The sequence below is a fragment of the Bubalus kerabau genome, chromosome 9 (assembly GCF_029407905.1).
Source record: "Bubalus kerabau isolate K-KA32 ecotype Philippines breed swamp buffalo chromosome 9, PCC_UOA_SB_1v2, whole genome shotgun sequence".
Classification (NCBI taxonomy): Eukaryota; Metazoa; Chordata; class Mammalia; order Artiodactyla; family Bovidae; genus Bubalus; species Bubalus kerabau.
Window position 1 is genome coordinate 77804249 of NC_073632.1, and position 144179 is coordinate 77948427.

At 39.5% G+C, this 144179-nt stretch overlaps 1 protein-coding gene across 1 annotated transcript; it reads left to right on the forward strand.

Moving 5' to 3' along the window:
* The first annotated feature begins 29271 nt into the window (after window positions 1-29271).
* ENPP1 (ectonucleotide pyrophosphatase/phosphodiesterase 1) lies at window positions 29272-110171 on the forward strand. Its single transcript, XM_055535652.1, has 25 exons — window positions 29272-29501; window positions 62865-62937; window positions 65840-65956; window positions 67035-67160; window positions 68042-68102; window positions 69121-69218; window positions 71101-71180; window positions 72041-72160; window positions 74654-74763; window positions 77533-77598; window positions 77902-77974; window positions 80119-80227; window positions 90307-90438; window positions 91905-91936; window positions 92710-92837; window positions 93808-93877; window positions 94810-94897; window positions 97063-97232; window positions 98061-98112; window positions 99383-99534; window positions 101350-101479; window positions 102524-102604; window positions 103712-103844; window positions 105968-106130; window positions 108325-110171. The coding sequence occupies exons 1-25, from the start codon at window positions 29283-29285 to the stop codon at window positions 108493-108495; spliced, it is 2754 nt and encodes a 917-aa protein (XP_055391627.1). The 5' UTR covers window positions 29272-29282; the 3' UTR covers window positions 108496-110171.
* The last annotated feature ends 34008 nt before the right edge of the window (window positions 110172-144179 follow it).

Here is a 144179-nt window from a genome sequence, read left to right on the forward strand (position 1 = left end):
GGTGAGGGATGAGGGAGCCATGCAAATCTCCAAGGAGAGGATTTCCAGGCAGGGGGAGCAGTGAGAGAAGAGGGATGAGTCTGGCCATCTGAGGACTGGCGAGGAGGTCAGGATGTTCAAGCGTAGGGAGTGAGGAGCAGAGGCGCAGGAGGTTAGGTCAGAGGGGAGACAAGGATCCATGTAGGGCTGTGAATTTAATGGGTGAGTAGGAGGCACTGGAATGTTTTAAGCAGAAGCAGGGTACATTCTGCCTTAACTTTGATCAGGGTCATTACATCATCCATATTGAGAATAGACTGTTTATGGGAAAAATATAGAAGGCAGGCCATTTAGGAGGTATTGCTGGATTTACTATCACTTGTATTCTGACAGTCCAGATGTCAGTGGGATCAGTTGAGGGAATAAGTGGTCAGATTTTGCATGTATTAATATTCTGAAAATAGAGGCACAGATCTGCTAAAGGGTTAGATACAAGGATTGAAGTAGAAAGAAAAGTCAAGACGACACCAAAGTATTTGTCCCAAGCAACTGAAAGGATAAAGTTGACATTAACTAAAACAGAAAAGGTTAGGGAGTAAACAAAGAGCCTAGTTTTGACCTTGAGTTTCAGATGTTGATTAGACAGCTAAATGCAGTAGTCGAGTAACTCTTTGGGTACTTCTCAGTCACTTTATACACATCATAACACAGTTCATTGATAAAATTTACTTACCATATAAATGATTGAATTGTTGGTGAACTCTGGATATCTTTCCCTCATAATCTTTATGTGCTTTTACTTATGCCATTGGTGTGATTAATTGATTAGCACCTTCATTAGACTCTAAACTCCAGGAGGACAGGGATCACCTTTGTTGGTGCTCATTTAGTCATGCTATTTCCATAGCTTAGCCTAGTGCCTGGCAGGTGATAGGTTTCAAGGCAAATTTCAACCACCCAGTAAGTATTTGTTGAATGAATTGATATTTGTTAAAAGAATGAATTTAGGAGAGGGATTTTGATCTGCAAATATTTGGAAATAAGAGAAAAAAACATTTAAAAAATTTTTTCAAATCTTACTACTGTGCTATTTTACTAGCTGTATCTACAACTTTCATTCAAGATTAAAAAAATAATCTTATCAGAAACTGTATTTGTCTTAAATGTGAGATTTTAAACAGTTTGAGGCATCAGGCTATGTGTCTATTATAGTTTATACAATAATACATGTATATTAAATGCTTACATATCTAAGTATATAATTTAAAAAATACATGTATATGATCAAGTTGTTCTCTTCAAGTGAGATGACATGTCTGAAATGACAGTGTATTCCAAGGAAAAACATTAATAAGATTCACAGAAATTGCAAATAAGTAAATCAGAAGTATTCTAGAATGTACAAGCTTGTAAAGATTTACTTTATGTAAATGTGATGGATTCAAGTAGTTGGCCATGAAATAAGAGAATAGGGAAACAATGGGGGAGAAACAGGTGGAGAATCTTTATGCAAAAACCATGGGAGTTTGGATACTTGGCACTCTATGTGCTCCTGAGGGACCCAGCCATGAGGAAAGTAAACAATATGCCCTTGGATTCACCAGTGTCCTCGGGGGAGCTTTTTCTGGAGTCTCAGAGCCACTCTTCTCTCTGTTGAGGTTGCAGAAAGGAATTTCTCCTAGTTGCCCCATCTCTTGGAGACCTTTCTGGATTTCTCATCCTGAGATGAGGAAGATGAAGTTAAATCCCAGAGGAGCAGGGCTGCGTGAGCTCTGGCAGGACAACGGGGTAACTGGGAGTATCCCAGTTCATTTAGCTTATTTCCATGATTTTTCCTGGAGCACACCATTCTGACATTCTTGGTTGAAACTGGACTCAGATATGGAAAAAGTGAGATAGCCTGTCTGTATCTATTTTTAAAGGATTTCAGGCCAATCAGTGGGGCTGTAAAATCTGAACAGCCCAAGATTTCCTAAGTTTTCCTGACCTACACCCAGCTCTTAAAGGAGTATATCCCTCATCCAGCAGAGATATCTATCAGGGAATAAACTAGATTAAATATCACAGATAGGTCTAATGACACTAGTCTACATATTGCTTCCTAAGATCTGAGTATATTTTACTAGTTCTCCATGCTTTCCTCTGCAGAGTGAGTGAAAGTGTGTGCCTTTGGCAGGGACACATAACAACCCAGTGAAACTTTCTAAGCATCATTGTTTTCATCTATAAATGGCATAATACTAAATTATATCAGACATTTTTATGGAGTAATACATATAAGGAATATATACTTGTCACAGCATCTCATAAAGAATAAGTGTTCTAAATAGTTGCTTTTAATACAGAGAAGTTGTATGCAATATTACTGTGATGGGATTTAGACACTGGGGACACCTAGCAGTGGATGAGAGCCAGTTGTGTCCTTTCAGAATTCATCATTGCCTTTCCCATATTCTATGGGTCATTATCTCACCTCAGTATTCTTAGTGACATGGCTGAAAAATGCCTCTGGCTCTGATTGTGAGCCCTCCAGTATACTTCCTTTGATCTTGAATTAATTGACTAAAAACTCCACAGCAAACAAATCCCCACCAACTTCTGTAGCCATGTGGCTTCCTGCAACAATCATCCCCAAGTATTCTTCCTCTCCTCCTTCAAGTCTTTACTGAATTGTCACCTTCTCTGCGTGGACTTTCCTGGCCACTATGGTTAAAACTGCAGCCACATCTCTCTCCTTGCTTATTTTTATCTATAGTTTTGACCACTTACTAGTATACTAGATATTGTATTTATTTTCTGTGCTGCCTGCCTCCCCCCATGAAACTGTAAGTGACAGGAAGGCAGGGATTTGTCTCACTTTCAGTCACTGCTACATTCCCAGTGCTGGCCATGTAGCAGGCCCCCAATATCTCTTATACATGGATGGGTGTCCATAGAAAAGGGTGTAAGGATCTTGATGGTGGTGGTGATGGTAAAAGTAGAGATTCAGAGAGATTCAAATAGGTAGCAAAGTGGGAAGATTGACCATGAGGTGGGAAGAATAAGGGACTGATTGGTCTGATGGGCCTGGTGAGATTAAACACATTTCTGACCTCCTAACTCTACATTAGAAGTAGATTAGATGTCTACTGACAACTCCTGGGCCAACTTGTCACTGATATTAAGTAAGAGAACAGTTTTTTGAAAACAGAACCCTGAAAACAATCCAGGAACCCAAGGGTCATGGGGTTGGAGGATATGACAGGCTGTCAGAGTGTGGACATGATAACCTAGGATGGTAGGAGAGCAGAAGTGAAGTGAAGTCACTCAGTTGTGTCTGACTCTTTGCGACCCCGTGGACAGTAGTCTACCAGGCTCTGCCGTCCATGGGATTTTCCAGGCAAGAATACTGGAGTGGGCTGCCATTACCTTCTCCAGGGGATCTTCCAAACCCAGGGATAGAACCTGGGTCTCCTGCATTGCAGACAGACACTGAGCCACAAGGGAAGCCCTCAGGAGAGAGAACAGAAACCAGGGCAACCTGCATACTTTGGTACTATAATCATCATTTTAAGCCAAGGCTGTGTGTATTCTTAGAGCTTTTCCACCTGTGCACTCTGTAACACCTTTTCCAGGTGTGCCTGGCTACTTTCACTGGAGTTTTTTGTTCATGTTGACCAAGGAATGTTTGAAATTGTTCCACTTGCCTCATCAGATGCAGGAATTTGGTTTATCTAACTCACTAGTTTCTGTCTTTTCTTTATCCAGATAATATCTGGATATCTAGGGTAATGCTATCCTGAAGGGAGAATGCTGGCAGGGATAGGTTCAATAGAATGAGGCTTGCAAATAAATACACAAACTGATTTCAGAGTCCATAGTGCCCTCTGTGTGCACCCTCATTTGCCACAGTCATTTTAGATGCTCAGTGCCATCATCTTGGAGAAGGCAATGGCACCCCACTCCAGTACTCTTGCCTGGAAAATCCCATGGACGGAGGAGCCTGGTAGGCTGCAGTCCATGGGGTTGCACAGAGTCAGACATGACTGAAGCGACTTAGAGGCAGCAGCCCTCATCTTCTTTTGCTTCCTTTTCTATCAGAACCAGCTCCCGAAGTGTCATAGATCTTTCTTCATTAAGATATAAAAGCTAAATAAAACATATTCTGTTATCCTTCTCAATTATATTTTCATTTTGATAAATAAAGTACAGATATAGGTAAATAAGGACTTCCCAGTTCATGGGGTCACAGAGTCGGACATGACTGAGTGACTGAACTGAACTGAACTGGAATACAGGAGACACAGGAGGTGCAGGTTCGATCCCTGGGTTGGTAAGATCCCCTGGAGGAGGGCATGGCAACACATTCCAGTATTCTTGCTTGGAAAATTCCATGGACAGACGAGCTTGACAGGCTACAGTTCATAGGGTCTCAACGAATTGGATATGACTGAAGCGACTATGCATGCGTGCATGCACACACATAGGTAAATAAAAACCAATCAAAGGCATTCCTAACACGATATGTAATTTCAGCATTTCTGGTTGGCAGTGGATGCTGGCACCTGGAGGCTTTGGTTTCTGAAATCAGAGTCTTTGTCAGTGAACACAAAGATAAGATGCAATCAGCCTTGCTTACACCTCTGGATCTTTGCTTCCTAAGGCTGAGGACCCTCAGGGTCCTGGAAAGATTGATCCATGTAGAGTAGGTATTTCACTTTTAATGAGAGAATATAGAGACCATACAATCTGAGCTTTCACTCTTCTGGAACTACCACTGATCAAGAAGAAATGTAAATATTTAGTAAATCTTAGGTATAGAAAGCTAGCCAATTCATCATTTTGGGGGCCAGTTCCCATTGGTTACTCTGGTAAACTGACTTTCATCTTTATTTCTCCATAAGAAAATGTCAGCATCACAACATTTCTTGATTGTTCCAGCACATGTGATTTCAAATTTGCTCATGGCTTTTCTGAGAACTATTAGTGTGCTCTCACCAACAGAGCTGTATTCCAAGAGTTGGAGACTAACAAGCATTAATCATGAAAAATACTTTCCAGTTGTAGTAATGAAGTCTGGTTTCTTTGGTTACTTAGCAAAAAGCAATAAGCAAGCCTATATTGATAAATGTGGGGCAGGCTTCCCCTTCTCCTCTTCCACCCTACTTCTCTCCCAGGAGACTGGTGTGGAGAAAATTGCTCTACCTGGGATAGCAACCTTCCTTGTGTTCAAACTCCCACACAGAGCTCCATCAGCTCACTCTCCAGGCACACAACTCCAGCTTCATCTGTGATCCTTGGGTATTGGGTTTACAGTTTCTACAGGAAGGCTGACTGAGGAAGGAGAGGCTGGGGACAGACACAGGCATTTGTGCCTTGGGCTAGGGCAGTGGTGGAGGCTGGATTTCTCTTTCTTGCCCTCTGGGAAGCTAGTGGTCTCCTTGACACCTACTGTCAGTACAAATCTTAGCTCTGGCATGAGAGTCATGCAAATTTTCACAAAGAGCAAAAAAGAGGAAAACGTCTGGACAGTGTTCCAACATTTTAAAATTTGTGTCCCCCTTGAAAAACAAATGAACAGAGTTGTTGTTGTTTAGTCGCTAAGTGGTCTGACTCTTTTGTGACTCCATGGACTGTAGCTTGCCAGACTTCTCCATCCATGGGATTTCCCAGTCAAGTATACTGGAGTGCATTGCCATTTCCTACTCCAGGGATCGAACCTGCGTCTCTTGCATTTATTGGCAGGCAGATACTTTACCACTGAGACACCAGGGAAACCCTTAAGTAAACAATTGTTGTTGTTGTTGTTCAGTGATTCAGTTGTGTCTGACTCTTTGAGATCCCATGGACTGCAGCACACCAGGCTTCCCTGTCCATCACCATCTCCTGGAATTTGCTCAAATTCATGTCCATTGTGTCGGTGATGCCATCCAACCAACTCTTCCTCTGTCATTCCCTTCTTCTGCCTTCAAACTTTCCTAGTACCAGGGTCTTTTCCTATGAGTCTGTTCACATCAGGTGGCCAAAGTACTGGAGCTTCAACTTCAGCATCAGTCCTTCCAATGAATAAAATGAACAAAACATAACTTAAAATTTCAGAATAATCATTTTTATTTGATTTTCCAAGTGTAAAATTATATCTAAGTAGTCTTATGTAATCCATGGAAGATTTCTGGTCTGAAGTATGGGTGATCTTGCCAAGGGTTATCTTGAGGCTTGGAGGTGGGGATTGGCGGGTAGAGACTTACTGGAATTGTCCACTTTCCTTCTCTATGGAGGGTTCAACTTTATAAAACCTCCTGACATTTTGGTTCTATTAGGAGTGTGTGTGATCCATCCAAGGGAATGAATTTGGCAGTTATCCCAATGACTTGATTAAGGGGAACAGTCAATTGGAATAATTCCATTTGATAAGCATATTTTCTTTCTTTCATTCTAGTTTGCCTGCTATTTATGGAATCAAGTGGATGGTTTCCAAGTTTGAAGTTTGTGCATAGATGGGTTCTAATACTGGTGGAAAATTTAGAAACACAGAATGCTTTGCAAGCCAGGTGATTATTTTTTAATGAGCTTATTTCCCATTGTAAGCTGATTATACACGTAGGAGAATCATTTCAAAATGCTGTTTCTTTAACAGGATGATAACTTTCAGAGACTTCTTTCTACTACTTCTTTCAACCAAAGAATAGCTGAAAGTCAGCAAAATCTTTAGGTATTCATCATAATAATATCTTTGTATTATTATGTCTAATTATATATATATATATCATAAAATAATAAAACATCCTTGGAAAGAAGGCAACAGGGGATATCAAGTTAGGGGAAAGAGGATCAGGGAATATCCACAATCTTCCTTATGAAAGGATATTTGCGTGTTGCTTATTACCTGAAAACTGCTGTCATCTTGGAATTACAGACTCAAGAGAGTAAGAATAGTCCATGATGGGTCAAAAAGAAGTAATATTAAACAGCAAACAAGTCTTATGTGATTTCTTTAGAAGTGAAGTTCTTTATAGTTGGGGGAGGGCAGAGGAAAGGCATGTCTATTTATCTCACCACAGACATTATTTTTTTTTTTTAATCACAGTGACTTTTACATTTAAACTCAAATTCTACTTTGAAATAAAAGGACTTTTTTTTTTTTTTGCATAGAGTTCTATATATTTAGAAATTTGCTTTGGATCCTCAAACATGTCTACAAATTTATACTTCATCAGCTCGGGATAGAATGTCCTTTGAAACAATTAAGAAAAACCAGTTTGCCTTCTCTGGGGTTATAATCCATAGATATTTTTTCAGAGTAAAAAAAGCCTGTTTTCAAACAGTCATGGTATGAAATTAGAAATGAACATTAATTTAAAACATACAATATTTACAAGTTATGTTTGCCAATACTTATTTAGTTTGAAACTAAAAAAGTAAAATCTTAGGAATTTTAGAGGATACAAACTGCCAACCCTAAAGAGACAAATTCACCCTTTAGGAATAAATAGTTCACCTTTGGTTTGTAACTACTCCATAGCAATTACAACAGGAACAGTATCACCAGCCCTAGAGGTCCCTTAAAATTTACAAAGTGTTTCAGGTTCAGAATCTTAATTAATATTTCAAACAGCATTTTTTGAGATTATCAGATAGTATTATTACCCTCATTCTTAAAATGTGGAAGCCAGAACAGATAGAAGTTAAATAACTTCGCTAGGGTCATCCAGTCATTAGAGAAACGAGGACTTCAACAAAGATATTCTGATTTCCAAAGCCTTTTCTCACCACAAAATGATGTTAACCGCCTTTAAAAACAGCTGCAGACCCTTCAAAACAATCATATTTGAGTGCAATCTGCTTGGGATCCATGGATATTGGGCACAACCTAATCATACATGTCCCCTTCCCTTTCTCTAGACAAAAATCTTCTAATAAAATATCTGCAACTAACAGAGGAAGTTGTATGAGTAAATATATTTAGGAAGCAGATTTTCCAAACAGGTAAAATCCTGAGAAACAACTATTTTTAATAGCTTTTGTGTCTACTCTGGGCTCCACATAAACAGATGGACAACTAAGTACTTAGCATGTCTTTAGCACATTGTAGAAATGGTATCATGAAAAAGTATGTGAAATACTGAGGCAGTAATACAGGCATGGGCTTCCCTGGTGACTCAGTGGTAAAGAATCTGCTTGCCAATGCAGGAGACCAGTGTTCAATCTCTGGGTCAGGAAGATCCCCTGGAGAAGGAAATGGCAACCCACTCCAGTATTCTTGCCTGGAAAATTCCATGGACAGAGGAGCCTGGTGGGCTGTCCATGGGGTTGCAAAAGAGTCAGACAACAGCTAAGGAGACTTAGCAATTAGACAACAGTACAAGCATCCTGACTCAGCAATGACTTTTCCTTCTGTTTCTTCAAAATGTGATAAGTGTAGTTTCATGCTCTTCGCAGAGATGATCAGAATGATTAAATAACAATTTTTTGACATATGTCTACATTCTGCTTTGGGTCCATGCCTGCCACTCGAAAATAATTTGTCTTTCTACCTTTCAAAACTACCTGTTCTCTGATGGAAAACAGGACTACAGAATGATCTCACTCTTCCTTTTTTTTGCAAACCTTGGACTTTTTATTTTGTATTGGGGTATAGTCAGTTAACATTGTGATAGTTTCAGGTGAACAGGGAAGTGACTCGGCCATACATAAACATGAATCCCTTCTCCCCTAAACCTTACGTCCTTCCAGGTTGGCACATAACATTGAGTAGAGTTCCATGTGCTATCCAGTAGGTCCTTGTTAGTTATCCATTTTAATTATAGCTGTGTGCACATGACCTTCCCAAACTCCCTATCACATTCACCTTACTCTTTCTTTTTAAAGGCTAGTACTCCCACCTTGAGGATGATGCTGATCAGGGCCTTGAGAGAAAACACAAGTCCACCCCAGGAAGTCACTTCCTCTGCTATCTGCCTGCGAGACCAATAACTAGTCATGACTTGGGGACATGATATCCAGCTGGGGAGGTGCTGGACCCACTAGGGAAGGACAGGGACTGAACAGATGAAATATAGAATCTAGTCAATGTATGCAGGCAGTCTCTAGGAGAGAACTGTTGGGAGTATGCCAGATCAAGTGGAATGGAATATAATGCATGATATTTGATATAATAAAATATAAGTTTATCAATACAGGGATCCCCCTCTCTTGACACAGGATTTAACACTGGTCCAAAATCACTGCAGATGGAACTGCAGCCATGAAATTAAAAGATGCTTACTCCTTGGAAGGAAAGTTATGACCAACCTAGAGAGCATATTCAAAAGCAGAGACATTACTTAGCCAACAAAGTCCATCTAGTCAAGGCTATGGTTTTTCCTGTGGTCATGTATGGGTGTGAGAGTTGGGCTGTGAAGAAAGCTGAGCACCAAAGAATTGATGCTTTTGAACTGTGGTATTGCATAAGACTCTTGAGAGTCCCTTGGACTGCAAGGAGATCCAACCAGTCCATCCTAAAGGAGATCATTCCTGGGATTTCTTTGGAAGGAATGATGCTAAAGCTGAAACTCCAGTACTTTGGCCACCTCATGTGAAGAGCTGACTCATTGGAAAAGACTCTGATGCTGGGAGGGATTGGGGGCAGGAGGAAAAGGGGACAACAGAGGATGAGATGGCTGGATTGCATCACCGACTCAATGGACATGGGTTTAGGTGGACTCCGGGAATTGGTGATGGACAGGGAGGTCTGGCATGCTGCAATTCATGGGGTCGCAAAGGGTCAGACGTGACTGAGGGACTGAACTGAAGTGAACTGAGAGTCCACTAAGGATGATGCTAATATATTGCTGGATTGACTTCAGAAACTTTGGGGAAATAATGGCTCACTCTTATTGAAGTAGAAATTCCAAAACTCCCTGGTAAGTGGTTGAGCAGGGGGTCAAGAGGCTCACAGAAGAGGGCATGCCAGAATGGATATGCTATATAAGGCCAGAAAGCCTACCAGCTGTGGGACAGCCCAAAACAATGCAGTTGACCAAGCCCACAATAGGTGCACTGAAGAGGGGGCACCAGCGTTTTTGTGGGGCTCAGTGACGTTGTCTTCTGAAGCCAGGGCTAGAGGTTAGGGTAGCTCTACAGAACTAGACTCCCTGAAAGTCATGGAGATAACAGAAGCCAGGTGATGGAATTTAACATTCCGAAGTGAAGGAGATGTGATTATCATAATGAAGAGCATTGTAGGAGTAGCAAGTAGAAGAGCCTGAACCACCAAGAGCTATGAAGAAGGTTAATGGAGCATGATGTTCCTAGGGGAAGACAGCTGGGCAGACAACAAGGGCATTGTCCGACGTAACCTAAAAAAAAAATCAGGATAGATAATTAGGAGGGTGAGGGCCAACAACCCAATAAAATGTCACAATCCTTAGCCTAGTTTCTAGAACTGAGCCGGTTTTCAGACCTGTACCATACTGAGTCAAGGGCAGGCTGTGTCCCCATGAGGATGGACCATTGCCATACCACAGTAGGTAGAGGCATTGATGATTCTTTCCAGTTCTTTTCCAAAAGGGGTCTATAGCCATTTACTAGGTAATTATACTCTTGGAAAAAGGATACACCCAGACATTCTGAGAACTGTTGAATCTAATACCTGACTTGATATTGAAGTCAAAGACCTGAGGCCTCATGCTGATCTCTCTAGTTAAATTAGGGGCGCGTGTTGGCCTAGTGGTAAACAGAGTTCTGGCTCATGTCTGTCTCATGTGGACCCCATGGACTGCCAAGTGCTTAGTCCCTCAGACCCTGAAAGTATAATTGGGGTGGACAGATTTGGCATTTATCCAAATGCTCCTTTGGATTCCTTGGCCGGTTGGTAAGAGCTATCGCATAGTGGGAAGGCTCAGTCCAAGCCTCTAAAAGTGCCTCTGCTGGCCAAAACAGTGAACCTAAAACAATTTCACATCGCTAGAGAAATGGCAGAAATTTATGTGACCCTTAAAGACGTAAAGGATTCCTAGGTAGTGGTCTCTATCATGCCTACATTTAATTTATTGACCAATTAAAAGGATGGTCCCTACATAAGCCAGAAAGAGCCTGGCAGATGAGGTTGGGCAACTGCAAACATAAACAAGTCATAACTATATAACTGCAGCTGCAGCTGCTGTTTATATGTGGTAGTGAGCAGTGGGGGGCTGCTTTAGGAGGTCTGCAGGGAGTTGATACACCAGAGATGTCTTCAAGTACATTGACTGATGTTAAGGATCCAGCTAAAGTTGAAGGTGGTGGATGAATGATTTTTTCTCTGATGTTGTGAGCTTTAATGCTCAGAAGCCTAGATATAGGGTCTAAATCGCTGTGTTTGTTTCTTGGGCTGCTGTAACAAAGTTCCATAAACTAGATAGTTTGGGAGATTCCCAGGTGGCGCTAGTGGTAAAGAATACCACCTGCCAATGCAGGAGGCATAAGAGATGTGGGTTCAGTCCCTGGGTTGCAAGATCTGGAGAAGGGAATGGCAACCCACTCCAGTATTCTTTGCCTGGAGAATCCAATGGACAGAGGGGCCTGACACGTTATTTCAGGGGTTTCAAAGAGTTGGACATGACTACTGAAGCTACTTAGCATGTAAAACAATAAGAATGTGCTCTCTTGCGGCTCTGGGAGGCTAGAAATCTGCAATCAGTGTCAGCAGCTCTATGCTCTCTTTGAAAGCTCTAGAGGAGGATGCTCCTTGCCTCTTCCAACCTTCTGGTGGCTCCTGGCAATTGCTGGTGTTCCCTGGCTTCCAGTTGTGTAACCCCAGCCTCCATCTTTACATGATGGTCTCCCCGCTGTGTCTTCTTCTCTGTTGTACGTTCATGTAGGAAAAGCCTACATTCATCCTCCTAGGGTTTTCCTCTACACTCACACTACTGCACTCACAAGATGACACCAGTTGTGTATGGGGTTTTCTTGTATCATACTATTCTGTGACACCAGCTGGGTCTCCTACAATTTAACTCACTTTTGACATTATCTATTTGGAGACCGTGTCAGGTCCCACAGGTTAAGGACTCAGTCCCACAAGACTCAATCCACCCCACTTTTGATGTCAATTGTAAGTAATTGGTCCCCAGGTTATCCACAAACTCTGTCTGACTTAGCTATGAACTGGAGATTCCACGGCCCCCTCCTCGGGTTAGATTAATTTGCTACATCAGTTCACAGAACTCAGGAAAACATTTACTTAGGTTTTCCAGTTAATCAAAAATAGGATAAAAGATACAGATAGCCAACCAGATGAAGCAATACCTAAGGTGGGGTCTGAGAGGATCCTGGGCACTTCTGTCCCCATAGAGGTGGGGTGCCATCTGAAAAATAGATGAGTTCATTAACCTATAAGCTCCCTAAACTTTGTACTATTGGGATTTTTATGGCAGCTTCCTCACATTAGGCATGATCAATTATTAACTTCATTTCTAGCTCTTCTCCCTTCTGAAGAAGTGAAGAGGGAGGGCTAAAATTCAAGCTTCTAATCACAGCTTGGTCCTTCTGATGATAAGCCCCCATCCAGGAGCTCACTCAGAGTTAACTGTTTAGAACAAAAGACGCTCCTAGTATTCTTATCCCTTTGGAATTTACTAGGGTTTTAGGAACTCTGTCTCTGGCGCAGGGTCAAAGACCAAATATTAAAACAAGAGATACTCTTAGTGCTCTTATCACGAGGAACTGGGAGCAGATGTGTGTGTGTGTGTGAGTGTGTATGTGTGTTTGTGTGTGTGTGTATGTATAATGTGATCTTGACACCTTACTTCTGAGGTGAAGTCTGTGTTTCTGTTCCTTGAAGCTATTTTTTTTTTAATTATCCATTAGATTTCATTCATTATGCTTTTGAACACTGACAGTTTTACAAAGGTCTGTTTTTGCCACTCCCTGTTTCATTTGGGGGTTGTTTCCTCTAGGAATGCACCTTTTGTATTAGACGGAGGGGCAAGTTTGTATTAACTTCTTAGGCAGTACATGGAGTAGGCTTTGTGCCTAATGTCAAAATGACATTACATGATTTAGAAGCCAGGTCATAAAATTCAGTAACTGCCAGCTGGCTTTTCCGGGAAGTTTGTTCTCAGAACTCAGCCACAGTATCCTGAAGAAGCCCAGGTCCCCACGTGGACAGAGCACAAACATGCATTTTGGCCAGTAGCTCAGCTGATGTCCCAGCTAACCGCCAGCTAATAACTGATGTGTGAAAGTACTTTCAGATGATTCCAGGCCCCAGCTGTCTAGTCACTCCAGCCCTCACGTCTTTCCAGCTGAGGCCTCAAACATTATGGAGCAAAGATTAGCCTTTCTTGCTCTGACATTTCTGAATTCCTAACTTAAAGAATTGTGAGCACAATATAGCAGCTTTTTAGTTCCACTACTAATTTGGGGGTGGTTTATTAAGCAGCAAAGGTACCTAGAATAGATAGGGGGAAAATAGAGTATTCAATAAATGGTTCTGGAAAAAAAGTAGGTACACATTAGAAAAATAGAATCCATATCTCATACCAAAATAAATTTCAGATGGGTCAAAAAGTGAAATGCAAAAACTTAAATGAAAACATCACTAGGATACCATTGGAGAATTAAAAAAAGAAAGCTTAGAAGGAAGATTTGTAGAAGTATGATATAAAATTCTGAAATTATGAAAGATCAATAAATATGACTACATAAAATAATATGTTGCTTGGGAAAAAGTCGTAATCAAGAGTCATAAGTAAAGTCAAACGATCTTGACTATATAATGGTCAGTAAGGAAAAGATCAACAACCCAGCAGAAAAGGGGACTAATGAAAAGAATAGTCAATTTGCAGAAAAAAAAGAACTGCAAACTCTTATATAAAGAATGTCAGTCTTACTCATTATCTGAGAAATGCAAACAAACACTACAATGAGGTATTCCTTTTCACCCAACGGACAGGCATAAGTAAACCTGAATCGTGAAATGTGGGAATTAAAAGTATGGGTCCTGGAAATCAAAGCTGACTGACCGACCTTGGGCAAATTTGTTAATTTTTGCCTGCCTCAGTTTCCTTATCTATAAAATGGTGGTGATAACAATCATACTTATCACTTACGGTTTGTGAGGATTAAGTGATTTAATGTATGTAAGCCATTTATGATCTCTGTTCGTTTCCAAGGCAAACCACTCAATATCACAGTAATAATCCAAGTCTATGCCCCAACAAGTAACGCTGAAGAAGCTGAAGTTGAACGGTTCTATGAAGACCTACAAGACCTTTTAGAACTAACACCCAAAAAAGATGTCCTTTTCATTATGGGGGACTGGAATGCAAAAGTAGGAAGTCAAGAAACACCTGGAGTAACAGGCAAATTTGGCCTTGGAGTACAGAATGAAGCAGGGCAAAGGGTAATAGAGTTTTGCCAAGAGAACACACTGCTCATAGCAAACACCCTCTTCCAACAACACAAGAGAAGACTCTATACATGGACATCACCAGATGGTCAACACTGAAATCAGACTGATTATATTTTTTGCAGCCAAAGATGGAGAAGCTCTATACAGTCAGCAAAAACAAGACCAGGAGCTGACTGTGGCTCAGAACATGAGCTCCTTATTGCCAAATTCAGACTGAAATTGAAGAAAGTAGGGAAAACCACTAGATCATTCAGGTATGACCTAAGTCAAATCCCTTATGATTATACTGTGGAGGTAAGAAATAGATTTAAGGGACTAGATCTGATAGATAGAGTGCCTGATGAACTATGGATGGAGGTTCATGACATTGTACAGGAGACAGGGATCAAGACCATCCCCATGGAAAAGAAATGCAAAAAAGCAAAATGGCTGTCTGGGGAGGCCTTACAAACAGCTCTGAAAAGAAGAGAAGCGAAAAGCAAAGGAGAAAAGGAAAGATATAAGCATCTGAATGCAGAGTTCCAAAGAATAACAAGAAGAGATAAGAAAGCCTTCCTCAGTGATAAATGCAAAGATATAGAGGAAAACAACAGAATGGGAAAGACTAGAGATCTCTTCAAGAAAATTAGAGATACCAAGGGAATATTTCATGCAAAGATGGGCTTGATAAAGGACAGAAATGGTATGGACCTAACAGAAGCAGAAGATATTAAGAAGAGGTGGCAAGAATACACAGAAGAACTGTACAAAAAAGATCTTCATGACCAAGATAATCACGATGGTATGATCACTCACCTAGAGCCAGACATCCTGGAATGTGAAATCAAGTGGGCTTAGAAAGCATCACTATGAAAAAAGCTAGTGGAGGTGATGGAATTCCAGTGGAGCTCTTTCAAATCCTGAAAGATGATGCTGTGAAAGTGCTGCACTCAATATGCCAGCAAATTTGGAAAACTCAGCAGTGGCCACAGGACTGGAAAAGGTCAGTTTTCATTCCAATCCCAAAGAAAGGCAATGCCAAAGAATGCTCAAACTACTGCACAATTGCACTCATCTCACATGCTAGTAAAGTAATGCTCAAAATTCTCCAAGCCAGGCTTCAGCAATACATGAACTGTGAACTTCCTGATGTTCAAGCTGATTTTAGAAAAGGCAGAGGAACCAGAGATCAAATTGCCAACATCTGCTGGATCATCGAAAAAGCAAGAGAGTTCCAGAAAAACATCTATTTCTGCTTTACTGACTATGCCAAAGCCTTTGACTGTATGAATCACAATAAACTGTGGGAAATTCTGAAAGAGATGGGAATCCCAGACCACCTGACCTGCCTCTTGAGAAACCTGTATGCAGGTCAGGAAGCAGCAGTTAGAACTGGACATGGAACAACAGACTGGTTCCAAATAGGAAAAGGAGTTCGTCAAGGCTGTATATTGTCACCCTGCTTATTTAACTTATATGCAGAGTACATCATGAGAAACGCTGGGCTGGAAGAAGCATAAGATGGAATCAAGATTTCCAGAAGAAATATCAATAACCTCAGATATGCAAATGACACCACCCTTATGGCAGAGAGTGAAGAGGAACTAAAAAGCCTCTTGATGAAAGTGAAAGAGGAGAGTGAAAAAGTTGGCTTAAAGCTCAACATTCAGAAAACCAATATCATGGCATCTGGTCCCATCACTTCATGGGAAATAGATGGGGGAACAGTGGAAACAGTGTCAGACTTTATTTTTGGGCTCCAAAATCACTGCAGATGGTGATTGCAACCATGAAATTAAAAGACGCTTACTCCTTGGAAAGAAAGTTATGACCAACCTAGATAGCATATTCAAAAGCAGAGACATTACTTTGCCAACAAAGGTCCATTTAGTCAAGGCTATGGTTTTTCCAGTGGTCATGTATGGGTGTGAGAGTTGGACTGTGAGGAAAGCTGAGCACCAAAGAATTGATGCTTTTGAACTGTGGTGTTGGAGAAGACTCTTGAGAGTCCCTTGGACTGCAAGGAGATCCAACCAGTCCATTCTAAAGGAGATCGGCCCTGGGTGTTCTTTGGAAGGAATGATGCTTAAGCTGAAACTCCAGTACTTTGGCCACCTCATGCGAAGAGTTGACTCATTGGAAAAGACTCTGATGCTGGGAGGGATTGGGGGCAGGAGGAAAAGGGGACGACAGAGTTTGAGATGGCTGGATGGCATCACCGACTCGATGGACATGGGTTTGAGTGAACTCTGGGAGTTGGTGATGGACAGGGAGGCCTGGCGTGCTGCTATTCATGGGGTTGCAAAGAGTCGGACACGACTGAGTGACTGAACTGAACTGAAGCCATTTATGACAGTGTCCAGAATTATAGTAGGCTATTATTACTGTTAAATTGAAAGGTTAGGTTTGGGAACTGGAACAATTATGCACTGCTTAAGTCAGAGCAAATTCATTTACTCCAGGTAAAGGGCCGTTTCCCAGGATCTTTAGAAACTAAAGAGCTTCCCTGGTGTCTCAGATGGTAAAGAATCTGCCTACAGTGCAAGAGACCTCGGTTTGATCCCTGGGTTGGGAAGATCCCCTGGAGAAGGGAATGGCTGCCCACTCTGGTATTCTTGCCTGGAGAATTCCATGGACAGAGGAACCTGGTGGGCTACAGTCCATGAGATCGCAAAGAGTCGGACACAACTGAGCAAATAACACTGGACTTGTATCAATGTCTATTAGAGATATCAGTGGCTTGAAGCTTTTGCTCAAAAAAAGCATCTCTCGACTGTTTGCCAGACAGGTCTGTTACCAGCAGCTGTTTCCCAGCCAGTCCCAGTCGTGGCTTGCAGCCAGGGTGTGGGAGAGCATGCTTGAGTGAATCCTTAAAGTTCTTTTCATCTCTGCTCGCAAGTACTATCCCATGTTTCCAGGGCAGCACCTGCTAGAGCGCAGGGCCATCCATTCTGCTCACATGGCAGCCTCTGCTCCAAGCTTCCCTGTGGACAGACAGACCAATGCTAACCTTGTGACCCACAGAGTCCTCATACCCCGTCTTGAAAGACATAACATTTACGGACATAAAATTATGATACATTTTATAATTTTGTGACTTAAAAGGTTCAAATATCTCTACTCTGAAGAAAGTGTAAAAATAACCAGGATGCATATGCAGTATTTTTTCGTTTTGTCAACTTGCATTCTGACAAAATGTCTTTGCAAGTGTAACTGTATATGATTGAGGAGAAAAGACATGACATTCATAACCTATTATAGATCACTTGCTATTTACAGTGTCTCAGAAGTTAAAACAAAAAATATCCTTCCTCAGCATCATTCTGTGATTTGCTTTCTTTTTGGCTCTCCTTTCAGATGTATTCCTTCATATATACTGGGATATCCCTTATTTTCAAAAAATACATTTGAATCTATTTCCTAATTTACCATTTCCTATGTTCAAAATGTACATACCTGAATTACATTTCAAATGTATATTATTGTTATTATCCCTTTTAAGCTTTTTTTTTTTAAACCTTGTCAATTCCAGTGCTTCCCAAAAGGTTTCTGGCAATATTGGGGGATCTTGGTTTATTCTCATGCATAGAAGGGAATCCACAAAACTGGTGGATTAGGAACTGATGTCCAAATAGTTTCCAGTTTATGACTCATAGTCAATCTATCTCATTTTTTCCTATACACAGATCTTACACAACCAACAAAAGCCATGTTTCAAAGTCATCTGGATCTGTGGTCTCCTCTCTATTAATACCTCTTCCTTATCTTTCAAACCTTGGTGCAAGCATTTCTTCCTCAGGGAATCCTTTGCTGACTACAAGCTGCTACAGATTGATCCACTCCTACTGCAGACTGAGTCAGACACTCCAGTTATATATTCTGCCTACTTATACTATTTTTTTTTTTACCATAGTGTTTATTATCATTTTTTCTTCCAGTTCTCAGCACTAACTTGATTAATATATATCTCCCTTCTCTAGACTCAAATTCTTTGAGAAGGCTGATAGACTCTTTCCCATATATCCTGAGCCTAGAATAACTCTTGACTCAGAGAGATTCAACAAGTATTCTGTGGGTAAATGAATAAATAGGTAAAAAAGTGAATGAATGACTAAAGTCCCCAGAACTGTGACCAGTATGTGAAAGCATTTAATAAAGTGATAGTTAACATTATTATTGCTGGTTTCCATTCCAGAGCAGATCTATTTGCTGATTATTTCCAGTTTGTTGCAAACTTGATTGTGACTTCAGAAATTAAAAGTTACTTGCCCTTCAAATATGTTCCTTCTTATAGTTGAATTCTTGCCTATAGTTGTGCAATATACAAATATGGAGATATAAAGATACATGTGTGTATGTGGACATGTGAATGTGTATCAATAAAGAATAAATCAACAAATTTTCAGATGCAAAAATATGTGAATAATCTTTCTAGTTAGTAATCATGCATATTAAACATATTCACTTTGATTTCATTTCATTAATAAAATTTTAGTATAAATTTTACCGATTCTTATCAGGGTTTCCAAAATTAAGAATATATGACTAGAAGTAAGCAAAGTTAATTATTCATACATTTTTGGGGAAAAGTTTGATTTTGTTCTTTTTAATTTGAACACTTTAATAGAAATTACAAGTTCAAGGCTTTCATTTTTCTTTAGAATAAAGTATGATAATCTCAATAATATAGGGATCTCTGGATAATTATTTTTCTGCTAGAGTAAAGTTGATTTCCATTTTGATTCTCAATTTGGTAACAGCAAGGACTCAGAATTACTTGATATTAGATCTGCATAGAAAGTTTGGGATTTGTGACTGAATACCATTCCATTGTTACATTTAATTTCTTAAAATGAATTTGGACAATTAAGATTTTGAAAGCACCCTTTCCCCATTGAAATAATTTTCTAAACAGAATATTTACACACAACAATACTTTTATAAATTTTCTATTGGAACCATAATGTCACAGTTCATTCTGTCTTTTAATTGGCTTGTTCAACTTTCCCGTACACTTATTTAGCTTTCTTTGAGTTGCAGAAATACAATTTGAAGATATGGATGGACTTTTATTTCACCCCATCACTTTGTTTATTCAGTTCCTAGAAGCCAGCTGTGCATCCCTGGTCTCTTTCTCTTTCGCTGCCATGGGCTTCAGTACATACTCCAGAGCTTGCATTGCAAGTATGCTTTCTTGTGCTTGTGGGTTTCATGTGGACCGCTCCTTAATCCTGAAATATCATCCTTCTCATTCTTTGTCTGACTAACTCTTTCCTTGGATGTTATAGACTAATAAAAGAAGTTTCCATGATCCCTGTTCTAGCCTTTACATATGAAAGTAGAGGAACCCATTAAAATCAGATTATGGCCCAAATGAGGGGCATTCTTGAGAATAGAGCCACAGGTAAGACCCAAAGACAATATGTAAAGTAAATCTGGGTCACAGAGGTCGTGGGAGGGGGTGCTGAAAATAAGGAAGTCACTTCATGGTTTTTCCTGACTCTGCTTCTTTCCAAGTGCCCACTCCATGCTTCCCTTTCTGTCTCTACCACAGTCCCCTGCTGACTCACCTTGCAGTGTTCAATGTGGTTGCTGTCAGCTGCTCTTTCAGCATCATGACTTTTCAGCTCTGATTGCAAAATTCTCAAGTGATAACAAACCTCAGCGCTCAAGACAGAGAAAACCCTAGTTGCAGCAAAGTAAATGGACAGGCTGGATTTCTGTGAGGCATCTGGTCAAATCAGTTGTGACCACAAGAGCTGGGCCATGTTCCAGGATGTGTGGGGCTGTGCTTTCTAGTGGCTTTCAGGTGAACAGGTTTTCTAAAGTGGACTACAGGATGGATAAGCAATAATAATCATTAGGACTATAACCCTTCAGTTTGGGATTGGCCTTTCTATGGACTCCCAATACACTGTGCCACCCTTTGGTAGCTCTCAACATACTATATTACAGTTATAGTTAGTGAATATTTCTGGCTTCCACACTTGGCTAGGAGCTTCTTATAAGGAAGGACCATTTTTGTTTTTCTTCTTTATCCATTGCTTCTTGTACAGTCCTTAGTATACAGTAAGTAATCAATATATGTGTGTTCCAGGGGGTTGATGGATTAGCATTCCATATGCACAGTTGCTCCAGTACTTTGGCCACCTGATGGGAACAGCTGACTTATTGGAAAAGACCCTGATGCTGGGAAAGATTGAAGAACAGGAGGAGGAGACAACAGAGGATGAGATGGTTGGATGGCATCACTGACTCAATGGACATGAGTTTGAGCAAACTCTGGGAGATGGTGAAGGATAGGGAGGCCTGGCGTGCTGCATTCCAAGGGGTCGCGAAGAGTTGGACATGACTAAGCAACTGAACAGCAACAACACCAATGCATAGTGGCGATCTACCTTTCATACTAAATTTTTTTTTGTGATTAGTAATTAACCAAATATGTGAATATGGTAATTTCATGACTTTTTGTTCTGGAGTCCTAGAGTCCAAAGGCTGTGTTTTATTTTCTCCACAGAATAAATCTCCGGTTTTCTGCTGACAAAGTGGAAAGAGATAGTCACCACTGCCTGAACTGGGGAGAGGAGCTAGCCCTCTAACTATTCCTCAAACAGACTTTGAACCAATTTGTACGTTTTTTCAGTCCTACCTTCACATCCTCTAACAGAAGTACCTGGTATAGCCCATTTTACTTATAAACCTGGTTACGTCTTGGTTTTCTTTACTTCTGGTTTAAATTTTCTTTGGTCTGTTAAAGCATTTATCAAGTGTCTATCTGTGTTTCCATCCAATTATTGTGCAATTCTAGTCATGTCCTGCCAATTTTCTTTGTCCCTGAGGATTTATGCCTTAAAAAACAAACAAATTCTCTTTTGGCTTAGTGTAGTTTTAGGAGAAAAGTGGAAGTAAATGTATATGTTTGACCCGTCATCCTTTTCCAGATGTCCCTGTTTGCATTATTTCTTTTAAAAAAACATTTTAAATATCAACTTTATTGAGGTACACTTCATACAGTAGAACACTTTGATTTTAGCTCTGTTGTTCAAAGAGTTTTGATAGATATTTGCAGTCAGGTAAGCACAAAAATCATGATGTGGAGCGCTTCTATCACTCCAGAGAGCCCCTGTGTGCCTGTTTCTAGTCAGTTTCCTCCTCCCATCCTGATCCTGGCAGACACAGACCTGCTTTCTGTCACCACAGTTTAGCCCTTCTAGAATTTCCACAAAACTGTTTATAATATTCTCTTATCATTTTGATACTTGTAGAATTTGTAGTATTCATGTCATCTGCTTCACAATATTGGGAATTTGTCACTTTCCTCTTTTTCTTTCTGATAAGTCTAACTAGAGGCTTATCAATTTTATTAAGCTTTTCAAAGAGACATCTTCTGGTATCGAGATTCTTCATTTATATCTGTTTTTGATTTCATTAATTTCTATTCTTCACTTTGCTTCTCTTACTTATAACAGTCCTTAGCTGCCTGTTATCAATATGATAAATATCATATTAAAAGAAACACTTTTAATACGTTTTGTCTAATTTTATTATATTGGTAATATAAGATTCCTTTGATTGCCAGTTCTCCTATTATTAGTTAGGGCATTGCTTTGAATGTTTTCTTGGTCATATGCTTTTTCATTTCTGGTAAGTAGCTGGTAACTTTTTTTTTTAATAGAAAGAATTGTGTTGCCATTTTTTAACTGTCTTCAATTTTCAAAATATCATTAACTTTAAATGATTATAAAGTTTCTTACAAATGAAGAAAGATCATACTTTATCTCTCATTTATTCAATCTTCTAAAAAATGTTTGTTTGAAAGACCAGGAGCTATGAGGTAATTTTTTACAATCACCTATACTTTTTCATACGTATTTATGAGGGTTTTTGCTAGATCATCGAAAAAGCAAGAGAGTTCCAGAAAAACATCTATTTCTGCTTTATTGACTATGCCAAAGCCTTTGAATGTGTGGATCACAATAAACTGTGGAAAATTCTGAAAGAGATGGGAATACCAGACCACCTGACCTGCATCTTGAGAAACCTATATGCAGGTCAGGAAGCAACAGTTAGAACTGGACATGGAACAACAGACTGGTTTCAAATGGGAAAAGGAGTTCGTCAAGGCTGTATATTGTCACCCTGCTTATTTAACTTCTATGCAGAGTACATCATGAGAAACACTGGGCTGGAAGAAGCACAAGCTCCAATCAAGATTTCCAGAAGGAATAGCAATAACCTCAGATATGCAGATGACACCACCCTTATGGCAGAAAGTGAAGAGGAACTCAAAAGCCTCTTGATGAAGGTGAAAGACAAGAGTGAAAAAGTTGGCTTAAAGCTCAACATTCAGAAAATGAAGATCATGGCATCTGGTCCCATCACTTCATGGGAAATAGATGGGGGAACAGTGGAAACAGTGTCAGACTTTATTTTTTTGGGCTCCAAAATCACTGCAGATGGTGACTGCAGCCATGAAATTAAAAGACACTTACTCCTTGGAAAGAAAGTTATGACCAACCTAGATAGCATATTCAAAAGCAGAGACATTACTTTGCCAACAAAGGTCCGTCTAGCCAAGGCTATGGTTTTTCCAGTGGTCATGTATGGATGTGAGAGTTGGACTGTGAAGAAAGCTGAGCACTGAAGAATTGATGCTTTTGAACTGTGGTGTTGGAGAAGACTCTTGAGAGTCCCTTGGACTGCAAGGAGATCCAATCAGTCCTTCCTAAAGATCAGTCCTGGGTGTTCATTGGTAGGACTGATGTTGAAAGCTGAAACTTCAATACTTTGGCCACCTGATGCGAAGAGCTGACTTATTTGAAAAGACCCTGATGCTGGGAAAGACTGAGGGCAGGAGGAGAAGGAGATGACAGAGGATGAGATGGTTGGATGGCATCACTAACTCAATGGACATGAGTTTGGGTAGACTCTGGGAGATGGCGATGGACAGGGAGGCCTGGCATGCTGTGATTCATGGGGTCACAGAGTCGGACATGACTGAGCGACTGAACTGAACTTAACTGATACATGTGTATATTTTACATTTTTATCTTTTAGAAGTTTATATTGGAATAAAATAAAATGTCCCCTTTTTATACAGTTTTTCCAATATTTTGGTTTCGGATATCTTAAGCTATAAAGAGGAAAAGCTTTTCTCTCTCTCTCTCAATTACAAGAGTGAGAGAGAGTTAACAGATCTTTCCTACACTGGCCCAGACCTCAGCATCTGACAAACTGGTTGATGTCACCAGCACAGTGAGGAAGAGGACATTCTTATTCTTTGGGGCCCACAGCTACAACATTCCTCTTGTCTCCCAGATTTTAGCCTATCCTGCAACAGTTGTATATTTGTAGCAAATGTTCTCTCAGATGAAAGAGAAGGAAGGCCAAGTGTTTGTCTCAGACTTGGTCCTCTGTTTTCCACGATCACACTTAAATAAGCAGCTTTGTTGACCACAGCAAAAGAAAAAATGAGACGCCCTACATTAATGAATCAAAAAAATGTCAGTATTTTTCCTATATACATGTTATATGTGGTTATATGAATTGTAGGGGTTAAAATGGATAATAACTTTTAAAAGAATGATGAAGTAAATGATTTTTTTTTTCCTCTGTGAAGGATTGGATACTTGGCCACTAAAATTCTCCACCTGCCTCAGAGATGGGAGAGGAAGATAAAGCCAAGCCAGGCAGCCTTGGCTTTATTATGCCTAATATACAAATATAAACATATTTTATACACATAATATACAAAGATAAAGGATTTTTTATTAGTTTTCAACTGCAAAAATATAGTTATAACACCTACTTCAAAGATATATATCATAAAACCTATTTTAAAGACAAGTATTGTTAAGAGAGAAAACAATTTCTAAATTTCTTAAGCTCCCACAAACAAATTAAGAATGAGGCCTGAAAGAATTGAAAGTTCAGTGTACTGTAAACTAGCGGAATATAGACCTCAGGAGATGATGCATAAAAAGTCCCTACTACCCTGCAATGAGAGAAAGTTGACTTGGATTCTGTGAAGAATGGAAACAGAAGGGGGAGAGGGAAGTGCTCAGGTAGACACCTTCATGACATTTTGACCTTTTGGGAGCTGAAACCCTGGATGCGAAGATAAACATTAGGTAGGCTGAGTAGAATCCCTGAAGCAGAAATGTTTCCACCCTACTTTCTGATTGGGCCTCTGTTGGCAGAATGTTCCCCTCATCCACATGGAAAGGGCTTCTTCCAAATGAAACACAGTTACACATGGTGGCCAGTCAGAATCTGAGGTAGCACTCTGAGCCTTCACTGGCTCTCCTGTAGGAAAGGAGCGATACTGAACGTCTCACATGCCTTTGGGGATGCTGAAGTGACCTCAGTTGAGGGCCAGTATTTACCCAGTGGGCTTTATAGTCAAAGATACTTACTTGTCACTTGTGCTCAGTCGTTCAGTTGTATCTGACTCTGAGACCCCATGGACTGTAGTCTGCCAGGCTCCTCTGTTTATGAGATTTTTCAGGCAAGAATACTGGAGTGGGTTGCCATTCTCTTCTCTAGGGGATCTTCCCGACCCAGGGATTGAACCCGTGTCTCCTGTGTTGGCAGGTGGATTCATTACCACTGAGCCACCTGGGAAGCCCTAGTCAGAGATAAGATGACCCTAACTCAGAGAGCCAACTGTTTACACCATGTTTAGATGGAAGATGTGGCTGTACTCAGAAGTGGTTGCAGCCCTACCATGAGTTGAGGTGGAATTTAATCAACTCTGAAGGATTCCTGAGCCTTGTTGGAGCAAGAAGATGAGTCAGGCATTTACCAACCGCACTCTAAAGCAGCACTCTATTATAACCAGTAGAGCAGCTGTGCATGCGTGCCTGCTCAGTCGCTTCAGTCAGTCATGTCCGACTCTTTGTGACCCTATGGACTGTAGCCCACTGGGCTCCTCTGTCCATGGGATTTCCCGGGCAAGAATACTGGAGTGGGTTGCCATGCCCTCCTTCAGGGGATCTTCCTGACCCAGAGATCGAACCTGCATCTCCTGCATTGCAGGCAGATTCTTTACCCACTGAGCCACCTGGGAAGCCCCCCTAGAGCAACTACCAAGAAAATAACTTTAGAAAAGCTAAAATTCAACAGAAGAATTACCATGATATAATAAAACACATTTAAAACAGAAGTTTAAAGAAGTGAAGAAGAAAAAGAAAGACAAAAAAAGCTATGGGGCATAGAGAAAAGAAGCAGCAGAGTGCTGTTGCTGTGAAGTCGCTTCAGTCGTGTCCGAATCTGTGTCACCACCAGGCTCCACCGTCCCTGGGATTCTCCAGGCAAGAATGCTGGAGTGGCAGGCATGAGTTCAGATTATTTGGCAACCCCAGGTTTTGTTCAAAATGAGGTACAAAAGAGACAATGGAGTGGGGAACAGGGGTAGCAGAGACCGTAGACAACCAGAAAGTGAGGACTGTACTGCAGTTCCCTTTAGATGGCGTCTGCACTTGCCATTTTTCCACAGCTTCTATGACTTAATTGCATTCACTTTCTGATTTTGTTACCTGACTGACAATGAGGTGTTTTTCCTCCATCCCAGAGGAGTCAGTATCTCTTCCTGATACCCTGGGTTCTCCCTGCATAGATGCATATCCAGTAGGGGCTCTCAAATCTTCCCAGAAATTATGCTTAGATTATATTTAAATCATTTGCAGTTAAATCATATTTAAGTATTTTAATCATGCATAATTTATGTAAAATTAAAGCATTTAATTCTCTCTCTTACAGGGGTAGGGATTGGGTGATTTAAATCTGGAAAGGATCCATTTAAATTTTTATGTAAAGTTAGAGAAATGTAAAATATTTTATTGACATTTAGAGATAGTGTGGTTTTATGTATTATTTGTAACTCCAGTTTGTAAGTGAGGAAACCAAGGCACAGAGAGTTCTTGTACTCTGTACAAAGTCATGTTGTTATCCAAGCTTCTTCCAGGGGGAATATTTTCACGTTTACAAAAAAGGAAGAGAAACCAGGATGTCACACAAAGCTTTAAAAATGTCATGGAAAAAATTTTTTTCTACATCTCATAAAGATGAAAGAGACTTGTGGTTTTTTTTTTCATCTTCGACTGGCCTAGATGTCTTCCATGTTTCACTGGAGAACTGGAGGGATTTCAGCTGGAGAAGCTTTGGAGCAGCTGCTAAAATAATTACTCAATCGTATATTTCATTTTTAAAAAACTGAGAAAAGTTGTTTCTCAATTTCGAGAGGCCTTAGTTCCAAACACAGACAACAAGTTGGTTGCGCTAGGTGTTCTGGTCTTACTCACATCCCAGAGTTCCAGGCGCCCAGGGGAGTGTTCACATATTTTTGTACAATACAACCTAAGGAATCATCAAATCTTACCCTCTCATCTTTACTGCCATCCTAGACTAGAATCCTCAGTCATTCAAGGCAGAATGGTTTAGGACTAAGGACGACACATTGATTGCCCACCTTTACGCTAACTGGAGAAGTTTTGTTACAGTTTTATGTCTCTTGACCTTATTGTACTTCGGGCGTGTGGAGTGTTCACATATTTTTGTACAGTACAACCTGAGGAATCATCATATTTTATCCTCTCATCCTTACTGCCATCCTAGATTAGAGTCTTCATTCAAGGCAGAACGGTTTAGGACTAAGGATGACATATTGCTTGTTCACTTTTACACTAACTGGAGGCGTTTTGTTGCAGTTTTATGTCTCTTGACCTATTGCACTTTGGTGTGTGAGGCTATCCCTGATATCATGTTGAATATAAACGAGATAGAGGCAAGACTTGTCTATTGCTCAGTTTGTGGCTAAACAACATGAGTGGCCTGCTCAATCCAGTTTTATTCTGATTTTAGAGTTTCAATTGGATTTTTTATAGTTACCCATAAAAGTCCCAGTTGGCATTAGGCGAGGCCTGAGCATAAGGCAAAGGCCACATCCTGGTGGCCTGTGTGCCAGGCCCACCCTGCAGATGTGTTTTTACATTTTGTTTGGCCTTGAAAGTGGTTTAAAGAAATTGTTTTTCTGAATTTCATAGACAAAATTTTGCAATCTGGAGAATTCACATAAACATCTAAATTTCCTGTTTCTCCTGAAAACTGACTATCTGGCCACAGTGGGCACACTAGCCTGCTGAGTAAATGTCACCACCTTTGACAGGGCACAAAACTCACATTCGGGGGCTGCCTCGCTCTTTTATGTTCCTGCTGGTCCTGGATGTTTGAGTCCATGACCATGCAGTCCCCTCCACCAATGAGCCTAGTCTTTAAAATGATTTGTTGACTTGGGATGCAGACAATACACCTACTTCATTTGTTTTCCCAAGGTCAAAGCCACTGGGGATGTTTCTGTTGTGGTGCTTTTAGACGATCTGAGACTCATTTGACCAGTCTCCGTGGAGTAAATCTTTGACCTTGAATCTGACTTTTGGGAACAGTCAAAGGAAAATTTAGAGCCAAGTTTTTGGGGTGAAAAATATGTGTGACCATGTAATAGTGAAACCTGTTTCTCTTGGGTGGTTTGGTTTGTAAGCTGACTCAAAGGTAATTAAGGGAAAAAAAGAGCTCAATCATGCTTTGAGGCCTTTACTTCTTCCAGATGTCCATTACCCTTTCCACTGAGCTGTCATAATATCCTATGTGTGTCTCTATTATGCATCTATGATTTGGGTTTTAGTTTTTTGTTTACTGCCCTCTCCTCTTGGATCAGACTGGGAGCCACCTGGGAAAGATATACTTTTGTTCATCTTTGATCTTGTTGGAGGCCATCGGCACTGTTGAAACCCAAGAGACTGAACTGAAGGATTCATTACTGAATGAATGAATGAATCAAAGGACCTAAATGGAAAGCGTCCCAAGATAATTATTTTAAAGGGGACAACAAACACTTTATACCGTAGGCATCCATTCTTATTTAAAAATATATTTACATATATTCCTGAAATCAAAATGCATTGAAAAATTAATTGATATTGGATTGTATGACTTTCCTTGTTTACTAACGTCAGCTCCGGTATTGAAAGTCACTGTTTTCCACTTGACAAGCAAAACTCACTTGTCTGCACACTTGTTGTTTCCCTAACTGATGAGCAAGGAAGTGTAAAAGCTGTAGAATCAAAGGTGAATAAAAATCCACCAAGAATTATAGCCTACTGCTCGTGTCCTAGTTTGAAACAAAGTATCAAAGTATTTCAGATGTTAAATTTTTTGGTAGCAGCAGCAACCTCAGGATAGCGCAGCGCCGACACTTTGAAGCTTTCGATGTAGAAAGTCACTAATAAATATTTCACAAGAGCAGCAGCCCCACCCCCAATACCGAAAATCCCAGAAAATTAAATCTCTTATATGTTGTTGCATTTGTAAAATCAGGTGTTTTAAGGTTGGCTAGTCCTGAGCAGCGTTAAGTATTCAAGGAATTCTTGAGTGTTTCTACGTAGAAGTGTCGCTTCCCACCCCCAGCGCTGTACCCGATAGCCTCTCTGCTTGTCCATCCAGAAACACAGAGGTCCGTCCCGACTCCACTCTCCCGCCTTTGAGAAGCCGCACAGGCTGGCCGCATCCTCCCGGTCCACCCGCTCTATTTTGGGGCCCCATGATCTCATGCCCTCTGCAGACCACACGCTGCAATTCCAGACCAGCCCGCGCAGCGAGGCCACGCAAGGCGATTCCTGCAAGTGTTCGGACGCTGCCTGAGGCGCAAGGTAGGCAAGGCTTGCAGGGGGAGGTTAAAGACACGCCCACGTAAAGGACCCAAAATAACCGACACGCTGAGTACCCGAAATCAGACAGGAAGCCAAATAATCCGGGGCGTTGAGTTGCTTTCCCCTCACTCGCAGCGCTGGGCGGGCGCCCAGCCAAGGGTCTGGCGGCGAGGGGCGGGCGCGGCGGCGGGCGGGATGGGGCGGGGCCGGCGCGGAGCCTATTAAAGGCGCGGCGGGGCGGCGGGACCCGAGCGCCCGGGGCCACGATGGAGCGGGACAGTAGCGCTGAGGGCGGGCGCGGCCCCCGAGAGGGCCTGGCGGGGAACGGCCGAGACCCGGTTCCGGGCCGCGCAGCCGAAGCGTCCGGGGAGCCGCAGGCGGCTGCGTCGCTGCTGGCCCCCATGGACCTGGGGGAGGAGCCGCTGGAGAAGGCGGCGCGCGCCCGCCCGGCCAAGGACCCTAACACCTATAAAGTGCTCTCGCTGGTAGGTCCCCGCTGGCCCAGCGCGCGGGAGGGCGGGGAGGGCGGGGAGGGCGGCCCCCGCTCCTGCGCTGCGACCGTGCGGTCAGCACCCGGGGCCCGGAGAGAGACAGTTGTGTGCCGCTCTTCGTCCCCTTTTGTCTCTCCTCTGCGGGTTTTTATCCGTGCTCATCACCACCGAGCCTTCTCTTCCTCTCGGGGAAATAGCTCACTCTCGCTGGTAGTAATGATGCTCCGAAGGAACCTGTTTATGAAACCAGGCTGTTAAATCGTGATCTTTGGAAATCCCACCGCTTTGCCCCAGAGAGTACAAGGTCGTTCATGGGGAAAGATGACCAACCTGAAAGTTGTTGGTTTTAGGATGATCGACAAGGTTAGGGTTAGGGTTTTTTTTTTTTTTTTTTTTTTAATTTAAAAATTTAATTTAATTTTCTACTTCTTTGGGAATATCCTTTCCTTGTATTAACCGATTCCACTTGAAAGATGTAACAGAGCTCTTTAAGTTGTATCAGGAACTTTAGAAAGTACGTACTTTTTCTCTTGGCTCTGCTTAGGAATTTCTTTGCAGCTGTTCAGAAACCCCATCAATATTCATGTTACGTGAATGTGAAGAAGTGTTTATGATTCGTCGTGCATTCTTCCAACCACGTTTTTTGTTGTTGCAAAAGTACCCACTCGTCCTCTGCCACTTTGCTGGTACAGTTGCAGGATCCACAATCAATTTCAGGAAATGTGGGGGTGGTTTTCCCTTCTACATCTATGGCAGGAAGTACTGGACCCAGAATTCTGGGTTCTTGCTTTCATGGCCTTTATTAATTGCTGGGGCCTTCTATAACTTTCCCCAAACCTCAGTTTCTTCAGTGTTAAAATGAGGACATCATCTCCATGTGCATCACGTAGGGTTATTGTGAGGGTCAGGTGGAACAATATATGTGGGGAAGTAAATTTGAAAACTACAAGGAGATGTAGTCATTTTATTGTATTATGTGGAAGTGACATTTCCACGTAGTGTGCCTTAAACTATATTGTCATTTAACGTTTTATGATTGGACAATGCAGTGTGGAGGACATCTTTTCTGATATTTGAAATCTTTCCTTTCATAAATTTTCCTTTTTCACCGTGTTTTGAGTGTCATGGAGATGATACAGTGCTTTGAGGAACCAACTTTCCTAAAGAGATGGTGTCATATAATTAGTACCTAAAAATAAGCCTAAGATTCAAAGACTAAGTGTCCCAAACCACATAATGTTTGTATCTCAAGATATATTTTGCATCATATCTCACTATTTAAGAACACCTGATGCTTACAAGAACTTAGTCTTTTGAGTCACCATTTTTGTTTTTGTCAAAGGGAAACCTTAGCTTTTGCAACACTGTTACTTAATATTTTTCAGTTTGGCTCAGGCATTCAATAATTGTACATTGAATCTGTATGTAACTCCCATGTGAAATCACTTCTAAGTGCCTATCTGCAGTCTTAAAAGTTTGCTAAATTTTCCAGTTGCTAAATTCAGTTTTAGAATCTTTCCTATTCATTTACCTATAAATCCACAGTAGGTATCAGCAGAGATCTACCTTTGGAACATGAATTTCAGTGTTTGACACCTGCAATCAGCTGGTCAAACAGCATTTGGTTTTACTCTGTTGATACAACTCTGGGCTTTGACATGGAAATTTCTTTAATATTGCTACAAGTAGGACAATCATGAGAATTTTTAACACCATTAGGTGGGGTCTTTTGTTGTAACACGTGTTGAATTGAAAAGAATTCTTACTTCATGCCTTTTGATGAAATACAATGGGCCATTAATATATACCCAAACTCACTGATGTGTTTTGAAACTCTTAATTAATGGTTTCAGGTGAAAATGAAACCCTGGTGGCTCAGTGGTAAAGAATCCACCTGCCAGTGCAGGAGACGGGTGTTTAATTCCTGGGTTGGGAGGATCCCCTGGAGGAGGGCATATGGCAACCCACTCCAGTATTCTTGCCTAGGAAATCCCACAGACAGAAGAGCCTGGAGGGCTGCAGTCCATAGGGTCGCAAAGAGTCAGACACGGCTGAAGTGACTTGGCACACACGCATGCACGCATCCATTCTTTCCCTTCCCTACTTCCATATCCTTCTTCCTCTAGACTTTCCCAAATGATGCACTTCTAAAGGGAAAAGTCTCCAAAAGGAGCTTGACAGTTGTCACCAAAGAGCTCTGGGGCATGTCTTCTAGAGAGAAGCTGCAATTATATCAAGTGGAACATCTGCACACTTTTCATAAAGCTAAGAAATGGGTTGACTAATTGCATCTGAGGTTGGGATTACGAGAGCCCAACCAGTGAAGGGGTCTTCGGTTTTCATCTAGCAGGATTAACATAAGAGTTACCTTCCGGAGAGATAAGCTGGGTCCACAGGACTGTCACATTCTTTCTGAAAGTGCTTCAGATACACTTAAATGCTGGAGGGAAGAGGGAGTGAATGCAGAAGGCACAGTCCTGACCTGTCTTGGCTTCTCCCCATATGATCCCTAGGCAGACCACAGGCTCTGCTCTGGAGACGCTGGCCCTGGTCTGTGGATGTCCTCATGCCTAGGCACTGAGCCAGGCTGTGGGAAACTCCAGGAGGTCAAACAAATATATGCTTCAGTAGATATGTTAGATCTGAATGCTTTTCCAGGTTCCACATTAAGTTCTGAACTGAAATGTCCGCTTCCACTAAGGTTGTTCCTGGACATTAATTTAAAATAGCTTTCCTGTTCCCTGGCAGGGTTTTCAACCACATTGCAATACACTTCTCTATTCTTCAGTTAGCTCTTCCACAGCATCATTTTGTGTTTGTGACCTTTTGCTGTCCTTATGAATACATATACCTGTGTGTGTTCGTAGGTGGCCTTGTGTGTGGGTGGTGGTGAATGAAGACAACTTTCACCTTTTGATGAAAGAGTTCTTTGTAAGTGGCAGAAGTTTCCCTTGTTTATCAGAAATTTGAGTGTGAAAGTTATTAATTCTGTTAGCTTCTCTCTCCCTTCTTGTAACACATCATCTTATTTCCAGACTACCACCTGGAGAAGAGCTCTGCTGTTAATCCAACTTAAAATTGACATTGCTTTTTGGTTTGTAAAATTTTATGTCTGCCCAGCCATAGTTGAGCATTTTATTTCAAAAATGACCAGCACATCTTAGGGTCTAGAAATGTCTCCTGTTTTCCCTTTATGGTGTTTTGTTTCACGTCTTCTAATAAAATGTACTCAAGGTTTCTAGGAACTCAGCAAGACTGTTGTGTTTACTGCTGGGCCTACGGTACCTCACTGTCAGTGTCAGCTTCTGGTTGAATGAATGCAGTATGTTTTTACTTAGACTGAGTAACACTTTGACTTGGAAGAGGGTAAGCTAGGAAGGCTGAACACACAACTATGTACTCATATAGTCAACTGAAAGTCAGGAATCCAAATATAAATGCACTGATTGGGCTTCCTGGTGGCTCAGATGGTAAACAGTCTGCCTGCAATACAGGAGACCTGGGTTTGATCTCTGGGTTGGAAACATCCCCTGGAGAAGGAAATAACTACCCACTCCAGTATTCTTGCCTAGAGAATCTCATGGACAGAGGAGCCTGGCGAGCTGCCGTCTATGGGGTTACAAAGAGTCGGACACGACTGAGTGACTTCTGCTGCTAAGTCGCTTCAGTCGTGTCTAACTCTGTGCACACCAGGCTCCCCTGTCCCTGGGATCCTCCAGGCAAGAACACTGGGGTGGGTTGCCATTTCCTTCTCCAATGTATGAAAGTGAAAAGTGAAAGTGAAGTTGCTCAGTCGTGTCCTACTCTTAGCAACCCCGTGGACTTCAGCCTACCAGGCTCCTCCGTCAATGGGATTTTCCAAGCACGAGTACTGGAGTGGGTTGCCATTGCCTTCTCCAGACTGAGTGACTAAGCATGCAGTAAGCACGCAATAGAGATGACACTTGTATCAGTTTCAGGGATAGGATCAAAATGGGAATGTCATTATTTAGCACATCGCAAGATGGAAGAGGCAGTGAATGAACCACAAACAAAAGTTCCCAACTAAAGTCAGCATACCTAAGAGGCCAGAGGGCCTTCATGATAACTTGGATTCAGAATCAAGGTCTAGCCACTGGCCATGCCCTGAGAAAGAAACAGCCCAGGTATGGTGCTCCCGCAGGCACAAGTAAGGTCATCCTTCAGGTACAAATGAATCTCCTTTGCTTATGCCGAGGCCTCTTCTGTGACTTTGCTGTCACATCCCAAATTCCATTTTTGTGTGGTTCTTTTAGGGATCTGTTATCTTCAGCATTGCTTTATATGACTTCCTTTCCTTCTGATTTGAGTCAGATTCTAGTCTTACTCTCTCTCACCATTTATATTTCAGCTGTTTCTACTTCATGTGTCCTCTTAGGAATACACAGGTGCCCTTTCAACCTTTTTGTGTTTTTCCAATATATTCCCTCTACTTTTTTGTTACCTCTAGGCTCTCAGTTTTGCCATCTCCTGCCACATCACATCCTAATCATGACTCTGAAGAGAATCTCTGGAACTATATTGATAGACCTCATGCATTTTGTATAATAAAGAACTGGGGACCAGTAACCTTTTTAGAATATTTATAGATTTTTTTTTATCAGCTTCTTATCTTCCTCCAGGTAATTCTTTTTTTCCCCTCAGATTTAAGTATTAAAGGCAAATGAAAGTAGTTTTAAATTCAGTTTTGTTTTTGAGTCTGATAAATTTCATTGCAAACTATCTGTGTCACTGATAAGACGTAGAAAATGTATTTCATCTATATAATGGACATTTTAGAGAAGCCAAAGAACTTACTCATGATTCACAGCTTTTTGGAGTGGAGGGAAGGGGGAAAGCCACTTCAACTTTCAAACAACTTAGGAACAAAAACCTTTTGAAATGCAACTTGTAATTAGAGATCTGCCTGTGGTTAAGATAAACATGCCTCCATCAACCATGAACTATACCCCAAACAACAAAAAATAAACAAGAAACCTTTTAGCAACTGAGACCAAGCAGAACATAGATTACCCTTGTTAGTCTAAGCTCTGTGCAACAAGAACTGATATTCAGAAGGCTGACCCAATATGAAAACCCTTTGACATCAAACAAGAGGTAAGTTATGTATTTACCAAGGAAAGAAAGCATCAGTTTAGTTCAATGGCTCAGTTGGATCTGACTCTTTGCAAACCAATGGACTGCAGCACCCCAGTCCTCCCTGTCCATCACCAACTCCTGGGGTTTATTCAAACTCATGTCCATTGAGTCGGTGATGCCATCCAGCTATCGCATCCTCTGTCGTCCCCTTATCCACCCACCTTCAATCTTTCCCAGCATTAGGGTCTTTTCCAATGAGTCAGTTCTTCGCATGAGGTGGCCAAAGTACTGGAGTTTCAGCTTCAACATTAGTCCTTCCAATGAATTTCAGGACTGATTTCCTTTAGGATGGACTGGTTGGATCTCCTTGGAGTGCAAGGGACTCTCAGTTGTCTTCTGGAACACCACAGCTCAAAAGCATCCATTCTTTGTAATCAGCTTTCTTTATACTCCAACTCTCACATCCATATATGACTACTGGAAAAACCATAGCTTTCTCTAGATGGATCTTTGTTGGCAAAGTAATATCTCTGCTTTTTAATATGCTGTCTAGGTTGGTCATAACTTTTCTTCCAAGGAGTAAGCATCTTTTAATTTCATAGCTGCAGTCACCATCTGCAGTGATTTTGGAGTCCAAAAAAGTAAAGTCTGTCACTGTTTCCACTGTTTCCCCATCTATTTGCCATGAAGTGATGGGACCGGATGCCATGATCTTAGTTTTCTGAATGTTGAGTTTTAAGCCAACTTTTTTACTCTTCTCTTTTACTTTCATCAAGAAGCTATTTAATTCTTCTTCTTTTTCTACCATAAGGGTGGTGTCATCTGCATATCTGAGGTTATTGATGTTTCCCCTGGCAATCTTGATTCCAGCTTGTGCTTCTTCCAGCCCAATGTTTCTCTTTATGTACTCTGCGTTTAAGTTAAAAAAGCAGGGTGACAATATACAGCCTTGACCTACTCCTTTTCCTATTTGGAAGCTGTCTGTTGTTCCATGTCCAGTTACAACTTGCTTCCTGACCTACATATAGGTTTCTCAAGAGGCAGGTCAGGTGATCTGGTATTCCCATCTCTTTCAGAATTTTCCACTCTTTATTGTAATCCACACAGTCAAAGGCTTTGGCATAGTCGATAAAGCAGAAATAGATGTTTTTCTGGAACTCTCTTGCTTTTTAGATGATCCAACAGATGTTGGCAATTTGATCTCTGGTTCCTCTGTCTTTTCTAAATCTAGCTTGAACATTGGGATGTTCACAGTTCATGTACTACTGAAGCCTGGCTTGGAGAATTTTGAGCATTACTTTACCAGTGTGTGAGTGCAATTGTGTGGTATTTAGAGCATTCTTTGACATTGCCTTTCTTTGGGACTGGAATGAAAACTGACCTTTTCCAGTCCTGTGGCCACTGCTAAGTTTTCCAATTTGCTGGCATGTTGAGTGCAGCACTTTCACAGCATCATCTTTTAGGATTTGAAAGAGCTCAACTGGAATTCTATCACCTCCACTAGCTTTGTTCATAGTGATGCTTTCTAAGGCCCATTTGACTTCACATTCCAGGATATCTGGCTCTAGGTGAGTGTATCTTGGTTGTGAAGATCTTTTTTGTACAGTTCTTCTGTGTATTCTTGGCACCTCTTCTTAATATCTTCTGCTTCTGTTAGGTCCATACTATTTCTGTCCTTTATTGTGCCCATCTTTGCATGAAATGTTCCCTTGGTATCTCTAAGTTTCTTGAAGAGATCCCTAGTCTTTCACATTCTATTGTTTTCCTCTATTTCTTTGCATTGATCACTGAGGAAGGCTTTCTTATTTCTCCTTGCTTTTCTTTGGAACTCTACATTCAAATGGATATATCTTTCCTTTTCTCCTTTGCCTTTCGCTTCTCTTCTTCTCACAGCTATTTGCAAGCCCTCCTCAGACAGCCATTTTTCTTTTTTGCCTTTCTTTTTCTTGGGGATGGTCTTGATCCCTGTCTCCTGTACAATGTCATGAACCTCCGTCCATAGTTCTTCAGGCACTCTGCCTATCAGATCTAATCCCTTGAATCTATTTCTCACTTCCAGTGGATAATCATAAGGGATTTGATTTAGGTCATACCTAAATGGTCTAGTGGTTTTCCTTATTTTCTTCAATTTAAGTCTGAATTTGGCAATAACAAGTTCATGATCTGAGCCACAGTCAGCTCCCGGTCTTGTTTTTGCTGACTGTATAGAGCTTTTCCATCTTTTTATAATAATATATTTAAAAAAGCTTTTCAAAAGAATGACCAGAATGTTCTGATAAATTTTAACTAGAACATTCTGTTTCCTGGGTATTTTAGTTATTTCAGATTCTGTGACAAGAATTAAGATAGCACCAATAGTACTTTTCCTTTTATCCTCCCGCTTTGGGAATAATGTTTGGTAGAAGAGTAGGTGGTAGAAGTTCAGACGATTATGTTCACATAGAACCCTGCACTTTCAGAAGCATTTTCTTGTTTCTTTTTAATTGACCCTTGTCATATCAGCCACTCTGAAATAGGAAAGTATGGTTAGAGATAAGGAAACTGAGGCTCCCAGAAGTGAATGAATTCTTCATTAGGGTGCATAGGTACCAGCCGGGAGGTGTTAGGACCTTAGACTCCTGGGCTCCAATCCCAGACATTGTGATTTAGAAGATATGAAATTGTTGTGGAGTGAAGGCTTTTGTCTCATCCAAATTCATATGTTGAAGTGCCCACCCAGCCATGTGTGTTTATGGAAGTGGGGCCTTTCAGAGGGAATTAGATTTTTATGAGGTCATGAGGATTAAACTCTGATGATGGGATTAGTGGCCTTGTTAAAAGGGAGAGAGAAAGAGGAGATCTGAGCAAACATGCCCATCCATAGAGGAAAGACTGTGTGAAGACACAGTGAGAAGACAACCATCTGCAAGCCAGGAAAATAGCCCCACCAGGAAACTAATCTATCAGCTCCTTAATCTTGGACTTCTGGTGCTGAAGAATTGATGCTTTTGAACTGTGGTGTTGGAGAAGAGTCTTGAGAGTCCCTTGGACTGCAAGGAGATCCAACCAGTCCATTCTGAAGGAGATCAGCCCTGGGATTTCTTTGGAAGGAATGATGCCAAAGCTGAAACTCCAGTACTTTGGCAACCTCATGCGAAGAGTTGACTCATTGGAAAAGACTCTGATGCTGGGAGGGATTGGGGGCAGGAAGAGAAGGGGACGGCAGAGGATGAGATGGCTGGATGGCATCACTGACTCGATGGATGTGAGTCTGGGTGAACTCCGGGAGTTGGTGATGGACAGGGAGGCTTGGCGTGCTGCGATTCATGGGGTTGCAAAGAGTCCGACACGACTAAGTGACTGAACTGAACTGAACTGAGCCTCTACAGCTGTGAGAAGTGCATTTCTGTTACTTAAGGCACCCAACCTGTGGCACTTTGTTTTAGCAATTTGAGCAGATTAAGATAGGAAGGGACCCAAGAAATCTTTTAGATAAGTACCTCAAGTTATTCAGATGTAGTTGGTTCATTTACTCCACTTATAGAAACAGTGGGTTACCTTTATAGGCAAAAGTCACATCATTTGTGAGTAGAGGACTATGATAACTGAAAGGACGTTTAACCACAGATTTTTATGCTGGACTAATGACACACCCCCTCTCCCCCATTCATTTTCCTTTTATCAGTGGGAAGTCAATAATCATGTTATTGTGAGCTTCCAATGTATACCAATTTTGGGGAAAGTGACTTTCCTCTTCTTAATTTGAATTTCCTTCTTAATACATCTTTAGATGTGCTAGAACAGGGAAGTAGAGTCATGGTAGTCATTTTGGAGTGAGTGAATTTTCGCTGGCTTATCTCATTTGTGGGTCAGTCATTTTCTCATCGTTTCTTAGGACTTGACATAGATTTAGGCACCCCACTCCAGCACTCTTGCCTGGAAAATCCCATGGATGGAGGAGCCTGGTGGGCTGCAGTCCATGGGGTCACTAAGAGTCGGACAAGACTCAGCAACTTCACTTTCGCTTTTCACTTTCATGCATTGGAGAAGGAAATGGCAACCCACTCCAGTGTTCTTGCCTGGAGAATCCCAGGGACGGGGGAGCCTCATGGACTGCTGTCTATGGGGTCGCACAGAGTGAGACACGACTGAAGCGATTTAGCAGCAGTAGCAGCAGGCTCAGTATGGAGTAAGACCGCTGTGGTTTGAGTCCTAAAGATCATTCTATCTTGGTTTTCAGGAAGTAGTCCTGAGAAAGTAGCTTGTTCTCAGAGCTGGTATCTTCCTTTGATACACTTTTTGGCATTAATAAGCATCTGGAGCCTTTTGTCTCTCTGAAAACAGAGGGAGAGCTGAAAAACTCAACAGCTTTGTAAATGATGCTGTGATACAATAAAATAAATTTAACCATCATTATGAGATTTTTTTTTCCCAAATTGTTTCATATTACTCCAGATTACCTGTAAGTGATTTTTGATAAAATTTCAAGGCAAAAGGCAACACAGGTAGAACAGTTTCAGCCAAAATATTTCAAGCAGCAGTTCTCAAAGTGTGGTCTATAGATCTCTGATGGGCCCCTGAGAGTCTTTCAGAGGGACTGTGTGTCTAAACCATTTGAACAATGATGGACATTTTTTGGGCTTCCCTGGTGGCTCAAATGGTAAAGAATCTGCCTGCGATATGGGAGACCTGGGTTTGATCCCTGGGTCGGGAAGATCCCCTGGAGGAGGGCTTGGCCACCCAAGTACTCTTGCCTGGAGAATTCCCATGGACAGAGGAGCCTGGCAGGCTACAGTCTGTGGGGTTGCAGAGAGTCGGACACAACTGAGCGACTAAGTACAGACATTATTTGCCTTTGCACTGTGCTGCCGTTTACACCGCGTGAAAACTGCTTGCACCTCAGTGGGAATGGGGGCAGTGGCACCAATTGTACATGTCCTCCTGCATTTGCAACTAAAACCAGAAAAGCCAGTTTCATATAATGAAGCCGTAAAAATGTCCTCAATAGAGCAGATTTCATTATATCAACCTAAATTATCTGCCTTGTTAGTATTCTGCGTGACACAATTGGAAGTCTGCCGTTAGCATGTCTGCCACAGACTGAAGTATTGTTGTTTCTGGAGGAAAAGCAGTCGTGTTGTTATTTGAGTTGTGAACTGAACCAGCTGCCTTTTTTGACGAGAGGGAAATATCATTTTTATTTGAAAAAGCAACTGACAAACTGGTTATTCAGACTTGGGTATTTGGCCCACATTTTCTCAAAAACGAATAGTGTCAGCTTATCACTTCCAGGGAAACAAGGTACCTGCTACCTGTAATAAAATCCAACCTTTTAGGTAAAAATTGAAAGTTTGGAGAATTTGATTCTGCCATTATAAGTTTGACAGCATCGAAATCCTTAAAGACTTTTCTGATGAAACCGATGGAGATAGTAAGGGATATGACTTTTTTCATAGACTATAATGATATGTGTCAATGTTTGGAAGAATACATAACTCAGTGGACCAATATTTTCCAAGGGACCAATGGATGATTTACAAAAATATGTATGGGTATAAGTTCTAATCAAAGTACAAGATAGAATAATGGGTTTTAATGTAACAATTAATATTGTTTCAAGTTTGATGTTGCATTTTTCCTTTAAGAAATTACAGCCCATCAATAGATGAACAGATACAGAAATTGTGGTACGTATGTAAAATGGAATATTACTCAGCTATAAAAAAAGAACATATTTGAGTCAGTCCTAATGAGGTAGATCAACCTAGAGCCTATTATACAGAGTGTAGTAAGTCAGAGGGAGAAAGACAATTATTGTATATTAATACATGCATGTGGACTCTAGAATCTAGAAAGATGGTACTAATGAACCTGTTTGTAGGGCAGTAGTGGAGACGCAAACATGGAGAATAGACTGTGGACACAGTGGGGGTAGGAGTGGGTGAGATGAATTGAGAGAATAGCATGGAAATATACATTGCCATATGTAAAATAGATAGGAGGTGGGGATTTGTTGTGTGACACAGGGAGCTCAACTCAGTGCTCTGTGACAGCCTAGATGGGAAAGGGATTCAAGAGGGAGGGGACATATGTATGCCTGTGGCTGATTCATGTTGATGTGTGGCAGAAACAAACACAATATTGTAAAGCAATTATCCTCCAATAAAAACAAATATATTCAAAAACAAGAAATTACAGCCCATAAAATTTTGGTGTCATTTTAAAGAAGGATGTGCACAATTATCTGAGAAGGCTTTTTAGGGTCCTCAGTAATTTGTAAGAATATAAAGTGATTCTGAGATCAAAAGTTTTGAGAATATTTACTTTAAGGAAAGGTGTATACATGTTCAGTACTATTTTGAGAACGGAAATTAAGACATATAAAAAGAATAATCAGCTATTTACAATAATTTTATCTTTAGGTAAGGTCCTTTATTGATTTCAAAATATTGATACTTTTTCATCTACTACCTGGTTTGGTCCAAACCACAGCTCTGTCATATCTTCATGTTAGAGATGAAAAAGATCATACTTAGAGAAAGTTGGGGAGCTTTCCAAGATCACAAAACTAATAATTCTGTTAATCTCATTGCTGTAGCTTATTGACAAATGAAGTTAGACAAAATTGGATTTAAAGTATTGTTATTAGCTGTTTGAAGGTATGGAAATAACTTAAATTTCCTGAATATCAGCTTCCATAATCATTAGGTAGACATCATAAAACTCTGTTAGGTGTTAGGAGAATTAAGTTAGATACAGTTTACAAAGTGGCACATAGTGTGACTTGAATAAATAGTCATTTTTCATGTTATTATTGAAAGCTGCAGTATTACTAATTTTTTTTTTCTTACTCAGAAGATACTTACATCTTTGCAAGTATGGTCTGCAGACTAGCATATCAGAGTCATCTCCTTGGAACTTGTACAAAATGCAGAATTTTAGGGCCCACCCTAGACCTACCATACTAGAATCTGCATTTTCACAACCTCCAGGGGTCTCTCTGCACATTGAAGTTTGAGGGGCTGAACTCCATAGGTATACCAACCTGAATTTCTTTAGCTGGGGGTTCCAATCAACCCTTGTCCTGCCATTGACTTCACACATAATGTTCTGATTAAAAAACAACTAAATGTTCTTTAATGACCTCAACTGTGTTGGCATTGGGTGGAAGTGGTGCTGCTGCTGGTGACATTTGTCCCTTTCCTTTTTTGAAGTTAAGAGGCACATTGATTAAAGTTGCCCCATTCCCTGTCATGTGTACAGAACATTGCATGCAGTCTCTTACTCTCCTTCCTGTGTGTGTTTTCCCTCTCCTAAGAGTCTACCTCTGCTCCTATTGGTTTCTTTAATTGTGTTTCCTTACTGTACCCTGCGCTTGTCCTTTAATTGTTCTTTAATTCTCTAAGCTACCAGTCTTCTGGCCTTGCTGTGATCTGATAACATGCCCATGTTCTTTCCAGTTCAGCCCTTTATCTATCAGAATATCAAGTAGATTTCACTTTACATTGCTCCATCAATAGAATTCTTCAATTCAAAGTTTCCACTGCAGTGCCTTCTCAACAATCCACAATATACTTGACACAATACCAAAACAAAGGAATCTTAGATCAGGGCTTTTTCAGGTGGTGTTGAATCAGGTTCAACATTCTTGGCACAGAGTTTATTCCATAATACTTCATCTTTCAAACACATATGCTGTTTATAAAGTGCCACCCAACACCATTTAGATTAGAATCTTTTGGAGACCAGGAGAAACAGGTGAATGAAGTATATTCAGGTGGGAAGGTGGAAAGGGTGTGGATTAAGAGCATTGTAAATAGACTATGTTGATCTTATCTGTTTTTGGATTAACTAGAGAAGTAAGTACAGAACAACTCTGCTTGTACGGTATTTATTTAAATACCTTACTGATCAGCTCATAGGAAGTAAATGTGAAGAATGTTGACAGAGGAAAGTGTAATTATGCCTGTGTCATTTTGGGGAAACTTTCAAAGAAAAAGAGAACATTGATTTTTCTGGGAAGACAGTCAAAGATCTTGAGAGACAGCCGTCATGTAAAGAGTCCTAGACTCGGAGTCATGAGAATAATTTGCTGTGTGACCTTTGAGCAGTTGTTTTGCCTCTCTGACCATAGCCTGAGTGTTTTGGATTAGGTGGGTTTCTTCTAGGTTTAAAAATCTTAGTATGGACAGCTTATAATATTTTCCTTTTGTTATAAGGATCCTACATATTGCAGAAAGTTCATAAAGTACAAAAAAGTATAAAGGAGAAAATAAAAATTGTGTATGTGCTATTATCTGGTGTTAATGTTTTGTTCCCTCAGAACTTTTCTGTGTGTGTATTATTTTTTTTAAACAAAAATGGAATCATGCTGCTGCATATACTCTTCTATATGTGTTTTAAGCTTGTATTTCCCTTATGAGATTTTCCTATTGCTAGACAGCTTTTTACTGCACCTTTCATGAATGGAATTTTGAGAATTTTATCAACTTTAGTTCATGGGGTAATCTTTGAAAGCATCTCTGCTCATACCTCAGACATAATCATTCTGCAAGAATTTAAATATTTTTTAGGACACAGTTTTTTCTTTTTAATGAATTTATTTAGTTGGAGGCTAATTACTTTACAATATTGTAGTGGTTTTTTTTTGCCATACATTGACATAAATCAACCATGGGTGTACATGTGTCACCCATCCTGAATTTCCCTCCCACCTCCCTCCCCATGCCCTCCCTCTGGGTTGTCCCAGTGTGCTGGCTTTGAGTGCCCTGTTTCATGCATCGAACTTGGACTGGTGATCTATTTCACATATGGTAATATACATGTTTCAATGCTATTCTCTCAAATCATCCCACCCTTGCCTTCTCCCACAGAGTCCAAAAGTCTGTTCTTTATATCTGTGTCTCTTTTGCTGTCTCGCATATAGGGTCATTGTTACCATCTTTCTAAATTCCATATATATGCATTAATATACTGTATTGGTGTTTTTCTTTCTGACTTACTTCACTCTGTATAATAGGCTCCAGTTTCATCCACCTAATTAGAACTGATACAAATGCATTCTTTTTAATACCTGAGTAATATTCCATTGTGTATATGTACCACAACTTTCTTATCCTTTCCTCTGCCAATGGACATCTAGGTAGCTATTATAAACAGTGCTGCAGTGAACACTGGGGTACACGAGGACACGGTTTTTGTTTAATTCATCCCTCAACTCCATCTCCATTGTCTTTGTTTCTTCTTATGGTTTGATTATTAGTTTTCTGAAAATAATGCCTTCTTTGAACTGTATCTCCACTCTGAATTTCCCAGGTACTGCCACAGCACATGTGGGAAAATGTGTGCTCCTAAATGCAGTGGTCTTTTTAGCCTTATTTTTCATTACTCCAGTAACAGTGTTACCACTCGAGGGGTTAGCACTTATACCTTCATGGATTCAGAGCAGTCCTGTACAGACCTGGGACAAATGTATGTAGCCATTTATCAGTCAATATTTGTCGAGCATGCAGATCAGACTCATCACATGGTATGTGTTTGTTGAATTCCTGCATGACTTGACTGAGTTTACTCTTTGTCTGACCCTAGGTTAAGCCCTTTATCTCTTTACTTGGTGTAGTTGTGTAAGGCAGGAGGGAGCAAATGTGTTGGCTGGTGAGTGAGCCTAGTCTGGGACTCACATCTCAAGGGACTCTGTCTCATATCTTATTAGGGGATTGCACATCTTATAGGCATAACTTGGATTTAGGGATTCAAAGGGTTCAGGTTATTTTTCAGCTTCTGCTCTGGTGGTATTTTACCAATTTTAAAGAATCATAGAGGGCCTCAAGATGCCTATCTCATAAATGTCCAGCTCTGTTGCAAAACAAAAAACAAAACAAAACCCAGAAACCTACATTACAGCTCAGACTTGTACTGCTCTCCAGATGCACTTTGTAGAGATCATTTCTGTTTTTCACCCCAGCAGTGGCCTTTCACCTGCTTTTTCCTCATCCAACACCAGGCACCCCCTGGAATCCAGCTCATCTTCCCAAAGGAAACACTCCTTTACTGCTCTTTGGCCTGTGTCCCTTGTCCCTGAATGACTCAATTTCAGAGGACCATAGAGCTTAGTGGTTAAGGCCCAGACTGCTGGAGTTGAATCGTTTCTCTGTCCATAACTGCTGTGTATCCGTGGGCATAGGGCTTCCCAGATGGCGCTAGTGGTAAAGAATCTGCCTGCTAGTTCAAGAGACATAAGAAACACGGGTTCAATCTCTGGGTTGGGAAGATCCCCTGGAGGAGGAAATGGCAACCCACTCCAGTATTCTTGCCTGCAGAATCCCATGGTTAGAGGAGCCTGGCAGGCTACAGTCCATAGGGTTGCAAAGAGTCAGACATGATTGAAAGGACTTAGCATCCTTGGGCACAGTCCCTTAATTTCTCTGTACTTTAGTCACCTCACCTGTAAATTGGAAATAGTAATTGTACTTACCTTGCAGATTTGTTTTGAGGATTAAGTGAATTAACCTATGTAAACTAGTTAGAAAAGTGCCTGAAAGATAGTAGATGCTAGATTAGGGGTTATTATTATTATGATGATAGCTAATAACTTATTCAACAAATAATTAGAGTTCCTATTGTGTGAGCAATAATGGTTAAGAGGCTAGGAGCTAATTGGTAGTGAGGAGAGAGGAGGGACTTACTTCTTGTTCTCAGGGTCCATCCCTGTAGGACTGGATGTTTATGAAAGAATCCTCCGGGATTGTTTCTCACTGCACCTATGACTGGTGCTGCCTAGAATATGCAGGCCTGTGAGAAGAGATAGTCAGAGAGGTGTAAGAAGGTTTCCAGGAAGAAGTGATGGGCAAACAGCAAAGGGTTCTGAGAGGCAGCGGCAGCATGTACAAAGGGCCTGGGGTAACAAGGATGTGGTGTGACGCAGAATCAGGAGCTGACCAGGTTGCTGGTGGACAGAGAGATATGTGGTGGGTAATCAGGGGCCAGGTCCAGGCAGGGCCTTGCAAACCATCTCAGGGCTTTGGAGTTTTGCTTTTAAGAGCAATTGGGAATCACCAAAATGTTTTTTTCTGTTTGGTTTTGTTTCTATTTTTGCTCATAGTAACAAAGTCTCATTTATGTTTTGGAAAGGTCATTTTAGCTTTAGTGGCAGGAACAAATTAAAGAGAGTATGTTGCGTGTAGAAAGAGCACTATCTTCTTTTTTTACTTGGCTATTTCAGAACTATTTACTTTCTCTTTCCTACTGGATTTTTAAGTTTTACATGTGGCTATGCAAGTTAAAATTTGCACAAATTAAAGATAAATAGCGTAAAAAATAATTCAGTCCCTCATCACACTGGCCACTTTTCAAGTGCTAGCAGTGATGTGCGGGTACCACCCTGAAGGTCAGCACAGACAAAGGGAACACTTTATCATCTTAAAAAATTGTATTGCATAATGTTGACGATTATAATATCATAGGGTTTTTTTTTTTTCCCCACTTTTATGGTCTTTTCCCAGGAAGTAATAATGAAAATGTACATAGAACAAATGTTCTTTGCTGAAGAAATATTTGTTAGAACAAAATTAATTGCTTAAGAGGGGTAAGTTGTGAATGTTCTTACAAGTATAATTTTAAGATTCCTTATCCAATGAATGCATGTAATTGAGTTGACTTAAGCCAGGATATACATATTAAAAGGTGACCTTTCTGAAATTATGGTTGCCTCCTAAATTATAAACCCATGTATCCATTACCAGATTTTAAGTTCTGTCTTTAGTTTGTCACTGTAATTGCCATTGAGTGTAATTGTGATAGAGTGTTATGATTGAGTACCACTGGGTCTTTACAGAAAGTGAGGGGTCATTTTTATGCTCCCTGTTAACCCCATTCTCTGTCCTCAGGAGGAATGACCAAAAATCTTCTGGAAGTTATCTTTTTGTTATCTATTTCCACTGCTCATTTTTCAAGAATAAATCCAGGGAATGCTAGTCATTCCAAAAAATAGTTCTGAAAAAAACTAGAAATAAATCACATAAACTGAACATGATGTTCTGTCTGCTTTATTTTGTTTCTTCATCTCTGACCCACCACCTGAATTGGCAGGTACCTGCCTAGGCGATGGCACCCCACTCCAGTACTCTTGCCTGGAAAACCCCATGGATGGAGGAGCCTGGTGGGCTGCTGTCCACGGGGTCTCGAAGAGTCGGACATGACTGAGCGACTTCACTTTCACTTTCATACATTGGAGAAGGAATGGCAACCCACTCCAGTGTTCTTGCCTGGAGAATCCCAGGCACGGGGGAGCCTGGTGGGCTGCCGTTTATGGGGTCGTGCAGAGTCGGACACGACTGAAGCGATTTAGCAGCAGCAGCAGCACAGCACTTTACCTCTTAGTCCATCCTCTGTCTAAGGGTGGGAGGGGCTGTCCTGTACTATTAATAAGCTAGTTTATTCTCTTTTCTGTCTCATGAACTTAACAACACTAAAATCACTTAATACTACTTTTATTTAGTGAGTTATGTCTTTCTTGATTGTAAGTTCTAAAGAAACAAATCATTTTCAGGATTATTTTGACAATGCTTTTTTCCCCCCTGCCTCCTTGAATCCAGCTGAAGCAAGATCTAATTAAAATATGTTCTGCATCTAGGAAACTGAGAATTAAAAACAAGTGAACTCTCAAAATGGGAAGTTCTTTGCCTGTATTAAATGTAACTTCATTTATGCCTTGGGGTGTGTGTATGTGTGTATCCGATGTCTAATTATTTGCTATGCAGCTAGGGTCCAATTAGAACAATAAAATCCATACCTGGTAATTGAGTCTAGAGAATTTAGTATAAGAAACCAGTTACAGAGGTATTGGAAGAGCTGAAAGTCAAATGTTGAAAGAGCTGAAAGCTGAGTGGGATGGTGTGGCAATGAGGCAACCCACGGAAGAGTAACAGAAGGAAGCTTATACTACCTTGAAGGCAGGAAAGACAAAGGGAAAAGCTGTTGAAACATGGAGCTGGCAGCCAGGAGAGAAGCTGGAACCCTGGAGAGATGAAGCCTCTGCCGAGTGGTCCTGTCTGAGGCAAGGAGAACAGGGAAGATGTATTCTGACTGTATTTCCAACCATCCCCTCTCCCCCGCACCCCACATCTTCTGTCGGTTTCCCTGGTGTGATGCTGGAGTCAGGGAGCCCAGGTAATATAATTAGTTAAGAGGTCTTTTCTCTGAGGTAGAAGCACAGGAAAAAGGAGGGTCGGAGTTTGGGTTTCTCAGGAAACAGAGATGGAGGCTTGCACACCAGGGATTTCATCGGGTTTGCTCTTGAGATCAGCTCCTGGGAAAGGGAAGGGACTGTGGGAAGGTGAGGTGAGCTGTGATGCGGTCTCTCCATGGAGGCAGTTCTTTCTGGCCTGAACCCTTAGAGCCATTGAAGAGGGAGCAGTCTTTCCTGAGGGAGGGGTGTGGCCTTGGGTAAATGCTCTCTTTAGCTGAGACAGTTCTTGTCCGGTGGTACCCCCAGCACCCAGAGGAGTAATTCCTTCTTATTTGAAGGGAAATCCAGGCAGCTTATCACAGTCTCCGCTACTGACAGGGGGCAGATATGAAACCATGTTTGCACATTGTTTATTTTTTAAAATCATATGGTACTGAAATGTATGAAGTGGAAGTACAGCTTTCTCACTTAACAATATCATATATTGTTTAAATATTTCCATGTCCCAACCTATCACTCTATTAAAAAAATACATACTTTAACGATTTATTGATAAAATAAGAAATGCTTATCAAATAGTATTACATGTGAAAAGAAAACTATATATAAAGTGACTTTTCAATTGAAAAAATTATAGAATAATTTCTCAAGTATGTAAATATATACATTTGTGTGTGTATATATATAATATATGCATATATATAAATGCATGTGTAAAAATGCACGTATATATATATATATACGTGCATTTTTTAAAAAGTAAAGGAAAATAGACCAATGTTTTTAAGTAGTGGAAAAGTTGTAGTGGAATAATATGGATTCTTGCCTATTTATTTTTTCAATAAACTTTTTATTTTTAGTATAGTTTTGGATTTACTTAAAAGTTGCAAAGCTAGTACAGAGTTTTCACATGTCACACACCAGTTTCTCTGTCTTTAGCATCTTATACTAGTATAGTGCATTTGTCACAACTACTGAACTAATGTGGATGCGACCTTATTAACTACAGTACAGACTTTGTTCATATTTCCTTAGTTTTTTTGTGATGTCCTTGTTTGTCGTTCCGGTGTCCCATCCAGGAATACCAGGTTATATTTTGATGTTATGTCTAGTTAGGTTCCTTTTGGCTAGGTTTCTTAGACATTCTCAGACTTTCTTTGTTTTTGATGACCTGGACAGTTTCAAGGAGAACTGGTCATGTATTTTGTGGAATGTCTGATGTTTTTCTCATGATGAGATTGGGATTATGTGCTTTTGGGAGGCAGACCACAGAGGTGAAGTGTCATGCTGAACACATCATATCAAGATTCTATGCTATTAATATGACTTCATCATTAATGATGTTAACTTTAATTACCTGACTGAGGTAGTGTTTATGAGAGTTTTCCACCTCAAAAATACTCTTGTGTCTTTCCATTCTTTACTCTTTGGAAGGAAGTCACTATGTCCAGCCCACACTTAAAAAGTAGAGAGTTAGATTTTACTCTCAGGGTGGAGTATCTGCATAAATTGTTTGGAATTCTTCTGTACTGGAGATTTGTTTATTCTTCCCCACATATTTATCTGTTCAATCATTTTTTGTATCAGTATGAATTCATTAATATTTATTTTATACTTTGTATCATAACCTAATAATACAGTGTCTATATTTTTGCTCAAACTGTTCCAGCTTTGGCCTTTGAGAGTTGGCTTCCATGTCCCTTTGACACACTCACATGGTTGTGTGTGTGTGTCTTTAGTACTCCCTTACTTTCTGGTGCTAAAAGATGAGTCTAAAAGTCTGAAACTTCGTCACACATAGTTACAATTTTTTTTCTTGTGATGAGAATTTTCAAGACTGTCTTAGCAACTTTCAAATATACATTTTAGTATTCTCAATTATGGTCATGATACTGTACTTTTCCAGCACTTGTTACTTATTTTAGAAATGGAAGTTTATACCTTTTGTCATACCCAATGATTGTGTGTGTGTGTGTGTGTGTGTGTATAGCCTTCCCTTACTTTCTAGTACAAGAGTCTGAGTTTTAGGCTCCTCTTGTCCTATTTTTTCCCCCTAAATGTTTACTAATCTTTTGGTACTCTAAAACTCATGAATATAACCCCCTTCTTCACCTGAAAATTAGAAGTGGACTTGTGTAACTGTGTATACCTGAGCTCTCTGTGCATTTACCAAAGGAAGAAAAGTATACATCACACCACTCACATCTCCATATCACTCTGGGGAGTAGTTTGTAGACATTTCTCTTCCTCTGCGAAGTGACGAAGACCCAGGTCATTACTTCTGAATGAAGCTGGCCAGTTGTGTACTTTTGGCAGAGTCAGCTCTTAGATTCCTTCACTGATCATTTTATTATGGGAATTTAGGCATAAAATCTGGGGGTAGGAAAAAGCAAGCATGTTCCCTCAGATGGTCAGGAAGCCATATTGGTTAGTACTACCAACTTTGATAAATTCATCTATGGTCAGCATCTGGTCATCAGCTCTTTAGACTCAAAAGCACCTCATGGTTTTTGATGGGTCAAGGATTCAGGAAAGGTTTGGCTTGGCAGATGTGGCTCATAGTCACCCATTTGCAGTCCGTTGCAACAGTAAGGAATAGAGTACCTTGATGTTGGCCAGGCATCTGTCTCCCACTTCAGGTAATTTCAGAACCTCCCAACTGGTCTCTGTGCTGAGATAGTCTGGGCTTACAGCATGATAATCTCAGAGTATATAATGCTTGCATTGGGGCTGATGCTTTAAGAGTGAGTATTTCAGAAATAGATTTACATAATTTTAAAGTAATTAAATAGTGTTTTATATTATTTTGGTTTCAGTTCAGTTCAGTTGCTCAGTCGTGTCTGACTCTTTATGACCCCATGGACTGCAGCACACCAGGCTTCCCTGTCCATCACCAACTCCCAGAGCTTGCTCAAACTCCTGTCCATCAAGTCGATGCCATCCAACCATCTCATCCTCTGTCATCCCCTTCTCCTCCCACCTTCAATCTTACCCAACATCAGGGTCTTTTCAAATGAGTCAGTTCTTCACATCAGGTAGCCAAAGTATTGGAGTTTCAGCTAATGTATTATATTAACTCAATTGTTTATTAACAGAAATTTATGTTATTTGCATATCTTTACTATTACAAATAATGTTACAGTAAGTAAATATCTATGCAAATCCTTATCTGCTAATGTGAACCATTCTATCAGATAAATTAAGAGATTTGAAATTGCAAGAGTCAGTCAGTCAGTCAGTTCAGTCATTCAGTGGTGTCTGACTCTTTGCGACACCATGGATTGTATAGTCCATGGAATTCTCCAGGTCAGAATACTGGAGTGGGTAGCCTTTTCCTTCTCCAGGGGATCTTCCCAACCCAGGGATTGAACCCAGGACTCCTGCATTGCAGGTGGATTCTTTATCAGCTGAACCACAAGGGGAGCCCAAGAATACTGGAGTGGATAGCCCATCCCTTCTCCAGCAAATCTTCCCGACCCAGGAATCGAAGTGGGGTCTCCTGCATTGCAAGCAGATTCTTTACCAACTGAGCTATAAGGGAAGCCACTTTTCTTAAGAAGCTACAGTAATTCTGAAGATTAAAGAGAGGCCACAAAAGTGTATTCTTCAACACTGAAAGCAGAAGACAGCTAAGCCATAGACCAAAATCAGTGTTGATATTTAATAATTTTGTGATTCCATGTGGGCATTACCCACTCTTGGATGTAAATAGAAACTCTGGTTACCTGCCAGGTTTTTAAGAGGATCCTGCTTTGTGTTGAGGTGTTTCCTGTTACTAATCTTGTTGATTAGGTGCTTACATCTCAAGAACCAGTGAGGGTATAGCAGTCATTGAGTGAAGGTGGCCATCAAAGCTGAATCTCTCCTGAGACCATTACTTTATACACCAGATGGACATTTTATGCTTTGACCTTTAACTTCAGAGGGAAATAGTCTGTGAAAGCTATCCCTGAAATCTGGGAGAAGTGATTTGCTACTCAAGCAGAAGTTTAAAAAGTAGGGGGATATTATTTTCCTTTGAAAATGCTTGCTACTTTTAGAAACAAAAATAAATGATCATGTTTTTCTTTTTATTGTATCTATATGATAGGATGGATGTTAGCTGAGCCTATTGTAATCATTTCACTATGTATGCAAATCAGACCATCATACTGTATGCCTGAAACATACATAGTGATGTGATGTATGTCAGTTATTTCTTAATAAAACTGGGGAAAGAAATCAGTGAACATGATAGGAAAGGAGAATTACCAGCCTAGATAAATCAGTTCTATGGAAACCTTGCAGGGTCCCAGGAAAAATTTCCAGTATGAAGAATATGGCTCAGGTGAGTGTCTGATTCCTCTTCTGCTTCACCTGGGGAAATAAGGCTTCAAGGATACTGTTTCAGGTACTTCTCATGACAGGCCTAGGAGTTTATTCCAATGGCCTGCATTCAGGAAGAAATCTTAATATATGTATGGATTTGGAGTAGTAGTCCGTAAGAGAGGAGGGTATAGGATATGGGGTTGGCGTGATCCAAATAAAGATAAGATCAAATGTCAAGGGAAAGTAGACTCATAGATACTATATATTTATTAGGGAGCATAGAAAATATACAATCCAAACCAATAAAGGGACTGTAGATGACGTGATTTTCTCAATGTCACAAAACTCCCAAAGGCTGCAGTTTTGTTATAGTTATATGTTTAACTGAAAATGGATACAGTTTAAAAAATAATTTCCCTACAATTTATGTTATGGTAACAGTCTAACCTTGTTTCTGTTTTCTTAAGCTAGGATTCTCATTTGATATTTCATCTTAACATGTTCTTCTAAAAAAAATATTTTTCAGTTATCATTACTAGCTCTTGTAGGTTACTGATTTGAATTTTCCTTGAAACGTTTCTTCAAATGCTTATTTTACAGGCATAATTCATTGAAAATTAGGAAAATGATTAAATGACTATTTGCTTAAATATCAAAGGTATAAAATCCTTTTTTAGACTATTATAGTTTAGACAAGACTCTCACATTTTTATCTGCTCAAGAGACTAATGAAACCAAGTGTGTACTGTGTTTATTCAAAAATAATTGTTTTGAAGTGTGCTTTCTATTATCAGTAACTCCTAACAGACTGTGGGTATCATCTTCTCTTTCATGTGTATAGTGTCATATCTGAATGTTAAAACGTATCTGTCTGCTATTATCTTTCTTTCTCACTTAGGAAAACAGTTAAAAGCTCAGAGTAAACATGGAGGGGGAGCCATTAAGAGTCAGTATTTCATAATATAAATATTACATAAATATTTAAATATTAATTTAATATTTAATTAACTAATATTTAATTAAATAAATATCTAATATTTAATTAAATATCTATCACCTTCTGACTTTATTTCTCCTTTATTCTTTTTTAAAGGGGTATGAGAAAAAAGAATCCCAAAGAAGAGTGTGTAGTTTTTTGATGTGAATATTATTTCTTTTTACTCATGACTAGAATTGACTTTGGTAAAAATCTGTTGTACTTAGCGTGCTACTGATTTCTCTTATTCACTAAATATGAAAAGTAGTTGGTATTTTAAGAAATGTACCAGATTTCATAGTAATATGTCTGAATAAATTAGAAGTGAGTGCTGTTGGGAATTATGGTTTACATCCAGCAATTCTATTAATCCTTATTGTAAAAAAAATGCATTGATGGTACGTTCTTGGAAAGCCAACCAAAAATCTCTGTGATATGTCATTGAAGCTTGTTTTTGTGAACTCCTATCTTAGCATCTCTCATTTTAAAGGCAATATTTTCCCTTCTATGTTTGTGGAAATTGCTGGTATCCACAGAGCAGAGATTCTTTCTGTCCATAAAAGTAAGAATCTCTCTGAGGGAACTGCTATGGCTGGTGATCTTAGATTGCTTGTAACTCATACAGAAGTCTTAGACGTGCTTTAGCAGCTGGGTTTGAGAAGGTAATGACACATCCTATCCACATCCTGGGCTTGAGCAGGTGGTTACCCCACATGCAAGGATCTGTGCAGAGTCAAAGGAACCTACCATGGTGTTCCTTTCTGTTATACCGTCAGTAGCCTTCTGATTTGTCCTTCTGGTTATTATAAGCAGTGGTTTGGTGGCCTTAATCACCAAGATGTTTGGGGTTTTGCTGTCATTTGTGTGTGTGTGTGTAGTATAGTTTAAGAAATTACAAGTTATTGCTTGAAACTTATAATTCTCCACTATACTTTTATTTTAGCACCTCTTCTCAGTCATCATAATCTTAAGCCTATGCTAGTCATAAGCTGATAGATATTGTGATAATGACTTCCGTGACTTCTAATTGAGACTTGTCAATGAGAGAATAAATACTGTCATTGTTTCCATAATTGCCAAAGCTGGCATAATGGTGAGGGTAAAGGACATTCAGTTTAATACAGTATCATATGAGATGTTCCCTGCCATAGTACTGGCAGACACTAATATTTCTTAAATTGATTTTGATTAGGTTGAACATGGGTCAGAGAGACAGAGATATAAAAGATATGTTTTTGGAAGCTATCAGAAATTGAAATACAATTTTGAAGTCATAAACTTAATTTTAAAGAAATTCTGTCTGTTTATATATATTATATGCTGCGTATTATATTATAAATATATTATATTATGTTGTATTAAAATTAGAACATCCCCTGAAGGACCATAGCTATTATGTAATTTGTAGTGTATTTCCCATATGTAAAGATACATACAAGTTAATCTCACTGGGCTTCCCTGGTGGTTCAGCTGGTGAAGAATCCGCCTGCAATGAGGGCGACCTGGGTTCGATCCCTGGGTTGGGAAGATCCCCTTGAGAAGGGAATAGCTACCCACTCCAGTATTCTGGCCTGGAGAATTCCATGGACTGTATAGTCCATGGGGTCACAAAGAGTTGAACATGACTGAGTGACATTCACTTTCACTTCACTTAATCTCACTTTATCCACCTTAAGTTGTGAAGATGATCTCAAACTTGATGATTCTCTGATGTTTTTGGCAGAAGCAAACATAAATGCTTTCTTGAGGAAAACACCTTCATCCTAGGCTTCAGAGAATCCTGGAAATTTTTAACATAAGTGAACAGAATACACTTAGAAACAATCAAGCACACACCAGGAGCAAAAACCAGCAGAAACATCACACAGCAGAAGAAGACAAGCAACAACTTCAGATGATGGTGTTATCAGACTCAGATGATAAAATTCTTGACCATTTTTTAAAGAAAATATGGGAGAAATAATAGGGAATTGAATTAGGGTATCTTGTGATCTTTCTTTGTGATGCTGCTGCTGCTGCTAAGTCGCTTCAGTCGTGTCTGACTCTGTGCGACCCCATAGACGGCAGCCCACCAGGCTCCGCCGTCCCTGGGATTCTCCAGGCAAGAACACTGGAGTGGGTTGCCATTTTCTTCTCCAATGCAGGAAAGTGAAAAGTGAAAGTGAAGTCGCTCAGTCATGTCCGACTCTTAGCGACCCCATGGACCGCAGCCCACCAGGCTCCTCCGTCCATGGGATTTTCCAGGCAAGAGCACTGGAGTGGGTGCCATCGCCTTCTTTGTGATACATACTAGTTAATGTCTTCTGAACTACCTTTCAGCTCACAAATTCTGTCTTCCATACTCTACCTCTCTTCTAATGTGAAGCCTAATCCCTTAATTTTGTTCATTTTATTTTTCATTTTATTCCTAGAAATTTTATTTGGTTCTTTAAAAATCTTTGTAGGTTTACTGATTTCTGATAACATTATCCATTTTCCTTTCATTTGGGGTGCTATTTGAAGAAATGATAATTTTCTCAAACCAATGAAAGACCTAATCCATAAAAGAACTATATACCAAAAAACAAACAGAATAACATGGCAGAATATAAAGGTAAAAATTAAAATCATTGAAGGTATAGAAGAAACATATCAGATTTTTTTTCAGTGTGACAACAACTGAACTCTCAATTGCAATGATTAAAAACATGAAATAGTATAAAGAGATGAGATCTTCACTGTGCCAAAAGAAAATAGTTGCCAGGCTAGAATTGTGTACCCCTGCAGAAATATCTTTCAAGAATCAGAACAAAATAAAGACATGTTTATGCAAAAATTACTGACAGACTCTGCCATCAGGAAAATTTTAAAAGATTTTTTTAAGCAGAAGGTAACTGATTCCCCAGATGAAAGGTGTAAAGGAAAAAAAATGCATTAAAATGCATAAAGTTGTAAATATTTGGGTATGCCTGAATAAACTTATAAAATAACAAGGTCTTAGGGGTTTAAAAGTTAGAATAAAAGTAATATTAAAAGAGAAGGAAGTCTAAAGCCTATAAACTAGACATCCATATCAACAACTTAGTAACAGAAAACCCACTAATAAATATGGAAGAAAAAAATAAGGAGACCAGAAATCAGCAAAATAAACAAATAAACATATTAAAGAGACTGACAAAGTAAAAGACAGTTTCTTTGAAAAAGTAATATTACCCCTGCTGCTGCTGCTGCTAAGTCACTTCATTTGTGTCCGACTCTGTGCGACCCCATAGATGGCAGCCCATCAGTCTCCCCCGTCCCTGGGATTCTCCAGGCAAGAACACTGGAGTGGGTTGCCATTTCCTTCTCCAATGCATGAAAGTGAACCCCTAATGAACCTGCTTAAGCAATAAAAAGAAAGCACAAATTATATCAGGAATGAAAAAAAGGAACACAAATCCAATGCTACAGATACTGAAAAGATAACAGATTGTTATTTTAAATCATTTATATCAAAATATTCAAAAATGTAGATGAGATGAAAAATTCCAATAAGAGAAGGCACTTTATCAAAACCGAGTCAAGAAAAATTAGAAAATCTAAATAATTCTGTAACCCATGAAGAGATTGAACTGAAAATCAATAAACTGACACAGATGTTTCTAGGTTCAGACCTCCCCATTAGTTCTATCCTCCAAGGAAGAACTAACTCTGATCTTACACATCTTTACTGCTTATTTTATGAAGTTGGCATGGCCTTTTACTTTAAGATCTTTTTATTGTTAGCATCCTGGTATTTTACAGTGATGTGATTAAGTACAAGCCTTTGATTTATTTTTATGGATGCTTGATATTAGGACCTTTTGATGTCAAGATTTGTTCATATCTTCTTAAATGCCATTAACGGTACTATTTAGATGGGTTTGTTTTAAATATTTTTTTCCTCTTCTCCCTTTTTTTTCCTTTGTTGTTTATCTTAGATCTTTTCTTTTTGTTCATTTTATATTGTAAGTTTACCTCAAATGATGGGTGAATCATGGTGGTTCATTGATGTTTAGGATTGAGGGATTAGGTAGGTTGAATGGAAGCAGAATTTGTTGATTAGAGTTTGCTTAGAGTAAGTCAGCAGGGAGGAGCTTCCTATTATGCTGAAGATCCCTAAAATGCCAGAATGAGGTAAACTTTACTCTGGATCACTGATATCCATGCTAGCTTCTGGGTTCTCCAGTATACTGATCCTAAACGTATATGGGTTTGTTGTGGAAGCTTTGAGCTCTTGCCATTTTGAAACTGAACCCCTTTCTGCCAGGCAGATGTCAACTTCTTCAGAGTTACAGGTTTCACTGAGTGGTTGGGTATGAGGTTTGCCCCTAAGTGATGTGCTTGCCCAGGGCTGAGTTAAGTCTTCTTTCCACATTTTCATTTGACCAGTTATATAAGATCTCACTGCCATTTGGGGGAATCTTCATTGAGGTCAAAGGTAACTAAAATGATGCTGTGGGTAAGAGGCTATACAAAAGTTAGAACTTTGTCTTTAGAAAGCTCCTCCATCCACTCAAGCAGTTCTAACTTTTATATTGAACTTTGTAACACTTGAAAGTTCTTCAAGAACAAGACATTATCTTTGAGCCTCTCATATCTTTGCGTCTCCAGTGGGTGTTTCTTGGCACCAGATATTTTGCATTAGGATCTAATCCTCATCCTCTAGGAAAGGAAATCCCCTGAAGACTCCAACAGTGTCTTGGTCGGAGTTCTTTCAGAATGTTTTCCAGAAGTATGCAGCTTTGGTCAAAGGCCAGAAGACTGATAGGCAATGTGGTCAGATAATTAATTCATCTTCAAGTTGAGGCAGGGGGTCTGTCACATTTGAATACCAAATCCAGCCATCTTCCATCTCCTTAAAAAAATTGCTTTTTGCCTTTATTCATTATAGGCACCCTTTATGTAAAGCAGACACAAAGGCACTTAACAAACGGATTGACTTTGTCAACTCACATGAAAAAAAGGGGGGAGGTTTATAGTTTTCCTCCAAGTTGTGTTTAATTAGTTTGCTGATTTTTCAGGTCAGCAGTTATTGAACGTCTGTGTGTTAGGCCCTGTGCTAGGCCTGGAAAATACCAAGATGAGTAAATAAATCCAGGCCTTCCTGGAACTCACAGTCCAGTCAGAGGCAGACAGATAAACAGATCTCTCAGAGCATGGTCAGGTTGCAGTAACTGGGAGTGAGGAAGGGACCAGAGGAGGACAGAGGATCTCCCGAGAGAAAGCAGGCAGATGAGTGACTTATAGCACAGACTTCCACAGTGTCGCCAGAAGATCTTTCTAGAATTTATAAATCCAGTCATGTTACTTCCATGTTCAAATACCTCAACAGCGTCTAACTGACTGCCCCAAAGGCCACCTTTCAGCCTCTCCTTCGGCCTTCCCCCCCGCCCCCACCAACTGCCCACTCCCTTTACAACCTGACTGCTTAAGTTCGAATCTTGCTCCTGTCAGTTATGAACTGTGATCCTTGGCAAGTTGCTAACCTCTGCAGCTATTTCTTTAAACTCAGTAAGCACAGTCATTTGTGTCTCAGTGTTACTGTAAGGATTAAATGATTTGATATGAAACTGTTAGAGTAGTGCCTAGCACGTAGTAAGTACCACAGAAGGGATGATTGCTACTGTTTTGTGCAAGTGATGCCTCTTACTGCCATCATTGTTGTTCCTCTTTCCCAGGCCGGTATGATTTCCTTCCCTGGCATTGCACAAAGCACCATTGCATAGATCTGTTACCAAATTAGACACCAGGCCCCTCTGCTGGGGCTCTAGCTGAACCAAAGCTCTCCCCACGCCCCGATTGCTCAAGGAGTTCTTTCCCACTCAGGTGTGTGCTGCTAATAATGAAACTGAGTTGGGTGCAGGCAAAACAGGCTTTTACTCAGTGACCAGAGAATTGAGAAGGGGTGTTCATGCTCTAAAGGTACGTTCTCCCCAAAGGAAGGGGAGTAAGGGAATTTTAAGGGTCAGGAGGCAGACAGGACATCAGGGCTCTAGGAAAGGGGTGGAGACTTCTGGGGCAGCAGGCTCATACACAGTCTCCCATGCTCCTTTGCACACGGCACCAATTGTGCCTAGCAGAGTACAAATCCCCCTCTTCCCGCCAGGTAGAGATGAAGCATGGTGATGAAGCAAAGGTAACTCTTGGACATCTCCAGGTTTCATCTGCACAGGCGAGATCCTGTGGTCAAGTCAAGGCCAGTTCAGAGTAGTTGACCACTGTGTGTCTCTCAAAGCACATATCTCTCTCAGTAAAACTTCAAAGCATCTGCCCAACACCAGGTGCTTTTGAAACAGAGATGAGTCAAGGCCAGGGTCCAGCTCTCAAGGGTTGGTGTGGAAACACAGAGATAAATCAAGGCATGGAAAGTGGTGACATTTATCCTACTTTATCTGCCATCTTGGAGCTGGCTGGTTCAGTCTAGTTTTGCTGCAGGACTTTGTGGCATCATGTTGATAAACCACAACTAGCCTATACAGTTAAAAAATAGTTTCTGCACCTTTGCATGGGTGACACATTGTCATTATGTACGTTAATTCTTAGGTTGCTTTTCACTATCTCATATTTTTATCATCAACAAATTCTAGAGTTGTTGCCCCGAGTAGATTATCAACTCAGATTAGAGATTTCACCACAAATTCTTTTTTGTTTTAATTTTGTACTTCTCCACAGAATTGAAATCCAATGCATATTTCAGGCACTCAGACATAGTTTATTGATTGAAGGGGATATCCTTTTTTGTCCAGCTCTCTCTTCATGATGTCTTTTTATAACTGTTCTCTCCACTGTACTGTTAGCATGTTAACATTTTTTAAAATATAAATTTATTTATTTTTATTGGAGGCTAATTACTTTACAATATTGTATTGGTTTTGCCATACATCAACATGAATCCACCACAGGTGTACACGTGTTCCCCATCCTGAACCCCCCTCCCACCTCCCTTCCCGTACCATCCCTCTGAGTCATCCCAGTGCACCAGCCCCAAGCATCCTGTATCCTGCATTGAACCTGGACTGGCGCTTCATTTCATATATGATATTATACATGTTTCAATGCCATTCTCCCAAATCATCCCCCCTCCCTCTCCCACAGAGTCCAAAAGACTGTTCTAAACATCTGTGTCTCCTTTGCTGTCTCGCATACAGGGTTATCATTACCATCTTTCTAATTTCCATATATATGCATTAATACACTGTATTGGTGTTTTTCTTTCTGGCTTACTTAACTCTGTATAATAGGCTCCAGTTTCATCCATCTAATTAGAACTGATTCAAATGTATTCTTTTTAATGGCTGAGTAATACTCCATTGTGTATATGTACCACAGCTTTCTTTTTTTTACATATTTCTACTGTAGCTCTTGTCCAGTTCTATTGTAATCATTCATTTTAATGTCCACATGCTTTGTTTCTCTGGCAGGATAGGAATTGCTTTCATTTGCCTCTCTGGCCTTTAGCAAAAGGATTTCACACAGTAGCCACATATTTAGATGAGTACTTGATAAAGAGAATAATATGCATTATGTTAATACCACTGTATTTTAGGGAATTGGTGAGAACAAAAAAGAGATGGAGTGATTTCTTTGTACCTATTTTGGTTCAATAAATATCCAAGAAATAGTTCAGATCCTCTAAACAAGCAGGAAACTCCAAATAAATATTCTTCTAACATAGAGGCAAAACATTCCAACAACTTTTCTTATATGTCTCCAAGCTTCATGATTTTTAAGATAAAATGTAGATACGGCATTGTTCAAACTATTCTTGATAGGTTTATTACAAAGAAATAAAACTTCAATTTTCATGGTTTAAGTTGTTGTCATTGTTTAGTCGCTAAGTTATGTCTGACTCTTTTGTAACCCCATGAACTATAGCCCTTCAGGCTCTTCTGTCCATGGGATTTTATTACAGGATGCTAAATGTAGATTAGTTTGACTATTTTTTCATTTCCCTATATATTTAATGTTGACAATAAGAGAGTTTTTGTTGTTTTTGATAGATCCTTTAGAATCACCCCTCCATAAGCTTGTGTCGCTTTATAACATCAAGGCTTAAGAACACTTATTAGTATTCTCTATTGATACCTTGTTCTGTTTGCTATTCTTTACTTGTTTGTTCAAGCTCTTCTTCTGATGGCTATTTCTTTTAATGGACATATATACATTTAGGTTTTTGATTTCCCAAAAAAGAAACTGACCTAAACCCTGTTGCATTTTAGGCCTACTCTTCTTTTACTCTTCTTTCCTTTACCCTCATTTTCTTTTGAAATGAGTTAGACCTGCTTCCTGCTTCCTTAGTTTTCTTGCCGCTCCGTTTCTCTTTAGTTCTGCAGGCCCTTGACTGTAGGCATCCTGAGGACAGAGGTCATGTCTCCTTTTTCTAAGTACCCAGTACTTAGTCTACAGACCAGCATATGGTCAATACACAGTATATTTTATTTAAGGGGTTGAGTTCAGAAAACATAAAAGCCTTTACCCACCATCCACCCTGCACCATTCACCCATTCCTCCTGGCTCTGTTATCTCTTCACTTTGGTTTTTGGGAAATGCCACACCACCTTTCCATACTACATCTCTTCCCCTTTTCATATTCTTGTTCCTGCAAAAGGAGGCTACTCATTATTCATCTGCTGCCTCCCATAGACCTTCCATCCTGAAGGCCTTGCTTTATGCTGGGTTCCTCTACTCTGTCCTCTCTTCCCTTCTATCAGCTCTGCCTGGCAGTAACACACCATCATTTCCCCCTTGCAGAGCCCAGCTGAGAGGCTTCTTTGGTGAAACCTTTTCTGAACTCCTTCTCACTAAACACCTTAGCCTTTCTTCTTTAAACACTATAGAATTCTGCAACCAATTATGAGCCATTTGTGACTCTGCTTTTTCCCAAAAAGCAGAAGCTCCCTGGGGTATCTCTTACTCTTTTTTTTCAGTGCATAACATAATCTTTACACATAGTTGGTGCTCAGTGAAGAATTTGTTAGATTGTCCAGAAATGTGACATTCCAGAGAACTGCCACGGGAGCTCCATTCCACTGAGAAATATTGAAGACAATTTTGTAGATTTTTCTGCTCCTTTTTTTTTTTTTTTTTTTTCTAACTCACAAACTTCTGTCATTGTTCTTGGGAGTTATATGGTGTAACCACTTATATTAAAATGTTAAAGTCCAGAGTATTGGAGAATGAGAAGGTGGCAAAATATTAGAACTGGAAAGATTTTTAGGAATCCAGGGAGTCCAGCCCTTTAATTTTATAAGTGAATAAATTGGTGTCTGGAAGTGACCTGCCCCAAATCTATACATAGTTTATGGTAACATTTGGGTCTTGGATGTAATCTTTCAACCCTGTCTGTTGCTCATTCTTACAAGCTGTCACAGTGCACATGAGGATACTGTTTAGGTTTGTGTAACAAAACTGTTAAAAGAGGCATCTGATATTATCATATTACCTTTTATGGATTAAAAAGTAGAAAATTGAATCTCTTATTAGGTTTTCCTTTCCTCTTCTTTAATTATAAGTTTTGGACTGAATTCACTTGCATCCACTGGGAAATTTCTGACTACATTAACCTAGGAGGGCATTGATTTGTTTGCTAATCTTTAAGTGATCTTTTGTTTGAAGTAGAACATACATACAGAAAAGTACATGAAGCATAAATGTGCAGTTTCAGTTTTTACAAAGCGTACACGTCGTGTGACCAACACCCAGATCAGGAAACAGAGCAGCACCGACATGTTTGGAAGCATTTAAAGACATGAAACATTTGAAGAAATAAAAGGGCTTTGAAACGACATCATTTTCTTTTTTCTCCTGACAGGTATTGTCAGTCTGTGTGTTAACAACAATCCTTGGTTGTATATTTGGGTTGAAACCAAGCTGTGCCAAAGAAAGTAAGTAGTATACTAATTCATGTGTGCATGGGTGTGTGTATGTGCCCCGCGCGGCTGGGGGTAATAGCCTTCTTGAGAATGTGATTGAGACAACAGTTACGTCCTCATCCCTTGAGTACTCCATGCGTATGTGTGCATGCTCAGTTGTGTCCAACTCTTTGGCGATCCCATGGACTCTAGCCCACCAGGCTCCTCTGTCCATGGGATTTTCTTGGCAAGAATACTGGAGTGGGTTGCCATTTCTACCTCTAGAAATGGTGAGTGCTCCATAGATATTGCAAATTTGATGCCAGTTTGAACATTTATCTTGAAGATCTTTTATTATTTTAGCTGTATACTATCTACTTGCAAAACTGCATCCCAAAACAACAGAGAGGGGCTATGACCAAAAAAAAAAAAAAAAAAAAAAAATACAGTGAAAAACCTCAAAACAACAAAAAAGAACAAAGATACAAACAAGAAGACATGGATGACAGATTCTTGTGCTGGGCTCTGTGAGCCTCTCTCCCTGACTTCCTCCAGGGACTCCTACTTTTTGTCCCTAAGGCATTAGGTGCTGGAACAGTCCTGAGGTTACTAGGTAACAGCATGCCTGGGCAGCTGGAAACATCCTTACATGCTTGTAAGTCTTTTAGAAGTGCAGTCATTTCAAAACAATACTGATATTTTTAAGCTGTTACTTACATTTTTCATTTTATGAAGTTCAGAAATCTTGCCAGCATGGAAAGATCACTATAAATAATAAAACTTTGAATCATAATACATTGTAGCAGTCATATTTTGGATTTGAAGTCGTTTTTTATTTTTGCTCCTTTTAAATCATTGATGGTCTTCCTTTTAAATCACTGATGAATTCCTAAGGAATTCAGTTTTGAAAACTGAACAAATCTTTCTATTCAATTATTCCATAATTATACTATTAGTCATTTTTTGAAAAAATTTAGAGATTGTTAAGCTGTCATTTATTTTTAAAATGAATGAAATGTAGTAATTTTATATATTTAGTCAGCAACAATTCAGAGCAAGCATATCAGCATTTAGTAAAATTAAGAAGCTACATATTTTAGTGTTCACCTATGTAGCCTTTAAGCAGTAATTCATTCACCTTGTGTTTAGTTTGGCACGTAAAAATAAAATTGAGTGATTGAAAACAGCAATTTTAATCTAAACTCAAGGTGAAATACATTTTCTTTTTTAAGTTAATGTAAGCATACTAATGATTTGTAAGTAATAGCTATTATTATAATAGTTTTCCCTCCTGGGATCAGGAAAGTTCATGTTTTTGACCCTAGAAATTATTATTGTCATTTCATGTTTTTTAAATTGCTTCATTTCCTGGTCTCAAATGAGTTAGATTCTGTGACAGTGTCTTCTTGGGTCAGAGGACCATTACAACCAAGAGCAAGGATTATTCCTTTTTTTTTTCTTTTGGACTTCCATTATTCTACAAGTGGATTGTTTTTCTTACCATCCTGATTTATTTTTTATTAAATCTAGATTAGTCTTGATAGCTAGTAAAGAGTTACAGTGTAAGTTTTGTTTTTTAAATTTTATTTTATTTTTAAACTTTACAATATTATATTAGTTTTGCCAAATATTGAAATGAATCCACCACAGGTATACATGTGTTCCCCATCCTGAACCTTCTTCCCTCCTCCCTCCCCATACCATCCCTCTGGGTCGTCCCAGTGCACCAGCCCCAAGCATCCAGTATCGTGCATCGAACCTGGACTGGCAACTCATTTCATACATGATATTATACATGTTTCAATGCTATTCTCCCAAATCTTCCCACCCTCTCCCTTATTGGAGTATAGTTGCTTTGCAGTGTTGTGTTCGTTTCTACTGTACAGCAAAGTAAGTCAGCTATACATATGCCCCCTCTTTTTTGGATTTCCGTTCCATTTAGGTCACCACAGACTCAGTAGAGTTCCCTGAGCTATACAGTGGGTTCTCATTAGTTATCTATTTTATTCATAGTTAATAGTGTATGTCAGTCCCAATCTCCCAATTCACCTCAGCCCTCCTCCCCCTCTTGGTGTCCATACATTCATTCTTCTTGTCTTGTAAAGTTGTTTTAGTGCAAAGTGTTTTCCTTCCACGTCTGACATTTGTCCATTTAACTAAAACTTATTAGTACCAACTGTAGTCAAGGCTCTTGCTGGATACCCGGGGTACAGTGTGCTGGGCAGCATCCAGGTGTGGTCTTTGTTCCTAAGAAGTTTGTGGTCCAGGTTGAGACTGGGTTATTAACCAAATGATCTAGTTACAAATGAAATTAAGTGACTGAAAGGGAGGATAAGGTTTCATATAAACTTTAAAAAAATGGAAAAAGCATCTAGACTGGGGAGTTTGGGAAAGCTTCTCAGAGGGAGCCAGGCTGGATCTGAAGGTGCAATGGACAAATCAGGTGTGGTGGGAGATGAGTCTTGCAGAAGATGTTCTGCACAAACACATTACTTCTTTACACCAGACTGAGGGTGACCTAAGTCAGGTATTCTTTTCCATCATGAAGTTTTCAGAGATTATCAGTTTTTAGAGAACCCCACATAAAATATTCAGAACAAGCTCTTCTTATTTTTCCTTTATTTAATATTCTATATGTAATTTTAAGTTTCATTAGCCCTATAGGATTTATATTATATAAAAGAAAAAAATTATCTTTTGTTTCTATGGCAAGAGATAAAATTGCAAACTCGATACGTAAGGTTACTGCCTTCTGTTTGCATCACTTTCTATAGGTATTTGTGAAAAGATTCTTGGTTAACTTTTTGCCCATCCCATCTGTATTTTCTAAAAGAATATTTAAACCTACTCAATACCGAACTTAGGGTATATTAGTTGATATTTGCTTTGTAATTATATAATGATTAGAAACATCTAACTCATTCGATATTTTCAGTTAAAAGTTGCAAGGGTCGCTGTTTTGAGAGAACATTTGGAAACTGCCGCTGTGATGCTGCTTGTGTTGACCTTGGAAACTGCTGTCTAGATTACCAGGAAACGTGTATAGAACCAGGTAAAAATCTGCAGGTGAAAAGATGGGGTAAAAGAGCAAAGGAAAGTTCTGCATGTTTTAGGTATGTGATTTACCTAACCCATTTGAGATTTTAAAAAATTTGTCCTTTATGTTTCCTGACACAAACAAAATTTACATATCTTGCCTTTGTTAAAAATTTTATGGATGGCAGCACCATGCTGGATTTCAATGTTTGCTGACAACCTATATAGTCTAATTTGCATTTCACCTAAGTTCAAAAGGCTGATTAAAAATATACGACTCTTTCTGTTATGGGCTTATTAAAGCGAGAGTTCTTAAGATGTCCACTTAAACTTTAAAATAAAACTATCAGACTGTGAAAAGTTTGATTTGATCTTCTTTACCTATGAAAGTGAAAGTGTTTGTCACTCAGTCATATCCAACTCTTTGGACTTTAACCTGCCAGGCTTCTCGGTCCATGGAATTTTCCAGGCAAGAATACTGGAGTGGGTTGCCATTCCCTTCTCCAGGGGATCTTCCCGACCCAGGGATTGAACCCAGGTTTCCTGCATTGCAGGCAGATTCTTTACCGTCTGAACCACCAGGGAAGCCCATGCAATAATAACATTTAAATGAGAGTGAACCAGATTTAGATAAATTTGGAGAACTCTGGCAATGACTGGTGGAATAAGCCAAGACTGACATGGGAGTTGTATAATAAAAGTTATGTCTGTTTACATGTTATTTTTTATTTTCTGAATTAATTTTTATTGGAGTATAGTTGCTTTACAATGTTTTGTTAGTTTCTATCTTACAGCAAAATGATCAGCCATACGTATATTAATACATATAGTCCTTCTCTTTTGGACTTGCTTCTCATTCAGCATTTACATTTTAAAATGATGAGATTCTGGATTTCTGGTGAAATAATACTTGTTGCGTGCATATTTTCTGTTAGTTCACATTGACCACTGTGGTGGAAAGTTCTGTGAGTCACTGAGGGTTAAGAAATGGTCCATCATCTCTCATAGATCACGTTCTAGAAGACAATTCTGTGTTCATTTTGGACATGTTGAATTTGGACCATAAAATGTGTTATGTTGACATTTGTTTCTAGAACGGATATGGACTTGCACCAAATTCAGGTGTGGTGAGAAAAGGTTGTCCCGAAGCCTTTGCTCCTGTTCAGATGACTGCAAGGACAAGGGAGACTGTTGTATCAACCACGGATCCGTGTGCCGAGGTCAGGAGGTTGTGCCCTCACCAGGTTCAGCCACAGGCTGACATCTTCCTAGGTCTCAGAGGGGGTTAGCATGGGTGTGCTTTTTACAGTAGAAGTCATAGTTATTGACAAACCATGTTGGCTGAAAAAATATTTTAAAAGCATTTTATTAAAGAAAGTTTCAAACATATATACCTGAATAGAGAGACTATGTAATAAAGCTTGTATCACCCAGCCTAATAATCATGATTGTCTGCACACGGCTAGTCTTTTTTATCCATAGTCATACACTCTGCTGCTACTACACCCTCATGTTATTTTGATATTAGCTGCATATTTAATGCTGTATTTGTGGAACAATCACTTCACAGTCTTGGCTGACTATGTAGCAGATTCTTTCATCGTAAACGAGGACAGTGTCTGCCTGACGTTGAGAGAAGTTAGTGCCTAAGATTCTGTGTAAGCTGGTGTTACTATGATGTCTTGCCTAGGTGTTGCAGGGTTCCTTGAAATTCTTTGACAGAACTTGACTGTATGAGAGGAACTAAGGCAGAAGATTCTGTCGGTGGATAGAAGTAGGGTTATAAATTTTGGCTGAAAATATTATTAATGACAATTTGAAAATGGAAAATGTGCCTTCAAGTTCTCACAAATACAGCAATATGTTTTAGTCTTGCAATTATAAATTCATTCTTTAATTCCTGATATCAACTAACTCTTATTTTGAAATAGAATAACTCTCTATTTGTTCTATTCCCTGAGAATCACACCCCACATGATCTATGTTTCTGTTAACTTTTTTGTTTTTTGGGGGGAACGAGTCCTAATGTGTCTCACAAACATCACGACCATTGTTGCTGTTAAATGTGTTCAACTCACTGTACTTCTTGAAAATATTTTAGGGGAGAAAAGTTGGGTAGAAAGAGAATGTGACAGCATTGATGAACCACAGTGTCCGGCAGGGTAAGATTATATTCTGAAATGCTCATGTTTTCTTTTATAGAAGTATCATTCTTTCTCTTTCCAAATTGAAATGATAAAAATAATAATAATTATTCATTGGTTCAACAAATATTATTTTTAGTTAGGCCTTCTTTTGGCATTGGTGGTATAGAAGTGATTATGACATGACCCTCACCCCCCACTTCCCACTCCTGGTCTAGAAACTGGAAAAAAAAAAAAGAGAGAGGTTATGAATATTTAATGTTCATGAGTGTTGGGTGGAAAAATTTGTTTTCCTTCTTAGGAAAAAAGGATCTTTACTTTCATTTGAAGTTTTTCAAGTTGAACTTATAACAAATTACAACTTTTTTAAAAAAATTTTTGATTCACTTATGTATTTTCAGGATAACATGTCTATGAGAAGATGTTACATAATTTTTATAATTTGTATTTTCTATTTTTGGTCTAAAGTGTTTTATACAATACCTTATGTTTCTAAGGTCATCAGGAAAGGTTTGTGTAGAATTCGAAAAGTGGAAATTTGATGACAGTTAGACATGTTTATCTTTGTTCCACTTGAGATCTATATAATTTGAATTATTAATCTTCAGAAATATATTATATGTTTAAAATAATGATTTTTCCAAACTGTTAAACATTATAAAGCTGTCCTGGTAGAAACAAGAACACAATTTAGAATATGCTGTTTGTTAATATTTATTCTCTTGCAAATTGGAGAAATATTGCATTTTGGTTGCATTTCATCTAGCTTTTGGAATAGCAGGGACCATAAATGATGGTCTCTGTATGGTACCTAAAAATGGTGTGAGTGCTCAATCAGTACTATTTGATAATGTACATGATGAAATACAAAATCATATATATGAATATAAGCACTTCTAAAATATTCTTTATAAAGATGCTTGTTGAGCTTGTTAGTTTACCTTAGATTACATCCCTACCTCAGTGGAAAATGTTCACTGGATCTGTGTCTTCTTTCTTCTTTACACATTTTTTTTCTTTCTTTCTCATTACCCAGGTTTGAAACACCTCCTACCCTCTTATTTTCTTTGGATGGTTTCAGGGCAGAATATCTGCACACTTGGGGTGGACTTCTTCCTGTTCTTAGCAAGCTGAGTGAGTAACTTCAGAGTACACTGTTGGAGTGCCCCAGCGTCAGTAGACTGAGGAGGCAGTCTCGTTTTTGAAAAATACGGCAGAATCTGTTTTACCAAACTTCTCTGTTGTAAAAGAGTTAAACCCTAGTGATAAGGACCTAGTCTTTAATATTATAATTGTTCTAAAACTGCCGTTTAAACAACTCTAAGATAATAATGATTATCTTAGGATTTTTATTCCTTGGTTACAGATGTTAAGGATAAGGCATACTTTTTTTTCTTAGACTTTTGGATTCATTTTGTGGACAAACTATTTATATATTTATTTATCTAATATGACTACATCTTAAAGTAGAATTTCAAAAACTGAAGGTATTTCTTATATGAATCTAGTAGTGCAGACATAGACTATTTACTTGTTATTTATCCTTTAGTATCATGAGGCATCCTTCCAATTTCTTTATCTCAATTAAAGCCTTAATTAAATGATTATTATATAAGTTAGTAATGCAGTAGTAGAATAGTCTTTTCTTAGTACGAATGCAAAAGTTTTAAATCACATTAACCACCAGTAATATGGTTATCACTCGTATCGTTGTTATTGAAAAAATAAAAAATTAAATATGGGTATAAAAGCTGAAGAACATTGCTTGTTATCAGTGATCAGTATTTAAATAGCCACAGTGTAATACTGGACTGAAATGGAGATAAGTAAATTCACTATTTTAGTGTTCTTCTGGAGTTCTGGGACATTATTTACTGGACTTGAATATTTGAATGTCAAAATCACTCTCCATAATCACATAGTTACATTTATTGTACTTCTTTTGTAAGAAACTGATATTTGGAGAACTTCTAAAAATTTCAATTTTTAATTTCTACTGGGAAGAAAGTAGTTTTTATAAATAATCATTTGACATAAAAGTCTTTAGGAAAGAGCTTACATGGACAAGAAAGACTCTGTTTTATCAGCTAGGCTCACGGGCTTTGAAGCTTGCATCTGGCCCTTTGTTATCATCAGGAGGAAAGTTTGTTTCCATAGCATCAAATACAATATCCTGAGTTCAGAATTAAGGAGCCTTAGGTACCTATATGTGAAGTGGAAAGGAACTCAATGCATAGTTAACTTAAGTCCTTGCTTTGGGTAATTAGGAAGTGTAGCCTGTAATTCTGAACTGTTTGGAATGCAGTGAGATAGAGAGACATGTACCAGCCTGAGGAACACTTTCAGGTATGAGGTATTGAAATGCTAGAATTATTAGTTATATGTTCCTTCCGTGGTAGAGGCAGACAAGGGATGTGACACTACGGCTAAATCAGGAACAGTTTGACTCTGTCCTTCTTGTTTTTTGTTTTTTTTGTTTTTGTTTTTGTATTAATACTTGAAGCCAGAAGATGCCTTTAATCATTAAAGCAGTGTTGAATTTGTCTAGAGTTAACTGGTTTGGACTTTGGGGTGGGACACTGTCCTCCTAGCTACTGCTTCATTATTGTTTTCATTTTGCTGAGTTAGCTACTATGGATGTTGGTAGTTTTGTTTTGGCTATTTGTTTTTTTAAAAACTACATCTTGTATTTAGATATATTACCACCAAGTAATAGCAAAGATCTAGCAAGCATCATTATGGTCCATCTGGAACTTAATGTTATTAGTAAGTATGAGGTAAATATTCCATTGGATTAATTATTTTAATTTTTTTTTTAACTAAGAAGAAAAACTAGTTCTCATCATTGAGTTTGAATCCACAATGTGGCTTTGTAATTCACCCTGAATTTTTATATGGTTGTAAATCCCTTCTGGATTCATGTTTTAGTACTACTTAGAAGTCTGTGGAACCAACACTAAATGAAGGAAACAGATTGTCAGTTGTATTTAATAACAATCTTTTTTTCCCCTTGTAGAAACCTGTGGGACATATACTAAAAACATGAGACCAGTATATCCAACAAAAACTTTCCCCAATCACTACAGCATTGTCACAGTAAGCTCTGCATTTCAATTTTTATATGTCCACAAAAGTGAGATGTAAATATAACATTTTTCAAGAGAATAATCAGATTTCAGATCAGGAAAAAAACACCTTCTTTTTCATTGTGTAGTTAAGCAGGAAAACAGGTTCTGGTTCTTATTCTTCTATTAACCCGTTGTGACCTTGGGAAGTTACCTTACCTTCTGTGTCTCGATTTCCCATATGTGAAAAGAGGTGATTGAAGACCCCAAGAAATGATTTCTTAATTCCCTTTCAGTTTAGGATTCTTAGGTTCTGTTCTTTCTGATTAGTTTTTAGCTTACTTTATTTGAGCCCCAGATTGCTCTCACAGGTCCTCAGCCGTCTTTCCAATCATTTCAATGTATGAGTCTAAGCAAAACACTTTGCCTGACTCTAGATGTGATTACAGCTCTCTTTTTGTTTCACTTTCAGATTTAATTTGGATCCAGAAAAAAAAAATGTAGAATTCATTAGGCCTTAAGGCCACAGAATTAATACTTTGACTTATACTGGTACAAGCTATTCTTGAACCCAATCAAAAAGGATTTTGTTATGCAGAAACTTTTCACTGAGCAATCCAAAAGGACATCTCAGTACTTTTTTCAAAATTAAGAGGCTGCTACTGTTCCTAATTTATTTTCTCCTATTACATAAATTAAAACACAAGTACTACATAAAATCTTAAGTAGTTGGTTGTATTTTGATAATATGCGGTGTTTTGTTCTTCTCTTCTTAAGCTAGGTTAAGTTCCTTGTAGCTTCAGTTGTGTATTTCTCTCTGATGGTTTTGTTCTGTAACCTTAACATTAAAAACTCACAACTTGCATAAAACTTGTATTTTATATTTTTTAGGGACTTTATCCGGAATCCCATGGCATCGTTGACAATAATATTTATGATCCCCAAATGAACGCTTACTTCGCACTTAAAAGCAAAGAGAAATTTAACCCAGAGTGGTACAAAGGAGAACCAGTGAGTTGTTTATTTAATTTAGCTATTAAAATTATTTTTTATTATTCTCATATGTTTCTATCAGAGTAAAATGACAGATCCCCTGGAGTTTTTAAGAACCTATTTAATCTACTGTGTTTGTGCAATCCTTATGCAAATAAAGGTAAATGCAGATAACTCAAAATATAGTTTATATCTTTGTATATTTTATTCCAGAGTAGGGTTCAGGTTATTCTGAGCCAATTTTCTTTTCTGCTTAATGATACCTTTTTGTTCTAGTAGCAAAGAGTAGTACTCTGGGGGTAATATTTTGATCTACACAAAGCTAATTGTTGCTTCAGGAGTAAACTATGACTGTTTGCATTTGCTGACTTAGAATATTGTCCCTGATTGTGATTTAGATGTGTTCTCCTTTTTAATTTTTAAAAATTGCCACAACAATTCTAAAAGGTCTATTTGAATAGTCTTGATATCTGGAAAAGGTCAGTTTTCATTCCAATCCCAAAGAAAGGCAATGCCAAAGAATGCTCAAACTACCGCACAATTGCACTCATCTCACACGCTAGTAAAGTAATGCTCAAAATTGTCCAAGCCAGGCTTCAGCAATATGTGAACTGTGAACTTCCTGATGTTCAAGCTGGTTTTAGAAAAGGCAGAGGAACCAGAGACCAAATTGCCAACATCTGCTGGATCATGGAAAAAGCAAGAGAGTTCCAGAAAAACATCTATTTCTGCTTTATTAGCTATGCCAAAGCCTTTGACTGTGTGGATCACAATAAACTGTGGAAAATTCTGCAAGAGATGGGAATACCAGACCACCTGACCTGCCTCTTGAGAAATTTGTATGCAGGTCAGGAAGCAACAGTTAGAACTGGACATGGAACAACAGACTGGTTCCAAATAGGAAAAGGAGTACGTCAAGGCTGTATATTGTCACCCTGTTTATTTAACTTCTATGCAGAGTACATCATGAGAAATGCTGGGCTGGAAGAAGCCCAAGCTGGAATCAAGATTGCCGGGAGAAATATCAATAACCTCAGATATGCAGATGACACCACCTTTATGGCAGAAAGTGAAGAGGAACTAAAAAGCCTCTTGATGAAAGTGAAAGTGGAGAGTGAAAAAGTTGGCTTAAAGCTCAACATTCAGAAAACGAAGATCATGGCATTTGGTCCCACCACTTCATGGGAAATAGATGGGGAAACAGTGGAAACAGTGTCAGACTTTATTTTTCTGGGCTCCAAAATCAGTGCAGAAGGTGACTGCAGCCATGAAATTAAAAGACGCTTACTCCTTGGATGGAAAGTTATGACCAACCTAGATAGCATATTCAAAAGCAGAGATATTACTTTGCCAACAAAGGTTCGTCTAGTCAAGGCTATGACTTTTCCAGTGGTCATGCATGGATGTGAGAGTTGGACTGTGAAGAAGGCTGAGCACCGAAGAATTGATGCTTTTGAACTGTGGTGTTGGAGAAGACTCTTGACAGTCCCTTGGACTGCAAGGAGATCCAACCAGTCCATTCTAAAGGAGATCGGCCCTGGGTGTTCTTTGGAAGGAATGATGCTAAAGCTGAAACTCCAGTACTTTGGCCACCTCATGCGAAGAGCTGACTCATTGGAAAAGACTCTGATGCTGGGAGGGATTGGGGGCAGGAGGAGAAGGGGACGACAGAGGATGAGATGGCTGGATGGCATCACTGACTCGATGGACGTGAGTCTGAGTGAACTCCGGGAGTTGGTGATGGACAGGGAGGCCTGGCGTGCTGCGATTCATGGGGTTGCAAAGAGTCGGACACGACTGAGCGACTGATCTGATCTGATCTGATATCTCTTTTAGGAAGAAAAGAGAATGATGTTAATTTGCAAGTTATATTTAGATTTTTAAATTTATTTTTATTTTATTTTTTTATATTTTATATTTTTATTTTATTTATATTTTTATATTTAGTTATATTTAGATTTTTAGCTTTGACATTTAAAATCATGAATTTTCAGCAAGTATTCTTTCTGTGCCTCAGTTTTCTGTACTGTAAATAATTCTGTTAACTACCTCATAGAATTATTGTGATGATTATTTAAATTAATAATCTAAGTTGCTTATAGGAGTACCATTTAGAACTGTAACTGGCAATAATAAGTGCTCAATAAATATTAAGTTACATAATCAAAATATGTCAGTAAGTTAAAAATATGTATATTTGTGAATTTTTCTTTTCTTGTGATTTTTTTTTCTTTTAACAGAAGCTTATTAAGTAGAAGCAAGTCTATAAAAGTTGCAGGAGTTACCAATTGTTTATATTCTTTAAGTTAATTTAATTTCTGATTATTTAATTTCTTTTTGCTGCTGTTCAAAGTCACATTACATGGTTGTTTTGTAGTCTAACTGCTGGAGCTTATTGATATCAAAACTTTCTAGCATTTGAGAGGAAAGCATTGGCAGTTGTGTGAACCCAGTTTCCTAAGAAATCAGTGCTTACATAATTTCCTAATTTTCCTTCTCTGTCTTCTCCAGATTTGGCTGACAGCTAAATATCAAGGCCTGAAGACAGGCACATTTTTTTGGCCAGGATCAGATGTGAAAATCAATGGAATTTTCCCAGACGTCTATAAAATCTATAATGCGTATGTATAACTGTACTTTTTCTAGGACCTATAACACAGAACAGTTTATTTTCTTATCACAGCCTGAGTTCTAGCATTTGAATGATATGTTATCTGAAAAATGAGACCTATCAAAATAAGAACTCTATTTCAAAGAGTTTTAAATGGATGGTAGATAGTAAAACTAGATGAGGTTTTTTTTTTTTTTTTTCCTGGAGGTTTTCTAGAAAGCACTGGTGGTAACATGTTGCAGTTTGTGTTCAGATATTTGGATAGGAATAAGAATTGAAGTCTTGGTGAAAGTAGGGGTCCTGAATATTTTCACTCCAGGAAGAAAGAACTAGGAGAAGGAGCTGAAAGTATTAAAAGGGACATAGGTAGGAGTGACCCTTTGGTGTCCAAAAATACTATTTGAAAGAAGATATTAATGGCACCTCTAGATTTGCATTTTCAAACTTCTTTTTTAAACATTCCATCTATAGCGGAACTGATTAGAGTAATCTCCCTGTAATATTCAAAATCTGTGTGGTATTGTGGAAAAACAAAACAAAACACACAACTCTTTTCCTGGAAAACTCCCTTTGGATTATTTTAGTGAGACTAGCAAAATAATTTGGCTTATACTTGGGGAATTTATGTCATAAAACCAATACAATAGTGTATTTGAGGGACGAAAGGGAAAGTTCATAAATTCCAAACAAGAAATGCATATTTTCTTTGGTAACCTTAGGCTACTGTTGATTCTTTGTGGTTCATATAAGCACCTTGTTATTTGCCATTAATTTCATTCCATGGATGGTAATTGAGATTCTGTGCACCAGGCACTGTCTTAGACCTGGAGAATTTTGCAGAGTAGTGATACACGTTCTCTGGCCTCTCAAGTTCTGATAGAAACCTTCTCAAGGAACAACGTAGTGTACTTGGGGTTGGGCAAGCACTCTGATGGAGACCTGTAAACAAAATATTTTGCCCAGAGGAAGATGTCATTAATTCTGCCCAGAAACTGTTGCCTGGAGAACTGTCTGCCCAACAAGTGTCCGTTTCCAATTTTACTGAGAGTCATCAATGAGTGAGTTCATCTTCATGAAAGTGAAGTCTCTCAGTTGTGTCCGACTCTTTGCGACCCCATGGACTGTGGCCTACCAGGCTCCTCTGTCCATGGGATTTTCCAGGCAATAGTCCTGGAGTGGATTGCCATTTCCTTCTCCAGGGGATCTTCCCAACCCAGGGATCGAACCTGGCTCTACCGCATTGTAGACAGATGCTTTACCATCTGAGCCACCAAAGAGGTCCCCTTTAAAGAGTATTGATTTGACACGTGGGTTATTCATGACATGGCAGTTCCTATTTTGAGGTACAGAAATAAAATCCTCAGGTAGAAAATGGGAAGCAAATTTTTAGACCCAACTACAACTTTCATTTTTTTTGACAAACTTTCTGTTTGTTTAACCTATACTCTGAGCATATCATGAGAAATGCTGGGCTAGATAAGTTACAAGCTGGAATCAAGATATGCGGGAAAAACAACAACATCAGATATGCAGATGATACCACTCCAGTGGCAGAAAGTGAACAGGAACTAAAGAGCCTCTTGATGAGAGTAAAGGATAAGAGTGAAAGAGCCAGCTTAAAACTAAATATTAAAACAAACAAACAAACAAACAAACAGATCATGGCATCTAGCCCCATTACTTCATGGCAAATAGAAGGGGAGGGTGGGGAAATAGTGACATATTTCCTCTTCTTGGGCTCTAAAATCACTGCAGATGGTGACTGCAGCCATGAAATCAGATGATTGCTTCTTGGCAGGAAAGTTGTGACAAACCTAGACAGTGTTGAAAAGCAGAGACATCACTCTGTTGAAAGAAGGTTCAATATAGTCAAGGCTACAATGGCATCCCACTCCAGTTACTTTTGCCTGGAAAATCCCATGGACAGAGGAGCCTGGTAGGCTGCAGTCCATGGGGTCGCTAGAGTCGGAGGCGACTGAGCGACTTCACTTTCACTTTTCACTTTCATGCATTGGAGAAGGAAATGGCAACCCACTCCAGTGTTCTTGCCTGGAGAATCCCAGGGACGGGGAAGCCTGGTGGGCTGCTGTCTGTGGGGTCGCACAGAGTCGGACATGACTGAAGCAACTTAGCAGCAGCAGCATGGTCTTCCCAGTGGTCGTGTATGCTTGTGAGACCGTAAAGAAGGCAGAATGGCAAAGAATTGATGCCTTCAAACTGTGGTGCTGGAGAAGACTCCTGAAAGTCCCTTGAACAGCAAGGAGATCAAACCAGTAAATCTTAAGGGAAATCAATCCTGAATACTCATTGGAAGGATTGATGCTGAAGCTCCAGTATTTTGGTCATCTGATGCAAACAGCTGACTCGTTTATGTCCTTGATGCTGGGAAAGATTGAGAGCAGAAGGAGAAGAGCACATCAGAGGATGAGGTGGCTGGATGGCATCACCGATGCAGTGGACATGAACTTGGGCAAACTTTGGGAGATGGTGAGGGGCAGGGAGGCTTGGCATGCTGTAGTCTGTGGTGTTGCAAAGAGTCAGACATGACTGGGTAACTGAATAATAATGAACAACTTTCATATGTGTAAAAACTTAATGTTTGTTCCTAGGTCAGGAAAACAATTTTAAGTTTCCAGATGAAACTCTTACATTGCTTCAAACACATTTGATGTCTTGAATTGTTTTAATCTCTCTGAATGCAGTTTTCAGTAAGACACACATTGATATTTTAAACCCTAACACTTGTCACATATTTGTTTCATTTTATCTTTCATTTTAGTTCAGTACCATTTGAAGAAAGAATTTTAGCTATTCTTAAGTGGCTACAGCTTCCTAAAGATGAAAGGTATGTAGATGATTAATTTCCACCATAAGATACTCATTTGTTTTATAAAAATGTCTGAATATTTTAAATAGATGACAGAAAATTTTGCTATTGGCTATGATGTTTTATATCCAAATGAATTTTTAGTGACTATTACAGCCACGTTTCGAAGAATTCTAAACATGTAAATTATTTCTCAGCATTTTTAGAAATGTTACCCCAGTGCTGTATAACTTTTATTCACTATCATTTGTTGAATTGTTCTTTCTATTCTGTTTTACAATGTGTTCGTAAAATATTACATTTTGATACTGTTTGATTTAGACCACACTTTTACACTCTGTATTTAGAAGAACCAGATTCTTCGGGTCACTCTTACGGACCAGTCAGCAGTGAAGTAAGTACATTTTTACCAGTGGTTTTTTTCATTAAACCTGGTAGCATCTAACTGAACCTTGCTTTGAAGCAAATTTCTTGATCATTCTATAAGAATCCATGATTTCTGGAAAGAGTATTAAGGACATTTCTATTAAACCAAGAAGATGCACTTTAATCAAAAGGAACTGGGAGCATTGTTTGATTTTACACTATCTACGGTGCTGAATTGAACAAATGATGAGTTAAATTCTGTATTTTTAATTTCAAATGAGACCTGTCACCCTCCACCCTTTGTACTCTTTCCAGCAAAACCTATCTCCAGTGGCTTCAGTGTAGTTAACAACGCTGTGTGCCCTGGCTTTGATTCTGTCCATCAGCTCAGCAGAGAAGCAGAGATCTGTTTCTTAGAGGTGGGAGATGCATGGCCGACAGTGCAGTCCTGACATCACCAGACTGAGGGAAGTTTCCCATACCTCTGTGTTAGTCTAAACAATTGGCCAGATGCTAGTATAATTTTTATTCTTTCACTATCAAGATCCATCTCTAGGTCAGTTTGGCTACAAGTAAGTCTAAGGATCATTTTGTAATGGATTATAAGATCATATAAATTTTAAGACCAGTATTACTTTTCTGTTCACTAAAGATTTCCCTCTTGAGAAACCTGTATGCAGATCAGGAAGCAACAGTTAGAACTGGACATGGAACAACAGACTGGTTCCAAATAGGACAAGGAGTACGCCAAGGCTGCATGTTGTCACCCTGCTTATTTAACTTATATGCAGAGTACATCGTGAGAAACCCTGGGATGGATGAAGCACAAGCTGGAATCAAGATTGCCAGGAGAAATATCAATAACCTCAGATATGCAGATGACACCACCCTTATGGCAGAAAGTGAAGAACTAAAGAGCCTCTTGAAGAAAGTGACAGAGGAGAGTGAAAAAGTTGGCTTAAAGCTCAACATTCAGAAAACTAAGATTGTGGCATCTGGTCCCATCACTTCACGGCAAATAGATGGGAAAAGAGTGGAAACAGTGGCTGACTTTATTTTTTTGGGCTCCAAAACACTGCAGATGGTGACTGCAGCCATGAAATTAAAAGATGCTTACTCCTTGGAAGGAAAATTATGACCAACCTAGACAGCATATTAAAAAGCAGAGACATTACTTTGTCAACAAAGGTCCATCTAGTCAAGGCTATGGTTTTTCCAGTAGTCATGTATGGATGTGAGAGTTGGATAATAAAGAAAGCTGTGTGCAGAAGAATTGATGCTTTTGAACTGTGGTGTTGGAGAAGACTCTTGAGAGTCCCTTGGACTGCAAGGAGATCCAACCAGTCCATCCTAAAGGAGATCAGTCCTGGGTGTTGATTGGAAGGACTGATGTTGAAGCTGAAACTCCAGTATTGTGGTCACCTGATGTGAAGAACTGACTCATTTGAAAAGATCCTGATGCTGGGAAAGATTGAAGGCAGGAGGAGAAGGGGACAACAAAGGATGAGATGGTTGGATGGCATCACTGACTCAATGGACATGAGTTTGGATGAACTGCGGGAGTTGGTGATGGACAGGGAGGCCTGGCATGCTGCGATTCATGGGGTCGCAGAGAGTCAGAGATGACTGAGCGACTGAATTGAACTGAATTGAAAGATTTCTCAACATAACTGCTTTTCTGATTCATCTTCATTCAGGGTCCAGTCCATTGCTTTTTAAATCATATTCATCAATTTATAAACTTGGTTAAATGCTAGTATTATTGACTCATCAAAACCTACTTTATCTTAATACTTAAAAATTCCAGTCCATGTACTTGGATATCTTTCAGTCAATGTGAGATCATTTGAAAGAGCGTGTTTCGTAATAGAGTAAAATACACAGACTATAAGTAAAGATTAGACTGGTTTGCTATAGGTAAAGCTGCACAAGAATTTCCCTCGGGTGATTTTGCTGGGACAGAGGAGGAGAGAAATATCAAAGGCAGTTTGCCAAAACCATATGCCATTCTGTGTCCTTGTGACATTCGTATGCAAAATAATGCAGTTTGTTTGGAAATAATGGGCTTTATTCCTAGAAGTTCTAGTTTTAAAAAATTAAGTACACAGAACTCTAAGAAGCATTCCGTGAATACTTTTAACTGCGTGACATGAGATTGTTTCCCTTTCTTAGGTCATCAGAGCTTTGCAGAGGGTTGATAACATAGTTGGCATGCTGATGGATGGTCTGAAGGAGCTGAACTTGCATAGATGCTTGAACCTCATCCTTATTTCAGATCATGGTAACCTGGGTTTATTTCATTTATCCTTCAGGTTAAATGGAGCTTCCAAAAGTTGACTTGGCTGATCCAGGGTATTCGAAGGAGAGACGGCTAGGCGAGGGTCAGGGAATAACTGCTTAATTACACTTTAATTAAGGATACAAAGAGTAATAGAATAAGGATGGCTCAGTGAGGAAATTCAGTGGAAAAAAGCGGCTGAAATAAGGATAGCTCAGTAGGAAAATTCAGTGGAGAAAAGAAGCTGAGTGGCTTGGTTTACGCGGAAAATCAATATAACCCGTGACACCAGGTTAGCTCTGACCACGGAGGCCGCAGGCGCCCTCTCGAATAGCGGAAGGTGCCCCACCTTAGACACCTTCTCGAGTGGGTCTTAGAAGCCCAGGCAAATAAATGGTCGCAGAGGACATCCACGCTCCAGATGGACGCTCAGCCGGAATTTGGGAGAGATAGTGACATGGGGAGACCAAGTTTCAGTGAACAAGGCCCGCACTTTATTTTCCAAAGCAGTTTTTATACCTTAAGGTATGCATAGAGGATAATGGGGGAAGGGGTAGAGTCATGCAGCAAGCCAGGCTTTCTTCCTGCAAACTTATCATATGCAAAAGTTCAGGTGATTGACATCATCTTCTGGCCCGGAGGCCTGTTAACATTTTAAGAAACTTATCTTTCTCTAAAGGTGATTATTCCAAAGTCAGGCGCCAGCCTTCCAAAAAGCATTGGACAAAGCGGCATTTTACATTTCTATACACCCATTATATCAATCAATACACTGCCAAAGACACAGTAGGTAAGGAGTATGGAGACTTAGCAGCAAACATTGGCCCAACAAGTGAAAAACCCTTCACCAATACATTTTCTAATCAATCTTTTAACTACTCAAAGGAATCTGTGTTTAGGCAGTTTAGAACATCTCCTGCCTCTCACAGTTGGGAGGCTCTGAACAATCACATGTGGCCAGAAAAACCTATTCAGGCAGGCTAGAGGATTTCCAAAGGAGTTTGTAGGTTAAACACTGTCACATCCAGGAATTATTAACTGGAGCTGTAAGCTAACTCTCTTTTCAGAGAGAGGTAGTGGGGGACAGCCCCCCGTAAAGTCAGAGGTGTAGGTGAAAGCACAAAGCAGAAAGTAGGCAGACTCTGGTTTTGGGGGTAGATGCTCGAGAATTTCCAGGGGGACTCCTGAGGCTCGATCCCGCCTTTGCGTATGCCGAGCCTCCTTCCTCATGACCTTTGTCATGGGCGGAGTTCCTCGCGCTGGCTCCAGGCAGTGATAGAATTCCAGTTGAGCTATTACAGATCCTCACTCAATATGCAATATGCCGGCTCCCAGCATCTCCCCCTTTTTTATTTCTTAAAACAGCCAGATGCAGCTCAGTCGCGAGCTTCTGAATGTTCTGCCGAAGAATCTTGACAATACAAGGAAGAATGAATATGAGAAGCAAAATTAAAGCACCAGCAGCGATGTATCCAAGGATATTAGACAGAATGTTTTTTCCTGAAATGAAGTTAGAGAAAGTGTGAAAAAAGTCATTAGCTGCGGTAAAATCCAGTCAAGAGTGTTTTAGGGTCTGTATTTGATTATGAAGTTTCCCTAAGTCCAGGCCAATGTCAGAGCTGTTCCAAATACCTGAGATATGATTTTTGATTTTTTTCCATTCATAATCTGTCTCATTTACCTTTAAAGATGTCACGCATATCCACCGGTAATCAGCGTGGCAAGACAAAGCCATTTTCACTTTTAAAGCCTGTAAATCAGTCCCAATATGCATTATTGCCTCTTCTAAGGCGTCTACTCTCATCTCTAATTTCCTATCTATAGCTTCCTGTGTTGTTAGAGTTAGTGAAACATTTTTAGACATGGTATCAACATATTGGGCAGTATGCACTTGTTGACTCAATGATATTCCTGCCACAGTAACAGAAGTAATTGCGGTTATTAAAGCTGATATTCCTAAAATAAGTAAGCCCACAAACCGTCACAATCGCATTAAATCCTGAAGTTGTTGTAATACAGCAAGACTATAGTTATATCAATAAGTGGTTACATTATAAGATAAGGTGGACATTGTAACACTACAAAGGAGCAAACATTATATTGAGGGTTTAAGTAAGATGAGAGCATACATTATTCACAGGTCACTACATTGGGTCCACCAGTTTAAAGTCACATGTACATTAAGTTTTCCAGAATCATTGGTAAAGAGAAAAACATAAGGAGAGGGTAGACAAGCCAAAACAGAATAAGTAGAATTATTTTCTGGTTGGAGTTCGGGCTGCAGCAGCCCCGTCGGTCCCGCCGGGATCTCGATGTTTATCTTGCCTCCCCTTCTGGTGGGCTCCTCTTTTGCGATCGAAGCAATGGGGGAACTGGATGTCTGGGGATCTGCAACATGGTGAATCAGCCTGTCTAAATTGAAGAATCTGCATTCTGTGGAAAAATACACGCACATCCTCGACCGCTAGTTAATAATGGGTCAGGACCCTTCCATTGTCCTGAGAGGGCCTTCCATTTGACTAATGGTTTTGCATTTAATTGCTCCAGGCACCAATGGGAAGCATTGCAGTAATTCCAGCTGAATCAGTATTTAAAATATTTATTACGAAAAGAGCATGTTGCAAGATTTGATGGGAGAACTATACTTAAACTCCCCTTCTTTTAGTTTTTTGAATTATTTGGATTTTTAATGTTGGATGTGTTCTTTCAACAATGGCTTGTCTCTGTGGGTAATAAGGGATGTCTGTATTATGTTTAATTTGAAACTTTATACAAAATTTTTGAAAAGACTTAGAAGTGTAAGCAGGAGCATTGTCAGTTTTTAAAGTTTTTGGCAGGCCCAAATATGAAAAACAAGTAAAGAGATGTTGTATCACATCTTTACCTGTCTCTCCGGTATGAGCAGTTGTAATAATAACGTGATAAAAGGTATCTACAGTTATATGAGCAAAAGACAGTTTTCTAAATGAAGAGACATGAGTTACATCTGTCTGCCAGAGTACGTTAGGTTTGAGACCATGAGGATTAACTCCCATAGGTAGACTATTATAAACAGTGGGGCAGTGTAAGCAAGAACGCACAATCTCTTGAGCAGTCTCTCTGGGAATTTGGAATTGATATCTTAAAGCAGTAGTGTATTGATGATGAAGTGAGTGAGAGGCTCTGGCCTCCTCAATCACAGCAGCCACTGTATTTTTGGTTAACAAGTCAGCCAAATCATTAAAGGCATTTAAAGGGCCAGGCAATCCGGAATGAGCCCGAATATGTCTAATGAAAAATATTTTATTTTTTTTTCCAAATTTGTTGTTGTAATTTAGTTAACAAATGAAATATGGTAGTTTTATTTTCAGGCAAAACCGCAGTTTCAATGTGTGGAATCAGCCTGACCACATACTGAGAATCAGAGTAAAGATTAAATTCCTCATCTGTAAACATAGCAAAAGCCTCTATGACTGCTGTTAGTTCAGCTCTTTGAGCTGAAGTTTTTTGTGTTTTTAAAACTTTTTGGTGATTTTTAGTAACTATGAAGGCTTTACCATTTGTTGACCCATCAGTAAAAACTATTTGAACATTTGGAACAGGAGATTGTTTATATCTGACAGGAAAATTAACTGGATGTCTGGATATAAAATTTAGCAAAACATGCGAAGGTAAATGATGCAAAAATTTTGACCAAAATAGTTTCCTATAGCAATCTGCCAATTTTCAAACATTAGAAGAGCATCAAATTGTTTTTTATTATATGGAATTACAATTTCTGATGGCTCTTTACCAAATAATTCAATGTTCCGCTTTTTTCCTTTAATATCAAAGTAGCTATCAATCCTGGATAAGAAGCCGCTACTTTTTTAGTTTGAGCGGGAAGATGGACCCACTCTAGGGGGCCGTTTTGCCAGAAAACCAATTTTTTGTCTGGCTTTCCCAATTACACCTATGGGGGTTTTATGGCAAAGGAATTGTCAAGCAGTTGTCAATTTAATTTTTAAAATTTACATTTTAACAACATGAATTTAAAGATATGTTAATTTAGGTCTAATGTTTAGTTTAAGTCTCTGTATAAATTTAAATAATAAATGTATAACCTCCTTATCTCATTTTAGTATACAGATATACCTAAATGTAAAATGTATTTATATATGTATTTATATATGGCAACAAGTATCAACTTATTGACATATATATAAATCAATATACTTGAATTAATCGTTATAATTAATATATTAATTAATATATATACTACAGCAATACAACATGTACACAGCTAATACCAACCAACACAAACCAATGCACTGCAATAATACATGTCACACATATATAATAATACAGTATATAGAACATATATCACAGTACATCAATCCATACCAATTAATATCAGCCACTCACACATTATATTACTGCAATATATATTTAATTATATAGTATATATATAATATGTATATATAGCATACATATTAATTTATATACAAATTAATTAAGTATAGATCTATAATAGAATTAGGTATACCTTTATTATATTTTATTTATACCCATACCTAACTAGGCAAACTGTAATTAGGCAAATATATTTATATTATGTATTTATAACAACATATAAACTATTGTTAATTGTACCGCCTGTTGATGACTAAGAAATTGAGAAAACTCCTTCTCTGAATATCTCCTATTTGAGACAGCACGTCCCTCCCCCATAGGGTAAAGGGGAGCATAGGAACTACATAGGGTTGAAAAGTTCCACAGGTATCTTCAAACTTCTAATCTAACATTTTTGAACTTTTAACTACTGTGGGGGCTAGAGGGCAAATGAAACAAAATTTGACCCCTGAAATCTATCAGGGCAACTTGCCAATCATCACTATTTTGTAAAAGACTTGCAGTTGAAATTATTATATTTGCTACTTGTTTTCTAAAAAGTTCTACACTTCTTATTTCCTCCTTTTATAATTAATTGTGTCACCAAGCTGGGAAAAGATAAAACTATTTTTCTTGGGGTCACTGGTCACAAGCACTCTGTAGGTGTATGTTCTGTGGCAAGAATAATTTAATCTCATCTTTTGGTAATATTAATCTTAATTAACTGATCATTTAAAGTCTCATCTACTTTAACAAGAGCTGACTGTCTCATTTAGTCAACTTTCTCTTAGAACTGGAATTAGGATTGCTTTTTAAGTAATCAAAGGCTTTAAATCTGCAGTAGTCAGTTTTAAATGTGGGCGTATCTAATTACTGTCTCCTAATAATTTTTGGAAATCATTTAAAGTTAGTAAACAATCTCTCCGCTTCAAAGGGGCAGTTTTTAAAACTTTTGGCAGACCTAAATATGAGAAGCAAGTAAAGAGGTGTTGCACAACATCTTTATAAGCTTTTCCAGTTATTGTTTTGTAACTTAAATCTGGTCTATAGCTTTTTAGATGACAAGCAACCATCTAATCTTTGTTTGAATACTTTCAGAAACAGGGAACTCACTACTCTTCAAGGTTTTAAACGCTCTCTCACCTTTTTTTCTACAGCATTCCCACCCTGTATACCACTCTTTCTAATCTCACCAACTCATTTTCAGTAGTATATGTTGGCCAGGAGCTGGGCCAGTCTTTCCCAGCAATGTTAAGAGACGTCTGTTCTTGTGTCTAATAGCCCTGACATTTTATTTTCTTGAATTAAAAGATCTTTTAAAGGCCTTGGAGCTGTAACTTCTTGCACCCAAAAGGCTAGATCACTAGATCTAAATGCTCTGTGGCTCTTAGCTTGAGAAGTCAAGTTTTTTTCTGTCTGATAAGGTAAAAGCAAAAACTGTGTTATTTTTTGACCTTTATTAATTTGCACAGTTTTGGTAAGCGGCGAGATCAAAACTTTAATTTCTCCAATATAATCAGAATCTACCACACCATACACCACCAAAATTTCTTGAAAAGAAAGCGAGCTACACCCTAGCACAAGTCCTACAATGCCCTCAGGCATCCCATTGGAATTGGAGTAACCAGCTAGTCAAGGGTTAATATTGTTGCTAAATCCCCTTACCGTTTTTTTCTTAGCCTGGGTGAGACCCCCCTGAGGGGGTTTTCTCCAAGGAGCATGCTCTGCATATTGTGCATGCAGTCTTGTTTTAAAAGCTCCACTGTTTAAAAAACTTTTTTTCTTTTTCAGGCTTAGGTAACACTTTGAGAGGCTTTGGGGGCAAAGTGGGGAACTCTTGAGCCCTAGAAGGCGCAAACGGAGGCGGCGGCGATGGCCTTAAATCAGAAAGTGGTGGATAAGTTTTTTGTTTTTTAAAGGTTTGTGTAGAGCGGGAGGGAGCTCGCCAGGGCACCTGGTCACAGGGTCTCTTACTGTCTCTCTCTTCCTGCCTTTCTCACTTTTTTCTCACCCTTCCTTTTTCGCTACCCTTCTCTTTCCTTCGTTTCTTTTTTTTTACCCTCTTCTCTTCCCTAATTTTTTTTTTTTGTTTTTTTTTTTTCCTATCTTTTTTTCTGTATCTCTTTTTTTAACTTCTTTTTTCTATCTTGATGTGTTCCCTGATTCCTTCCTTTTCCGTTTCTCTCCTTTTCACTCTTTAGCTCTTTCTCTAGATCTTTTTTTATTTTCTTTCCTTTTTTTTTTTTCACTTTTTTTTTTTTTTTTTTTTATTTTTCTCTTTTTATTTTACTCTTTTTTTTTTTTTTTTTTTTGCTTGGGTGAGGCCCCCCGAGGGGTTTTTCTGCAATGAGCAGGCTCTGTATATTGTGTATTCTTTAAAAGCTCTTTTGTTTTAAAAAAAAATCTTTTTTATCTTTTTTAGCTTTAGGCAATGTTCTGGGAGACTTTGGATGTAAACTGGGGAATTTTTAGGCCCTGGGAGGTGTAAGCGGAGGTGGGGTAGTTGTCTTAAATCAGAAATTGTTGGATAAATTTTTAAAGGTTTGTGTAGAGGGGGAGGGGGCTCGCCAGGGCGCCCGGCCGCAGCGTCCTGTAAGTCCTCTCCTTCCTCGGGAGGTAGAGCACAGTCTCCCTCCTTTCTTTTGTCAAGGGCAGAAAATATGATCTGCGCAGAAGGTGGAGACCCACTACCATCCACCGCTATAGCTTCTCCCATAGGCTATCCCACAGCCTCATGAGGAGGGTCCAGAACATTTTTAATCATATTTATAGGATAAGTTTTTAGTTGTTTTTTACCTTCACCCAAGTATCTAAATTAACAGTAGCCTCTTTATCAGTTTGAAGATTACTTGTATAAAGAGTTGTCATTGTTAGTTTCAGTGTTACCCATGTCAGAAAATTAAGTATAATAGAAAATAAAGCTTTTAGCTTTTAAAAGATCAGGCTTTTCTTTGGCCTTTTAACTTTAGAAACCGTTTTCTCTAAGTCTTCAACACTTTCAACACTTCCCACTCCTCAGCCCTGTCTATCCTACAGGGGGGTCCGCGGCACCCTTGAGTGGGGTCCTAGCCGTCCCGAACATTGGAAGAACAATAGGGGCTGATGACCCAGATTGTCCCGGGGGGGAAACAGAAGGCTGATGACCCAAACTGTTTCGAGGGGGGAGCAGTAGAGCTGATGACCCAAACTGCTCCGTGGGGGAACAAGAGAGCTGATGACCCAGTTGTTCCGAGAACGGGGAGCAAAAAGGGCTGATGACCCTAATTGCAGGGAGCTTACCTTCGAAGTCCCTGTTCGGGCGCCACCTGCCGGGGACCAGCCCCGGCTGATCCAGGGTATTCGAAGGAGAGACGGCTAGGCGAGGGTCAGGGAATAACTGCTTAATTACACTTTAATTAAGGATACAAAGAGTAATAGAATAAGGATGGCTCAGTGAGGAAATTCAGTGGAAAAAAGCGGCTGAAATAAGGATAGCTCAGTAGGAAAATTCAGTGGAGAAAAGAAGCTGAGTGGCTTGGTTTACGCGGAAAATCAATATAACCCGTGACACCAGGTTAGCTCTGACCACGGAGGCCGCAGGCGCCCTCTCGAATAGCGGAAGGTGCCCCACCTTAGACACCTTCTCGAGTGGGTCTTAGAAGCCCAGGCAAATAAATGGTCGCAGAGGACATCCACGCTCCAGATGGACGCTCAGCCGGAATTTGGGAGAGATAGTGACATGGGGAGACCAAGTTTCAGTGAACAAGGCCCGCACTTTATTTTCCAAAGCAGTTTTTATACCTTAAGGTATGCATAGAGGATAATGGGGGAAGGGGTAGAGTCATGCAGCAAGCCAGGCTTTCTTCCTGCAAACTTATCATATGCAAAAGTTCAGGTGATTGACATCATCTTCTGGCCCGGAGGCCTGTTAACATTTTAAGAAACTTATCTTTCTCTAAAGGTGATTATTCCAAAGTCAGGCGCCAGCCTTCCAAAAAGCATTGGACAAAGCGGCATTTTACATTTCTATACACCCATTATATCAATCAATACACTGCCAAAGACACAGTAGGTAAGGAGTATGGAGACTTAGCAGCAAACATTGGCCCAACAAGTGAAAAACCCTTCACCAATACATTTTCTAATCAATCTTTTAACTACTCAAAGGAATCTGTGTTTAGGCAGTTTAGAACATCTCCTGCCTCTCACAGTTGGGAGGCTCTGAACAATCACATGTGGCCAGAAAAACCTATTCAGGCAGGCTAGAGGATTTCCAAAGGAGTTTGTAGGTTAAACACTGTCACATCCAGGAATTATTAACTGGAGCTGTAAGCTAACTCTCTTTTCAGAGAGAGGTAGTGGGGGACAGCCCCCCGTAAAGTCAGAGGTGTAGGTGAAAGCACAAAGCAGAAAGTAGGCAGACTCTGGTTTTGGGGGTAGATGCTCGAGAATTTCCAGGGGGACTCCTGAGGCTCGATCCCGCCTTTGCGTATGCCGAGCCTCCTTCCTCATGACCTTTGTCATGGGCGGAGTTCCTCGCGCTGGCTCCAGGCAGTGATAGAATTCCAGTTGAGCTATTACAGATCCTCACTCAATATGCAATATGCCGGCTCCCAGCAATGTTTTATTATTTCCTCTGACTTTTATAGCTAATTATTCCTTGTGGAGAACCTTTAGAAAACACTACATTAAATATAATGTACAAGTGAAACAAAGAACTCACAGACACCTAAGAGCTTATTAACCACAATGCACTTATCTCCTGATTTGGGGAAGACTTATATCAGGAACTTGGAGAGTTAAAACAATGTTTTCAATATTAAATTTTGGTAAATCTACTCTAAACATTTTAGGCATACTTTGAACAGATTATTATGTGCTTCTTCAATTTTCTCTAGAATGATAAATCTGACTTTTAAAGGGAGTATGTGTTAATTTTGGCAGTATTTTGATCTAACTCTTACTTACTGTGACCTTTAGAACATGTTTGTATGCAGACTCAGGACTGTAAAAGTGATGTGTATACAGGAAAATCAGAAAAAGCTTCTTTTTGTTTGTTCTTGTTGTTATTATTGTTTGCTTCAGAAATAATTATTGAAAACTATTTCTAGAAACAGTCCTAAGAAGATGTTTTCTAAAGAAGCCTCCAGTCTGAAAATGAGATGAGTGTTTTATACTCCTAGTTAATATACTAGTTGATTCTGAGAAAATAACTGTGCTTTCATATTCAGGCTAAAACTGTGATATTCTCCCTCATTCACATAAAAATATTGTAATACATAAATAAGAAACACTGAACTAATTTTAGATGGAGAGAAGGGAAAATTTTTTTTTTAAGTGAAGTGGTAGATATATGTGAAACTCTGTGTCTTACCTGTTAGATGTTCAGCTATCACAAGTGCTGCATGCATGTGTGCTAAGTCACTTCAGTCATGTTCTACTCTTTGTGACCCCATGGACTTGTAGCCCACCAGGCTCCTCTGTCCATGGGTTCCTCCAAGCAGGAATACTAGAGCGAGTTGCCATGCTCTCCTCCAGGGAATCTTCCTGACCCAGGGATCTAACCCACATCTTTTAAGTATTCTGCACTGGCAGGCAGGTTCTTTACCACTAGCGCCACCTAGGAAGCCCATCATGAGTGCTGACCTCATGTTTATTGATTTTAATTCTGAAAGTGAAAGCAATTCTGTCCTACAAATTAAAGGTTTTTTATTAAGGTCGTGACATGTTTGGGGATTATTTTTTTCTCCTAGGCATGGAACAAGGCAGTTGTAAGAAATATGTGTATCTGAATAAATACTTGGGAGATATTAAAGATGTTAAAGTTGTATATGGACCCGCAGCTCGACTGAGACCCTCTGATGTTCCAGATAAATACTATTCATGTAAGTATATCTCTGTGCTAATTTTGAATATGATTATATTTATAACTAGTGTGTACATGCTTAGTTGTGTCTAACTCTTTGTAACCCCATGGACTGTAGCCTGCCAGGCTCCTCTGTCCATAGGATTCTTCAGGAAGGAATACTGGAGTGGGTTGCCATTTCCTACTGTAGGGGATCTTCCTCCCAGGTATTGAACCTGCATCTCTTGCATCTCCTGCATTAGCAGGTGAATTCTTTACCCCTGCACTACCTGGGAAAGCTCTATATTTACAATACATTCCTCTGAATCAAATCTTTAAATTAAAGGTGATCAATTAATTTCTTTTTCATGATTAAATATCCAGGACTGGCTTTCTGCACCCAAAGGGATTTTATGGGACTGGATATGAGGGCACAAGTCTAACCACTTACCTGTTATTCATGACTAAGAATATTATTTGATGAGCTTGGTACAGTTTTATGTTATGTGTATTTTTCTTGAGCTTCCCTGGTGGCTCAGATGATAAAGCATCTGCCTGCAATGCAGGGGACCTAGGTTCGATTCCTGGGTTGGGAAGATCTCCTGGAGAAGGGAATGGCAACCCATTCCAGTATTCTTTCCTGGAGAATTCCATGGACAGAGGAGCCTGCCGGGCTACAGTCCATGGCATCACAAAGAGTCTCAGAGACACGACTGAGCGAGTAACACTTTCACTTTCATATTTTGCTTTTGTTGGATTCAAGATTACTTATAAGGAAAAAAGCTCAAAATTTCAGCTACATTTATTCAACTTTAATTAATATTATTTCGTTAAAATAACTTACAGGTGTTATAGGATAATATTCCATTATGAGGAGGAATGCTGGCTGAGATGATTAATTCTATAAGCAACTAATTTCTGTTCTCATAAATGACATTCTTTAACTATTCCAAAAAACAATGAGAATGTGTCTTGTGAGCAGAGAAGAAGAAATTTCACATTCTCTCTTGACCACATGTCATACCCAAACTGACAGGAAATTTTAAATATTCATTCTTTTGAAAATCAAGCCTGGTTAAGAACTGATTGTTATACCCTTCTTTTCGATTACCATCCTCGGTAATTCTAAAATACTAAGAGCAGTTTTGTTTATCATTCTGTTATAATTACCTTTGAAATGGAAAGAGAAAAGAGATTTTTCTGACAGTCATCAGTGTTGGATTAGGTTTGGGTATATGCAGTGCTATATGTTTCAGTAGTTAGGCTTGAATATTTGTGAGGAGAAGTAGATTTCCCTCCAGGAAAATTGTTATACACATATATTGACATAGTAACCCAAAGCATAGACTCTAACTTGTACAATAACAAGTTTTAATTAGTACTTAAAAAAATTATTAAAGTAGTATGTGATTGTTTTAAATGGATTTGTGTCTGATGTGCTATATTTTTGTATTATTTTTAATGGTAGCATACCATTCAACTATTCTTATCTTTACCTCTCTTCAGTTGATTATGAAGGCATTGCCAAAAATCTTTCTGTGAGTATCTTTTTTTTCCTTATTACCGTTTTGTTGCTAGTTTTATATAAAATATATTTAGAAGAAAGTTTAATATTTGATTGGGAGATTATAGGATTTTAACCTAATCTATTTTCTTTTTTGGGGGGTGATATCTGGGCCAACATTTAAATGCCCTGTAGTTTTTAAAGGTCTTTAAGGACGTATCTCAATAATGTAGGTTTTTAAAATTTTAAGAATTTATTTATTGACATTATTAAATTTATATGACAGTACAAGAAATAATTGAAAACAATAGGAAGGGAAAGCCTGTAGCCATACTACCACAAACACTTAGCATTATAATATATTTCCTACCAGTTTTTCTTATGTTGATTTCTTAAACTTTTGTCCTAGTGCTGATTTACCTATATTCCATTTTTTTACTTGATGAAAATTCTTACAATTTTAAAGAAAGTTCTTAAAATTATTATAAGAGTATTTGAAAATAGATTATCAGTAGTAACATAAATATAAACTAGTGACTCAATCTAAGGACTAAATTGAGGACTAGGACTCTTATGCAATAATTATGATTTCCTATAAAATAAGAATATACAATAGTTGAGAATATGCAAATTATACATTATATAAGTAGTGAAAACTCAGTTATTTTTGCATCTATGACTTATTGGGCATACTGATTAAACATTTGGGAGAAAAAAATTCATATGGACTTAGGAAGCAATTTCAAGAGCAGTTTACACTTAGAAAATGTGGAAATAATGGTTCTTCTTTGTCTCTTACAATTTCAGTGCCGGGAACCAAACCAGCACTTCAAACCTTACCTGAAATATTTCTTACCCAAGCGTTTGCATTTTGCCAAAAATGACAGAATTGAGCCCTTGACGTTCTATTTGGATCCTCAGTGGCAACTTGCATTGTAAGTTCTGACAGTCTCCCAGGTAAACCTAGTCATTCAAGGTCCTTGAAAGGACCATTGGGTCCTTTCCAATGATGTTGTAATATGAAGACTTCAAGTATGATTCTCTTTTGTCCCAGTTTCTCTCAACCATGGACTATTGACATTTGGGATCAGATAATTCTTTGTGGTAGGGAGCTGTCCTGTGTGTTGTGGGGTATTTGAAAACATCCCTGGCTTCTACTGACTAGATAAAAAAGTACTGTCTATAGTTGTGACAACAAAAAATATCTGCAGGCATTGCTGTAATTCCCTGGTGAGAGGGGGCCACCTCCAGCTAAGAACCACTGCTCTGTCCCCTCACATCCATCTTGATTATTTCTTATGTTCTACTTGCCATTGTGTCTTTTCTACATGTTATGGTTATGCCTAATAATAGCTTCAAAGTCTAACAAATGATTGGCAAAAGCTCTTTACATTATAATAATGAGCAATTACCATCTTCATTAGACAGAGCTGTTTTTTTCATTCTTGTTATACTAAATCCATCAATAAACCTCAGTTTATTGGTATGTTCAGCAAATTATTTGGATTGTGCATATTGTTAACGTCGCAAACTTGATCATTAACTCTTGGAAGCCAGGAAGCCAGAGATGATAAATACATACCTCTGTCCAGCAAAACCTAAACAGTGAACCAGAATTCAGTCAACAGAATTACACTGTCTCTCCCTTATTAGAGAACTGTGCTTTCAGTGTTTAGAAAAAGAATATGAAAGAAGAGAAGGTCCTTATCCTCATGAGAGAACTAATATTTAGTGAACATCTACTATGTTCTAAACATTTCTTTAGGCTAAATGGTATACTTTTTACAAATAAATTGTTAAATATCAAAAAATAGTTGCTCTTTATTAATGGAAATAATGTCATGGGTGTCGATTTTGCTTTATGAGTGGACTTTGCATTATTAATTCGTATTATGTGACAATTAGGAATCCTTCAAAAAGGGAATATTGTGGAGATGGATTCCATGGCTCTGATAATACATTTTTGAATATGCAAGTGAGTAAACCTATTCTACTTTAAAAATTATAGTTTATATCTAAAGAAAAAACTGATATATAAAGTTTTAGACTTAAAGACATAGACTGTCCTTATGAGTCTTTAAAGAGAATTAATGAGGCACATACTTTCATATAGCTGTTTTACTTTGAACATTAATAGAATTTTAAAAAGTTATGTTTCCTGAATGTGTGACTTACACTTTGTGTGTGTGTGTGCACGCACGCGCGCATACACTCAGTTGTGTCCAACTCTTTGTGACCCTATGGACTGTAGCCCACTAGGCTCCTCTTTCCATGGGATTTTCCAGGCAAGAACTCTGGAATGGGCTGCCATTTCCTCCTCTAGGAGATCTTCCCAACCCAGGGATCAAACCTGTGTCTGTTGCATTGGCAGGCAGATTCTTTCCCACTAAGCCACCAGGGAAGCCCACATTTCATACTATATTTCTAATAATTATTTTTTCATCTATTTGTACTTCATTGAGAATGTTGATTCACAGTAAACAAAAGGCAGTAATTAATAGGTGGGAAGATAACATACTTATGTTCTAAATAAAGATAATACCTTCCATTTGCCTAGCACTGTAAAAATTTCAAAATACACTCATATCATTATCTAATTTGATCCCTACAGCATGGTGTATGGTGGGCAGAGTAAGATTTAGATCCCATTTCACAGTTTAAAAAAGATTTAATCATCATTTTGTTCTGATTGTCAGGTTCAGAATTGTAATAAAGTTAAGAAAGATATCTTAGATGTCTTTAGATTAAATGTGGAACAGGGATTAAAATAGTATCCTAGAAGGGCCACTGGGCACAGTATTTTTCCACTTATCTTAATATAACCAGTTTGTATATGTACAATGGGCAAAAAAATACCTTTTTAGTGACCAACTATTTAGTGACCAGTTTCTTTTCTGGCCAACGTAGGCCCTCTTTATTGGCTATGGACCTGGATTCAAGCACAGCACTGAAGTTGACTCCTTTGAAAATATTGAAGTCTATAACTTAATGTGTGGTAAGTGTGAACAGGTAGCTCTTCTCCCTTCTGAACACAGAGCTGGAATAGATTATCAAAAGTAGGTCACATATTGGGCACCTTTCAGGAAATGATGATAAGGCAAGATCCTCATATTTCCACCTTTCTTCTTCCTGACCCAGAGTCATTGAAAAAATATGCAAAACATAGCTATCTGATGTTTCTACTAGGCTGCACAGTGGCAAAATATAACAGTCAGAGCAGATGGTCTATAAATTGTAAGTGCCTGATACTTTGCTAGGCCCTAGACTTAATGAGATGACAATTGAACCAGATCAGGGTGGAAGCCAGAGAAAAGAGTTTGGAGGTTGTGAAAGGTAGAAAAAACAGGTGGATCCTCTAGTAGCAATAATAGTTGAATGGACGACAATGTCAAGGTTGCAGAAATGGAGGAGAACACACTGGCTATATTCTTAGTTTACTCCATACCTTCTAAATTAGAGCTTTTATGGTTGAATATTGCATTTTAAATATTGCTTCCTTTTTCTGATAACAGTACTGGAATTTATAAAACCTTAAATGTGTCCTAAGTATTGACATAATTCTTTTAGTGGGAGCCTGAATACTTAAATGAGTTAATATATCCTAAAGCATCTAAACAGTGCCTGGCATATAATAAGTGCTTTACTGTGTAAGTGTTTGCTATTATTATTATTAACAGCATGAGTCTTAGACTTGGACTGAGCTGATTTTGAATCCAGGTCTACTATATTAGTAACTTGAGACCTTGAGCTAAGTAAGCATGCTGATTCCAGTCGTGCATATGTACCAAGTCGCTTCAGTGAAGTCCAACTCTTTGCGACACTGTGGACTGTAGCCCAACAGGCCCCTCTGTCCATGGGATTCTGCAGGCAAGAATACTGGAGTGGGTTGCCATTTCCTCCTCCAGGGCATCTTCCCGACCCAGGGATTGAACCCACATCTCCTAATTCTCCTGCATTGGCAGGTAGGTTCTTTACCACTAGTGCCACCTGGGAAGCCCACCTTGGAGAAATTGAAATTCAGTTCTAGACCATTGCAATAAAGTGAATACTCTAATAAAGCAAGTACATGAATTTTTTTGATTTTCAGTGCATATAAAAGCTGTTTTTACACTATACTGTAGTCTATTAAGTGTGCAGTAGCTTATGTTTAGAAAAATATACATACTTTAATTAAAAAGTAATTTATTGCTAAAACATGCTAAGCATCATCTCACAATGTGGGATTGTCATAGACCTTCAACTGTAAAAAATATCTCTGGAGTGTAATAAAATGAAGTACAATGAAATGCTTGCTCCTTGGAAGAAAAGCTATGGCAAATCTAAACAGCGTATTCAAAAGTAGAGACATCACTTTGCCAACATAGTTCCATCAAGTCAAAGCTATGGTTTTTCCAGTAGTCATGTACAGATGTGAGAGTTGGACCATAAAGAAGGTTGAGTGCTGAAGAATTGATTCTTTGGAACTGTGGTGTTGGAGAAGACTCTTGAGAGTCCCTTGGGCAGCAAGCAGATCAAACTAGTCAATCCTAAAGGAAATCAACCCTGAATACTCACTGGAAGGACTAATGCTAAAGCTCCAATATTTTGGCCACCTGATGCAAAGAGCCAACTCATTGGACAAGACCCTAATGCTGGGAAAGATTGAGGGCAAAAGGAGAAGGGATGACAGGATGAAATGGTTGGATGGCATCATCGACTCAATGGACATGAATTTGAGCAAACTCTGGGAGATAGTGAAGGATAGGGAAACCTGGCGTGCTGCAGTTCATGGGGTTGCGAAGAGTCAGACATGTCTTAATGACTGAATAATGAGGAAATGATGTCTCTCTGTATTCATCTACCAAATATTGACAACAAATATATTTAGCATGATTGGCATATAATAAAGCATTGAATAGGGGATAACTATAGTTACTGTTTACATTAAAATTTAGAGATTTTTATAGAGAAGTACAGTGTGCATATCAGTATTTCCATCAAGAATAGCCTGATCATAAATATTCTACAACCTGAGAAAGAGATTTTTAGTTTTATTTTAGGTAAAGAGTTAAGGACTCATATAGATTTGGATTTAAAAAATAAAATTCATTGTGCAAAACTACTGTTTAGTTTTGAAATTTCTTAAGTAAATCTTTATTTACCATTCTTGGAATTATGCAGATTTACTGAATTTGACACCAGCTCCTAATAATGGGACTCATGGAAGCCTTAACCATCTTCTAAGCAATCCCGTTTACACTCCAAAGCATCCCAAAGAAGTCCGCCCCCTGGTCCAGTGCCCCTTCACAAGAGCCCCCAGGGAGAGCCTTGACTGCTCGTGTCATCCCTCAGTAAGTATTCTGAAAATATTTGGCCCAGTGGCTATGATTTTATAGCACCTTCTGCATAGCATATGCTGCAGTAATACATGATGATTAAATTAAAATTTGTGAGTGGGAGCAAATGTATGTATTTTCAACTTTAGTGACATATGCCAGCCAACCTTTTTATTTTTTATTTTCCCCGTCTTAGTTTTTACACTCGCTGTATTTTTAATCCCCTTGTATTGAGACTTGATTTGGCTGCAGGCTGCAAGAATTCTAGCTGAATTCTGAAATATACTGAATCCCAGAATCCGGGCTGCCCTCCTAGCCATGAGGTCTTTTATGAACCAATCTCAGTATTCCCTCTCTAAAATACATCCCAACCTGTTTTAAATTTAGAAGGAAAACATTTTGAGGGATGAAATGAATTTATTACACTTCATTTTTATTCCTATCTTAATATGTAATTGTTGTAAGGAGATGAAAATATATGACAAATTATAAACAAAATTGATCGTGTCCATAAAAGCAGACATTTGAGTAGGTCATCTTATGCTCTATGTTTTGTTTTAGGCTTAATATGTGCTTGTAAAAGACCATAAGAGTAGAGACAAGAATTATAAACAGTAGTTATATTCTTATTTTTAATGACATGTTCTGCTGTGCTAATAATTTTGTCTTTTTGCAACTATTATCCCTATGTTTTTATCCTCTTCTTCAAAAAAATAATTTCACTTGTACAGAATGGTTGTTTTATCTTTGTTCTATGGTGGAATACTTAAGCTATAAAAGTAATTTGTTATAAAATTAAAGCACATTTTTCAATCCTCAAAAACTGTAACATTAATTTTTTAGATTTTGCCAATTGTGGATTTTCAGACACAGTTGAATCTGACCATGGCAGAAGGTAAGCAGGATTTTTCTCAACAATGTGAAGCTCAAAATTAGTCTGGGGTCATTGTTTGAGAATAACCAATAAAATAAGGTAGTAGTGGAGGACCACCTGATGAACTGGGTGAACTTTTTAGCTTGACAATCTAAACTGTTAGTCATAAGGAAGGAAGGGGTGTTTACAGTGGAAGCAGTATGTAATGTAATTAGTGGAAGCTGAATCACTCTTTATGGACTCAGTGGAGTATTTTGAGATTTTGAAGATATTTATAGGTTTATGTTATAATAGTAGATCCTCAGATTCCATTTAAAATACCTAAATTTCTGTTTCACTTAGTTCTTAATTATAAGGTAGTATAAATTGATTTATCTAAAGTTATTTCTTCGTAACTCTTGAACGAAAATTAAGCATATGCAGACAACTGATGAAGTGTGGATATTTAGCATCCCTTTGATGGTCCTTGGCACAGTCTCAGATCCTTAAGTTACTTGGCTAACAGTTTTTTCTTGCTGGAATAAAAAAGTGAATTCTGCATGCTCTTGACTTGGACTTCTCTCTATAAAATCTCTATAAATGTGCAGATTAGAGAAATTTTAGATGACCCCAAGGTGGCAAAGTGTCATGGTGAAAAATGACAACCTTTGGAACTGAGTAGATATGGGTTTGAATATGAGCTTAGAAACCGTATGTCCATGGAAAAAGTATTTGTTCCCTATAAGTTGCTCTTTTCTCATCTGTAAAATAAATATATAGGCTCAATTTATAGGGGTCCATATGAATTAAATTCAGTGATATACAGAGAATTCTATAAAGCATCTGATGCTTGAGAAAAGGGCAATAAATGGTATATGTGTTATTATTCCATTTGGGGGTAGTCTCATAATTTCAGTTTTAAATTTTTGCTTTCTGAGTATACACATCATCCAGGAAACTTTCTTCTGATATTATGTCTTGGAAAATAGGTAATAAAGATAATATTAAAGAATTTTAGTAACATAAGTCCTAATTACTGAAATCCCTAGCAATCTCATGTAGTATCTTCTGGTGATAATCTTAATATCACATTGATATTACATAGGCACACACTGTTGTGAACCCCTTTTGTTCTTTTAAAATTATTTATGGTTCTGTTCTTTGTAAGTAGTTTTATTTTGCAGTTACAAATAATTTTTCAGTAGGATTAAGTAGAGAAAAGAATCAGATGAGGGTGTATCATTATATCTTACCATACAAAGCACACTAAGTGTGTTTGAACGGTGGTTTCACTTTCCCCCTATGACCCAAGAGAAGACCATTAAGCGTGGCGCTCTACCCTATGGAAGACCCAGAGTTCTCCAGAACAGCACTGTCTGTCTGCTTTACCAGCACCAGTTTGTGAGTGGTTACAGCCATGACATCCTGATGCCCCTTTGGACATCCTACACCATTGACAGAAATGCAAGTATTTGTCACCTCTTTACCTCTGCGTGGTTATTTTATATTATTACTAAGCAAAACTTTGTCAGCATCATTTCTCACTGTCAATCTCGGCTCTGTAACCAGCTCCCAAATTAGATCACTGAACCGAGAGTCAGAAAAATTAGGTCCCTGTTCTAGCTTGGCCACTGACTACCTACGTGGCTTTGACATTCAGAGCAAATCTTTGTGAAATGAAAGTATGCAGTGAAGGTTTCTCCCATGCTTTGTTTTTTTTCCCTTGGTTTTAACATTTGATGATGCTAATTTATAATTTTATGAAATCACTTTTATAATCAATTACAGTTATTATTTCTAAATACACAGCTGTGTAAGTACAAGGATTTCCCTCAGCTGCCCAAATCTTGGGCCCTCAGGGATGGAGGAGGACAGTGAAGCTCAGTAACCTCACTGCATATACCACCTACAGGGAGACCTCCCAGACCAAACCAGGAAGAGGCCTGGGGTCCTGTCCATCACCCAGACTAGAGGAGTTCAGCCTTGAAAGGAGTAGGGGAAGATATTCCAGAATAAGACCACCATTCTCCTTCACCCTCACCCCCTGGATGCTGTGGTAGCAAGACAAATGAGGAAAGAAATAGAGCTTGAGAAAGAGAATGGAGGCAGGAGATGAGATTTAGATCTTACCTGGAAATAAAGTTTTAAACTAGTTGTTGTTCAGTCCCTAAGTTGTGTCCGACTCTTTGTGACCCCATGGACTGCAGCACACCAGGCTTCCCTGTCCTTCACTATCTCTGGGAGTTTCTTCAAGCTCAAGTCCATTGAGTCAGTGATGGCCATCAGCCATCTCATCCTCTGTCGCCCTCTTCCCCTCCTGCCCTCATTCTTTCCCAGCATCAGGGTCTAAACTAGACTGACCAGATTTTCAGAAATTGAAAATGTCTGGTAAGATATAGGATGCTCTTAAGGGACAGAAAGGGGATTTGAGAGAGCTTAGTTGACTATAGCAGTTAGATTTTAAAAACAAAGTTATTGTTACTACTCACTAAGATTGTTCATATATATGTAATTTTTGTATCTGTATGTAGAGAGAATACACACACACATTCACATATGTACATAAAGTTTCTACCTTAATTTGATTTTTAATTTTTGAAGAACGTCTTCAAACATTTCAAACACTTTTTAATTGACTTTGTAATATTGAGTTTGCCAAAAACTTGACTTGTGTTTTTCCATAACATCTTCAAAAAACCCAAATGAACTTTTTGGATAACTCAGTATACAGCAGTTTACCCAGTTTTTTGTAGGTCCCCATCTTATTTATTATAGTTTAATACCTTAATTATAATGTCCTAGGACTCTGTTTGAATTTTCAGTTTCCTTATATAATGAAAGCTGCAAAAATTGAGTCATCACTACTCATGAGGTTTTCATATTGAATTGCTGTTCCATGGCTTTCCCCCACTGCCCCCCACCATTTTTGGCTGTGGTGTAATATGGAAGAGTCTGATCTCTAAAAATCAGCAATTCACTACACAAAAGTTTGAAACTGAATAGACAAAAATATTATAAACAAAGGTAGCACAACATGGTAGGAAAAATTTGCACATATATGACAAGTGATTAATATCTTTAATATTATAAAGAGTTTCTACACGTTGGTTAGAAACAAGATGAATACGCTAATAGAAAAATGAAAAGTGGTGCAGGGCATGAACAGACAACCAGACCTGCATGATTTTATGACGTGGTTCACCTTTAATTATTTATAAAGCTCTAGTGTTCTGTTCTGTATGCCTCATCCCTGATTGTCCTTTTCATTTTGTTCTTCAGGACAGTTTCTCTACAGAAGACTTTTCCAACTGTCTTTACCAGGATTTCCGAATTCCTCTTAGTCCTGTCCATAAATGTTCATTTTATAAAAATAACGCTAAACTGAGCTATGGGTTCCTCTCCCCACCACGTAAGTCTCTTCCTCACCGATGTTCCCTTTCCCTGATGTTCTTTCTTTCTTCCATTTCCTTTTCTTTCTTATGGGGACGTGTACATCTTGTTTATGTATTGGTGAAAACTGTGAGTGGAAAATGGAACTATTAGGGAAATTTTTCAAGTATCTAAAACTTAAGTTTTGGAAATCTGTTTACTTTTGTTTGGAGAGTGATGGATTTAGGGTAACCACAGTAGATAGAACATTCTTCACTTTTCTGCATTTCTTTTAAACAGAATTTGAGAAACTCAGGTCAAAAGGATGCATCAGGGTTCTTAGGAAGGACATACCATTTTGTTGTTTAAAAAGAAAACTCTGATTTGTCAAAGAATGAGGTAAAGGGAGAGCCTGAGTTTGCTTGGTCTTGCACTGATACAGAGCCCCTGGGGAATGACTTTTTTTTTTTTTTTTGAAATCGTGTTCTATTTTTTCAAGTGGCAGATCTGTATGTTAATGAGAAGACATTTTGAGGCCAGCCTAAAAAGGAAAAAGTCAGAAGACTCCAGTCAATATGCTCAATATCCAGTCCAGTCCCCAGAGCAAGCTTCTGAAGTCAGAACTTGGCTTTAGCATTATAAAAATAGGTCCAAGCCAGAAGTCCATACAAAGAAGCCTTGTACAGCACATTTCAAGGCAGACATCCCTTGTGATGTTTTTTCTGGTTAGTAGGTGTTCTGAAGCCAGATGTTCTCATTTTTACTTTTCTCTGTGAAAGAGTTCAAGGAAAGATTGTTGACACAATGTACTTTAGTTGAAAATAAGGCAAATGAGGTAAAATTTGAATATGTTTAATTTAGGCCCTTCGTATTAAAGATTTTGTTTCTTCATCTTGAAGAAGAAAAGATCCAATTTTTTTTTAAGGGACCTGATCACATTGCATTTCCCGCCTTGATCTAGTACCTGGGAAAGTGTTACGAGTTTAAGATGATAGCCCATTTTTTAAATACCCCCATAAGAAAGTATAATTCTTACTGTGATTTGTGAAGAATGAAATAGTTGTTCTTGTTATTTTCTTTGTAGAATTACATAAAGGTTCAAGTCGAGTATATTCTGAAGCATTACTTACATCTAATATAGTGCCCATGTACCAGAGTTTTCAAGGTAAAATTTTTAATCTTACATATCATAATTTCAAATGAATTTCCCGAAATTATAGGTATGATTTCTATGTAATGACTGATCCTCCAAATTAAATGACTAAACATCAAATATGTTCTTATAAGTTTGTTTAGCTTAAAAAATACCAGTACACAAAAAAATCCTATAAATATTGAATTATGATATAGTCCCATATTTATTATTATGCTTTATATTTAAGTGTCTACAAACACTTTTGGTGGGAAAAGAATGTAATGTTACCCCTAACTTATCTAGCTAATGTAATATACTAATAGATATTAAATTTCAGTCTGTTGCCTTATTTAACTATTTGGAAGTTCTTGATAATTGTTTTTAATTTAAAATGAATAGATTTTACATCATTATTAATTATTGTAACTATTGGCTTTTTTAAGAATAAATACACACTTATACTTTAAGTAACTTACAGAGCATACAAGGAAAATTTTATTGTAGTTTACCTCTAGAATGCTTTTGAATAGTTAAAAATTCTCTGCTGCTGCTGCTGCTAAGTCACTTCAGTCGTGTCCGACTCTGTGCGACCCCATAGATGGCAGCCCAACAGGCTCCCCCGTCCCTGGGATTCTCCAGGCAAGAACACTGGAGTGGGGTGCCATTTCCTTCTCCAATGCATGAAAGTGAAAAGTGAAAGTGAAGTCGCTCAGTCGTGTCCGACTCTTAGCGATCCCATGGACTGCAGCCTACCAGGCTCCTCCATCCATGGGATTTTCCAGGCAAGAGTACTGGAGTGGGGTGCTATTGCTCTAGAATATTTAAAAAAAAAATACAGATGTTAACAATAAATTTGAATAGCTTGTCTTGTTTGTGTTCTTATATTTTTTATGCTTAATGATAATATGTGATCTCAGCTTCATGATAATACATATGTTTAGGGATGCTTGAAGTAGAATTGACTTCAGCATTTGCTGGTTAGTCTTTCCAAGAGCAAAAGGTGAACAATGGATTTTTGGCCAGACTTCACTTTATCCCTAATTAGGACAAATGCTAATTTTGATTCATAATTTGGTTCATAGTTGATTTATGTCATCTTGTTCTTTTGACACTGTAGCGTCTTCCTTCTTGTTTCAGTTATATGGCAGTACTTGCATGGCACCTTACTGCAGAGCTATGCTGAAGAAAGAAATGGTCTTAATGTTGTTAGCGGTCCTGTATTTGATTCTGATTATGACGGACGTTATGATTCCTTGGAGACTCTGAAGCAGTAAGAACATATTTCATTTACTCTTAAATACAGCTCTCCAATGGGACTACCATCCAGTTGAGTCAGCAGAACCTCTTCTATCTAACTATTCATATTTGTGTAGCTGACATTTCTGATTATGCAGGAAGCCCCTTGAAATAGCTGATTAATTTTGATATTTTGATGTTCAGTAAAATATTTTTTTAGATGAAAGTAGTGTTTATCCCCCACTCAGCTTAGATGAATAATTCTATAGCTCATATTAAATACTGAACTCGGCCTTTTGTTAAGAAGATAACAACAGTGTTTAAAATCTCTTTCTGTGGCCATTGTGAAGATGCTGTTTTAACTAGCAAACTGCCAGTTTCGAGATAAAGAATGATACAGTGTGGCTGGAGGCATCCTGAGTCAAAGAAGCAGAAGACATAAAGCCATAGTGCCGCAGCGTTCCGTAGGTTGAACGTCACAGCTTTCAGTTTCATCCAACTCTGCTGCAAGGGGAATTTGTTGCAGGAACGAAAGTGGGGTGGACGAGGATGGCCACGTCACAGATCACTTCTGAGTCCCCGAGATGGCCACCAAGTGTGGGTTGCTGGCTCCATACAGGAAAGACTTCAAGTACAAGCCATAGGAAAGAGAAATAAGGTTTATTCCAGGAGATATACACTCCATAGATAGAATGTGGGCCATCTCAGAAGGCAAGAGGCACCAGGGTATGGAGTGTCAGTTTTTATAGGGATGGGTAATTTCACAGGCTAATGAGTGGGAGGGGTATTCCAGCTCTTTTGAGGAACGGGTGGGTATTTCCAGAAATTGGGCATTGCCCGCTTTCTGGTCTTTATGGTTGGCCTTAGAACTGTCATGGTGCCTGTGGGGGTGTCATTTAGGATGCTGATGTGTTACTGTAAGTGTATACTGACCCCCAAAGTCTAGTGGAATTTGAATCATCTGCCACCTTGGACCTAGTTTGTTCTAACCAATTTATGTCCTGTCCTTGGGCTATATTATGTTTTTAAAGGTTGTTCCCTGCCCCCTTCCAGTCTCTGAATGATACAATGACCTTCTTGAGAAACCATCAGCGGTGCTTTCATAAAGGAAAGAAGAAGAACATTTTAGGGATCGGTTGATCTTTATTAAAACAATTGCAAAATCTTTGGAAGCAATTTTGGTTCTTCCGTCTATGAGAAAAGTGGAGTGAAACATCCACTGGGATTCAGCCCCTGTCTGAGAACCACTCCCTCAGGCTGACTTAGAGATTACTGTTTACACACGTACACCTGTGACCACATCATTTGTAAAATTATATTTTTATTATATTCTTTAAGGCATAAGGATCCTATGGAAATGCCTCAGAGGTGGCAGCAGGAGAATGGGTAAAGAAGAGAACTGATACCTTTGCCATTCACAGCTTCAACTGGAACACATTTTAATCTGCTTTATGTATCATGGTTCCACATAAGATTGTGTGTTTTTTTTTTTAATGATACCGCCACTACCTTAAATTTTGAAAGATAACTAAAAAACCAAATGAATCTACTTTTTTTTTTTTTTCCCAAACAAATCCAGTCTTGAGGCCTAAGGAAATAGAATTAAGATGAGGTAAAGGTGTTACTTGGGACATCTTTGAGAATATGCTTTAATTTAAAAAAAAAAAAAAGTAAAAACAGTTATATAATAGGAAAGAAGATCCAGTTAAAACAACAGCTTCTCTGAAGGAGCCGGAATGAAAAAAATCTCAAACCAGTTCTCTCTCTTTCACTTCCTGTTCATAACTGCCTGGAGTTTAAAAGATTCTCAGTAATGCTTTAGAGTCTTGGTTATACATATTCAAAATTGATGATTTTTTTCCCTTAATGTCTCAATTCCAATTTATTAAGGTGGAATTACAAAAAAAATACAAAGTTTTAATAAATTTCTATAAAAAGGAACATTATTTGGATTGTGTTTCTATGTCTTCTAATTCTTCTTCTTCTCCATCTGGCAGAAAATGTTGAGGTATTATGATGACTAACTTCTTACAATATGTTTAATTATTTGACTGGACTTTATTTGGGGATGTATTATATTAAAAATATACTTGAGTGAAATAGTCATTAAAGGGAATAGTTATTTTTTCCTAAAGTGAATATTACCATATTTTACAGAAACAGCAAGATCATCCGTAATCTGGAAGTTCTGATTCCAACTCACTTCTTCATTGTGCTAACAAGTTGTAAAAACACATCCCAGACTCCCTTACAGTGTGAAAATTTAGATACCATGGCTTTCATTTTGCCTCACAGGACTGACAATAGTGAAAGCTGTGCGGTAAGTGGCCTTTGTTAATTTATCTTTAAGCATTGATATATAAATATATTTGTGCATGTCTTACATCTGACATTACTGTGGGAAAAGAAGAGATAACTAGAACATACATGTTTGAGATTATAGAATGGTTTTAAACTTGATCCTCTTAGTTTATTCAAAGAAGATTATTCTTGTCTGTTAAAAGCACTAACAGTAAGATCAAAATGTAAAAACTTTGTTGACGTCATATGGCTTAGTCACTTAATCCATGTATAAATTCTGGGCCCTCCCCTGGAAAAAAAAGGGCTGCAATAGATTTATACTTACATTTTACTAACCAAAATGATGTTAAGTGCCTTGAATTAGGTGCTGTTACTTTTCCATCTGTACCATTCCAAAAGCTATCATACTGATAACTTAAATATAAGCATTTAACAAATTCTATAATGGCAGTGTAACTAGAAGACACTGAATATTGGATTTGAACCAGAAAGTGAATTGTTTGAAGGTGTATCAGATATACTTGGTCTTCCCTGGTGGCTCAGATGGTAACAAATCCACCTTCAATGAGAGAGATCTGGGTTCTGAGAAGATCCCCTGGAGAAGGGCATGGCAACCCACTCCAGTATTCTTGCCTAGATAATCCCCATGGACAGAGGAGCCTGGTGGGCTACAGTCCATGGGGTCACAAAGAGTTGGACATGACTGACTGACTAAGTACATAGCATGTATACTTACTGACCCCTTCTGTTTCATGTCTGAAATAGTGACTAAGGATTAGCTGGATTTGGCTTGAGAGAACAGATGTCTTTTATTTATTCATGTAAATGCTGGAACAGATGGCCAATATCTACTGGCCAAGTAGTCTACTGAGTCAGGCTCTTCCCTTGCAAGCCAGAGTGAGGGTTGCTGGAGTGGAGGAGACTGAGTATAACAGCAGTACTGGGTGGTGGATGCTGGAAGCTAATGGAAAATGGAAATTATTGATCTTTTATGTGAAAAGTCTGTATTTATTATTTGCAACTAATAATAGCATCAGGGCTCATGAACCTTTATTGAAGTGTGTCTTTAAAGTATAATCATAGCACACCAGCCAGTGGATATGTTCTTCATCTGACCTTCTCCAGTCGCCATTTTCAGAAAAATTTACACCAACATATGGATGTATGATTTCCATCTCTGCCTCCATGTGCCAGAGCATAAGCCTTTAATTCTTTTTTGATCTCATATTAGCTAGAACTTCTCTACTTCACCAGAAGTGAAAGTGTATTTTTCCACTTCCCCTAACCCTTTCTTCATTGCAGCTGTGTAGATAACTGATTCTGATAAGAACTAGCATTTGTATAGCTCATTTGCACACATCATTGTGGTTGATCTTTAGGGCAACCCTGTGAGGAGGGCGCAGGTAACAGAATTCGTATTCAGATACTAAATAATTTGCCTCAGTTTACCTGGTAGGATGATGGTAGAAGTAGAACTTGAATCCAAGTTGTTGTTCAGTCACCCAATCATTCTGACTCTTTGCAGCTCCATGGACTGCAGGATGCCAGGCCTCTCTGCCCCTCACCATCTCCCAAAGTTCACCCAAGTTCATGTCCACTGCATCAGTGATGCCATCCGGCCCTCTCATCCTCTGATGCCCTCTTCTTTTTCTGACCTCAGTCTTTCCCAGCATCAGGGACTTTTCCAATGAGTTTGCTGTCTGCATCAGATGACCAAAACACTGGAGTTTCAACTTCAGCATCAGTGCTTCCAACCAGTGTTCAGGGTTGATTTCCCTTAAGATTGACAGGTTTGATCTTGCTGTCCACGGGGCTCTCAGGAGTCTTTTCCAGCACCATCGTTTGAAGGCATCAGTTCTTTGGCATCATTCCAAGTTCCTTTCTGCTAATTCCCATATTCTTTCTACCATGGCATGTTACTTCTGTTTTCCAACATTTTTAACCCCATACTTTGTTGTTTCTTGCACCAAGGCACTGTATATCTGTTCCACATATACTTTCCTCAGATTTGATACATCTACTAAACAAACATGAATGGTATGTATTGGATGGTGAACTACTCAAGAGCAGGGATTATGCCTAACAATTCTCATGGCATCTGCCATTTAAGAGACAGGGTGTCATGGCTGATTACAATGAGGGAGATGCAGATAGTGTGGGGAAGGTGGACTGACTATTGTCCAGTGACTTTTCTTCCTTTCCCACCCTCATAGCATGGGAAGCATGAATCCTTATGGGTTGAAGAACTGTTGAAGCTACACAGAGCTCGGATCACAGATGTTGAACACATCACCGGACTCAGCTTCTATCAAGAAAGAAAAGAGCCAATTTCAGACATTTTAAAGTTGAAAACACATTTGCCAACCTTTAACCAAGAAGACTGATACTTTTTTTATTCCAAAAACACAGCAGTAAATCTTTGTGAAAGAGCCTTCTGTTTTATACATCCTCTATTTACACTGTTGCATTGTTTGGAGACTGTCGACCAGAGTTAGAACTGGGAATCCTCTGTGATACACGACCTTCTCAGGGAAACTTGTGGCCTCCGCGTAACAGTAGGAAAGTGTTCCTACTGAGTCTCACACGTGTTTGAATGTGTAAGAATTGTTCAGATTTGGGAATAAAGACAGATCATACCTAAAACTGCTCTTCTACTTCTCTTAAGGGCAGAAGGAGCTGTGAACATTCTCTGGACACCAGATGTTTGAATCATATTATCATTAATAAATTTCTGCGATGCTGACAAACACTAGACTAATGAATAGGATTGGAGTAGACCATGTTTCATTAGTTTATTCACAGGAATTTAAAAGTGATTCTGGATTCTTTTTAACTTGGATATTCATTTATTTTCATTTTAATCAGAAAAGTTAATGGGAGCAGAAATATTTGAAGCCCTATTTTTATATCTTCTGTACACCCCCTCAAAAGCTAACTATTTTTAAATTGTAACTGGGTTTCTTCCGATTTCATGATTCTTTCAGGTTAAACTTTGAGGGACCATCTGTACTGAGTGTATCTACCCTTTATAAAATTTAGTCTACATTTGTACCAAAAAAGAAAAATATTCCCAATCCGATCACTGATAATATAGGTTGAAAATAACTCCAATAATGGTTATTTTATACCGTTAAAAGTGTGTCTTGTCTTAGTGAAATTTCATGGGGCTTGTCAACTCATGCAAGATAGCATTTTTCATCCAAATAATAGAAATGTTTTCCTCTATACACAAAAGTCACTCTACTAGCAACAGAGCTGTACTGTTCTGAGATGTTCATTTTGAAGTTCCATTGATTTGAAGAGAATGTATTACCATCATTTTATATCTTCTTAATACTCATGATAAATGAACTTGATTTTCTTCACTTCATAGACTATATATGTATATATACCCTTCAGTACCAACCTGTGAATGTTCAGAAGCTACATTCATTTTTTTAGGCTACTTAAGTCTGATTTAAGTGTTATATTATTAATAATACCAAAGGTCTGTATTTGTCCTTCACATTCCACTTGTTCTTCAATAGCATAGGGGCCCCAAAACCTTTAGATAATACACTTTGCATCTGAAAATTATTTACTTATTTAGAAAGTTTCATTGATTTTATTTTAGTCCCACAGGTCCCTGAAGTTCTATAAATTTTTTCTTTTTCCCCAGTCTCTTTTTTCTCTGTTATTCAGATTGGGTAGTTTCTATTGTTCATTTCTATTGCTCTGTCTTCAATTTCACAGATTCTTTCCTCTAATTTCATTTTGCTGTTGAGCCCATTCATTGATTTTTATATTTCAGTATTGTGGATTTTTTGTTTCTAAAATTTCCATTTGATTCTTTGTAGCTTTTATTTCCTTTCTGAGAATTTTTCTCTCTTTGCTGAGACTTTCCAGTTTTGCATTTGTTTCAAACATGTTCATAATTGCTTATTGAAGCATTATGATGGATGTTGTAAAATCCTTGTCAGATAATTCCTACATGTGTTGTCTTTATGTTGGCATCTGTTATCTTTTCTAATTCAAAAATATTTTTCTGGTTCTTGTTGTAATAAATGATTTTCAGCTGAAACCTGGACATTTTAGGGGTTATGTTTGAGACTGTGGATCTCATTTACACTTTCTGCTTTAGCTGACTTTAGCAGGAGAATGGGGGGCACTATCCTATTAATGCCAGTTGTGTTAGAGTCCAGGATTTTTTACCCTCTATTGACACTTGGAGTGAGGAGAAACCCTTGTTGCTGGACAGAGTGGGAATTCAATATCCTACTCTATCTCCATTACTGCCTCCCTGCCTGGGATGTGCTGCTGCTGCTAAGTCACTTCAGTTATGTCCAACCCTGTGCAACCCCATAGACAGCAGCCCACCAGCCCACCTTCTCCCGTCCCTGGGATTCTCCAGGCAAGAACACTGGAGCGGGTTGCCGTTGGATGTGCTGGATTCCTCATTAGTGCTCCCATGTCGTCTTCACTGATGCTGTGGACAGGGGTGGCAAGGAAAGTGGTTTTGTTTTGTTTTGGTTTTTTTTTTTAATCACTATTGGGAATAAAATTACCAGTTTCCTACTCAGCCTTCTCTGATGCTATTCTAGCAGAGAACTTGGGGCAACTCTTCACAGCCTGGCAAGCCCCTGTCTTTCCTGACATGGTGATGTTTAGTTGGAGTGGAGTGGTTACTGTTTTCTTTCTTGCTAGGCCACTCCTCTTCTGGTCCTTTGGCTGGAGAGATAGCAGGCCTTTCTAGGGGCTTCTTTTTGTCCTTACTTGTTGGAATTTCCAGGTTGCTGACTTTTTCAGTAACAAGTCTGGGGTATAGGAACTAAAAGAAAACCCATGGAAACTCATTGCAGTGTTGCTCCTTGGGTCTTGAGGTCCCTAGCCTGTCTGCCTTCTCCTCTCCACCTTTTAGAATCTTCCTATGTTTCTTTTATATATAATAACAAAGCTTTTTATCTGCACTTTGCAGAAGGATATCTACTTCTTTATAGAAGTATCTTACTGATTTTTATATGTCCTTCACATACAGACACAGTTGCCTCTACATAGAACATCTTAGCAGATCTTAATTAAGTGGATAGACGCCTTTCCCCTTTGCCAGATACCAGGAATAACAGAAAAAAACAAGTTATAGTCTTTGGGGGGCTTCCCTGGTAGCTCAGAGGTTAAAGCGTCTGCCTGGAATGCGGGAGACCCGGGTTCGATCCCTGGGTCAGCAAGATCCCCTGGAGAAGGAAATGGTAACCCACTCCAGTACTCTTGCCTGGAGAATCCCATGGAGAGAGGAGACTGGTAGGTTACAGTCCATGGGGTCGCAAAGAATCAGACATGACTGAGCGACTTCACTCACTCACTCACTCACTCATAGTCTTATTAGTCTTGAAGAAAGGGAGGAGACATAAGAAGTGTAAATGATCCCAAAAGTGTGGCAAATGTTATAATGGAGCCATGGGCGGAGTGCCAGGGAGCACAAAGGAGGTACTGGGTGCTGCTTGGCAGTGAGAGTGGTGATTTGCCAGAAGTGGTGATGATTGGGCTAGAACTTGAAGGATAAATTTGAGCTCTTTAGGTGAATAGGTGAGGAAAGGGCATTTTAGCCTCCCTTGGATGCATACATTTTGGGCATTTTCCGATTTACTGTTACTTCTGATATTTTCTACAAGTGTCACTGTGACCAGTTTACAATATGCAACTATTTCATTTTTCTTTTGTTGACCTCCTGTTCTTAAAGGAAATGTCAGAATATAAATTCTGTGCTGACTCTTTAAAGGGAAAGGCATGCACATCTGTTCCTACTTAGTTTTCAGTTGCTCTTATACAGCATTCTTTTTTTGTCCCCTCTTGTCTTGAAAGAGACCCTTTCTTTTACTCTTTAATCAACTTAAAACACACGATTAGTTTACAATTTGAATGCTAAATTCACATGATTATGTATGGAAATGCTTTTATCTTACTTTTTTCAATAAAGGCCATTTTTTCCTTTCAAATGAACAGCAAAACTTTTATTTATCCCTAATTTTACTGCCCTGTTTCTAGTCAGTACTTCTTAAATGAGGTAAGTAACTCTTAAGCAAAATTTTCTACCTGGTTAGTCTGGTGATGACAGAGCAAAAAATAAGGCGAAACCTAAAAACATTTCCAGGAATCAGAGAAAAGAGGGCAAGTCTTAGGGAGAATAAGGTGAATGCTCAGGTTCCAGTGGGATAAGGAGAGCCATAGGTCAGTTGGCCTGATTGGTCCTATTTAAGGAGATAAAACAGACCAGACTGGGAGAGAGCTGAACCACCGAGTCCTGCAGGAGGCTCTGACCCCCTCTAGACTATTTTCTGCCACTAGCTGCAAAAACTGTCCTGCCTGGATCTGTGGGTACGTGTTAATCTATAATTGAAACTGTTGAACTTTGAAACTAAATGTGATCACACTTCCTACTGAAGCCTAGCACAGCAATTTAGTATGTAGGTGCTTTCATAAGCACCAAGTTAAATTTTTTTATGACTATAGTTCAAGGACATTTTCCCTGATTTTTGGCCCATCTAAATATTGTAAGATAGAAAAAAATTCTATAGAATAAGTGTCTCTAAGCTAAGAGATGTGGATTTACAAATAAAAATTGTGTATCCAGAAGACTGGCTGCTTTCCTGTGTGGATGTGGATGTGTGTATGGAGGGTAGGGGCAGGGAATGGGTGGAGCCATATCTCTAGGGACTGCTACTGAGTACAAGGGTTGTAGACAATTAACCACAGCTGTGTTGTCCGAAGGAGAGACAAGATCCAAAGTTCATTTCAGTTTCACAAAGTGAACAGCCATTTCTGACGCGTGACTGATTATTCTTGTTTTTTGGTATTTTAATTACATTTAGTTATACTTCAAAGTAAAAACAACATATAAATGCAAGGCATATAGAAATATCTTTCCAGTATTTAAAATGATCTGAAACCAGAAGGAAAGACTCCAAATTGTAACATATAAATTTTTTCAACATGAAATTTTCCTACTTATCTTCTCCATACTATATAGTGACTGGAAAGAAAAAAGATGTTTACTAAAAATCATATCTATACCAGGAACGATAGATGTATAAAATACATTTAGCCTACTAGGAATGAGTATTACACCTATGGGATGGTAAAAGGAAGCAATATAATCCTACCCCAATGCAATTGTTTTAAATTTAACTTCATACTTGCCCCCAAGCACTCAATTCAGGGGATGATTTGAGGATTTTAATAAAAATATCTAACATATTATTTTTAAAACTCATATCCAATTTCACTATATATCAGAAATTCAGAATTCAGAATAGACTTCAGCTTTCACAGAACAGAGATACAAAACAATTTAATAAAGATACAGGAAATGAGATTTTTACATCTTTTAATAATTTTGTCCAATGATGTCCAGGTATTTTTCACTATCAAAGATCATTTCTGCCTACACTTAAATGCAGTGGTTTTGGGTTTAAATAAAGGAAGAAAAACAGGGGTTTCAATGGAAAGTTTATAAGTTAATGAAAGCTTGAAATGATTTTAAATAAATGAGAACAAAATATTCTCAGTCCAATGAATAGATCTCATTGCTCCGATTTTCACAATTAAAATCTCAGATAAAACCTCAAATTTTGAGTTCTCTGTCATAAACTATTCTATACCTTGTCACAATTTCACTGTCTTAAGTTACTCAGTTTTGTTAAGGTCCAAACAGAAACAAGCTGGTAAATCTATGGGGCTTTGATTTGTGTACTATCTTGTTTTTAAGGTAACACCACTGATTATCTCAGTAGCACACTTTAAGACTGCAACTAGATTAGATTCAATTAGAGCAAAGCTGACAATAAGTTTCAAAGCTGTGCTTACTCTGTTAAGGAATTAGGCATTAGGGACAAATTGGGGAACAGGGCAGATGGGATGCCTGTCTGCTTCCTTGGTACTTATTTTAAGTTCTAGCCCAAGGCACATTGGGGCTTCCCTGGTGGCTCTGCAATGCAGGAGACCTGGGTTTGGTCCCTAGGTCAGGAAGATCCCCTGGAGAAAGGAATGGCAACCCACACTCCTGGTATCCTTGCCTGGATAATTCCAATGGATAGAGGCTACAATCCATGGAGTCACAGAGAGTCAGACACGACTGAGCTACTAACACTTCACTTCCTTATGAGTCCTTTTCTCTATTCCCATAAGGGATTGATCATGTGATCATACCCTCCTAGACCTTGGAGACTATAGACAGCACGTCCCCTCAAGACTAGACATTGTGTAGTTGTCCCAACTGCCTGTGTTCCATGACCTGAGCACAATGTTGCTAGATGGCGTTGAGACCTAAGAGATTGTCCCCAAACTCCTTAACCCACTCCCATGCTAGATCTAAGTACATGGCTTGCAAAAGGCAGGCTGCAACCATAAAAGATAATAAAATAGTTTCAGGGTAATGTGGTTATAGGTATAAAAGGATTTTTAGCTTCCATCTGGGGTTTCCAGGGAAAGACCTGACAGGATCATCTCCTAAAGAGAAAACATTACCATAAACTGTGTAAGGAAAATGAGAAGTCCCAACAAGGTGCATCATCTATACGTCTCTCAGCCTGTGATCTTCTGTTAACTTTGCCGATTGTATCCTTTGAGCTTATTCCAGAATACTGTAATTTTGATAAGATGTGTGTTGAATGAAATTGAGTTCGCTGTTTCACCAGGAGTACAACTCAATACTGTAGGATATTACCCCCTCTTCCCGCCTCCCCACCCCTGTGGTTTGAATTGTCAACAAAAAATTAATCAACCAAAGAAAGGATTGGGAAATTTTAACTGAGTCAAATCCGAGGATTATAATCCGGGAAGAGCATCTCAGAAAGCTCTAAGAACTGTTCTGCCCATTAGAAGTCAAGGCACAGTTTACATAAGTTTTTTGAGGCAGAGTGCAAGTCACTCAGTTGTGTCTGACTCCTTGCGACCCCACAGACTATACAGTCCATGGAATTCTCCAGGTCAGAATACTGGAGTGGGTCACCTTTCCCTTCTCCAGGGGATCTTCCCAACCCAGGGATCGAACCCAGGTCTCCCGCATTGCAGGTGGATTCTTTATCAGCTGAACCACAAGGGAAGCCCTTGAGGCAGAAGGCTGTATATTAAATGATGCATTATTGATTATATAAACCAGATTTCAGCACCATGATGGTGGGTCATGTGATCCTTTACAAAATCAACAGTATTATCTTCTCAGGAGTTATCTTGTTGGTACTAGGAGAATGTTGCTGTTTATGGTTGAATAGGCATTCCTGCTGATGGGGGAAGTTTGGTCAATTCATAATGTAGCTACACAATGCACGGGGCAGGGAGAGGGGAGGCCAAAGAATTTTTATGTTTACATTTTTCTTATCTTGCCATAAGGATGAATTTCATTTACATAACTCTCATTTGGTATTTAGCATGTATTTCTTAAATTGATAGAGGATTTTCACGTATTTATTGTCTTGTCTCCAAAGTTATTTCTTGAGAACAGAAATTATCTTTATATTCTCTGTTTCTAGCACAGCACCTTGCATGCAGTAGCTGTTCAGTCTGAAAAATGACCAAGTGAATAAAAACCAGTGAGATGATCCTAGCAAAGCATCCATTTAAGATTGCCAGGACATCACAGGTTACAGAAATGTAGCTGAAGGACAATCCCACTGAAATGAATCATTCTTTGCATCCCTATTTTTAAGTTCCAGATGGAATTTTCAATGGAATATTTTTTTAAAAGAGTTCATTTGTAGATATATTTCTAGTGCACAAAGCAGATTTTTTTTTTAAATAATAAGAGATCAAGAATGCCTTTCAAGGGCCATTCACAGTTGTTTCATTGACTGTATATCCTGTGGAAAGTATGATGCCTGATGAACTGAAAGCACAAGAGGGAATTTTTCAGTTTTGACATGTCAAGTGGAAACCCCTCCACAAAGCACTTAGTGTTTCTCCAATAACAAGTTGTTGTCATAGATACTCACTGGCAAAGGTGGAGGTGCATGGCAGTGTCACGCATGCTATGTAGCCCACACTCCAGGAGCAAAAACTTTCTTTTTTTTAAACCAAAGAAGCTACTTGTGTTTTATCAACAGGACACCACAAAGGCGTGGGCAAAATCAAACTGAACTGGTTTAACCCAAGACAGTGGACAAAGAAAGCTAAAGGTCACTACCTTCCGTGTCTTGATTTCTCTCTGTTTCCATACCAACCCCTCAAAGCTGACGGACACTGGCCCTGGCTCATTTCTGTGTTTGTTTCAAAAGTACCTGGTGTTGAGCAGAGATGCTTTGCAGCTGTACTGGGAGAGACACCTGCTTTGAGAGAGACACAGCAATCAGCTGCCCCCAGCTGGGCTCTTACTTGACCACAATATCGTGCTTGCACAGATGAAACCTGGGGGAGTGTAGAGTTACTTCTGCTTTATCACCATGCTAAGATCTCTCCACAAGGAGGGATTTGCACTATGCTTGGCACTATGCTGTGTACAAAGGAATTTGGAAGACTGCACGTTCTTGGGCTGCCCCTTGAAATCCCCACCCCTTTCCTGGAGCCCTGTCAATCTGTCTGCCTCTTGATCCTTAAAATTCCCTTACTCCCTTCCCCTGGGAAACTGTTGCTTTTGGTGCTCAAGCGCCTCTTCTCTATTCTCTGGCCATTGAATTTTCATTCAATGGTTTGGTGTAAGTCTGTCTTGCTTGCTCCAAACTCTGTTTTGTTGGCAGTGCAAACCTGAGCGAGAAAGAACCTCCTGACTCAGCTCAGGATGGGAATGGAAGTGAAGGGAGTTCAGTTCAGGTAGGGCCCCAAGAGGGGCCCTCACATTTGATCTAGTTCTTATGTTCATCAACTCCAGTAACACATTCTGCAGTGGGGGAAAACAGATCAGCCTGGAAGGAAATAAGTAGGTGGTAAGAACCACCCCGGAGCAACTGGAACAAATAGATTTCAGGCGACTTCCCTTTACCAAAGAAGAGAGATTTTCCCCTTTCCTAACTCTTCCTCTTATTTTTGAAATTTAGGGCAATTGTATCTAGCATTGCCTATGATGGTAGTGAACTAAGAAGTGTTAGAGGTGGGTTAAGTCACCTCATCCCTCTCTGATGGAAGGTTGACAAATGACTAAACTTAATAACCAGTGCATCAATAATATTATGACAACAAAAGTCTTTGAAATGAGATCAAATATGATGATAATTATAATAAATACCCATTACTGGATGCTTATCTTGTTCCAGACATTGCGCTAAATGGTTTACATATATTTTCTGAACAATCCTATAATGTGAAAATACTCAGCTAACTGTGGCTAGTGGGTTATCCCTGGCAGGGACTTGAACTCAGATCCTGGCAAAGTTCATATGTTTAAGGAGTATATCATGTTGCCTTCTTAATAAACACAAGGAAAATGTTCAAGTCATCAAGTTCTACTCCGTTAGTAATTGAACTGTAAAACAGTTCTTGAAATACATTTATTAATAGTGTAATAATAGTAGGACATATCACTAATTTTTCAAAAAGCGTTTTAAAAACATAATCAAGATACATTAACCCTCTATTGAAAAATGGGCAACAGTTTGGATTAAGGCATTTGTAGGAAAAAAATGCAAAGAGCAAACCTAAGTGCATAAAAATGTTTTACTTCATTAACATTTTTGTGCTTACCACATGGGGAAAAAATTAAAAAGATGCAAATCTCCACTGTTTCAAAGTTAATAGGCAGTGAGACCTCGAGAAGGGCATCACAAGGCAAGATACTCTGACATCTCTGACAGTGATTTGATGATTGTGTTCTGAAGTCTAAAAATTGTCCATAAACACTTCAGTCTTCAGTTTGAAGAACTTTCAGTTCTTCAAATTTGTTCTAAAGAAGCCATTATCCAACTGTCAGAAGATACAAAGTAATATTTGATCTAAATGGTTGGCTATTATTAGAGAAACAGTAATGATATAGTATATTCATAGAATACACTCTTAAAATGTGATGCTTATCTAAATTTATTAAAGTAGAAAACTTCACTTTCAATTTCAATAGGAATTGAAAATGACAGCTTCTAAAATAGCATATGATAATGTATCCATTTTGGTGAAAGGAAAAAGAAAATCCCTTTTCTTCCTCTTTCCCCTTCCTTTTCTTCCTTCTCTTTCTCTCTATTGTTCCCTCTGGAAGTAAACACCTTAAAATATTAACAGTAATTATATCTGAGTGGTGGGATTTGGAATGATCTTCACTTTCTTGTTCCTCTATAATGCATTAATTTCATAATCTGAAAAGAAACAGTAAAATTCAGTTAGGCAAAAGGTATTTTAAAAATTCATAAAGTACCTGAAGTGTCTTTCCCCATATCTATATAGGTGGTAAAAAGTCCAAAGAGCACAAAGTACCCAGTACCGAGGGATATTGACTAGATACAGATTAATAGTTTATACTTGCCATTCACTCATTACACTGCTGGTTGCCGTGGCAATGCTAACACAGTTCCAAAAGGCACATTCTGACTTGAATTCTGCCATACTGCACAAGACATTTGTCTTTTATCATCTTCCTTTCCATTTTCTGCATGCACACACACCTGATCCAACTTCCTTCTGATCCTACTTCCTTCTAATGTATCAGAGAGGAAGTGTGGTTCTTTTCTTCCCCAGACCTGACTCCTCACTGCCTGGAGGACTTTGTTTTCTTAATGATTAACCCTTCTTTCTCACACAGGCATCTCTGATGCCTACGTCTGAATGATCCCGTGTCTCTGCTTTGACTATGCGTGTGTCCTTCTGTTTATCTAAAGTATTAACCCTGCTGCGTTTGCCCCCTCTGACTCCCTCACAATCTTCTCTCACTATGGGAAAGAACAAAAAAGTGACTGGTTTTTATTTCCTGACTTTATTTCTTCATGAATCTCTCCACTTTGTTTGAAACTCCGCTTTCAGATCACCTCCCCAAACTTCCTTACTTCCTATAACCTCTATTAAAAATGTAATAATTCCTGGGACTCCCTGGTGGTCCAGAAGTTAACACTTCCAATGCAGGGGGTGTGGGTTCAGTCCCTGGTGGGGGAGTTAAGATGCCTCATATGTCATGGCCAAAAAACCAAAACATAAAACAGAAGCAATATTGTAACAAATTCAATAAAGAATTTTAAAATGGTCCATATAAAAAAATTTTTTAATAAATTTTCCTAATTGATAGGTTTTATTTTTATTTTGGAAATTTAAAAATATATTGTAAAATATAAGGAGGAAAATAGCACTCATCAATGTAGGCTCCCAGTGACAACATTCTTTCTAGTTTATTAACTTCTTGATCGTTGCATTAATCTTTTAGTTTTGTAGTTTCAAACATTATGAGTATTTCAAGCGTCTTTACATGATCCTGATTCCATTTTTTCAGCAATATTTTTCTTCTTTATTTGTAATTTATTTTTTCTATATTATTACTTCTTTGAGCCTGTTATTCCCTCTTTTAAAAATCCTTCTATTGTTCAACTATGTCTTCCTTAAGTTTATTTTCTGGATTCATATTTCTATTAACCTGTTCTGTAATGTGAAACATTTATTCCCACTTTTTTGACCTCTGTGTTTTTCTTCTAGATGAAATAGAAGAAATGAATCCTCCCTTCCTCCCTTTCTACAATCCTTCCTTCCTAACCCTAACCCCCCTCCCTTCCTTCACCCTTTCTCCTTTTTTATCCTGCAGTAATTTGCTGAGTTTAATGCCATTTCTTTTTATATTACTCATTGTATATTATTCTAAGATGAAGCAGTCATCTAGTTGCATCTGAGAACTGTGTTTTCCTTTAAACTACTGTGTCAGGGAGGAATAATTTTGTATCCTATTCAATTGTCTGATGCTCAAGGGCAGGATAGAGTTGGATTGAGATTGTCTTAGACTTTCTATGATAGTTGGGATCTTTCCTTCTTCAGAGATTGAGTCTCAGAGAACTGTACACTTCATCTTTGGTTAAAAAATCCTATGTTGGATAATTCTGGACTTTGACTTATTTCTTCAGTTTAGTGCAGACCAAGGAGATTTCATATATCTGTCAACTGTATTTTTCCTTTCTCTGTTTCACTGATTTTCCTCCTATTATGTCCTTATTTAACCATTGGAGTAGATTGTTGGTTTTTTCCACTCTGAATGCCTCTTTTCAATGACTTTGCTGCTCAATCCTTTGAATGTGGGCTAGACTTGTGACTTATTTTGACCAACCGAATGTGGCAGAAGTGATTTTTTTCCACTAATGAGGTTGTCCACTGATGTGGTCACCATGTGGCTTATGGTTTCAGCTCTGAAAATGCTCCTACCACCATGTAAGGAGGTCAGTGCTTAACTTTTAAGTGATGAAAGACTATGTAGGAGAGAGGCTCAACTCACAGCCTGTTCTAAGGGCCCAAATAAGAATGTGAGGCCATCTGGTGGTCTAACTCCAGTGGAGCTGCCAGATAACTGCAGCTGTATGATCAGCCCCAAAGGAGACCATCAAAAGAAACACCCGGCTGAGCACACCCAAGGAATAATGAGAAATATTAAATCATTATTTTAAGCTACTATGTCTTAGGTTTTAATGCAAAAATGTATCATTGGGAAACTCAGCAGTGACCACCAGACTGGAAAACATCAGTTTTCATTCCAATACCAAAGAAGGGCAATGCCAAAGAATGTTAAAACTACGGTACAGTTACACTCATTTCACATGCTAGTGAGGTTATGCTCAAAATCCTTCAAGCTAGGATTCAGCAGTATGTGAACCAAGATGTTCAAGCTGGATTTCAAAGCAGAGGAACCAGATATTAAGTTGCCAACATTCATTGGATCATGGAGAAAGAAAGGGTTCCAGAAAAATATCTACTTGGGCTTCACTGACTATGCTAAAGCCTTTGACTGTGTGGATCACAACAAACTGTGGAAATCCTTAAAGAGATGGGAATACCAGACCACCTCACCTGTCTCCAGAGAAAGCTGTATGTGGTTCAAGAAGCAACAGTTAGAACCGGACATAGAACAACTGACTGGTTCAAAATTGGGAAAGGAGGCTGACAAGGCTGTATATTGTCTCCCTACTTATTTAACCTATATGCAGAGTGTGTGTGAAAGTTGCTCAGTTGTGTCCAGCTCTTTGCGACCCCATGGACTATACAGTCCATGGAATTCTCTAGGCCAGAATACTGGAGTGGGTAGCCTTTCCCTTCTCCAGGGGATCTTCCCAACTCAGGGATCTAATCCTGATCTCCTGCATTTCAGGTGGATTCTTTAACAACTGAGCCACAAGGGAAGCCCAAGAATACCGAAGTGGATAGCCTATCCCTTCTCCAGGGGATCCTCCCAACCCACGAATCGAACTGCGGTCTTCTGCATTGCAGGCGGATTCTTTACCAACTGAATTATCAGGGAAGCACGTATGCAGAGTACTTCATGAGAAATGCCAGGCTGAATGACTCACAAGCTGGAATAAAGACTGCTGGGAGAAATATCAATAACCTCAGATATGCAGATGATATACCACTCTAATGACAAGAAGTGAAGACGAAGAGTCTCTTGATGACGGTGAAAGATGAAAGTGAGAAAGCTGACTTAAAACTCAACATTCAAAAAACTAAGATCCTGGCGTCCAGTCCCATCACTTAATGGCAAATAGAAGGGGGGAAAGTGGAAGCAGTGACAGATTTTATATTCTTGGGCTTCGAAATCACTGCAGATGGTAACTGCAGCCAAGAAATTAAAAGACGCTTGCTCCTTGGAAGGAAAGCTATGACAAACCTGCTACTGCTAAGTCGCTTCAGTCGTGTCTGACTCTGTGCGACCCCATAGACGGCAGCCCACCAGGCTCCCCCATCCCCGGGATTCTCCAGGCAAGAACACTGAGGTGGGTTGCCATTTCCTTCTCCAATGCATGAAAATGAAAAGTGAAAGTGAAGTCGCTCAGTCGTGTCCGACTCTTTGCGACCCCATGGACTGCAGCCTACCAGGCTCCTCCATCCATGGGATTTTCCAGGCAAGAGTACTGGAGTGGGGTGCCATTGCCTTCTCCTGGATAGTATAAAATTGAATCTAGAAAACTGCAGCCGCTGCACTTCAGATTCCAACACTAAAGAGCAGTTCGCCCCCTGCTGGCCATATTAGAACTGTTCGGTTCAGTTCAGTCAGTCCTGTCCGACTCTGCGACCCCATGGCCTGCAGCACGCCAGGTTTCCCTGTCTTTCACCATATTCCAGAGTTTGCTCAAACTCATGTCCATTTAGAAGATGGTGTCATCCAAACATCTCATCCTCTGTCGTCCCCTTCTCCTCCCTTCTTCTCTCTTCAATCTTTCCCGGCATCAGGGTCTTTTCAAATGAGTCAGTTCTTTGCTCAGGTGGCCAAAATATTGGAGTATCAGCTTCAGCATCAGTCCTTCCAATTAATATTCAGGACTGATTCCTTTAGGATTGACTGGTTGGATCTCCTTGCAGTCCAAGGGACTCTCAGGAGCCTTCACCAACACCACAGTTCACAAGCATCCATTCTTTGGCTCTCAGCTTGCTTTATAGTCCAATTCTCACATCCATACATGACTACTGGAAAAACCATAGCTTTGACTAGATGGACCTTTGTTGGCAAAGTAGTGTCATGGAATAAGCTGGACATGGAATAAGCTGGTCATGGAATAAACACGTTCCATTTAAGATTTGTTGTTCAGTTGCTCAAGCCTGTCCGACTCTTTTGTGACCCCCATGGACTGTAGCCCACCAGGCTACTCTGTTCATGAGATTTCCCAGCAAGAATACTGGAGTGGATTGGCATTCCCTCTTCCAGGGAACCTTCCTCACCCAGGGATTGAACTTATTTCTCCTGAATTGCAGGCAGATTCTTTACTGCTGAGCCACCAGGAAAGTTCCATGTAAGATTGCTGCTGCTGCCAAGTCGCTTCAGTCGTGTCCGACTCTGTGTGACCCCATAGACTGCAGCCCACCAGGCTCCCCCATCCCTGGGATTCTCCTGGCAAGAACACTGGAGTGGGTTGACATTTCCTTCTCCAATGCATGAAAGTGAAAAGTGAAAGTGAAGCTGCTCAGTCCTGTCCAAATCTTAGTGACCCCACGGACTGCAGCCTACCAGGCTCCTCTGTCCATGGGATTTTCCAGGCAAGAGTACTGGAGTGGGGTGCCATTGCCTTCTCCCCATGTAAGATTAAGTGCTTTTATTTACCAAAATATTTTCTATAGAGACACTAAACTCCTAGAGCCATTATCTATAATTATTCACTTATCATTTTTCCATTTCTTAAAATGAATGCACAGTTCATTTGGGTATAGCTCACTCATCCTCCAACTTTCAGTTAACCCGAGCAGGTGCCAGGAGCTGTGCTAAACAGTTTTCAAAGATGACATTGGTGTGGATCTAAGTTTGGCATCTAATAGAGTAACATATGAAGAAGACACAACTGAAGCGACTTAGCAGCAGCAGAAGCAGATTAACATAGACGTGTAAATTATTAAATGAAATTTAATGTTCATTGAGCCTAGAAAACTGCAGCCGCTGCACTTGTTAGATTCCAGCACTAGAAAGCAGTTAAAGTTTACATCAAAAAGCAGTTGAGTTTGCATCAGTAAAGTGTTATCAATGTGATGGAAGTGGTCTGTGTACTAGCGAATAAGAATGAGGACATAAAGGAGGCAGTAAAGAGGTTCAGCAGAAGTGCAATTAGTAAATTGGATTCCTATCCTTAGAATTCTCTAAGACGAAGTGATATGATCGTACAGATATATTAGTTATATATTTTAATATATTCTCCATTTTTTCTCTAGTTGAATTTTTTTAAGAACAGTTTTTTACTCAGAAATAATTACAGAGTCACAGGAAGTTGCATAAGCAGTATAGCTAGTCCCCTGCCTCTATCACCGTTTTCCCAGTGATTGTGGCTCCAAAACAGGAAGCTGATAATGATATAAAGTGTGTGCATAGTTCTGTGTCAGTTTATCATATGTTTAGATTTGGTAAGCACCACTGGAGAAGGAAATGGCAACCCACTCCAGTACTCTTGTCTGGAAAATCCCGTGGATGGAGGAGCCTGGTAAGCTACAGTCCATGGGGTCGGAAAGAGTCGGACACGACTGAGCGACTTCACTTCACTTCTTCACTTCACGGCAATCAAGATAGGGAAGTATTCCATCACCACAGACCTCCCAGCGCAGTATATTCTCAGAGAGTCACCCCCACCTCCTCCAGCATCCCTAACACCTGACATTGTTAATCTGTAAAAGATGGCACTGTCCCCTACATAATGTCTAATAGCGAGACACAGACACATAAATCATGGAAATCAAATGAAGGAAATATACTAAGGTATTTTGTCATTTCAAGAATGTTATAAATGAATTCATATAGTATGTAATTTTTTGATGTTACTTTTTTTCCCCACGCAGTACAATATCCTTGGGGTCCATCCAAGTTGTTCAAGTTGTTGCATAAATCACTAGTTTGTCCTTTTTAATTGATAACTGGTGTTCTTATTATGAATGTTCAAGAGTCTACTTACTCATCTATTATAGGACATTTGGTTATTTCCAATTTTTAGTTAGTACATGTAAAACTGCTATGAAGAATCATGCGTGGGTTTTTGTTTAGACATAAGTTTTGATTTCTCTGGGATAAATTTCCAGGAAGACAATTATTGGATTATATTGTAAGTGTATGTTTAGTGGTTTTTTTGTTTGTTTTGAGAAATTGCCAAACTATTTTCCAGGGTGGCCATACCATTTTACATCACCACCTGTGACGTATGAAAGATCCAGTTTTCCTTCATCCTTGCCATAATCTGGGTGTTAATACTTCATTTGTCCTGTTTTGACAGGTGTGCAATATCTCATAGTGATCTTATTTTGCATTTCCTTATTTGCTAATATGTTTAATATGTTTTAATGTCTTTATTTGCCACCTGTAAGTCCTCTAGTGCAATATCCTTCATGTCTTTTGTTTATTTTTTGATTGAATGGTTTTTTTTTTTTTTTTTACTATTGTATTTTGAGAATTCCTTTAACATTCTGGATATGAATTCTTCATCAGATATGTAGGCTTGGAAATATTTTCTCTCAGTCTGTAGATTGTCTTTTCCACTTCTTAACAGGGATTTGTTAAGAACTTTTGATGCATTTACTTAGCAAAATTAAAATGCCTTTAATTTCAATGTAGTCTGATTTATCCTGTTTTTTGTTTAATGAATCATGCTTTTGGTGTCAAGTCTAAGACCCCTTCACGAAACATTTAGGTCCTGAAGATTTTCTCCTGTGATTTCTTTGAAAAAGCATTACCATTTCATGTTTTACATATAAACCTATGATCCAAAACTTTGAATTAATTTTTATACAAAATGTGAGTTTAGGTTAGGGTTAATATTTTTACCTACAAGTATTCAGTTGCTCCAGCATTATATGTTGAAAAGTGTATCCTTCTTCCATTGCATCCCCTTCATACCTTTGTCAAAAACCAATCCGGTGGATCTTTATGGCTCTATTTCTGGGTTCTCTGTTCTCTTCCATTGATCTAGGTGTCTATCTCTGCATCAACACAGCACAGTCTGTTTACCGAACCTATACAGTAAGACTTAAAATCAGGGAGGGTGAGTCCTCCCATGTGATTATATTTTTTCTTCAAAATTGTTTTAACTACCCTAATTACTTTACTTTTCCAAATCATTTTAAAATAACCTTGACCTTACCAATAAAATATCTTCTGGAACTTTTACAGAAATTGCAATGAATGTATGGTAGCACTAGTGTTAAAGAACCTGTCTACCAATGCAGGAGACATAAGAGATGCAGGTTTGATTCCTGGGTCAGGACGATCCCTGGAGTATGAGATGGCCACCTGCTCCAATATTCTTGGCTGGAAAAGTCTATAGACAGAGGAGCCTGGTGGGTTACAGTCCATGGGATTACAAAGAATAGGAGGCGACTGAACACACACACACACACACACACACACACACACACACACACACAAATCAATCTGGAGAGAATTGACATATTTTCCAATCCATGACCACAATATGCCTCTTCATTTATTTACATCTTCTGGGTTTTTGTTTTTACTTATATTTTCGTTTCATCATGTCCCTTGTAGCTCATTCAATAAAGAATCTGCCTGCAGTGCAGAAGACCTCAGTTCAATCCCTGGGTTGGGAAGATCCCCTGGAGAAGGGAATGGCAACCCACTTCAGTATCCCTGCCTGGAAAATCTCATGAACAGAGGAGCCTGGTAGGCTGCAGTCCGTGGGGTCGCAAAGAGTCGGGCACGACTGAGCATCTACCACTTACTTATTAGATTTACACTCAGATTTTTTTCCTGCCATCTGTAAATAGTATTGTATTTAAGATTTTGATCTACAAATGTTCATTGCTAATGTATAGAAATACAACTCATTTTTGTATGCTGATCCTGTATCATGCAATTTTTCTGAACTCTTTTACTAGTTCTAGGATTTTTTCAAATAGATTTCTTAGAATTTTTTATGTAGATAATCATACCATCTATAAATGAGAACAGTTATATTTCTTCCTTTCCAACCTATATTCCTTTTAATTTCCTTTTTTGCTTTATTTCTCTGACTAGAACTTACAGTATTATGTTGAATAGCAGTGGTGAATGGGTGTCCTTACCTTGTTCCCAATTCTAACAAGGAAACATTATTTTTTCATCCTTAAAAATAATGCTAACTGTAGGTTTTTTGACAAATATTGGTTGATAGAAATGCCATTTTGTTTAATTTTTCTCAGTCAAATTAAATCTGAACCTTAGTTGCTATGTTTATGATGAGGATCCATTTTGTGTGTGTGTAAAAACAGTAGGTTTATATAAAACAATTAGAAAAATAATAAACAATACTGTTATGAAGAATTTTCCTCTACTCTTCAAAGTTTCTTTCAGCTCATCTAATAGTCAAATTGACATGAAACTTAAACAGATAAACAGGAGAAAAAGTGGAAAGTGAAGTAGCTCAGTTGTGTCCTACTCTTTGTTGACCCCGTGGACTATAGCCTACCAGGTTCCTCCATCCATGGGATCTTCCAGGCAAGAGTACTGGAGTGGGTTGCCATTTTCTTCTCCAGGGGATCTTCCCGACCCAGGGATTAAACCCAGGTCTCCCACATTGTAGGCAGATGTTTCAGCATCTGAGCCACCAGGGAAGTCCTAAAATAGGAGAAAAGCAAAATTTAATTTTGAACTTATGGGGGCTCCACGAACATGAGCAATTCAAAGACAGAAAGGTAAAATGAAATCTGTATGCCATTCCGAGTTAGGGGTAAGGGCCTTCCAAGGACAGGAAGGTCATTACAGGACAATAAGAAGAGCAGATGTTGGGTAATTGGATGTTTGCCCTGCCACATAGATGGGCCACTTAAATAAAATTGATCCCTGGCAATAATTCTAATTCTGATAAAGACTCCTAATTTAAATTCTTCTAACCTACATAAGGGGCAAAATTTCTCTTGAATCCATAGAGTCTCCATCACTTTTAGTACAAAATAATCTACCCACCAGAGTGGGGGGATTCATTGTGAGGAGAGTCATTCTGGACCCCTTCAGTACAAAGAAAACACTCTTGTGTGTTTTAATATAGTGAGTATATGAAAAGTCATTTAGTGACTATATGAAAAGTAGTGATCACATTAACAATTACTTGACCAATTGCTTTAAAAATATCTTTTGTATTTTCTCTCAGTTATTGTTTTTCTTCTTATCACGAAGTCTTCATCCTTATGAATTAAAGTAAGAAAAAAAACCAAATCACCAACTACATTTGGCCCTTGCCATTGTGTTTATGTAGAATTGACAAGCTGTAATCACTTTGCCAAAAAAAAAAAAAAAAAAAAGAGGTGACTCTCATTTTATTGATAGGATGAAGTGGAAAATCAAAACCTTTAAAATATTATTAGATCTCTTAGTCAAAGAGAGTGAAATATCATCATAGGATCTCTTCACTTTAGGAAATATTAGGGGCATAGGATGCACATGAACTAGGTATACAGATGCCATGGGAATTCCTTGGGGAGCATTGCCTGGCATTTTGAGTATCCGTAAGAGCACTGAACACTGAGAGGAGCTGTTCGCAAGAGTATCCTAAAGACTTGCCTTCTCCAGTATCACAAGAGTCACTGAAGTCTTGATCAATCAGTGGAGACCTTCCCCAGGCAAGTGGAAGCTCTCAAAAGGGCTAGGGGTGGCTGCCGATTCCATTGGCACATTTCTCGGAACGGTTTCTACTATTTTTTTCTACTGGTGTTTGCTTTAACAACAACAGTGATAAACACAGGACAAACAGCCCAGAAACGATAGCTGCTGCTGCTGCGGCTAAGTCACTTCAGTCGTGTCCGACTCTGTGCAACCCCATAGACAGCAGCCCACAAGGCTCCACTCCAGAAACGATAGCTACATAGAGTTTATTTGGTTCTTGCTATACAATTTGCCCATCAGCAGTGCTTCTCTTCGGAGAAGGCGATGGCACCCCACTCCAGTACTCTTGCCTGGAAAATCCCATGGACGGAGGAGCCTGGTAGGCAGCAGTCCATGGGGTCGCTAAGAGTCGGACACGACTGAGCTACTTCACGTTCACTTTTCACTTTCATGCATTGGAGAAGGAAATGTCAACCCACTCCAGTGTTCTTGCCTGGAGAATCCCAGAGACGGGGGAGCCTGATGGGCTGCCGTCTATGGGGTCACACACAGTAGGACACGACTGAAGTGACTTAGCAGTAGCAGCAGTGCTTATCTTTAACCAGCAGGTGGCGGTAAGTGATTATGAGAAATACTATAATCGCCCTGAAGAACCTAGAAGATTGCCTTAGGCTGTTTGGAAAAGTAATTCTAAGGATGTATTGGACATCATGTTTTTCTGAAGTTATCTTTTAATTTGAATATTTCCTGAAATATTTTTATTTGGTTCCTCTAAACTAGTGAGGTGGTACCTTTAAAGCATAAAGCAGATTTTCAGCTGAGCTACTTTAGTTGAAGAGGGGAATGAAGCTACTCTCCCCTAGATACAGCAAAACTTTGGGGCTTCGAAGACCCTGCTTTGGCTCAGCTTCTCATTGGAACAACTGACCAGTAATTCCTTTTTTTTTTTTTGAGTTTTTTTCAGATTTACTGAAGTGTGATTGCCAAATAAAATTGTAATATATTTAAAGTACACAGTGTGATAATTTGATATCCTGGTGGCTCAGTGGTAAAGAATCTGCCTGCCAATGTAGGAGATCCAGGTTTGATTCTTGGGTTGGGAAGATCCCCTGGAGAAGGAAATGGCAACCCACTCCAGTATTCTTTTATTTTTTTTTAGTTTAAATTTGTTTATTTTAATTGGAGACTAATTACTTTACAATAATGTATTGGTTTTGCCATACATTGACATGAATCCGCCACAGGTGTACACGTGTTGCCCATCATGAACCCCCCTCCTGCCTCCCTCCCCATATCATCCCTCTGGGTCATCCCAGTGCACCAGCCCTGAGCATCCTGTATCATGCATCAAACCTGGACTGGTGATTCATTTCACATATGATAATATACATGTTTCAATGCCATTCTCCCAAATCATCCCACCCTCACCCTCTCCCACAGAGTCCAAAAGACTGTTCTATACATCTGTATCTCTTTTGCTGTCTTGCATACAGGGTTGTCATTACCATATTTCTAAATTCCATATCTATATGCATTAGTATACTATATTGGTGTTTTTCTTTCTGGCTTAGTTCACTCTGTATAATAGGCTCCAGTTTCATCCACCTCACTAGAACTGATTCAAATGTATTCTTTTTAATGGCTGAGTAATACTCCATTGTGTATATGTACCACAGCTTTCTTATCCATTTGTCTGCTGATGGGCATCTAGGTTGCTTCCATGTCCTGGCTATTATAAACAGTGCTGCGATGAACATTGGGGTACATGTGTCTCTTTCCCTTCTGGTTTCCTCAGTGTGTATGCCCAGCAGTGGGATTGCTGGGTCATAAGGCAGTTCTATTTCCAGTTTTCTAAGGAATTTCCACACTGTTCTCCATAGTGGCTGTACTAGTTTGCATTCCCACCAACAGTGTAAGAGGGTTCCCTTTTCTCCACACCCTTTCTAGCATTTATTGCTTGTAGACTTTTGGATCACAGCCATTCTGACTGGTGTGAAATGGTACCTCATTGTGGTTTTGATTTGCATTTCTCTGATAATGAGTGATGTTGAGCCTCTTTTCATGTGTGTGTTAGCCATCTGTATGTCTTTTTTGGAGAAATGTCTGTTTAGTTCTTTGGCCCATTTTTTGATTGGGTGTTTATTTTTCTGGAATTGAGCTGCAGGAGTTGCTTGTGTATTTTTGAGATTAATTCTTTGTCCATTGCTTAGTTTGCTATTATTTTCTCCCATTCTGAAGGCTGTCTTTTCACCTTGCTTATAGTTCACTTTGTTTTGCAGAAAGTTTTAATTTTATTAGGTCCCATTTATTTATTTTTGCTTTTGTTTCCAATATTCTGGGAGGTGGGTCATAGAGGATCCTGCTGTGATTTATGTCGGAGAGTGTTTTGCCTATGTTCTCCTCTAGGAGTTTTATCGTTTCTGATCTTATGTTTAGAACTTTAATCCATTTTGAGTTTATTTTTGTGTATGGACTGTGGCTCAGATCATGAACTCCTTATTGCCAAATTCAGACTTAAATTGAAGAAAGTAGGGAAAACCACTAGACCATTCAGATATGACCTAAATCAAATCACTTATGATTCTACAGTAGAAGTGAGAAATAGATTTAAGGGACTAGATCTGATAGATAGAGTACCTGATGAACTATGGACGGAGGTTCATGACATTGTACAGGAGACAGGGATCAACACCATCCCCATGGAAAGGACATGCAAAAAAGCAAAATGGCTGTCTGAAGAGGTCTTACAAATAGCTCTGAAAAGAAGAGACGTGAAAACCAAAGGAGGAAAGGAAAGATTTAAGCATCTGCAGAGTTCCAAAGAATAGCAAGAAGAGATAAGAAAGCCTTCCTCAGTGATCAATGCAAAGAAATAGAGGAAAATAACAGAATGGGAAAGACTAGAGATCTCTTCAAGAAAATTAGAGATGCCAAGGGACTATTTCATGCAAAGATGGGCTCGATAAAGGACAGAAATGGTATGGACCTAACAGCAGCAGCAGATATTAAGAAGAGGTGGCAAGAATACACAGAAGAACTGTACAAGAAAGATCTTCACAACCAAGATAATCACGATGGTGTGATCACTGACCTAGAGCCAGACCTCCAGGAATGTGAAGTCAAGTGGGCCTTAGAAAGCATCACTATGAACAAAGCTAGTGGAGGGGATGGAATTCCAGTTGAGCTATTTCAAATCCTGAAAGATGATGCTGTGAAAGTGCTACACTCAATATGCCAGCAAATTTGGAAAACTCAGCAGTGGCCACAGGACTGGAAAAGGTCAGTTTTCATTCCAATCCCAAAGAAAGGCAATGCCAAAGAATGCTCAAACTACCACACAATTGCACTCATCTGACATGCTAGTTAAGTAATACTCAAAATTCTCCAAGCCAGGCTTCAGCAGTATGTGAACCGTGAACTTCCAGATGTTCAAGCTGGTTTTAGAAAAGGCAGAGGAACCAGAGATCAAATTGCCAACATCCTCTGGATCATCAAAAAAGCAAGAAAGTTCCAAAAAACATCTATATCCGCTTTATTGACTATGCCAAAACCTTTGACTGTATGGGTCACAATAAACTGTGGAAAATTCTTCAAGAGATGGGAATACCAGACCACCTGACCTGCCTCTTGAGAAACCTATATGCGGGTCAGGAAGCAACAGTTAGAACTGGACATGGAACAACAGACTGGTTCCAAATAGGAAAAGGAGTATGTCAAGGCTGTATATTGTCACCCTGCTTATTTAACTTCTCTGCAGAGTACATCATGAGAAACGCTGGACTGGAAGAAGCACAAGCTGGAATCAACATTGCTGGGAAAAACATCAATAACCTCAGATATGCAGATGACACCACCCTTATGGCAGAAAGTGAAAAGAAACTAAAAAGCTTCTTGATGAAAGTGAAAGAGGAGAGTGAAAAAGTTGGCTTAAAGCTCAACGTTCAGAAAACGAAGATCATGGCATCTGGTCCCATCACTTCATGGTAAATAGATGGGGAAACAGTGTCAGACTTTATTTTTTGGGGCTCCAAAATCATTGCAGATGGTGATAGCAGCCATGAAATTAAAAGACGCTTACTCCTTGGAAGGAAAGTTATGACCAACCTAGATAGCATATTCAAAAGCAGAGGCATTACTTTGCCAACAAAGGTCTGTCTAGTCAAGGCTATGTTTTTTCCAGTAGTCATGTATGGATGTGAGAGCTGGACTGTGAAGAAAGCTGAGTGCCGAAGAACTGATGCTTTTGAACTGTGTTGTTGGAGAAGACTCTTGAGAGTCCCTTGGACTGCAAGGAGATCCAATCAGTCCATTCTAAAGTATATCAATCCTGTGTATTCTTTGGAAGGACTGATGCTAAAGCTGAAACTCCAATACTTTGGCCACCTCATGTGAAGAGTTGACTCATTGGAAAAGACTCTGATGCTGGGAGGGATTGGGGGCAGGAGGAGAAGGGGACGACAGAGGATGAGATGGCTGGATGGCATCACGGACTCGATGGACTTAAGTTTGGGTGAACTCCAGGAGTTGGTGATGGACAGGGAGGCCTGGCGTGCTGTGATTCATGGGGTCGCAAAGCGTCAGACACGACTGAGCGACTGAACTGAACTGAACTGGGGTTTTTCACCTTGGGTTTATCCTGTTTGGGACTCTCTGGGTTTCTTGGACTTGGGTGATTATTTCCTTCCCCATTTTAGGGAAGTTTTCACCTATTATCTCCTGAAGTATTTTCTCATGGTCTTTCTTTTTGTCTTCTTCTTCTGGGACTCCTATGATTCGAATGTTGGGGCATTTAACATTGTCCCAGAGGTCTCTGAGATTGACCTCATTTCTCTTAATTCGTTTTTCTTTTTTCCTGTGTTTCATTTATTTCTACCATTCTATCTTCCACCTCACTTATCCTATCTTCTGCCTCCATTATTCTACTGTTGTTTCCCTCCAGAGTGTTTTTAATCTCATTTATTGCATTATTTATTATATATTGACTCTTTTTTATTTCTTCTAGGTCCATGTTAAACCTTTCTTTCATCTTCTCAATCCTTGTCTCCAGGCTGTTTATCTGTAACTCCATTTTGTTTTCAAGAATTTGGATCATTTTCACTATCATTATTCAGAATTCTTTGTCAGGTAGATTCCCTATCTCTTCCTCTTTTGTTTGGTTTGGTGGGCATTTATCATGTTCCTTTACTTGCTGGGTATTTCTCTGCCTCTTCATCTTGTTTATATTGCTGTGTTTGGGGTGGCCTTTCCGTATTCTGGCAGTTGGTGGAGTTCTTTTTATTGTGGAGTTTCCTCACTGTGGGTGGGATTGGACAGGTGGTTTGTCAATGTTTCCTGGTTAGGGAAGCTTGTATCGGTATTCTGGTGGGTGGAGCTGGATTTCTTCTCTCTGGAGTGCAATGAAGTGTCCAGTAATGAGTTATGAGATGTCAGTGGGTTTGGAGTGACTTTGGGCAGCCTGTATATTGAAGCTCAGGGCTATGTTCCTGCGTTGCTGGAGAATTTGCATGGTATGTCTTGCTCTGGAGCTTGTTGGCCCTTGGGTAGAGCTTGGTTTCAGTGTAGGTGTGGAGGCTTTGGGATAAGCTCTTGTAAATTAATGTTCCCTGGAGTCAGGAGTTCCCTAGTGTTCTTAGGATTTGGACTTTAGCCTCCTGCCTCTGGTTTTCAGTCGTATTCTTACAGTAGGCTCAAGACTTCTCCATCTATACAGCATCAATGATAAAACATCTAGGTTAAAGATGAAAAGTTTCTCCACAGTGAGGGACACCCAGAGAGGTTCACAGAGTTACATGGAGAAGAGAAGAGGGAGGAGGGAGATAGAGGTGACCAGGAGGAGAAGAGGGGGAATCAAAAGAGGAGAGAGCAAGCTAGCCAGTAATCACTTCCTTATGTGTTCTCCACAGTCTGGACTGCTCAGAGATGTTCACGGAGTTACACAGAGAAGAGAAGAGGAAGGAAGGAGACTGAGGTGGCCAGGAGGATAAAAGAAGGGAACCAAAAGGAGACAGATCCAGTCAGTAATCAGTTCCCTAAGTGTTCTCCACAGTCCGGAACACACAAAGAGATTCACAGAGTTGGGTAGAGACGAGAAGGGGGAGGGAGGAGATAGAGGCAACCTGGATGAGAAAAAGGAGAATCCAAAGTGGGAGAGAGCAGTCAAGCCAGTGATCTCACTTCCAAATAAAAATGGGTACTGAAGATTGGGTTCTTAAAGATACAAAATTGATAACAAATACCAAAAAGCAAAGATTAAAAATCTAGAGTAGAGGTTTGATTCTCAAAAATACAATATTAAAGAAAAAAAAACAAAGTCACAAAAATTATAAAATATATATATATATATGAAGTTTGCTTTAAAAATAGGGTCTTTTTTTTTTGCAAAGTATTAGTAGGTGATAAAAATGAAAATTAAAGGATTAATAGAGGACTTAAAACTAACAATTCTTTTTTTTAAATTTAAAGAATGATAATAGTAAAAATATATCTTGGACTTTCTCTGGTGTTGTTGTGGGCAGTGTGGGGTCAGTTCATTTTCAGATAGTTCCTTGATCCAGCTTATACTTCTCAAGATCTATAGGCCCATTCCTATATAGTCGGTGCTAACTACAGGGATTTAATCTATTGCACCTGTCACTTCCAAGGCAGTTCCCTGTTTGTTTTAGCTTCTTCTGTTTGCTGGTCTCTTCAGTGTCTAATTTCTGCCCTGACCCAAGGGGGTGGTGGTGGACACTTTTTTAGGCTCACTTGTTCAGTCGTGCTGTAGGGAGGGAGGAACACTGCAAACAAATAACACTGGCGTGTGCTCGCAGTGTCTCAGCCACATTGGGTTTGCCCCCACTCACGGCGTGTGTGCTTTCCCTGTCTACACTGCTTAGGCTCTAGGTTGCTCTGCCAGGAACTGTCTGAGGCCAGCCCTGGGTTGTATGCACTTCCCAGGTCTAAGCCACTCAGGTTCAGGTACTCGGGTACTCCACAAAGGCGCAGACTTGGTTGGGCTTGTGTTTGTGCCCTTCCCAGGTCTGAGCAGCTCAGGTGATCAGGTGTTTGGCGAGCACAGTTGCTGCAACTTATCGCCTGCCCCATCCCTGCCACTAGGTTTTCTGGGTGTACAACCAGCGCACCTTCTCAGGTGGATGTTGACCATCCAGAATCCCAGGAAGTCTTGGATAACAACAAAGCCTGCTTGCAGTTTGGTAGATGATGCCTCTCTGGGGCCACAATTGCTCCCTTCTGGCTCTGGCTGCCCTCACCTGACTGTCTCCGGTGGGGAAAGGGCCTGTCTGCAGCCGCCTAGGTCTAGTCAGTCCTTTTTTCTGTGAGCAGGCCTGGTGGTGTCTTCAGTTCAGTTCAGTTCAGTCGCTCAGTCGTGTCCGACTCTTTGAGACCCCATGAATCATAGCACGCCAGGCCTCCCTGTCCATCACCAGCTCCGGGAGTTCACCCAAACTCATGTCCATCGAGAAGGTGATGCCATCCAGCCATCTCATCCTCTGTCATCCTCATCTCCTCCTGCCCCCAATCCCTCCCAAAATCAGGGTCTTATCCAATGAGTCAACTCTTCACATGATGTGACCAAAGTATTGGAGTTTCAGCTTTAGCATCAGTCCTTCCAATGAACACCTAGGATTGATCTCCTTTAGGATGGACTGGTTGGATCTCCTTGCAGTCAAAGGGACTCTCAAGAGTCTTCTCCAACACCACAGTTCAAAAGCATCAATTCTTTGGTGCTCAGCTTTCTTCACAGTCCAACTCTCACATCCATACATGACTACTGGAAAAACCATAGCCTTGACTAGACAGACCTTTGTTGGCAAGGTAATATCTCTGCTTTTGAATATGCCATCTAGGTTGGTCATAACTTTCCTTCCAAGGAGTAAGCGTCTTTTAATTTCATGGCTGCAACACCCATCTGCAGTGATTTTGGAGCCCCCCCCCCCCAAATAAAGTCTGACACTGTTTCCATTGTTTCCCCATCTATTTCCCATGAAGTGATGGGACCAGATGCCATGATCTTAATTTTCTGAACGTTGAGCTTTAAGCCAACTTTTCCACTCTCCTCTTTCACTTTCATCAAGAGGCTTTTTAGTTTCTCTTCACATTCTGCCATAAGGGTGGTGTCATCTGCATATCTGAGGTTATTGATGTTTTTCCCAGCAATGTTGATTCCAGCTTGTGCTTCTTCCAGCCCAGCGTTTCTCATGATGTACTCTGCAGAGAAGTTAAATAAGCAGGGTGACAATATACAGCCTTGACATACTCCTTTTCCTATATGGAACTAGTCTGTTGTTCCATGTCCAGTTCTAACTGTTGCTCCCTGACCCGCATATAGGTTTCTCAAGAGGCAGGTCAGGTGGTCTGGTATTCCCATCTCTTGCAGAATTTTCCACAGTTTATTGTGATCCACACAGTCAAAGGTTTTGGCATAGTCAATAAAGCAGAAATAGATGTTTTTCTGGAACTTTCTTGCTTTTTTGATGATCCAGAGGATGTTGGCAATTTGATCTCTGGTTCCTCTGACTTTTCTAAAACCAGCTTGAACATCTGGAAGTTCACGGTTCACGTATTGCTGAAGCCTGGCTTGGAGAATTTTGAGCATTACTTTACTAGCATGTGAGATGAGTGCAATTGTGTGGTAGTTTGAGCGTTCTTTGGCATTGCCTTTCATTGGGATTGGAATGAAAACTGACCTTTTCCAGTCCTGTGGCCACTGCTGAGCTTTCCAAATTTGCTGGCATATTGAGTGTAGCACTTTCACAGCATCATCTTTCAGGATTTGAAATAGCTCAACTGGAATTCCATCCCCTCCACTAGCTTTGTTCATAGTGATGCTTTCTAAGGCCCACTTGACTTCACATTCCAGGAGGTCTGGCTCTAGGTCAGTGATCACACCATCGTGATTATCTTGGTTGTGAAGATCTTTCTTGTACAGTTCTTCTGTGTATTCTTGCCACCTCTTCTTAATATCTGCTGCTGCTGTTAGGTCCATACCATTTCTGTCCTTTATCGAGCCCATCTTTGCATGAAATAGTCCCTTGGTATCTCTAATTTTCTTGAGATCTCTAGTCTTTCCCATTCTGTTTTCCTCTGTTTCTTTGCATTGATCGCTGAGGAAGACTTTCTTATCTCTCCTTACTATTCTTTTGAACTCTGCATTCAGATGCTTATATCTTTCCTTTCCTCCTTTGGTTTTCACGTCTCTTCTTTTCAGAGCTATTTGTAAGACCTCTTCAGACAGCCATTTTGCTTTTCTGCATGTCCTTTCCATGGGGATGGTGTTGATCCCTGTCTCCTGTACAATGTCACCAACCTCCGTCAATAGTTCATCAAGCACTCTATCTATCAGATCTAGTCCCCTGAATCTATTTCTCACTTCTACTGTATAATTATAAGGGATTTGATTTAGGTCATACCTGAATGGTCTAGTGGTTTTCCATACTTTCTTCAATTTGACAATAAGGAGTTCATGATCTGAACCACAGTCAGCTCCTGGTCTTGTTTTTGCTGACTGTATAGAGCTTCTCCATCTTTGGCTGCAAAGAATATAATCAATCTGATTTCGGTGTTGACCATCTGGTGATGTCCTGTGTTGTTGGAAGAGGGTGTTTGCTATGACCAGTGCATTCTCTTTGCAAAACTCTATTAGCCTTTGCCCTGCTTCATTCCATACTCCAAGGCCATATTTGCCTGTTACTCCAGGTGTTTCTTGACTTCCTACTTTTGCATTCCAGTCCCCTATAATGCAAAGGACATCTTTTTTGGGTGTTAGTTCTAAAAGGTCTTGTAGGTCTTCATAGAACCATTCAACTTCAGCTTCAGCATTACTGGTTGGGGCATAGGCTTGGATTACCGTGATATTGAATGGTTTGCCTTGGAAACGAACAGAGATCATTCTGTCATTTTTGAGATTGCATCCAAGTACTGCATTTCAGACTCTTTTGTTGACCATGATGGCTACTCCATTTCTTCTGAGGGATTCCTGCCCACAGTGGTAGATATGATGGTCATCTGAGTTAAATTCACCCATTCCAGTCCATTTTAGTTTGCTGATCCATAGAATGTCAACGTTCACTCTTGCCATCTCCTGTTTGACCACTTCCAATTTGCCTTGATTCATGGACCTGACATTCCAGGTTCCTATGCAATATTGCTCTTTACAGCATCGGACCTTGCTTCTATCACCAGTGACATCCACAACTGGGTATTGTTTTTGCTTTGGTTCCATCCCCTCATTCTTTCTGGAGTTATATCTCCACTGATCTCCAGTAGCATATTGGGTACCTTCTGACCTGGGGAGTTCCTCTTTCAGTATCCTATCATTTTGCCTTTTCATACTGTTCATGGGGTTCTCAAGGCAAGAATACTGAAGTGGTTTGCCATTCCCTTCTCCAGTGGACCACATTCTGTCAGACCTCTCCACCATGACCCTCCCATCTTGGGTGGCCGCACATGGCATAGCTTAGTTTCATTGAGTTAGACAAGTCTGTGGCTCATGTGATCAAATTGGCTAGTTTTTTGTGATTATGGTTTCAGTGTGTCTGCCCTCTGATGCCCTCTCGCAACACCTACCTTCTTACTTGGGTTTCTCTTACCTTGGATGAGGGGTATGTCCTCACGGGCACCCCTCCTCACCTTGAACGTGGAGTAGCTCCTCTTGGCCCTCTTGCACCCGTGTGGTGTCTTAGGTTAGGGCTTTTTGCAAAGCTCTAGTCAGTCCTTTGTTCTGTGAGCAGGCCTGACAGTGTCTTAGGTTAGACCTTTTCACGTGGTAGCTATCCTACAGTCTGGTTTGCTATCTCAAGTTAGTTCCCTCACATTGCCCTCGGGGCATTCAGGCCTGGTCCTTACTCTAAGCAATGCAGCCCACACCTCCCTGCCCAGCCCCCGCTTGCTAGTGATGGATGCGGACGTCTGCGCTGCTTCTCCACTGGGAGTTACCATTGGGCACATAATCTGTGGGTTTTAATTATTTATTTATTTTTCCTCCTGGTTATATTGTCCTCTGGGGTTCCAAGGCTTGCCACAGACTCGCCAGTGAGAGTGTTTCCTGGTGTTTGGAAACTTCTCTCTTTTTTAAGACTCCCTTCCTGGGACGAATCTCCATCCCTACCTCTTTTGTCTCTCTTTTTATCTTTTATATTTTTTCCTACCTCCTTTCAAAGACTATGGGCTCCTTTTCTAGGTGCCTGATGTCCTCTGCCAACATTAAGAAGTTGTTTTATGGAATTTACTCAGCGTTCAAATGTTCTTTTGATGAATTTGTGGGGGAGAAAGTGGTCTCCCCATCCTATTCCTCCACCATCTTAGGACCACCCCTGACCAGTAATTCTAATGACTATGTGACTAACCTCCATCTGAAATGTCTGACAGTCATCTCAAATTAAATATGTTCAAACCAAGCAGTTGTGCCCTGGGTCCAGCCTCAATAGGCTCATAAACGCTGATTGATCATTTGTCAGAGATTTTGCGTTGACTTTACATTGGTAGCTTGAAATTGACTATCATGGAAACATTTACAATAGAAACTTTCTATTGCTATAAATCAGTGCCTTCCAGCTGGTTGTTAAATATTTACCAATATCGCACTTATCCAAATATGCTTGCTTTGTTCCTTAACCATACCTCTTCTCTTACTCACACATTCTATCAATTCCCAAACCTCTGATTATTTCATTCTCCAAAGTCCAATTTAAATTCATTTCCTCCCATGCTCAACTAATATTTGACAAGGAAACTAAAACTATCCAATGGAGAAAAGATATTTTCTTCAATTAATGGTGCTGGGAAAATTGGACATTCATATTGAAAAAATGAAACTGGACCCCTGTTCTACAAAAAACCCTGTTCTACTCACAAAAATTAACTCCATATGGATTAAAGACTTAAATATGAGACATGACACCATAAAACTCCTAGAAGAAAACATAGAGAAAGAGCTTCTTGACATCGGTCTTCACAATGATTTTTATTAGATGTGATTTCTAAAGTACAAAATAACAAAAGCAAAAATAAGTCAGTAGGATTCCATGAAATTAAAAAGCTTTGGCACAGCAAGAGAAATAGTCAGCAGAGTGAAAAGATAACCTACAGAATGGGAGAAAATATTTGCAAACCACATATCTGATAAGGGATAAATATTCAACATATATAAGGAACACATACAATTCAATAGTGATAGTAATGAATCATAAAATATTAAAATCCAATTTTTAAAATAGGCCAAGGACCTGAATAGACATTTTCCAATGATCAACAGGTACATGAGAAGGTGCTTAGTATCACTAATTATCAGGGAAAGGCAAGTCAAAAACACAATGAGCATGGCTATCATCAACGAGGCAAGAGATAACAAGTGTTGATGATGTACAGCCACTATAGAAAACAGTATGGAAGTTCCTCAAAATAAAACTACCACATGATCCAGGTATCCCTCTTCTGGGTATGTATGCAAATGAAATGAAACAACTGTCTGGAAGAGTTATCTGCATCCTCATGATTATTACAGCATTATTTACCATAGTCAAAACATTGAAACAACCTTTCCAGTGGATTGATGGATAACATGGTGTAAATGTACAATAGAATGTTCAGTTCAGTTCAGTCGCTCAGTCATGTCCGACTCTTTGCAACTCCATGAATTGCAACATGCAATCCCTGTCCATCACCAACTCCCGGAGTTCTTTCAGACTCACATCCATCGAGTCAGTGATGCCGTCCAGCCATCTCATCCTCTGTCATCCCCTTCTCCTCCTGCCCCCAATCCCTCCCAGCATCGGAGTCTTTTCCAATGGGTCAGGTCTTCGCATGTGGTGGCCAAAGTACTGGAGTTTCAGCTTTAGCATCATTCCTTCCAAAGAAATCCCAAGGCTGGTCTCCTTCAGAATGTACTGATTGGATCTCCTTGCAGTCCAAGGGACTCTCAAGAGTCTTCTCCAATGCCACAGTTCAAAAGCATCAATTCTTTGGCACTCATCTTTCTTCACAGTCCAACTCTCACATCCATACATGACCACTGGAAAAGCATAGCCTTGACTAGACAGACCTTTGTTGTTATTTGACCACAAAAAAGGAGGAAATCTTACCACTTACAACAACATGGAAGGATGTTGAGGGCATTATGTTAAGTGAAGTACTTCAGACATAAAAAGACAAACACTGTATGATCTCAATAATATATGGGGGAGGGGGAGGAACCTGAACTCACAGAAAGAGAACAGATTGGTGGTTGCCAGAGTTAGGAACTAGGGGAAATAGGTGAACAGATTCAAAAGCTAAAAAGAAAAAAAGGATTCACCTCCTCCAGCAATGACACTGAGCTTGCTTCTCCACCCCTGTCACTCCCCTTTACCCTTAACCCCATGCCTCTGGCTTCCACCCTGTCACTACCCTTCACCTTTAACCCCAAGCTCTGGCTTCCACCCCTGTCACTCCCCTACACCCTTAACACCAAGCTCTGGCTTTCACCCCTGTCACTCCCCTTCACCCTTAACCCCAAGCTCTGGCTTCCACCCCCGTCACTTCCCTTCACCCTTAACTGCAAGCCTCTGGCTTCCACCCCTATCATTCCCCTTCATCCTTAACCCCAAGCCTCTGGCTTACACCCTTATCACTGCCCTTCACCCTTAACACCAAGCTCTGGCTTCCACCCCTGTCACTTCCCTTCACCCTTAACCGCAAGCCTCTGGCTTCCACCCCTATCACTCCCCTTCACCCTTAACCCCAAGCCTCTGGCTTACACCCTTATCACTGCCCTTCACCCTTAACCCCAAGCTCAGGCTTCCACCCCTGTCACTCCCCTACACCCTTAACCGAAAGCTCTGGCTTCCACCCCTGTCACTCCCCATCACCCTTAACCCCAAGCCTCTGGCTTCCACCCCTGTCACTCCCCTTCACCCTTAACACCAAGCTGTGGCTTCCACCCCTGTCACTCCCCTTCACCCTTAACCAAAAGCTCTGGCTTCCACCCCTGTCACTCCCCTACACCCTTAACCACAAGCCTCTGGCTTCCACCCCTATCACTCCCCTTCACCCTTAACCCCAAGCCTCTGGCTTCCACCCCTGTCACTCCCCTTCACCCTTAACACCAAGCTGTGGCTTCCACCCCTGTCACTCCCCTTCACCCTTAACCGAAAGCTCTGGCTTCCACCCCTGTCAGTCCCCTTCACCCTTAACCCCAAGCCTCTGGCTTACACCCCTATGACTGCCCTTCACCCTTAACCCCAAGCTCTGGCTTCCACCCCTGTCACTCCCCTTCACCCTTAACCCCAAGCCTCTGGTTTCTACCCATGTCACTCCCCTTCACCCTTAACCCCCCAAGCCTCTGGCTTACACCCCTGTCACTCCCCTTCACCCTTAACATCAAGCTCTGGCTTCAACCCCTGTCACTCCCCTTCACCCTTAACCCCAAGCTCTGGCTTCCACCCCTGTCACTCCTCTTCACCCTTAACCTCAAGCCTCTGTCTTACACCCATATCACTCCCCTTCACCCTTAACTGCAAGCTCTGGCATCCACCCCTGTCACTCCCCTTCACCCTTAACCCCAAGCTCTGGCTTCCACCCCTGTCATTTCCCTTCACACTTTAATGCAATCCTCTGGCGTACACCCCTATCAATCCCCTTCACCCTTAACCCAAGCCTCTGGCTTCCACCCCTGTCACTCCCCTTCACCCTTAACCCCAAACTCTGGCTTCCACCCCTGTCACTCCCCTTCACCCTTAACCCCAAGCTCTGGCTTCCACCCCTGTCACTCCCCTTCACCCTTAACCTCAAGCTCTGGCTTCATCCTTGTCACTTCCCTTCACCCTTAACCCCAAGCTCTGGCTTCCACCCCTGTCACTCCCCTTCACCCTTAACACCAAGCTCTGGCTTCCACCCCTATCACTCCCCTTCACCCTTAACTCCAAGCTCTGGCTTCCACCCCTGTGACTTCCCTTCACCCTTAACCGCAAGCCTCTGGCTTCCACCGCTATCACTCCCCTTCACCCTTAACCCCAAGTCTCTGGCTTCCACCCCTGTCACTCCCCTTCACCCTTATAACCAAGCTGGGGTTTCCAGCCCTGTCACTCCCCTTCATCCTTAACCCCAAGCCTCTGGCTTACACCTCTATCACTGCCCTTCACCCTTAACCCCAAGCTCAGGCTTCCACCCCTGTCACTCCCCTTCACCCTTAACCCCAAGCCTCTGGCTTACACAGGTATCACTGCCCTTCACCCTTAACCCCAAGCTGTGGCTTCCACCCCTGTCACTCCCCTTAGCCCTTAACCCCAAGCTCTGGCTTCCACCCCTGTCACTCCCCTTCACCCTTAACCCCAAGCTGTGGCTTCCACCCCTGTCACTCCCCTTAGCCCTTAACCCCAAGCTCTGGCTTCCACCCCTGTCACTCCCCTTCACCCTTAACCCCAAGCTGTGGCTTCCACCCCTGTCACTCCCCTTAGCCCTTAACCCCAAGCTCTGGCTTCCACCCCTGTCACTCCCCTTCACCCTTAACCCCAAGCTCTGGCTTCCACCCCTGTCACTCCCCTTCACCCTTAACACCAAGCTGTAGCTTCACCAGTCACTCCCCTTCACCCTTAACCCCAAGCCTCTGGTTTTCACCCCGGCACTCCCCTTCTCCCTTAACCCCAAGCTCTGGCTTCCACCCCTGTCACTCCCCTTCACCCTTAACCCCAAGCTCTGGCTTCCACCCCTGTCACTCCCCTTAGCCCTTAACCCCAAGCTCTGGCTTCCACCCCTGTCACTCCCCTTTGCCCTAACCCCATGCCTCTGGAAGATTCTGACTTGGTTAATGGTGCAGGGTAAAATACACTTATTTATAATATGTGTTTCTCATGAGTCCAGTAAATCGATATTACACTGTCGGTTTCTAGAGGGGCCCTTGAGCCCGTGTCTGAGACATCATGGTAACCTCAGTGGCTATGGTTGAACTTGGCACATCGTATATACTCA

Coding starts and splice junctions, on each gene's coding strand:
- ENPP1 (XM_055535652.1), top strand. CDS start 29,283: ATGGAGCGGGACAGTAGCGCTGAGGGCGGGCGCGGCCCCCGAGAGGGC. Junction 67,161..68,041: donor CCACGGATCCGTGTGCCGAG/GTCAGGAGGTTG, acceptor AAAATATTTTAG/GGGAGAAAAGTTGGGTAGAA. Junction 91,937..92,709: donor GCATTGCCAAAAATCTTTCT/GTGAGTATCTTT, acceptor TTACAATTTCAG/TGCCGGGAACCAAACCAGCA.